The sequence below is a fragment of the Anoplolepis gracilipes genome, chromosome 10, assembly GCF_047496725.1.
Source record: "Anoplolepis gracilipes chromosome 10, ASM4749672v1, whole genome shotgun sequence".
Taxonomy (NCBI): Eukaryota; Metazoa; Arthropoda; class Insecta; order Hymenoptera; family Formicidae; genus Anoplolepis; species Anoplolepis gracilipes.
The window spans coordinates 9812116-9956294 of NC_132979.1; the positions used below are offsets into that span (position 1 = coordinate 9812116).

The 144179-nt window shown below is 34.0% G+C and overlaps 2 protein-coding genes and 7 pseudogenes across 2 annotated transcripts; 5 read left to right on the forward strand and 4 right to left on the reverse strand.

Annotated features, from left to right (window-relative positions):
- The first annotated feature begins 1856 nt into the window (after positions 1-1856).
- On the forward strand, positions 1857-29266 carry LOC140670362 (proto-oncogene tyrosine-protein kinase ROS-like; annotated as a pseudogene).
- A 2266-nt stretch (positions 29267-31532) lies between these two features.
- Positions 31533-32974, forward strand: LOC140670363 (proto-oncogene tyrosine-protein kinase ROS pseudogene; annotated as a pseudogene).
- An 8569-nt stretch (positions 32975-41543) lies between these two features.
- On the forward strand, positions 41544-43092 carry LOC140670364 (uncharacterized; annotated as a pseudogene).
- Positions 43093-49482: 6390 nt separating this feature from the next.
- Positions 49483-51167, forward strand: LOC140670366 (uncharacterized; annotated as a pseudogene).
- A 41190-nt stretch (positions 51168-92357) lies between these two features.
- LOC140670582 (uncharacterized) lies at positions 92358-93074 on the reverse strand. The gene has a single exon (XM_072901248.1). The coding sequence runs from the start codon at positions 93015-93017 to the stop codon at positions 92358-92360; it is 660 nt and encodes a 219-aa protein (XP_072757349.1). The 5' UTR covers positions 93018-93074.
- A 5468-nt stretch (positions 93075-98542) lies between these two features.
- LOC140670367 (uncharacterized) lies at positions 98543-99638 on the forward strand. The gene is made up of 2 exons (XM_072900922.1): positions 98543-98739; positions 98819-99638. Exons 1-2 carry the CDS (start codon positions 98543-98545, stop codon positions 99384-99386), a joined length of 765 nt encoding a protein of 254 aa, XP_072757023.1. The 3' UTR covers positions 99387-99638.
- A 17572-nt stretch (positions 99639-117210) lies between these two features.
- LOC140670370 (uncharacterized) lies at positions 117211-123947 on the reverse strand (annotated as a pseudogene).
- Positions 123948-126438: 2491 nt separating this feature from the next.
- On the reverse strand, positions 126439-127197 carry LOC140670287 (uncharacterized; annotated as a pseudogene).
- Positions 127198-128521: 1324 nt separating this feature from the next.
- Positions 128522-129466, reverse strand: LOC140670288 (uncharacterized; annotated as a pseudogene).
- Positions 129467-144179: the final 14713 nt, after the last annotated feature.

Genomic DNA, 144179 nt, shown 5'->3' on the forward strand with positions numbered 1-144179 from the left:
AAGTCGTTTATAAACGGTCATAAATCTTAATCTTTTTAATTTTTAATGAAGAATTAGTAAAATTACAAAAACTGATAAACGTACTGTAACTAGTGCAAAATTTCTATTCATCATAACATAAATTATTTAAAAGATTTTTATTTTATAATAATATTTACTTTTTTTGTTTAATTATTAATAATCTGTTTCTAAGTCTTAAAACATAAAATTTAAAAACACAAGAACACTATTTTTTATTATTTCATTAATTTAAAAATCAATATTGTGGCTATCAGTTAATTTTCAACTTTACTTTATAGTTTATGTTTTTTATTTCTTTATTTAGAGAAGTATTTGTTATTTCTGAACTTATTCATCATAAAATATATTAATCTCTTTTATTAATAAATAAAAAAATTTTCCCATTTTGTTATTTCAAGTATTGAAATCAGAATTCTTATACAGGTTGACGCAAAATAACCTGATGTCCGTAAAATGACATATTCTTGAGCAAATTCTAAAACAATTTTATTTTTACAAAATTTCTGAGATATAGTTGAAAATAGTTAGCGATTTACGAGCCGGATACAAGGGGGAAGCAGGAACGACGCAACGCGTCATGAAACAAATGACTCCTCTAGACGATTAATATTTTTACAACAGTAATAATTATTATTATTATACAATATTATCATTTGAAGTTTATTAAATTATTATTGCATTTTATACGATATTATACAATATTATTGACCGTAGGAAAAGATCATTAATCTGATGACGCGTTGCGCCATCCCTACATGCCCGTTGTATTCTGCTCGTAAATAGCTAATTATTTTCAATTATAACTCAGAAACTAAACTTTAGACAAAATTTTGTAAGAGGAAAATCGTCCTAAAATTCGCTCAAAAATGTCATTTTAAGGACATTAGGTTCTTTTGAATCACCCTGTATATAATTATGATATGTATGACTATGTACAATTTTGAAATCTCTATAAAGATTTAATTATATGTATACTCTCGATTCTTTTATATCACATTACACAAAATTTAAAAATCTACAAACATATTTCCAAACAAGCCAACATTTCTTAGGGCATTCGTAGATTTTGGCAATAAATTGAACGACAAAAACATTTCTGTGACATTCAGGTAAAAAATCCTTAACTTATTACTTGTACTCGTATATATGTATAAAAAAATAATTTTATTTATCTATAATTTTGTCAGAAATTCACTAAAAATAAAAAGGCTAAAGTAGTTTTCTTTCTTCACAGATGGAACAAATCTGAATTTATAAATAGAGTGATACAAAAATACAAGATCCAGTATTGGTTTATCGAGAACCTAAAAAAAATTATGCATGTCGCTAATATTTCAGCTACACAACACATATTGCAATACAAAGCATACAATTTAAGGCCTGATACAATGTACTACTTTAAAGTACAAGCGCATAATGAAGCTGGTGCCGGTTCTTACACGAATTTTGTCAATGTATCCACCACTTATGAGAATCCAGTACCTCTACTTTTCGTCGTCTCAGTGGATGACGTACTGAAAGTATTGGATGTGGATTTGCAGATCAGCTTTCCACTTAAAAAATACATAGCGGATGAAATCGTTTATTTAGAACTGGAACGTAAGATTTATTGGATCAATGATTACGCAGAATTAATGATATGTGATATCGATCTAAATGCAATGGAAATAAATTATTGTACAAAAATAACTGATGTCGACCGTTCCGCGAATAATCTCTGCCTCGATTGGGTGGCAAGAAATCTTTGCCACATATTGGTTGGAATATTGGGAGACGAGTTATGACGGTTATTATATTACGAAGCTTGTAAAGCTAGACTTAGCATTGTGGCAAACTGGAATAGTCGAAGGCAATAATATATTTCTAGCTCTTGACAGGGTTTCAACTTTAAATGTGCTGCTTTCTACAGGGTATTTTTAATTTTATCTATCTACAAAAAATAACTTTGTTTCTCTTTACAAGTTTGCGTCATATGACGAAATAAATGTTTTTACACGCATAGCTATCAATTTTATAAAACATTATTATATTTTATCACAAAAAAATTTCTCAACGATAATCAGAATCACACGTGCTGATAAAGGCAACACAACAGTTGCTCTTGACAAATATAAATATACCAAAAAAATGGAAGAGGTATTAAATGATGATACGTACGCAGTAGTTAATGGGCATCCTACCAGTAAACTCATTTCTAATCTACGTGAATTACTTACAAGATGGAAAAGTAATGAGTATATTACATCAGCAACTTACAGGTCACTATCGTTTAATGAAGGCACTCTTCCTCGAGCCTACGGATTATCAAAAATCCATAACTGCCCGTTCAGACTTATCGTGTCGTCAGTCAATAGCCCGTTATATAATTTAGCGCTGTTTCTACACAAAATCATGAAAAAAAGTTATCCTATAGCTCACAGTTTTGTAGAAAATAGTTTTGAATTGGCCGACAAGTTAAGTAATGTTCAATTACAAACTTAATTCTCTTGATGTGATGTCACTGTTCACTAATATCCCGATTGACCTTGTCATGGAGAGCGTCTCAAATAGATGGAATTACATTAAAGATAACATAGATATGCCGAAATCAGAATTTTTATCTGGTGTGGAATTGGTATTGAACTCTACGTTTTTCGTATTTAACAATGTCCATTACCGTCAGTTGTTCGGTACACCTATGGGCTCCTCTTGTCACCAATTGTGACAGACATAGTGATGCAGGATATTGAAAATATAGCGTTACACACGATCAAAGTTACGCCACCATTCTATTTTAGATATGTTGACGACATAATTACCGCATTTCCTAGTAACCTCATTGATAATGTTTTAACCATTTTCAATTCATTCAATTCAAGACTACAGTTTACGTTAGAAGTTGAGAAAATAATACCATTAGTTTTCTGGAAACTACTATCACTTTAGAAGATAATAAACTTTATTTCGATTTGTACCATAAGCCAACACATTCTGGCAGATATTTGAACTTTCTATCACAACACCCTGATTACCAAAAAAGGGCACAATTTTTAGCTTTATTGACAGAGCCTATATGTTGTCGCATCCAAAATTCCATCGAAAGAATATTACGCTAATTATTGAGACTTTAATAAAAAACGGTTATCCATTAAAATTTATGTTCGACTCTATCAATCAAAGACTGCTCTATCTTATAGACAAATCTAACAATAAAATTAATTATTCGAAAAACAGAAAAGAATCTCCTTCCTATTTTACAGTTCCATTTTTACCGTCGTTAACAGAAAAATTAAAAAACATTCTTAAAGATACGAATATTCGTTTGTCATACTACAGCCTTAACAAACTTAACTCCATTATTAAAGCCTATAAAGACACAAAACCGAAAGCCTCAAATACTAATGTCGTTTACAAAATTGACTGCAAACACTGCGATGCATCCTATGTCGGACAAACTTGCAGAAAATTAAGCACAAGAAGTAATGAACATAAAAAACATATCAATAGAAATACAACGAATAAGTTTGTTATTACAGAACATAGACTAAACTTTAATCATGACTTTAAATGGAACGACGTAAAAATACTGGATAAAGATATATTTTATAATAAAAGACTAATTTCAGAAATGTTGTACATTAAACGACAACATAACGGCTTAAATTTACAAACGGATACGGAATGTTTACCTGACATGTATAATGACGTAATAAGTAAACTTCCAGAAATTTAGGGGTCATACTCGAAGACGAATATAGTTTAACCATCATTTTTATTATTTATATTTTTATCTTTGTGAAGGACAGTTATTAAGTTGTTGGTTTTAAGTTTCAACGTTACATACGACTGGTGTGTGTTCACATGGCAATGTAAGTTACTATACATAGCGTTAATTTTAATTAACGTATTTGGTTTAATTAGCTATTTATTATTTTATTATTTATTTTCCATTCAGTTTTCATTTCCAATTTTTTATAAAAAAAAAAATTTAACTATAACAAATATATTATTTAATTTTAACTTTTTATACAATTCTTACATTGCGTTAAAGGTTTACGGACAATCAACTGAACTTATCTCGAAATTAGACCTTCAAATCCACGATTTTGAGATGGTCCATGGTTTATGGAATAAATCCTTGAACTTATCATATCTAATCGACATATACCGTCTTTCTAACTGTTCTCCATTTGACCATATATATACAGGACCATTTTAATCTATCTAGTCGAATATCTCGAAAACCAAGTTCGGGAGAGAAAAATGTTTCAGACAAAAGTTGTATGGTTTCGAGGGGGCCATAAGATGGTACCATTGGTTTGACATGAAAAGTCATTTGAAGGTCATGTAAAGGTCACTTCAAGTTTTTTAAATGGAACACCCTATATATTTTTACATATTCTTGTAGCTCATCTCGAGAGCTTTCCAAAACACTTATGACAAAGTATTTTTCATTAAGTATTTTTTGAGTTATAAAGCTTCAAAGTTGCAGTATTTTGACATAAAATACAAGATATCTCGTAAAATATTCATTTTTTGATTATCTTACTCTAATATTTTTATGCACAGAATAATGAGACGAATCAATTGGTGTAAAAAAAACACATAATTATGTTAAAGTAAAAATGTGTAACTGTTAGTTGCAAATTCAGATTTTTTCATCTTATCAATCAATCTGAACGTACGACAGATGGCAAGTTTTTCATGTCAAGCCATCAGTTGGTGCCAAGACAGGAATACTTGGTATATGTACGAGTGTACCCAGTTAATTTTAGTCATTTCTTCAATGACAATTTGAAGGAAAGTGGTTACATGCATCCGGAACCGAATAATTTGATTCTGAGCAGGTCCAGTAGAAATAGTATAAATATCTCGTGGGATCTTAGCAATAACATAACTCATTACACAATGAAGTACAAACAAGTTCGAACACAAGTATGGCAAATCGCGAACAATACCGAGACAGATAACACTACAGTAAAATACTATATAGGAAACTTGCTGCCAGGAACCTTATATAAATTTCATTTGATCCTTAGATATTGCAATTACGAAGAAGAATTTATATGGCCGCTTGATGGAGAATTTGGTTTTAAAACACGTGGTAAGGTAAATGAATACGTTATGATATCAAGTATTTACAAGTTTTTTCTAGAAATGTATTAATAATTTTTTTAAATTAAAAATTAAATAATAAAGCTTTTAAGTAAAAATATGCACATAGAACACAGACGTTTAATTACTTCTTAATTCACTCTATTTTTCGATGCCGTAAGCGTTTTCAGCCCGCAAGCGAAATTGATATTTGCGATTATGTAATTACCTTTGACAATTAAAACTTTCCCAATTGATACGAAATCATTTTGTGATCAATCCTGAGTTGATTCCTAATTTAACTGATACATGAAATTTTAAAGTCTCGTTAAGTAAATATTCTATAAGCACTTAGAATATCTCCTTTGTTACATAAAAATGTAATATACAAGTTTTGCTCCTAGTTACTTTAAAGAGACTTTAAAATTTCATGTACCAGTTAAATTAGGAATTGGAAACCTGTGCAAACTTAGAATTTATAAATAAATTTAAATTGAAAGAAATATTTGTAAAAAATAATTACAAAAAAAATCAGACAAAAACAAAGATTGGAATTTATACTATAATGAAACAGAAAACTACTGAGCAATTACAAAAGACATGAATCAAAAATATTAATTTTACGTACGGACTGAAAACGCTTAAGGCTTTGGAGAATTGAGTAAATTAAGCGAAATCATTGATTTAACAGAATCTATTGAAATATCTGCTACGCAGTATGATCTAATAATAATATCAACAATTATTGGTCTTGTCATTGCTGTATCTATATTAATCTGTACTTGCTACTTGTATTATTGTAAGTATATCTGATATAAACTTCAGAGATTAATTGCAAATTATTTTAGATTTACATATGTATAGAGATTTATGTAAAATTAGTTTACTCGTTAAAAATGATTTCAATTTTTCAATACATAAAATTAATAATGAGTATATTGTAACATTATCTAACAGCATATCGAAAATGTAAAGAAAGTCACAATGAACAAGTTCCGTTTTCAACAATCACCAACATTGAATTAGCAACTCTATATGAAATGCCTTCCGGGAACGTAGTTAATGCGTTGTACGTTCCTAGAATGCAATATAATCGGAACGAATTTGTGCTGAACATAGTCAGAAGAAAGCAAATTACTCGAACAAAACTTGTAGGTAGTGGTGCGTTTGGAAAGGTAAAGATTAATTTTTTATTACTGAAATGTATTCTTGAATACTTTTGTTAATTTTTTAATCAGAATATTTTGAGGTAAAGACACATTTTTTAATAAAAATAATTTTATAAATCAAAATTTTTCATAAGGAGATAAATAATCTAAACTTATTTTTCATTCGTGCTATTTATTGATTTAATTTGTATTAACTATAAAATATTTTGTAGGTTTTTCAAGGAACTGTCAAGGATTTACAAGGGGAGGGCACAATACCTGTCGCTATAAAGATGTTGCAAAGTAATGCTTCCTCCCAACAGAACGGAATTTTTACGCTAAGCTTATGGGCTATTTTCGCTATACCCATGTTCTAAGATTGTTAGGCATCTATATAGACGGGGATTCACCATGGCTCATATTAGAATTAATGGAAGTTGATTTACTGAAATATTTGAGAGAGAGTAGGGCATTCCAACCATCAGATTCACAGGCTTTGCGTCTGCAAAACTTACTTGCCATGTGTGAAGATGTTGCGCAAGGTTGCTACTTAGAAAAATTGCACTTTGTGCACAGAGATCTCGTGTGTCGAAATTGCTTAATATCCTCGAGAGACCGCGAAAATCGTGTTGTAAAGTCGGTGATTTTGGACTAGCTAGAGATATTTACAAGAATCAATATTACCGCACGGTAAATATATTACAATTGTGTAATAAATAAAAATAAATAAGATAATATAATTATTTTTATGTGTAAAAGAAAATAAACTATCGTCTTTTATTTTTACATTATAATAATATTATACATTTGTACGCTGATTAGAATTTAAATAGATTTTTTACTTATATATATATATATATATATATATATATATATATATATATATATAAATATATTTTTATTTATGATAAAAGTGCTTTTATGAATTTATCTAAATCACTTATTATTTTGCCGTATCTGAGCGCGCGAAATTTCAGTCCTGCCATTCGTGAAATATAATCGCTTCTAGTTTGAAAACTATTGTAGCTTCCACATTTTTGTATTATACTTTTCGTCTTAAAATGTTTTAAAAAACTTGTCATTAAAATATTTACCGGTCACTTTAAGACACCTTGTATAGAGAAAGAAAAATGAATTAACTTTAACTGCACATAATTTTTGCTGTAAAATTATGTAGATGAATTTGGCAAAAAATTTTTTCTGCGCTAAAATTGTTTTACAGAGGAGAAGGCTTGTTTCCTGTTTGCTGGATGGCACCAGAATCTTTGGTGGACGGAATATTTACTTCACAAAACGATGTTTGGACATTGAGAGTGTTAATGTGGGAAATTATGTCATTGGGTGAGCCTTATCCTGCCAAAAATAATAACTAAGTATTAGAGTATGTGCGTTCAGGGGGTAGGTTGCCGAAACCTTTCAACTGTCCACCGACATTGTATGAGTTGATGCAGCATTGTTGGAATGTAGTGAACGATAAACCAAACTTCGTCTCAACAATATTGTATCTTTGAGAAACGGCACAGAAGATGTGACACTTAGCTCAATAGATATCATGAGACATTCAGATGTAAATTAAATTGTAATTCTTTTATATGCATATCATTGCATAGTATAGTAAATTTTTGTGAATTAATAATGTCGATTAAAAGTATTGTAAAATAGTAAAAATATTGTTTTTACTTTTGTTATATTTTATAATACATTTACTATTATATTAAATTATTTGTTTTATTAATTATAATATTATGTTAATCAGATTATATTATAATGTTAATAATACATATTGATACAATAAGTCTTGCATATACTCGATTTTACAATATTTGCATTTTATTTTGTTGTATTTTCCCATATCTATTAACAATATCGGACAATAATTAAAGTGTAGTGCTATAATTGATTTATACAATATATCTGGTATACATCAATATAAAGTTACCTGTTCTATGTAGAGAACTTGTTTCTTTTTCCTATTCTTTTTTTATCATATAATCACTGTGGTCTTTACATTGGAGTCTATCACTAATAATTATACTTGGTATAATTATTTTATTTTAAGTTAAGTATTTTATTATTTTTATTTGTTCCGTCTTAGATGGAAAGATATGGAAATGTCCCCTTCTGATTTTAATGCGCTTTGAATATGTTGTAGCCTAGATCAAAATAGAAAATATGTGTTTTTCTATACGTTCCCATACGGCCTCTAAGAGGGTGAAATACCCTCTTGAGAAAAATCGGTTTTTATATTTCTGAGCAAATATCGTTGAAATGGTAAAAAAAATAAAAAAAGTTTCTAATAAAAGTTTTATAATTTTTAATGTACTTAAAAACTGCATAATAAGATTTTTTTAAAATGTCATATTTTTCGAAATCCCCCCCACCTTCCTACTTTTTGAAAAACCTGATTATGCAGTTTTAAAGTACATTGAAAACTATAAAGTTGTTATTGGAAACTTTTTTTTATATCTCTTACCGTTTCGACGGTATTTGCTTAGAAATATAAAAATCGATATTTTTCAAGAGGGTGTTTCACCCTCTTAACAGCCATATGGGCACGTATAAAAAATAAATGTCCCCTATTTTGACCTAAACTACAACTTATTTAAAGCGTATTAAAATCGGAAAGCGACATATCTTTCCTTGTTAGTTCCATACAAACATTTCAACGCAATATTTTCTTTTATTTCTTTCCTTATATTCCTGACTATCATATATTTCGTTTTTCCTGCATTTATTTTTAACTTAAGATATATTCATCCATTTTTCTTTAATAAATATTTATTTATTTTATTCTCCAACTCCGCACATTTTTTAGTTACATATTAATGTATCTTCTATGAACATTTTTATACAACATCCTCCTGGACTTTAATTATATCATTTACATATGTATACAATGAAAATAAAGCTTCTAATACATATTTCTATAGTACCCTATATTCAATGGAAATTAATTTAGATCATTTATTGTTGAATCCTGCTGTGTTCTATTATTTAGATATGATTTTAATTGTTTTAAAAGCATTTCTCTAATTTCATATTGATATAATTTCTCTATTAATCTTTCTCTATCAATTGTTTTAAATGTTCGTTTAAGATCCATAAAAATTACTCTCACTATTTTTCCTTTACTATTAATTTCCATTCGTTGATAACGGTTTGAATCGCCCTTTCACGAATTCTTTTTTACCGACGAACCATATAAAAACTTTGCGTGTACAGATATTTTTTTGGGCTACTCAATCGATAAATCCTTTTCCACAATTGAAGTAGTGTGGGATATGGGGGACAGAAAGATGTTATAAAATAAGAAAAGGATTTATTGAGGATATACAGTATAATATAATGGTGTACGCACAGAATGACGGTTGAATACAGACTGCCCTGAGGGACTGCACTGATTCATCGTGCTCTCTCAATATTTTAATCTGTTATAAACAATGCTAGATACTCGCACCGTATGATCTAGCCGCTAATGACGCAACGGTGAACCGATACTTTTCTGTTATAAACAATGCTAGATACTCGTGTCGTATGATCTAGCCGCTATCGCCTGTTACGTCGCACGCGCGCACATAAAACTTATCTTCTAATAACAGTGCTCTGAGAAATGCAGTATGTTAAATAATGCGTTTTTAATCCTACAGTAGTTATAACAACAAATAATGGGCGCTATAATTTAAGCTAAAAAAGGGAAAAAATTCAGAAATTACAGTTTTGTTATCTGCTCGTCATGTCAACATTGGTTTGAAATAAAAATTCTGCAGTTTTTCCATACACAATATATAGCGCCCATTCTTTGTTCTTATAAGTACTTCAATTGTAGAAAAGGATTTATCGATGTGAGTAGCCAAAAAAAATATCTGTACACGCAAAATTTTTATGCGGTTGCGTGATGCAAGATCGAGACACAAAGAGTAAAAAAGAGCTGTAAATAGTTGCCTAATATCGTGATAGATGGCGATACGATTTTTTTCTGGGCCATGTTCGCTGGCAAGCTGAAAGCTCTGTCTTTGTTCAACTTTCAGTAAGTAACAAAGATAGAATGACGTTTTTAGCTAAGGCAAATTTAGTATATATATTGCTGTTGCTTTTTCACAAGCTCGTCTAAACATTTATATCTCTGTTTTCTTACATGAAAAAGCGATATAAAAACCTAATTATGGCGTGTGAAAGATATAATAAATATAAAAAGAAGTATTTTAGGATATGAATCTATTGCCTTGTCACTCATATCCTAATAATAATAATTCATATTTATAGGCTATATTTATTGAATGTTGTATGAAAATATGTAAAATATATACAACATTTTCTAAAATATATTACGTACATTCATAAAGCATTCTATAAAATACTTATAGAATATTCTATAAATATGCATAAAATATTATGCAGAATATTCGATAGATATTATTCTATTCACATTCAGAAAATAAATAGAGTGTATGCCATTAGAATGTACTATGAACTATATAATCTATATATCTATAGAATATATTCGATAAATAAATATATATTTTACAAAATGTCCTATGAAACATTCCAAGAATATTTTCGAGACGATTTCTCTTGAAGAATATTCATAAAATGTTTATAAAAATGTTTTGGTGCGTACATGCAGGATAAATAAAGGATAAAATAAAAATAAATAATATAATATAAATAAGAATAAAATAAAGATAAAGAATATAATATAAATAAGAATAAAATAAAAATAAAAAATATAAATAAAATATAAGATAAATTGTTATTAGGACATTTTTGTTATTAGTATGCGGGCCCGTTCGTCGTCCAATCCAGTGATACTATTTCTGAGACTCTGCCCACTGTCAGGCCGATACACGGCTCGTTCTCTGTGTGTGTACAGGAGCGGGTAGAGTCTCAAAAATGACTCAATCACTGTCGATCTTTCTCAAGGGTCGCATGTATTACATGTCGTGTGTCGTGTAAAAGAAAAGATAAGAGAATGGGAACCATGTCAAGTTGTAAGTATAAATACAAATATATCATTCATTTTATTATACATATATTATACGTATACATACAATTTTTTTTTCAATAAATATCAAAGAAAAACAAATCGAGGGAAATGTAAGAGCGGTAGCGTAGTCTACGCTACAAGCGCAGGAGACGGCGTCTACGCTGCAAACGAGAGAAACGACATCGACGTTTCAAAAAGGACCACGGCCAAATAAAATAATCCAAAAGATTAGTTATTTATATAATTACGCACGCACGCATGCAAGAAAGTAAAGCACGCACGCATGCATGTAAGGAACGCACGCACGCATGCATGCAAGGACACACGCACGCACGCATGCAAGAAAGTAAAGCACGCACGCATGCATGCAAGGAACGCACGCACGCCAGCAAAAGACGCACGCAAGCATGCATGCAAGGAACGCTCGCACGCACGCGTGCACACACACACACACACATATGTATATCATTGTATATACATATATATAGAGGATGTCTCATTTGAAATGTCGACCTCAAATATCTATAAAAAATACATTTTACAGAAAAATGTTTTAAACAAAAGTTATTCGGTTCGAAGAAGGCTGTAGAATGATACCATTAGTTTGATCTTGAATAGTCGTTTGAAGGTCACTATCAAATAAATGGAACTCTCTAATATTCTATTGCAGCTTACCTCGAGAGCTTTTCAATACTGTTACCTCAAGCCATAAATGAAAAGGTAAAACATAAATCTCTCAAAATTAGTTTATAAGTAAATAAAACAATATGTTTTTTATTTAAGGACTAAATGTAAGAAATATAGAAGTTTTATTTGAGTCATTCAAAAATATAGTATAATGGGCAATTACATGTAATATCAATAATGTATATAATCAACATAAATTACATAATGGTATTAATGACCAAAAAAAAAGTGTAATTGACAAATAATATATGCAAACTTGTAAAAAAAAGAAAGAAACTTTTAGTGACAAATTGTAATTAATTTAGCATACTTTTCCTTTAAACATATAATGATTTATGAGTAATTAACAACTTACGTGTACGGTTAGCTTATTTACAAAATTATGAGATACAGGTTATGCGATAAATTCTTCAGACTATTGCTCTCAATAGTTGATGCTTCACAATGTTCTTAAAAACTATTGCTCTCAATAGTTAAAGCCTGTGATCTCAACAGGTGTCAGGCGTCCGAACCCAAATTTAGTCTTGTTTATGAGACAATTACGGCAAAGAAACCTCCATATGCATGGAAATCCTCGGATCTCACGAGGATCTGAATTAGGCAAATTCCTTGGATCTCACAAGATATTACCTCAATGACCTTCTTGGATCTCACAAGGCGATTGTCTTATTTGAAGTCCTGGATCTCACAGGACATGCACAAATATTAATTGACGCAAAAATATTCAATCCAAATCTCGAGATAAAGAAAGCTAGAAGCTCAAGCGGCACACACACACACACACAGACAGGCGTAGGGAGAGAAGCGTCTCTCGACTGCAAAAAACGACATCTGTAAATTCCAAAGAGAATTAGAGGGCATTCATAGGAGCGTATGAAAGCGCGGGAGACAAAAAAACATAAATTGCTTAGCATGACCAAACAAATACACTATGATAAAGTATTTTGTTAATAACTTGTTGAGTTATAAAGTTTGAGAGTTATAGCATTTTTAAAATACAAAATATCTTTATTCATTTTTCGATTATCTTGCCTTATTTTTATGCACAGAATAATAAAACAAATCAGTTAGTGTAACGAAAACACATAGTTGTCTTTAAAAAAATATATGAATTTGTAACAGTTACATATTTTTTATACACACACAGATATATATATATATATATATATATATATATATATACACACAGTAAGACAAATATATATATATATATATATATATATATATATATATGTAGGTATATATGCACGTATGTGTGTATAACATATTATGCATATACATATATGCATAAATAAATTTAGTCACATATGCACATACATAAATAACTAAATGTTATTTGCGTCTAAACGTATAAAAATATATATGTCAATGTGAACAGTTCTAATTATGTAAAAAAGTCAGACTCATATTTATATTTTACTGTTATCGATGCTTACATACACTTACATATGCGTATGAAATGATAAATCAGAAAAAATATGCGATGTCTGATTTCAACATTTTGAACACAATAAGAAATTGTTCTTTATGACATATATGAAAATAATACATATATCGATATTATCGACAATTTTAATTCCGCCGAAATGAGGGCGCTATCCCGTCAGAGCTCGGCCGTCTTTTTAGGGTCCCCTTAATGCCCAATTGTTTCTCTGTTATAATATCATTAAATTCTAGACATATTTAACTTTTTTTACTATTAATTCTTTTTTAATTTTACTATTAATACTTTCTCAAAAGTTGATGGCATATTAATAGATCTATATTTGGTAAAAACATTAAAAACACTATGCGTTTATTTTTATTGAAAGTGATAATGTTAACGAAAGTGACTATTGTGATTTTGGGAAATCTGGAGGACAATGTACATATCTTCGGAAAGCTTCCAGAAAAGTACAATATTTTCATGTACTTTGATCTATTTTCATACCGATTAGAGACATTTTCACAAAATTTTTTTACTAAATGTTATACTTTGTAGATAATAGATTACTTGTTTTAAATTGTTTTAATGACTGTACTTATAATAATTACAGAGTTTAATTTGTTAATTTTGTGTCACATATTTAAAAATCCATGTTATATAATACAAAATTAAACTTAATTGAGACGGTAATTGAAATTTTAATGTAAAAATAAGAATTTTTAAATATAAATTTTTATTAAAAATTTTTATAGTAAAAAATTTATTAATTTTTATTATAATTAATTCTTATTATAAATTAATTATTCCATTAATCTTTTATTACTGATATGCACATGATACTTTTGCTTATGCATCTATTTATTTATATTTATATATCTATTTATATATCTATTAATTTTTATATAAAGCATACAGTAAATTATTTTTTATTTGTAAACCGATTTGATCGTGCGTTAAAAATAATTTTGAAAGGTAACGATCATAGAGCGCGTCATGATATTGTCGGACCAAATAAACAAACAAGCGGTAAAAGGGATAGGCAATAACAAGTAAACGAACGGATTTGAACGGTAGACACGGTGACCTAAAAACAGAAAGTTTGAGAAGAATAGGACGATATATAAGAAGTAACAAAAGCTTCTCGAGGCCTTCTGACGATCAGAATACCGTGAGTCTAGACGCACCGGTCACCAACGTAGACCATACGCCCGTTATATTGTCACTTTGTGAGAAAAGTGAAATAAAGCTTATTTTTATTATTTTTAATTGAACCCGCCCTTCTTTTTTCTTTGAATTTTCCTTACACATAGGCATGAACTCTATGTTACAAACAATTTATCAAAAGGCGTGAAGAAACATTGATTCGATTAGCGTATCTAAATCATTGTGAAGATCGTATCAAACGTTGATAGCTACTGGCCATTTCAGTCGAGAATCACGTCAAAGGCGATCGAGTATAAACATCTACAAGAAAAATAATTTATTATGTTAAAAACATTAAAAATATTATGTGTTTTATTAAAAGTGTTAATATTAAGGAGATTGACAATCGCGATTTCGGAAAATCTAGAAAATGATGTAACTCCGGTAAGTCTCCAAGAAAGTATTTTCATGCATTTTTTCATTTCTAACTTCATGCCAATGAAAAATATTTACACAATATTTTTCATTAAAATTCAATATTACACAAATAAAACTAAATGTTATATATTGCAAATAACAGATTACTTGTTTTAATGACTGTACTTATAATTAAAGAGTTTTAACCATATTAAAAAGTATATATATATATATATATACCATTTGTTAGTTTTACATTATACATTTAAAAAGTCAGTGTTATATAATATAAAATTAAACTTAATTGAGACGGTATATTAAAATTTAAATGTATAAGAATTTTTTAATATAAATTTTTAAATTAATCATTTTGTTGATTTTCTGGTACACTGCTAAATTAAACATATATGTAATACTTTATCTAGACACGATTTTTAAATAATTTTTGAAATGTTTCTATTTCTCTAAATATCTATTTCTATTTGTTTATTTTTATATAAAACTTATAGTAAATTACTTTTTATTTAACGACAATTTAATGTGAAAATTTAAAATCTTTGAGTTAAAATAAATTACATCACGAGACAGCTACTAAATTCAAAGTAAAAGATTCATACAGTAAAATTTCAAATTGGTCTTCGATCAATTAGGACCAATAGACAAATCAATATCCACAACAGCTGTCACTTGCTACGTGCGTATTTATATATTTTTTTTTATTTATCATAATTTTTTACATTTTTTACATTTTTCTAAAGATAATGCAAAACATTATGTACAATATTTATTTTAAAACACATTTTGAACATGATACATAATTTGTTAAATACGATATATGTTGAACACATAATAATGCGAATGCAAGTAATGGACAGATCGACGTAAGTGAAGCAAAACAGTTTGTGATTTTAATTATAAATTATAGACTTTAATTTTTAAATTTAACTTAATTTCTGACGTTTCTTTAACAAAGCTAATAGTTGCTCTAAAATGTTAAGAAGAGATATCTTTCGTAAATTTATATTAATTTTATTACTTAGAATTCTGCTTTCATTACTTTATCAATTTATATTCATTTGCGAAATAAAATTTAATCTAATCGCTCATTTTTTTTATCAAGCAATTCGACGAACACTTACAAACTATACTATGTATATTTTTCAACCAAATGAGCGTGATTATATTAAATGAAGCCAGTAAGAGTTTATTGCAGACATGTCTAAAATCTACTGATAAATTATAATAAAACAAACTCTATGTATAAAATGTTATCAAAATAAAATTGAATTACAAAAAAGTTATGAAAATAATTTAACTTCTTATTTAAGAAATAAAAATTAAAAAAAAATATCTCTCAGCAAAAAGATTATACAATAAATACAAAATTTTATATCAAGAAAAGAAAAAAGTTAATGTCATTATGTTGTTAGTTACGTCGTTTATAAACGATCACAAATCTTATTTTTTAATTTTTAATCAATAATCAGTAAAATTACAAAAACTGATAAACGCACTGTACTCATTGCAAAATTTCTATTTATCATACCATAATTTGTTTTCGCTTAATTTATTTTAATTTTATAATAATATTTACTTTTTTATATTTAATTATTATTAGTGCGTTTCTAAGTGTTAAAACATAAAATTTAAAAACACAAAAACATTTTTTATTATTTTATTAATTTAAAAACCAATATTGTGGCTATAAGTTAATTTTCATCTTAACTTTATAGTTTATGTTTTTTATTTCTTTATTTAGAGAAGTGTTTGTTATCTCTGAACTTATTTATCATAAAATATATTAATTTTAATCTCTTTTATTAATAAATAAAAAAATTTTCCCATTTTATTTATTTCAGGTATTGAAATCAGAATTTTGATACATGGTGATGCAAAATAACCTGATGCCCTTAAAATGACATATTCTTGAGTAAATTCTGAAACAATTTTATTGTTACAAAATTTCTGAGTTATAATTGAAAATAGTTAGCTATTTATGAGCCGGATACAACGGGGAAGCAGGGACGACGCAACTCGTCATGAAACAAATGACTCTTCTAGACGATTAATAATATTACAACAATAATAATAATTATTATTATACAATATTATCATTTGAAGTTTATTGATTTATTATTGCATTCTTTACGATATTATACAATATTATTGACCGTAGGAAGGTCATTAATCTAATGACTCGTTGCGCGGTCCTTGCATGCTCGTTGTATCCGGCTCGTAAATAGCTAACTATTTTCAATTATAGCTCAGAAACTAAGGCCAATTTTTTTAAATTACTTTTTTAATAATTATTACAAAAATTGTAAAATGGTAAAGAACTTTTTTCTTCGGTTTAACTTACTCTGCACAAGAAGAGATATTATGAGATATTTTGTATATATTACGAAATAGAAAAATAGTTTAAAAAATAATTTTATATTTTACATATATATTTATAATTTTTTTTCTACAAATCTAGCAAAATACCTGATGATTTTCAAATTAATAATAATATAATTTTCGTATATTAACAAATGTCATTATGCTTACATATGTATATTAAATAGAACATATGTATGTGATCTATAAACATATGAATAAGACATAAGTAATTGTTCATTTAGTTTTAAAATAACGCCATTAAAATGGTTTTCAATTTTTCGCCCACATTCTTGTAGCCTAGCCGAGAAGATTAATATTATGCATCGCACATATCTTGTGGTATTCATACAATTTTGGACAAATAACAAATTTTAATTCATCCGGGATATATGGTTTATTGGTGAATACTTTTTGAGCTATCCCCCAAAGAAAATCACACAAAAATAAGATCAGGTGATTGAACATTTCAATAATGTGGTTTTTAAAACTAAAAATCAATTATTTCTGGTTTACTTATGCCTTACATATGTTTGCAGATATAATGACATGAAGTTTTCTGTACATTTACATAATGAATTTTATTAATATGTTAAAATAGGCTTTATAATTACAAGGTATCGAAATGAAGTCAGCATTGGAAAATCGCATTATTAATGAACAGTTATTATAACTGAAAATATATGATAATTAAATAAGTAAGTTTACTATTTCAAAAATATAAAAATTAAAAATTACATCTATATTGTAGTTAATCTAGCAACTTTTTTTACGCGGCACGAGTTAAATAAAATTTTCTTTAAATAAATTTATAATTTATAATTTATAATTATAAATAATATTTCATCCGTTTTTTCAATGATTCATCCTTCATCATTTAATCATGTTTTTAATTGAACATTTTGACAAACTACTAAAGATTAATTATGCTTGTATAACTCTATTTAAAACAATCAAAGATAGTATACAAATTATGTATTAAATATTGTATTAAATTTAATTTAAAAAAATACTTTGATTATTGATTTATCAACAGTTTTGTAACAATAGCAGTTTCAAAAACAAAACATTCAATTTGTATACACATAGACACACACAGGCACACACAAGCACGAACTCGACATATTAAAAAGAATTAATCAAGAGACACGTTGAAGAAATGTTGATTCGACTAGTGTATCTGAACCATTGAGAAGATCGTATAAAACATTGATAGTTACTAATCGAGAATCACGTCAAAAACGATCGAGTACAAACATCTACAAGAAGAAGAAATTATTATGTTAAAAACGTTAAGAACAGTTTGTGTTTTATTGAAAGTGTTAATGCTAACGAGAGTGACCATTGCGATTTTGTCAGGCAATCTGGAGGATGATATAATTCCGATAAGTCTCCAAGAAAGTATTTTTATTCATTTTCTTTGATCTAACTTTATGCTTAAAGATTTTTACACAAAAAACTAAATGTTACACATTGTAGATAGTTACTAATCGAGAATCACGTCAAAAACGATCGAGTACAAACATCTACAAGAAGAAGAAATTATTATGTTAAAAACGTTAAGAACAGTTTGTGTTGTATTGAAAGTGTTAATGCTAACGAGAGTGACCATTGCGATTTTGTCAGGCAATCTGGAGGATGATATAATTCCGACAAGTCTCCAAGAAAGTATTTTTATTCATTTTCTTTGATCTAACTTTATGCTTAAAGATTTTTACACAAAAAACTAAATGTTACACATTATAGATAATTACTTATTTTAATGACTGTACTCCATAATGCATAATTAAAAGGTTTTAACGATAAAAAAAATATATAAAATTTGTTAATTTTGTGTCACACATTTAAAAATCAATGTCATAATATATACTACAAAATTTAAACAACAGGTAATTAAATTAATTAAAACGACCTGACTAGCCAAAATCATTCAATTTATATTTATTTATTTTAAAAAATAATTTCAAAGAGGATCCTTTTTATAATATTGATAAATCCAAATGGTTTGTAAACATTAGTGATAAGACCATTTCTGAGTTTGTCTCCACGCTCTTAAGCTTGGGTGACAATTTTACGCTACCCATAAACCCGTCACGCAGTAAAGATCGCGCTGATTATGTATTAAACGTCGTTAAGAATTTTGAGGCGTGTTCTAGCAGGATTCCAACTGATCTTTTAGAGACTACCAGAATTTCTGTTGCAAATACACTACAGAGATTTTTGTGTTCGCGTCGTCATATCAGTTATATTGAAAGACATATTAGGCGGGCCTTCTCACTTTCGAGAAAGTTTTTGTCTGATAATAATGATTTATTAGTCACCAAAGCCGACAAGGGACAGTCCACAGTCATAATGAACAAGACTGATTATTTGTTAAAAATGGAGTTGATATTGAGTGATAAATTTACTTACAAGAAAATTAATAAAGACCCGACAAAACCACTTACGAACAAGATAAATTCATTATTAAAATCTTAGCTCAGCAACGAGCTCATCGATGAAAGAACTTACAAACATCTTAATTGTACAAATGGAAATATGCCTTGTTGCTATGGGTTACCCAAGATCCATAAACCTAATTTTCCATTAAGAATCATTGTATCGACTGTTGGCAGTCCTTTGTATAATTTATCTACTTACATACAAGATATACTGCAAAGGTCAATTATAAAGCCAGCTTCACATATAAACGACGGATGGTCTTTTTCCAAGAAGATCAAGGACGGTATTATTGAGAGTGGTCAAGTAATGATATCATTGGATGTTAGCTCGTTATTTTTTAATGTCCCCAAAGAATTAGTTCTGAGCGCCATTAAAAAACGCTGGAATAACATCAGTTCTGCTACTAGCTTTAGCCTTTCTCAATTTATACATGTGGTTGAATGGATTTTAGATTCGACAAGTTTTAATGAACAGTTTTACGAGCAAATTTTCGGAAGCCCTATGGGCTCTCCTTTATCTCCGATACTAGCGGACATTGTCATGGATGATTTAGAGTCTCATTGTTTGTTAAGTTTTAAAGTCCCAATTTACTATAGATATGTGGACGACATATTTGCAATAATCCCACGCACACGCATTGATGAGATGTTAGATACTTTTAATAATTTCCACCCTCGTTTAAAATTTACGTTTGAGATTGAACAAAATAAGTCCATTAGCTTTTTAAATACTACTGTTTTACGTGTGGACAATAGACTCATAACTAATTGGTACAGAAAACCCACTTGGTCGGGAAGATATATCAACTTTTACTCGAATCACCCCATGAAATATAAAATTAATACGATTTATAGTCTTGTTGATTATGCTTTACTGCTCTCTGATACTAGATTCCACAATGAGAATTTAAGTACCGTTTATGAAACGCTGCATAATAATTGTTTCCCTGACAAACTTATTGGACGACACATCAAAAAGAGGATTAACTTTTTAAAAAATCGAGACAATTTAGATTTTGACCCTCGGGGGAAAGAATTACAACAAAACGGCCGTTTTATTTCAATTCCTTATTTCAAGGAATTCAGCTTTTGTTTGCGTCGTATTGTGTGTGACGCTGGTTTGAACGTCGTTATGACTATAACTAATAAACTTAATACATTGATTAAGCGTGGTAAAGACAGATTACATACTGACAATAAAACCGATGTTGTTTATAAATTACAGTGTAAGATTGCGATGCGCTCTACATAGGCCAAACAAAACGACATGTACGCACACGTATTAAAGAACATCTTAACAATATAAAATTACATCCTACCAATCAATCAGTCGTTAGCAAGCACAGAGTTGAATTTGGACATAATTTTGAGTGGGACAAGCCGGTTATTTTACATAATGAAAAATTTATTAAGAAAAGAGAAATAGCTGAAATGTTTTTCATCAAGAAATTTAACTCCACGATTAACCTACAAAGAGATACCTAAAATTTAAATAATATTTATGACAAAATTATAAAGGTAGTTTGAACTGTTTTTCTTTCTACACATTGACAGTTTCGTTTAAAAACTCATGTTGACATGACGTGTCTCGTTGTTTATGTTTATCTCAAATTTAATAACCGTTGATTTTAACTAAGTGACATATTTAATTGTTCCATAATTAAGTTCTACTTTTAAACATGTCCCATTGGATTCTTTCTTCTTTTTCTTAATTTACTTGTGAGTAGACTAGTTTTTTAACGACATTACATTGTATTGTTTGCGTTTAATTCGGTATAAATTGTATCCATATAATTTTTGATCCGTTATATATTTTCTTTAGTTATACTTGAAAAGGACCACAACCATATGGTCGAAACGTCGTGTGAATAAATTGAATGATTTTGGCTAGTCAGGTCGTTTTAATTAACCCGTTGTTTACAATTAAATACTAGCGACTTTAATCTCTAACTTATAATTACAAAATTTAACTTTATGAAAATGAGATGTTAAAAATTAAATGTAAACATAAAAGTTTTTTAATATAATTTTTTAACATAAATTAATTATTTCATTGATTCTCTCTACTATACTGCTATGTTAAACACATGATACTTTTGTTAGACATGAATTTTCTGTAATTTATAAAATTATTTTTTTAAAAATATCTATTTATTGTTACGTCCTGTAGACTTCACGATTCTTTCTTTTCGAAAGGAATGCATAAACATTTATAGATAGTGATTCTGAGAACGCTCTACGGCGAAATATCAAACCGTGAGAGCTGTCACTTTAGTCACACTCCACGAATATTACGTTACGTGGACAATAAAATTTTAACAAACCTCCATAAGGCGAGACCAACTCTAAATAAGACAACCAAAGAAATCTTAGAAATTGAATATAGCATAAACACTTGAACTGGTCTCTAAACTCTAAAAGAATTTTAAATAAAATAGAGTCACCGTAACTCGAAGCAGTTGTTTAGAACTGCAATCGTAAATTTGAAACGGCGACGAAAACTTAAGAAGCATTCGATAAGAGAGCTCGCCTGACGGACCACCTAAAGTAACAGCTGTTTATAATAAATTTCTAAATAGCGATAAGCGACTCTGACGGTACCAAACTCCTCATTGGCCAAACGGAAAAATCTCTTAAACCAATAGAGAAGAATTTTTTGAGATTCGAAGTCGAAAGAAACACCCCTCTAAGCATATGGAGACGTTAAATAAAATTCTAATTCGTCCAATTGGTCAATGAAGGGGAGGTACTAATGCTAGTATTTAATACGAAGAGTAATACGCTGCGACATCACTACTACAGTTCGATTTCTCGTTCACGGTACTAATTATTTTTCTTCGACCTCGGCTTCCAGACGCGAAATCGATTATTCCATCTTGTTAATTCTTCGAGTGTTAACACCTTCGGGTATCAATACTTTCGATTCCGCGACGTGTGGTTTGGCTGATATTTAACGCAGACTCTCTGTGAAGTGGTTGAGTGCGAATTAAAATTTCAAGACAGTATCGAGTGTTAGACGTTTCAAGTGATTGTGTCATCCAGCATAAAGGAATAGACATAAGCTAACCAGGATTGCTGTCAATCTCAAACTGACCCCACGAGATCCGGTGCCGAGGTGCTCTTCAATAACAAAACCATCGACGAACGCAATAAGTAGTGAGTCTCTAGCAAATAATTTTATTTGATTGTTACCCCTTTCAGACTAAAAATCATTGAAAGTTCTTGGTCTATCAGTAAATGATTTAAATATTAATATTTCAATTTTGGTTTGTCTGTCTTCTCCTTCTCTCCTCTATTTTACTCTCATCTTTATTTCTCTCATTACCACTGTATTTATGTATACCGACATTCACACGTCAGGTTACTGAGTACAGTTAAAGGTAATCTTTTTATTTCTCTCTTTACCTCTGTATTTATGTATACCGACATTCACACGTCAGGTTACTGAGTACAGTTAAAGGTATTCTTTTTATTTCTCTCTTTACCACCGCATTTATGTATACCGACATTCATACGTCAGGTTACTGAGTACAGTTAAAGGTAATCTTTTATTTCTCTCATTATCACTGTATTTATGTATAGCGGGGTTCACACTCAGGTTACTAAATATAGTTAAAGGAATTTATACCCCTTCCTGGTTCCTCCTAATACTGATAATAAAACCTTGTTAATTTCTACAGTCGTATTGTTACTACAACCAATTTAAGACCTATTATTTTAATACTATTGTCAATATTTTATTTATTTTAATACTATTGCACTTATTATCGATAGTATTCCATACTATTTTGTTCTCGGTTTCTCTCGTTATTCTTACTAATTTTTGTAATTTAACATATAAATTAACCAAGAACTGTTTCCCCAAATAAAAATAAAATATTAACGGTTCCTCGTGGGGGTTCTTAGTGGATCCTGCCATCCTCAAGAAAATTAAGTCAGGCGCCAGAATAAACAAACGGCGCCGTAACCAGAGTCGTGGCCAGGGCCTTAGCAGATACAAATTTCATAGTAAATTTTTCAAAAATAAATGTAGAGTTATTTAATTTACTTACAGCTAAGCAAACAAACTTACAAACTTACACTGACACCTCCCCTCCTATTTCGATAAACATTCCTCCTCCTCTTCCTCCTTCAAGAGAGCTGGAACCATCCCGCTCATCTGACCCTTCTCTTCGCACTACCATCGATCCCCCTCCCCCTTCACATCCCATAGTATCATCCTCTCACGAACACCCCTCCCCATCTCTTCTCGATTTACCGGGTCCTTCCAAGGAAACTCCCTCTACCTCTGAATCCCCTCATCCACCCTTATCAGTTTCCACCATCATCTTGGGCGATTCACCCCCATCTTCCCCCCCAAAATTTACCTGATTCTCAAGAAGAATCAGATAAAATTTAGGAGACCCTTCGTGAGGTTGCTGAGGTCATCGTCAACCTCGAGAAAGAAAACGCAAGTTCCACCAAAAGGGAACAATCCAATAATTCTGAACATCAAGAAGCTGCTCGTCCCCCTCCTCTGGATCCTCTCCAATATTTATTCAATAACCTCCCAGAGATCCGACATCTCCTTCCAAACGGCTCGTATACAATCGGGCCTGGCCCCATCGATTTAGAAACCCTGTACTCCGTCCTTACATCCAACCCTGCGGGATCCGTTATCCCGTGATTCCTCCCTGGTTATAGGTATCCCCTCGCTGTTCCAATAGAGGCTCTCTGGAAGAAATTTCCCCCTTTCACGATTAGTTTTCAGGAATTATAATTCCTTCCCTGCCCTTTCCCTTAAAAATTTAAAAATTATTATATAAATACCAGTCAGGTAATAAGTCCCTTTTTGCCCACTTCCAATTTATCTGACTGACGTCCTTCCGAATTAATGTAACACCCGTGAACTCCCACACACTCACGACACACACAGCTCATTAATAAGTTAGATTAACCTAATTATAATGTTAATAAATTTTTAAATCTTATATATATATATTTTCATTTTTTTATTAATAAATGCATAAAATTAAAATCTTAATCGATTAATATAATTTATTAACCTTTTCAAAAAAATACATTCCCTGACTCCCAGATCGCACAAGGTCCCGTCCCGCGTAACAGGGAATAAATTCCCTTACCGAAAAGGGACCACCGAACGAATGGCCTACTGACCCAGTAAAAGAGACCCTCGAGGTCTTTGACCAGGTTCGATCCTGCACAGTTCGTTTGAATTGAGAGAGGTAAGATTCTAACGCGTTTCGACAAGGATAAGTTCCGTCCTTCCGTTATCTCTTCCTTTTTCCGAGTCTGGACGTAACATTATATTTGTTAATTTTAATATAAAATTTACAGTAAATTATTTTTTATTTAACGAAATTTTAATATTGAAAATCAAAATCTTTGAATTAAAATAAATTGCGTAACAAAACTTCTAGTTAATTCAAAATAAAAGATCGGTAAAATAAATGTTTAAATTAATTAAGATCAATAGACAAATCATTATGCACAACAGCTGTACATCACTCGCTATATACATATTTATATACTATTCTTTAGTTATTAATTTTTTATATTTTTCTAAAGATATTGCAAAACGTTTTATATAATATTTATTTTAAAATACATTTTGAAATATATAATTTGTGAAATACAACATATGTTAAATACACAGTAACGCAAATCCAAATAATGAAAACATCAACATAATTAAACGGTCACATGTTTAATAATTTTGTTTTGTAGAATTATGCTTTCGTTGTTTCATCGGTTTATATTCATCTGCAATATAAACTTTGATTTAATCGCTCATGTATTTGATGAAACAATTCGACGAACATTTACAAACTATACAATGTATATTTTTGAACAGGATATTTCAGTCTTCGAGACTAATGTTATCAAACGTCTCCTCTGACGGCGTGACTATATTAAATGAAGCCGGTAAGAGTTTATTGCAAACATGTTTACAATCCTAAAATTTACTGATAAATTATAATGAAATAAATATAATAAAACTGAACTCTATACCTATATAAATGTTATCAAAATAAAATTGAATTACAAAAAAATTATGAAAATAATTTAACTTCTTACTCAAGAAATGAAAATTAAATAAAAAAAAATATATCTCAGTAAAAAGATTAAAAAATTTCATGTCGAAAAAAAATCAAAGTAATGTCATTATTTTGTTACGTCGTTTATACTTAATCACAAATGTTATATTTTTCAAGTCTAAACAATAATCAGTAAAATTACAAAAACTGATAAACGCACTGTAACCGTTGAGAGATTTCTATTTATCATAACATAATTTGTTTTTGCTGAAATATTTTTATTTTAAGATTATCGAAAGAGCTCCGAATTAATAAATATAAATAAGTAAGTAAGAAAGACGCAATAGGAGCGAGGAGATATGAATACAAAATTATAAGTTTTTTATATAGGTGATGTGTCGCAAGTATATTGACATTAAGTACATTAGTAACATTCTATAGAATGACGGAAATTATAATAAAAATTTGAACGTTTCAATTCATGTTTTGAATCCTCTTCAGCATAATATATAAATTAAATAAATGGATTATAAATAGATAAAAACGAAATTAATGAGAAAACATCGCATAATAAAGGCGTAAGACATGTGTGAACTAAAAATCGTGATCGTATTCGCATGATTAAATGGATCAATGCCTTAGAACCGCTGTACATATTTATCGCATGTTAGTTGTATAAATTACATATATATAAAACGATCCAACTTGTTCGGCTCTTTCACTGTACGGCATAATAATTCCGCGAGGCAATTCTCCGAGGTTTCCAAACCGAGGGAGGTATGCAGTTAGATTGAGAGGTTAAGTCTGTATTAGTAAAATGAGTATAATAAATACCTGTTTGTAATAAAGTTATTTACCGCTACTTTGTGTATAATGGTGGTGACTCAGAAAAAGCTTACAGGATATGCATTCCGTTTGTGTGTTGTTGAATCTATGGTATATATATCGCGCAACTGATGTTTAACGTGTGGTTTTGCCGATGGTACAGATAGTAATGAGCTTAAGGGCGAAAAATACATTTAAGATGGAAAGAGTTAGATAGGTGACATTAGATCTTAGGCAGTTTGTTTATTATATCATCGTAAATAACTGGCAAACATTCTATATCTGTTTGTAGATTTATGCTATTTATTTGTCGTTTAATGTATAACATTTCAGATATCAGTTTTTGTGTAAAAAAGCTCATTGTCTAGTATTTGTGCATTGTCCCAGTCAAAGTCATGATAGAGATCAATTGATAGAGTATTCTTATTATCACATCCCATGTTCCATGAAAAGAATATCCAATTTATAATAAAGATTTTACTGGACAACTCCTATCCAACCGATTTTATATTCAAAACAATTAACAACCGTATAAAGTTTTTAATTAATAATAGACCATCCGACAGAAAATTACAAACACCCAATAATAACTCATATTTCACAATTCCATATTTGCAAACAGTAACTGATAAAATAAAGAATACTCTAAAAGATGTCGACATCAGATTAGCCTACTACAGTATAAACAAAAACAACAAATTTATTAAGACACACAAAGATCCTATCCCTATTCCCATGAAAACAAACGTGGTATACAAAATTAATTGTCTAAATTGCGACGCTTCTTATGTTGGTCAAACGGGCAGAAAGCTGAATACTAGGATAAAAGAACATAAGACCAACATAATGAAGCCCAATAACAACAAATCAGTGATCACTGACCACCGCCTAACATACAATCATGACTTTGACTGGAACAATGCACAAATATTAGACAATGAGCCCTTTTACACAAAAAGACTGATATCTGAAATGTTATACATTAAACGACAAATAAATAGCATAAATTTACAAACAGATATAGAATGTTTGCCAGTTATTTACGATGATATAATAAACAAACTGCCTAAGATCTAATGTCACCTATCTAACTCTTTCCATCTTAAATGTATTTTCCGCCCTTGAGCTCATTACTATCTGTACCATCGGCAAAACCACACGTTAAACATTAGTTGCGCGATATATATACATAGATTCAACAACACACAAACGGAATGCATATCCTGTAAGCTTTTTCTGAGTCACCACCATTATACACAAAGTAGCGGTAAATAACTTTATTACAAACAGGTATTTATTATACTCATTTTACTAATACAGACTTAACCCCTCAATCTAACTGCATACCTCCCTCGGTCTGGAAACCTCGGAGAATTGCCTCGCGGGATTATTATGCAAGCCGTACAATAAAAGAGCCGAACAAGTTGAATCGTTTTATATATATGTAATTTATACAACTAACATGCGATAAATATGTACAGCGGTTCTAAGGCATTGATCCATTTAATCATGCGAATACGATCACGATTTTTAGTTCACACATGTCTTACGCCTTTATTATGCGATGTTTTCTCATTAATTTCGTTTTTATCTATATATAATCCATTTATTTAATTTATATATTATGCTGAAGAGGATTCAAAACATGAATCGAAACGTTCAAATTTTTATTATAATTTCCGTCATTCTATAGAATGTTATTAATGTACTTAATGTCAATATACTTGCGACACATCACCTATATAAAAAACTTATAATTTTGTATTCACATCTCCTCGCTCCTATTGCCTCTTTCTCACTTACTTATTTTTATTTTAGAATAAAGTTTTTTTTTTTACTTAATTATTAATAGTGTGTTTAAATCTTAAAACACAAAAATACTATTATTATATAATTCAAATATTTTGAAAATCAGTACTGTAGCTCTTGGTTAAATTTCATCATACTTTGTAGTTTATGTTTTCATTTCATTCTTTATATAGAAAAATGCTTGTTATCTGAACTTACTTATTATATGATATTCTTTTAGTTATAATTCAAGAAATTCTTCCATTTTATCTTTTTTCAGTTATTGAAATCAGAATTAATATACGTAATTATGATATACTAAATACAAATTTGAAATCTTTATAAAGATTTAACTATATGTATACTTTCGATTCTTTTTTATAATTACACAAAATTTAAAAATCCGCAGACATATTTCCAAGCGAGTCAACATTTCCTAGGGCATTCGTAGATTTTGGTAATAGATTAAACGAGAAAAACATTTCTGTGACATTCAAGTAAAAAATTCTTAACTTGTTACTTGTACTCGTATATATATATGTATAGAAAATCAATTCTGTTTGTTTCTAATTCTATTAGTATTTCACTAAAATAGAAAGACTAAAATAATTTTCTTTCTTCACAGATGGAACAAACCTGAATTTACAAATGGAGTGATACAAAAATACATGGTCCAGTATTGGTTTAACGAGAACCAAAGGAAAATTATACATGACGCTAATATGTCTGGTATACAGCACATATTGTAATACAAAGCGTACAATTTAAGGCCTGATACGATGTACTACTTTAAAGTACAAGCGCATAATGAAGCTGGTGCCGGTCCTTACACGAATTTCATTAATGTTTCCACCATGCAAGAAAATCCGTTACCTCTATTATTCATCGCTTTATCATAGTTGGATAATGATCCGCCGAAAGTATTAGATGTGGATTTGCAGATCAGCTTTCCACTTAAAGAATGTATAACTATAGAGATTGTTTACTTAGAAATGGAACGTAAAATTTATTGGATCGATATTGAGAAGAAGCTAATGACATACAATTTCGATCTAAATGCAATCGAAGTAAATAATTGTACAAAAATAACTGATGTCCACCCTTCCGCGAGTAATCTCTGCCTCGATTGAGTGGCAAGAAATCTTTATTGGTTGGAATATCATGAGACAGGTATGACGGTTATTACGAAGCTTTTAAAGCTAGACTTAGCATTGTGGCAAACTGGAATAGTCAAAGGCAATATTATTATTCTACGTGAACATTACGGGGTTTCAACTTTAAATGTGCTGCCTTTTACAGGGTATATTAAGTTTTATCTATCTAAAAAAAATAACTTTGTTTCTCTTAACAAGTTTACGTCATATGACGAAATAAATGATTTTACACGCACAGCTATTAATTTTATAAAATATTATTATATTTACTAACATTACGGCGTATATCTACTGGTGGTCAAAGAAAATTGTAACAGAAAACAATCGTGTCTCAGTAGTCTCGCACAGTAAGGTCGCAAATGTGTTACAAATTTGTTTCATAATTTTCTATTAATGTGGTATGACTTTTATTAAACATCATATATCATAAACTGATGTAGAATTACAAAAATTTTAAATAATCACATAGATTCTGTACATGCGTGTGCAATATACGATTAAAATAATGTTTTATAATTAGAGAATAATACGCTTTTTTTCCAGATATCTTTATTGGGTAGAAATTGTTGATTTTGCATTTAATCATAAAGCAATGCAGTCGGATTTTAATGGAAAAAATATAAAACCTTTTTTTAAGAATAATTCATGTTTCTGTGCATACAAAAAGCAATTGAAAAACGTAATCTCCATGCAGGTTGATTACAAGAATATTGACAAACCATTAATGTACTGGATATGTAAAGAATCAAGAATTACTTAATTGCAACAGACATCTATGGTTGTAGCTGCAACCTGATTTTAACGGTTTAAAACAATAAAATGTCTTTTTCATATTTAACGATTAACAAGATAAACCTTTACTAACTTTGTACACTAGTATCAATAAAACAATCTATATTTTAGAAAAAAGGTATGCACTTCTGGAAAACAAAGAAAATACATTAAAATATGTTCAAGAAGTTAATATTTCAGATGATTATATAAGTGAAATCATAGCTATGAGTAATTTTGTACAACCATGTAAAACACAAGATAAAATAAATGAATGCTTTATGATATCATATATTTATTTTGTAAAAATGTTTTCATAAATTTTTTAAATTAAAAATTTAAGTAAAAATTTTTAAGTAAAAATATCTATGTAATACAAAATTTTATAATTATTTTACTTAATTTTCTCCAATGCCATAAGCGTTTTTAGCATGCGTATTTTTGTAAAAAAAATTAATATTACTAATTTTGTAATTACCTTTGACAATTAAAGCTTTCCCAATTGATACAAAATTATGCTATGGATAAATCCTGAGCTGGCACATGTTCCTGATTTAAAAGGTACATGAAACTTTAGTCTCGATAAGTAAGCATTCCTGGCGCACTTAAAACATTCGCTTTATTATATAATAATACAATATATACAAGTTTTGCTCCTAGGACCTGTATTAGTTAAATTGGGAACCTATGAGAGCAAAGATTTATAGAAAAGATTTGTATAGATTAAAAAGTTTAATTGTCAAAAATAATTACAAAATGAATAATCAGACTGATATAAACGAAGATTGGAATTTATATTATAACGGAACAAAAAATTACTATTAGATAACTACAAAACAAATGAATCAGAAATATCAATTTTGTGTAAGAACTGAAAACAAAAGCTTTGAAGAATCTAAAAAGTAAATCAAGCAAAATCATTAATTTAACAGGATCTATCGGAACATCTGCTATGCAATATGATCTAAAAATTACATTAACAGTCGTTGGCCTTGTCATTGCTGTAATCTGTATTTGCTCTTTGTATTGTTGTAAGTATATATGATATAAATTTTGAACTTTATTTGTAAATTATTTTCGATTCATATATGTGTAGAGAGTTCTGTTAAAATTAGTTTACTTGTTGAAAATGATTTAAATTTTTCAATACATAAAATTAATAATGAGTATATCATAACATTATTTAACAGCATACCGAAAATGGAAAGAAAATAACAATAAACAAGTTTCGCCTTCAACAATGAACAACATCGAATTAGCAATTTTAGATGAAATACTTCAAACCGGGAACGTCCAATCTAATGCTATATACGCTTCTAGATTGCAATTGATTCGAAACGAACTTACATTAACCATAGTCGAAAAAAAGCAAATTACTCTAACAAAGCTTGTAGATAGTGGTGCGTTTGGAAAGGTAAAAAAATAATTTTTTATGGCTTAAATGTATTCTTAAATACTTTTGTTAATTTTTTAATCACAATATTTTGAAATAAAGACACATTTTTTAATAAAAACAATTTCAAAGTTCAAATTTTTTGTAAGCAATAATAATTTAAATTAATTTTTAACGTGTATTTTATTGACTATAAAATATCTTGCAGGTTTTTCAAGGAACTGTCAAGAATTTAGAAGAGCCGGGCCCAATGTCTATCGCCATAAAGATGCTACGCAGCAATGCTTCCTCGCAACAGATATTTTTGCAAGAAGCTAAGTTTATGAGTCATTTTCGCCACACGCATGTTTTAAGATTATTGAGCATCTGTATAGATGGGGATTCACCATGGCTCATATTAAAATTAATGGAAGCTGACTTACTGACATATTTGAGAGAGAGTAGGACATTCCAACCATCAGATTCACAAGCTTTGCGACTGCAAGACTTATTTGCCATATGCGAAGATGTTGCGCGAGGTTGTTGCTTTTTAGAAAAATTACACTTTGTGCATAGAGATCTCGCCTGTCGAAATTGCTTAATATCCTCGAGAAACCGTGAAAATCGGTGACTTCGGATTAGCTAGAGATATTTACAAAGATCAGTATTACCGCAAAGTAAATATACAATTATTTAATATACATTATTTAATAAATAAAGTAATACACTTATAGACACGTAAGAGAAAATAAAATTTTGTTTTCTATTTTTACATTGTAATAATATTATACATTTGTAAATTGATTTGAAAAAAAACTATTTTTATTAGTATAGTATATGTAGAAAAAATGACTTAACTTTAACTGCACATATTTCTAGTTTTAAAAATATGTGGATGCTTTTAGCAAAAGATTTACTGCGCTAAAATTATGTTTTAGAGAGGAGAAAGTTTACTTCCTGTTCGCTGGATGGCACCTTTAGAATCTTTAGTGGACGGAATATTTACTTCACAAAGCGATGTATTTTGAGTATTCGGAGTGCTAATGTGGGAAATTATGTCATTAGGTGAACAGCCTTATCCTGCCAAAAGTAATGACCAAGTATTAGAGTATGTGCGTTCAGGGGGTAAGTTGCCGAAACCTCTCAACTGTCCACCGACATTATATGAATTGATGCAGCATTGTTGGAATGTGGCGAATGATAGACCAAACTTTGTGTTTTGTCTTAATAATATTGTGTCTTTGAGAAACAGCACAGAAGATGCGACACTTAGCTCAGTTGATGTTATCAGAAGTGGAGAAATAAATTAAATTGTAATTCTTTTATATGCATATCATTGCATAGTGACATAAATTTTTGCAAATTGATTATATAGATTAAAGATAGAAGATTGCAAAATAATAAAAATATTGTTTTTATTTTTGTTATATTCTATAATACATTTACTATTATATTAAATTATTTGTTTTATTAATTACAATGTGATTATGTTAATCGGATTATAATATAAGGCTAATATATACAGTGCAAAGATTGTAGGGTAAACTCGGATAAGATGGCCATAGTTTTTTAAAATGCAAAAAACATACATTTATTTTTGTTATTTTTCAATAGTGTTTGGCATATTATCTTCACTGAAGCTTATATTACGTAATATTATCAAAATTAAAAGGAAAATATTTAATAGAAATTTTATCAAAATAGTACAACATAAGCATTGGCTATCTTACCCAACTTTCAAGAAAAAGATGACCATAGTGACGGAAAGATGACCATATAATATTTATAAAAAAATAGTGAAAACAAAAATAAAAATTATAGGTCATATAACAATTTGCATATCCTTATAATGTCTAACGTCGATTACAATAGCTTAACTGTAATTTATTCAACGCTGTAATAGTTTTTAGTGGACAAATGAAAAACTTTGCAGGTAGTCAAAAGTAAAAATATGATATAAGATTCACAATATCGTTATTTCGAATAATGTATGCATAAACTACTGTAAATATCGATTATCTTTGATAATGACTAAAAAAGCGCATTATGTAGCGATTATTGAAAAAATTACAGCCTATGGCCATCTTTTCCGTATGGCCATATCCTGGTTTGCCCTACAAAAATGCTTTTGTTAGACGATTTAATATTTTCGCTTCGAGAGGGTTCCTATTTAATAGCTCGTAGTACCACTTATGGGCAGTACTTATAGAGTACACAGAGAAAAATTTTTAGTATAATTTTAAATCATATTTTACCATTTTTTGTATTATTGGTGGATTGTTAGTAGATCATCATGACTTTATAAAATATTTTGTAATACAACATGATAAAAAACTAACATTTACCAAACATGGTATCATTTGTCATAGTAAAAATTCGTATGCAAAGTTGTAAAATGTTATATCACTAAAACTAAACTTTAATTTTTACAATTGATAAAGATTGTAAACCGAACACTTATATTTTTTTTTTTTTACTTTCTTTACAATATTTTCTATTATTCATGACATTTTCTTTTATTCGCAACACTTCTATCACAAATCTATAATAAAATGATAAAGAAAGCTTTGAGCCAAAGAGTTGCCGAAACGTGCAGATCTTGTCAAGTAACAATTAAACGCAACAACCGAAACTAAAAGTATACATACAATCCCGTCGTAAATTTATTGTCAATCAAAATCATAAAACGTTTTGCGTATCACATATATGTGGTCCTCGATTGTTTGCGTCTAGTCGGCATCTTATTTTTTTCCATCCTTGATCATAAAGAAAATACATCCACAATCGAAAACTATGTATATATATGTGCCACATATATGTGTATGCAGTTGTGTTTCTATATTTTCTCCATTTTAATTATTTTAAATTTTGTTTAAATCCAATTTTAAATAATTTTAATCAATTTTAATTTTAAATTTCTCGGAAACTAGTCATTTCCGCAACTTGTAGTTTCAAATTAGATTCAATTAGTATAACATGCTTTTAAAATTTCATCAAAATTGGAGTAGTATAATAAAATCTCACCAAAAATTTTTTAAAAATTGAAAAAAAGAGAATAAGATAAAGTAATATACTCAAATAGTGTTCTACATCTTATTGTTATACAGGGTGTTCGGAAATTAAATCGACAAACTTTTAGAGGTTGTCGGGTACCAAAAAGATCATTTTTCGCAAATGAACCTAGGGTCAGAAACATGTTGTTATAGCACTATGGCACACAGAGTGTTTGAAAAAGGTCGGAAGGAAAACTGAATAACTTTGAAACGGCTGATCCAAGGTAGATAATAATGTTTTGAAAAGGTTTCGAGGAGGGCTACAAAAATATGCGATGAAAATTAGGCGGTTTTACTTAAAAAATTCAAGGTGCTCTCGATCTTACTATCTTAGCGACGTTTTCGACTCTAGATTCATTTGCAAAAAATGATCCTTTTGGTGCCCCCGAAAGTTTGTTGGTTTAATTTCCGAACACTCTGTATAACAAGAAATAAGTATTTAAGTTATATTTTATTTCATTTTAAAAATCATCAGATTTCCATGACTCAACCTTTATCATGACATTAAAATGAGATTATATATAGTGATAAACAAATATAAATTGCTTGTTTAGTAGGCAAAAAAGAATAGTTCTAATCTTTTCCATATTAGAGTGAGAGAGAAACTTTGAAAAGTGAGAAAGATAAAAAAACTTCTAAAAAGTTGTGTTGTGAGAGAGGAATATGATCACAAATTTATGTAAGAAAGTTTGTTTTTGTTTTAGGAGAAACGTATTAAAATTTTAGCAGAAGTTTATATAAAAAATTATAAGTTTATTATAAGAAGAACGTCACAATACTATAGAAATAATTAAATAGAAAAGTTATATAAAAATAATATTTATATTTTATGTGTTAAGTTATATTATTAATAAAATATTAAAAAAGTAAAATAAATTAATAAATTATATTTACTTAATTAAAATACATATTGAAAATTCTTACACTAATTGCAATAATAATTATAATATTAATTTCTAACAATTTGCATTATTTATTATCGCAAGTTATAGAAAAGTATAATTAACAATTTTACATTAAATATTAAATTACTTATCACACAACAGACTTTTGTAAAAGTAAAACTTTAACTGTACTAAAAAAAAAAATTGCTCAGCTTTATATGTGCGACAAACAGGAAGGAAACTAAAAACAAGAATTGCGGAACACAAATCTAATATATTAAACAATAAAAATAATTCGGTTATTACTACCCATAGATTAGAGTATAATCATAATTTTGATTGGGAAGATGTGAAAATTTTAAATAAAGAAAATTTTTACAACAAAAGATTGATCTTAGAGATGATATACATAAAAAGACAAATAAACAGCATTGTTCGCTATCGGCAGAGTGAGCCTTGCGAAAATAGCCCCGCGGTAATTAACTCAAATTGAATAAGGCGATCGGACAAGCCGCGCCGAACAACCTGCGCGCGTCCCCCCCAGCGCTAAAAAATAAAGGCGCGTTAAGCCAGCCCTCTCCGCTCTCCCGCGCTCGACAGCGCGGCAAGGAGCCTACAAGATTTATCTCGAAACGGTCGGTCGACGGAGCGAAAACATCAACAATCTAAACCGAATGGAGTTATTAGCCGTGACTTTGACAAACATAGCAAAACAACAAATAAACGGGTCTCGAAACGTCTAGAACAAGCGAGACTCCGTTGTACTATAAATACTCCGTCGATCGACCGTCCTTTGACACTCGTGCTATAGAAGTTGCCTAAGACGAATAATCGTAGTCGCGAATCGAATTAACGCCATCCCGCGCCTTTTTTCGTTCTCGTTCCATCGCTTGAGGATTGCGACCGTTGGTCTCTCCACCCGTCTTATCGGCACCGAGAATTAATAGTTCAAGGCGGCTCGCACCGTCGGCTCGCCGCTATCGACGCTGTTTGTAAATTGACGAAAAACTTTATTTGGGTGTCATTTATTTTACGAATAAAGACTAAATTGAAAATTAGCCTATCATGCACTGAATCCCTCCCGCGTTACCGTCTCAGGTTACTATCCTTATCCTCTGGTCGTGACAGCATAAATTTACTAACAGACACAGAATATTTAAACACTCTACATATCTAAACATTATAGACAAATTGCCGTAAATCTAAACATATAGGATTTTGTTATTATTCATGATTTTAAAGATATAACTGTCGACCATTATCATAAGATCAGTCCATCCTTAAGCATCTTTATAGTTAAGAAAATTTGAAACAATTATGTAAGTTACAATTCAACACAGTGTTCCTTCTAAAAAAATGTTTTTCTGTTATTAACTAGTGATATTGTGAGTTGATTTTTAATTATTTCAATACAGGTCTCCAACCTATTATTTTATTTTAAATTTGACGAGTCAACCTATGTGTCTCTTCTTGGTCTACTAACCAAAGGAAGAACACATCAACTCAACAATTTCTTATTTTATTAACAATATCTTCATGTTTAATTTTATGCGTTTGACTAAATAATGATATTTAATTTTTCCTAAACTCGCGTATAACGATTTATTGGTATCACTTAATGATAAGTTAAGGTACAGTTATATGACTTAAAAAACACCTGTGTTTTTTTCTCATCTGCTTTTGTATTTTTGCACTCAAGAAGATCATAAAATTGACCAAAATGTACGTTAGGATAATAGATTAAATTGTTACTCATTATTAGAATAAAATTTTTGCGCACTAACTATAGCGCTTACTCGCCAATTTTCTAACTTAATTTTATATCTTATAAAGAGCTTATATATTATTAGAAAAAAAATTGAACTGGCAGAAACTCTTTTATTGTCACCAATATCTTTTTATTGTGTTCCTATACTTTGTTGTTACAAAAAATAAACCTGATTTTTTTTGCTTGGTGTATATGAAAAAATATGTAACAACGTAGAACAAAAGTCGACTATAACGGTAGTAGTGTGTATATGAGAGTTCTAACCCAGGTGCTCGAGGGGGGTGCGGGGGCGGGGGGAACCGCGGGCGCGGGGGGGGGTGACGTCACGCAGGTCCGTGACGCGGTTTGTAGACGCGGGGTACGCGGGGAAGGGGAGAGGTCCGCGACACAGCTGTAGGTCCGCGACGCGGTTTGTAGACGTGGGGTACGCGGGGAGGAGGAGAGGTCCGCGGTGCAGTTGGTAGACGAGGGGTACGCGGGGAGGGGGAGAGGTCCGCGGCACGGTCGATTGACGAGGGGTACGCGGAGAGGAGGGAGAGGTCCGCGACGCAGCCGCTAGACGAGGGGATTGCGGAGAGGAGAGAGAGGTCCGCGGCGCGGCCGGTAGACGAGGAGTTTGCGGAGAGGGAAGAGAGATCCGCGAGTAGGGAGATGGATAGAGAGAGACAGCACGATAGACGTTCGCAACGCGGTAGACAGAGACGCGTGGTATAGGATAGCATAAGGAGAGCGCTATGCGTATTGTACATAGCGTAGGACAATGAGAGCATGACGTGGTGGGAAAAGAAGAAGATTACAATAGGAAGATAGTGTGAGAGAGAAAGAATGAGGATGAGAGAAAGGATAGCGGGAGCGCGATAAGACGGAGGCTAAGGCGTACGCGAGAACGCAGATTAAATTTTTTTTTATATTATATTATTATTATTATTTTATCTAATTATATATATTAAATATAATCTAATTAATACTAAGTGGAGGAAGAAGGATGGGATAGATAATGAAGACACAAAACACAATACACATATTTTATCATAAACTTTTTTTTAATCATAAAAATGTGTATTTTTATACATATAGTGTGTGTAAGTGTGTGTGTATATATATATATATATATATAATATAAAATATAAAAAAGAAAAAACTAAAAATTAGTCGGAGAGAGGCGGAGGAGGAACTCGCGACGGCTGCTTCTGTAACAGAAAAATGAACATTTTTATTAGTACCTTTAAAAAAAATATCTAAAATTTGAGCATACTTACAGTACAAGGGGCTCCTCTCCGAACGGCCTGCGGAGACAGAAAATGTCCACGTACAGGTAAGGGAAGAACCTGTCTAAAAGGCGAGCACGGGGGCCATCGCCCCACAAATCCTCATATTCCGCATATTCGCGGTTGAAGGTCCGCCACTGACGCACCTCTTTCATGTGCGCGATGTTGATATACCCCGGGATGAGATTGTGGTAACATAGATATTCCTGTAAAAGAAAAAACATACAAATATATATTATAAATAAAAAAAGTGTATAATAATCATAATAAAAATTACTTACATCACCAAGTGGGATGTGGTAGTACTGATATTGGTAACACTGTAAAAGATAAAAGCGCATAAATATAAATATAAATATATTATAAATAAAAAAAGCGTATAAAAATAATAAAAACTATTTACATCTTCGAACAGTACATCCAATAACGCTCGGAATAGGTTGCGGGCCAAATTCTTAACCCAGCGAAGTGCACGGCGATGGCTTCGCCTGCCAACCCCTTCGGAAAGCTGAAGGCGACGGTACCCCGTCTCGAACATCGCGTCGAGAAATGCCATAATTTGTGACATTTTAAAATCTTCACTCTTCACTTCACAAATCACAAATGTTCTTACTGCACTGGATCACAGTCTAACATTTTAGGCTAACTCCAGCGAGAGCTAAGTAACGTCTCGGTGAAAAAAATAGAGTAGGGGATGTGCATGACAAAGAGTTAGCAACAAATGCTTACTCTTCACAGCTGATAAAAAAATTAAAAGCTGACGCGAACTGTCGCTCCACACAGCATTCATGCAGATAATTATAATTGAATAGCAACACAATCAAATAAGCATCAGACATCTATTGAAACATTGATCAACATGGATCTAAACATTGATCAACATCGATCTAAACATGTTTAAACCTTATTATACATCAAATAAATATCTTAATATCATGACTTGAAATATAATACTAGATGCAGCTGCACCATGAAATGTAATATTCACCACACAGATGTATACATGGCTAAGAGATATAATACTTGCTACAGATTGATCTAACCACTATCGAACCGCGATGAACATTTATCGAACCGTGATGAACATCTATCGAACCACTATCGTACATCAAACAAACGTCGATCAACATCTATCGAACCACTATCGTACATCAAACGAACGTCGATCAACATCTATCGAACCACTATCGTACATCAAACGAACGTCGATCAACATCTATCGAACCACTATTGTACATCAAACGAACGTCGATCAACATCAAACGAACATCTATCATACATCAAACGAACGTCTATCGAACCACTATCGAACCACTATCGAACATCAAACGAACGTCGATCAACATCAAACGAACGTCGATCAACATCAAGCGAACCAAGAACAACATGAATTTTGATATTTTTTACGTTTAAAGATGTCAAATATTCCACGTTCATTGTCTGCTGAAATGCAGACTAATAGAAAATGCATCACGTACTGTAATATAACACATGCTACAAGGAGAGGATAAAAAATATAATAATAATAACACACATGTATTGTAACAATAGTTTATTATAAATATGGATCGAATCTTTATGATGATAATTCGACCACTAATTGAATAATTTAAATACATTTTGTAAAGCACAATTTCGTACATGTCTATCGCAACGCAGAGTAGCATCTAATTTATCTAAAGCAGCAACGTCATCATTATTCAATGTCTCGATAATAAGACCGATTCTCTCATCGTCTTCCAGTAAATTTGCCAACCATTCTCGTTTTTCATGTCCTTTGACATACACTCGAGAAGAAGCATCTTTCAACGTCACGGCGTCAGTGATTAAACGTTTGGCCCTGTAGTACGGAATGTTTCCATCTTCCCATTGCAGATTGTGATGTTTTCCAATCAACCATGCAACTTTAGATTCCAACAGTTTAGATTCCCCCTTTTCTTCACCGCAGTATTCGCGCTGTTTCACCCTGTTAAAAACCCTTTTCCCATCTACCCATAGTTACCCTGAAGTAGATTTTCTTTCCCCATCGTATTCCCCCGTACCCCTTTCACCTTCAGTCATCGATATATCCGATGACTCACCGCCGTCGTCTCCTCCAACATTTTCCGATTCCTCGTCCGTAATCCTCTCGGGTAATTCATCGAACCACACGATAGAATTACCCGACTCCTCTTTGGAATACTCTCCAGCAGACTCTGACACCTCTGCGCTTCCCTCGTTAGAATCAAAACTTGCATCCATATCCGATTCCGCTCTCCTCAGTATTATAGATAGCGTCTTCGAAGACATCGACATCGCGCCGTCACACACATAACACCGTTCCCAAATCTTTATTATTATTATTATTATTTTTTTTTTCTCTTCATAAACTATTGTAACAAATACCAACCAGGATAGAATCTTTAGAATCGCACTCCTTCCCCCTTTTTTCTGGTTGATGACCTCCGTACTTATGTAACACCCGCGATCCACACACACACTCATGCAAATAATTTTAAGGCGAATTTGATAATATCAATAAAGTTATATGTATAATGGTAGGGATCAATTGAATAAACGTTAATTTAAAAATTAAATGATCGGTAAACTTATTTAACTCCCTCACTCCCTCCACGCGAAAGATCACACAAGGTCCCATCCCACGTAAAAGAGATTCGATTCTCTTACCAAAAAGGGACCACCGAGAGAGCGTTCGCATAACAGAGTAATAACGACACCCGTCGTTTACCTGTTTGCTAACCTGCAGCTCGCTCGACCGAGTCACTCGTCGATAAGACTTTTGACATCGGAACAGTTCCTGTTCCCGCCCTTCTTCTGACCCATCCTCTCTACGGGCCTGGACGTAACATACTGAAAAAATTGGGGGCTCGTCCGGGATGGATTGAAATGTGTGATCTTAAGCTGGAATGAGTAAAGGGACTAGAGGGCAAACCGATAAAGACGAAGTAGAACGAAATTTTCAATTAGCGCTAGAGAAACACAAACGGCCGAAATTCGATAAACCAGAACCACCTTACACTTCAACACCTACTACATCTACTTCCACACGATCTCCGAAAATTATTAATTTTTCTTCAATCGAAGTAACCACTGAGACAAGTAGTGAACAATATTCCTATGCCAGTGGCACGCCCGATAGCGATATTTCTGTAAACGACGCCGAATATAAAATTAAAATAAAATTAGAAAATTTTTACGATAACACCATGACGCAGAATAATCCTTTCGCTACTCTTAAATACGCGGTCGAGGCCGTTCCTTATTTCGACGGTCAAAATATTTCGTTAAATTATTTTATCGAGGGATGTGAAGAAGCAAAATCTGTGCTACCTAAAGAAACAGAACCACAGCTAACAAGAATAATAAGAAAGAGAATAATCGGTAAAGCCCGTCGCACGATACAAGATCAAAATTTTGATAGCGTTTCACAATTAACCACTTACTTAAAGCAGATATACAGGCCAACTAAAAATATTTATCAATTGCAAGGAGAATTAGGGTGTATATATCAAAAGGGCGACGAAAATGTAGTAACATACGCAAACAGAATTAAATTCCTAGGAAAACAAATTTTAGAAGCATAAAATCGCAGGAAATATTGCGGTTGATCAGAGTATTAAGGCATCATTAGAAAAGGACATGAACAAATGCTTCATTAAAGGATTAAAACCAGAAATCGAGCAAAGAATCTCGAAAACTTTAGAAGTAGATGCGACAGTAGCCGACGCTCTAAGAATAGACAGAGAGCTTCGGGAAATGACAGAATTACGACAGGGAACGGACCACTCAGGAAGACAAAAGAACGCCAGCTCAAGAGAAATCTGTCAAATCTGTTATAAGCAAGAGCACATGGCCAATGACTGCAGAAAATATTTACAGGTATCTCAGACCATTAACAACCGCACAGATTTAGGAACGGACATTCTAATCTGCCAGATTTGCAAAAAACGAGGACACACCGCGGACAAGTGTCGGTATCGCGACCCTCAAGTCCGTCGGTCGGTCAATATAATACAAGAAAAATTAATTACATATCAATTATGTTCAAAATCCGGTCACAATGCAAAAATTTGTCAACAAGGTAACGTGAACAATACAGCTAACAGAATTTCAATAATTTGTCAATGGTGCGAAAAACCTGGACATTCAGTTAATAACTGTTGGAGGAAACAAAATGAAAATCGGCCCAAGATCACGTGACAAATTTGTAATAATTACGGACATGTTGCAAAGGATTGCCGATCCAGCATGAACCAACAGGAAAGAACCGAAAACTCATTGTTTTGTCGATACTGCAAGGAACAAGGACACCTTCTAGAAAATTGCCAAGTGCGTCTTACTAACAATCAAAAGAAAAACAAGGCACAGGGAAACTACAATGGCCCCTCGACATCGGGTGCGCAGCAGGGGCCCGAACAAGAAAAGCGCCCACACAAAACTCAAGTAGTCAAGTAGGTAAAACCGAAACAAAAATAAGACCCGTAACCGTAAATCTCGACAAACAGAGTCGCGTGCCTACCGTCCAAATAACCATAAGTGACACGATTAAGATCATTTTTATGTTAGACACAGGATCCGGACCAAACGTTATTAAAGAAAATTTCGTACCTGAAAGAATAAGTATTAACTGTACGAACATCTTAAAATTAAACGGAATAAATAATTATCCTGTTTACACTCTGGGCGAAATTACGCTAATTGTCTTCGAAAGACCGGTTACTTTCCATATCGTTTCTAACGATTTCCCGATCTCGCAATCTGGGATTCTCGGAAATGATTTTTTCGAACAAACCTCGTCGAAAATCGACTACGCCCAAGAACATTTAAACGTTTCCGGAATAAACATACCTTTCTTGTCACCAGAAACTATTACAGCTCCCCGTCCGAATCAGTATTTTATGTAAGAGTGGAAAACCCAGAGATAAAAGTCGGATATATACCAAGATTAAAAATAGCACCTGGAATTCATTTAGGGGATACTATCGTTGAAAACATCGATGGAAAAGCATATTTAAACATTATAAGCACTCTGGATGAAGAAATGGAAGTTCAAGTTCCTACCTTACGCTTGAAATCTTTAAGCGATCTATTCAACAATCACGAACCAGAGGAAACTTTAACTAATCCAACGGAAGAATTTACAAATAATGAAATAAAAAACGAAGAAAATCAACAAAATCCTACCATCGAAGAAACTCATTATGAAGACGAAGAAGAAAAAATTAATCAAGAAGGAATTGAAAATAATAATAAAAATAAAATTGAGAGGGAAATTAAAAACATCAATAATTCAAAATTTTCCGGAGAGAAAAGTTACCAAATCTCTCCTAAAAATCTCGAAGATCCAACCATCCTCGGAGGGGAAAGTTACCAAACCTCTCCTAAAAAATTAACTAATTCCAAAATCTCCAGAGGTTACCAAACTTTCCAAAAGGGAGATAATTCTAGGATTTCGGAGGGAAATTTCCAAACCTCGACAGAAAATCCTAGCTCCGTCGATTACGAGGAGGGAAGTTACCAAACCTCACTACGTGATTCGACAAAAACCTATAAGGGAAGAAGTCCTTTATTCTTCCCAGATTTTAAATTTACGCAGGTTGGACTACTTACAGAAACAAATAAAATTAAATCAGAAACCTCTCACGTTACCAAAGAAGAACATTTTAAGGGAGCTCAAGAAAATAATTCAAATGAAAGAAAATCTTTAAAAATTAAATACAAAAATAAACCGTCTTCAGAAGTTTCTTCCCTTTTATTAAATCAATCTCAAGAAATTATAAAAAATTCCAAAGCTACGCGCAAATCAAAACATAAAGAAAGTTTACCAATCAAGAGTGAAAAATGTTTAACAATCACCGAAGAAGAAAAGAACGGTCGACTCACCGAAATTATACAATCATTAAGATTGGAACATTTAAACGGAATCGAGAGAGACAGTATAATAAAGTTAATAACGGACAGTCAAGATAGATTCTATATTCCGGGAGAAAAATTAACTGCAACGCACGTGTTACAACATAAAATACCAACCACAGACAATCAACCTATAAATACTCGACAATACCGTTTTCCTCAGACGCATAAGGAAGAAATAAATAAACAGGTAGAGGAACTCGTTGAAGGAGGAATCGTAAAACATTCACAGTCTCCATACAATACTCCCATATGGATAGTACTAAAAAAGGAGGATTCAAAAGGAAATAAGCGATGGAGGATGGTTCTAGACTTCCGCGCCTTAAATGATAAAACCATTGGGGACGCATATCCGTTACCAAATATTGTCGATATATTAGATCAATTAGAAGGAGCGCGATATTTTTCGATATGCGATTTAGCATCCGGATTTCACCAGATTAAAATGGATCCTGAAGACTGTCATAAAACAGCTTTTACAACCCCTTATGGACACTATGAGTTCGACCGGATGCCTTTCGGTCTAAAAAACGCACCTGCTACTTTCCAACGCCTAATGGACTTAGTATTAACTGGGTTACAAGGACAAGAATTATTCGTCTACATGGACGATATTGTTATTTACGCTACTTCTTTAGAAGAACGAAATGAAAGAAAATATAACGCTTTAATAGAACGACTCCGTAAGGCTAATCTAAAATTGCAACCAGATAAATGCGAATTTTTGAAAACAGAAGTAACGTATCTAGGACACGTAATTAGCAGGGACGAAGTAAAACCAGATCCGAAAAAATTAGAAGCAGTACAACAATTTCCAAGACCCAAGACGCCTAAAAACATTAAACAATTCTTAGGACTTGCAGGATATTATAGACGATTTATACCAAATTTTTCCCAATTTGCCAAACCATTAACAATATTATTGAAAAACGATACCCACTTTGAATGGACACCTGTACAAGAAGAATGTTTTCAATTTTTAAAACAAAAATTATGTGAGGAACCGGTATTACAGTATCCAGACTTTTTTAAACCGTTTATTTTAACGGACGCCTCTGGAATAGCTGTGGGCGGCATATTATCGCAGGGAGAAATAAATAAATTCCAAATTATTAAATTCCAATCGCTAGTACTCAATTAATAGCAAGTAATGAAAGTAGAACGACCAAACTAGTCAATAATATCTTTATTTAATATTAAAACGACGTTTCGATCATTTGGTTGTGGTCCTTTTCAAGTTTAACTACAATGAATAACAAATAAATTATAAATTGAACCAAGATGGTAAACGCAGTAAATCAATCAAAAAAAAAAACTAAATAAATTTAGTACATACATTCGAGTGAACAAAGATGTATATCAATGTGTTGTACAGGTATCAGTTAGTTAAACATATTGATTTGACGAACCAACAAGTGACGGAACACGTCTTGTCAAAACTAATGTCGAAACTAAACTGTCGATTTTTAAAAAACATTTTAGACGACCTTTATAATCTTGTCATAAATATTATGTAGATTTTCTGTGTCTTTTTGTAAGTTTATTGTGTTGTTGTTAAATTTCTTGATGAAAAACATTTCTGCTATTTCTCTCTTTTTTATAAATTTCTCATTATGTAAAATCTCTGGGCTATACCACTTAAGTCATGTCCGAGTTCCGATCTATCCTTACTAATTACGGATTGACACGAAGGATACAATTTGATATTTTTACAATGTTCGTTAAGCCTTGTGCGCAAATGTCTTTTTGTTTGGCCTATGTAAAACGCATCACAATCACTACAACGAATTTTATATATGACATTAGTTCTATTATCAATATTTAACATATCTTGTCACGTCTGATCAATGTGTTAAGCTTATTCGTTACTATCGACGCTACATTCAAATCCGTGTCTTGTATTGATCGGCGCAAACATGAACTAAAATCTTTAACAAAAGGTAGCAACATAAAAAAGTTTTTTGGTTGTAATTTATTGATAGATTCATCAGTGTTAGTGGTTTTGCGATTCTTCAAAACATATATTCTTTTTTGTATGTGTCGCTCAACAAATTTTTCAGGGAAACAATTATTACGTAATGTTTTATGAACTATATTTATATTCTCTTTGTGGAATCTGACATCTGAGAGTAGTAAGGCATGATCAACGAGATTGTATATAGTATTTATTTTGTACTTTGTTGGGTGGTTAGAGTGAAAGTTAATGTATCTTCTCGACCATGTAAGCTTCCTAAACCAATTGGTTATAAGTGTGTTGTCGACACGCATAATCGTTGTATTTAAAAAATTAATGGAATTGTTATGTTCTATTTCAACGGTAAACTTCAATCGAAGGTGAAAATTATTAAAGGTCTTTATTATTTCGTCTAAGCCTATGCGCGGAACTACTGCGAAGATATCGTCAACATATCGATAATAGGTGATGACGTTAAAACTTAAAGAATGTAAACAATATGACTCTAGGTCATCCATGACTATGTCGGCCAAAATCGGGGATAATGGAGAACCCATTGGACTTCCAAAAATCTGTTTATAAAAAAGGCCATTAAAACTAAAACTGGTCGAGTCTAAAATCAGTTCAATTATATGTAAGGAAATAAATAAAGATCGTCCCATAGCATATGCCTCACGAACTTTAACAGACAATAAATTAAAATACGACACTTACGAGAAGGAAGCATTAGCTATCGTTTACTGCGTTAAACATTTTCGACCTTATTTATACGGAAGGAGATTCACTCTAGTTACAGATCATAAACCATTAATGTGGTTTAAGAACGCGCAAGATGCAAATATGCGAATACTGCGCTGGAGATTAAAATTATCAGAATACGACTACGATGTCGTATATAAAGCTGGGAAAACTAACGTAAACGCAGATGCATTATCACGAAATCCTGTAGATTTTCAAGGAACAGATTGTAAAATTATGAAAAATAAAATTTTAAACCCAGATAACCCAAGAGACGCAGAAATAATTTCCAGAATGTTAGATGAATCAGATAACGAAGAAGAAGAAGATGACGATTTTACTTTACGCTTCTCAGACAACGAAACAGACGATGAGATAGATAAAATAGAATATGAAATAAACGAAACAGACCAAACAATCGATACAGATACATTACCCTGCACACTCGAAAAATTAAATAAAATTCCCGAATCACAGATTACTCAAAATAAAATACAAACAAGAAGTCAAACAGCAAGATTAGATTTTAAACAAAACGAAATGATTAAAGAATTTCCTAATAACAACACAGAAGAACCCGAAGAAAGAAATGACCCGCCGGATAAAGACAACGATACCGAAGAAGAAGACGAAGAAGAAATTATCAACCAAAATCTAAAATCACGGAAAATAAAACCTCACCTTCAAAAATTACGCGGACTTAATGTCACAGAATCCCGCGAACTATTATTCTTACGAAAAGACAACGTAACATATTTCGTCGACACTAACAGGAACCCTTTGGATTCTGGTTCACAAAAACTCTTCGAGAGAAACGAGTTACCAAACCTAAGGTCCCTTACCTTAAACGAACCTAAGGTCATAAAACATAAAAGTTTTTACCACATAGCCTTACCCGTTAGCGAAACGCAACAGGAAGGACCAACGCTAACTCTAAACCGAATTGTTGCCACTATAACTAATTTGCGCGATATAAGTGAAGAATTAAATTTAGGAATAATTAGTATTGCAAAGACTGAAATGATCAATAATGTACCGTGGAGTAATATTAAATCATCACTTCAGTTAACATTCTTTGATGCACCGACTAAAATAATTATTTGCAACGGATTAATTAAATATCCTCCTAAAGACTTACGACCTATTATTATCGGAGAAATGCACTGCCTACCTACGGGAGGATATCGCAGTGTCACAAAAACATATAACAGAATCAAGCATAACTATTATTGGGAAAATTTAAAACTAGACGTTCAACAATACATTCAACAATGTTTACAATGCCAATTAAAAAAACTTGTTCGAGTTAAAACTAAACAACCAATGATAATCACCGACACGCCAGGATCTTTCTTCGATAAAGTTGCGATGGATATTGTAGGACCACTACCGAAAACCGAAAGAGACAACGAATATATTTTAACGTTACAAGACCAATTAACAAAATTTTGCATGGGAGTACCGTTACCAAATCAAACTTCCGAAACCATTGCAGAAGTTTTTGTGGATAGATTTATCTGCATACTCGGAGCACCGAAGGCAGTATTAACAGACCAAAGACGGAACTTTATTAGTGATTTAATGAAGAAGGTTGCCAAATTATTCAGAATTCGCAAATTTCGCACAACTGCCTTTCATCCTCAATCAAACGGGTCACTAGAACGATCACACCACGCATTAGGAGAATATCTGAAACAATATGCAAATGAACAAAAAGAATGGGATAGATGGATCAGTCTCGCGATGTTTAATTATAATACTAGCGTACACGAGGCAACTAAACACACTCCGTACGAACTAGTTTTCGGTAAAATAGCGAGAATTCCATCAAACGAACCTCTCGCATCAGAAGATAAATTAGCAAGCTACGACGAATACTTAATAAATCTAACCATACAGTTACATACGATTCAAAGAAACGCGCGCGATAATGTCATACAGGCAAAAATTAAATCAAAAACCCATTATGATAAGAAAATCAACCCACAAAAATTTAAACCGGGAGACCAGGTATTTTTGTTAAAAGGTCCGAAACCAGGTAAATTCGGAGATCAATATACTGGACCTCACGAAGTTTTAGAAATCTTAAAATAAAAACAACGTGAAAGTTAGAATAAAGAAAAATAGTCAAATTGTACATCCGAATCGGTTGCGAATATCACATATCAGACCAAATGTTAATTAATTATATGCACTTTCAGATGGATTCCAGAATTAGGAAAATTGTCGCAATAATAACAATGTTAATGATTAAATTTTATCAAACACACGGAATAATAGGCTACGATTGTGGATCTCCTGCAACAAATTTAACTACTTTATCGCTATTAACTATCGGCGAATGTGACATTCCAGTACAAAAAGTTAATCAAGATCAAATATACTTTCAGTTACTACAAATCAACGAATTCGAATCTGTACAAGTAATACAATGCAAAATCGAAATCGACCGGATAATCAGGAAATGCGGAATGTTCTCTCATAGTATGGATGTGTATAACGGAAAATATTCATACGTGGAAGAAATACCTCGCGAAGCATACAAACAAATACATAATCAAGGCAGTTATCAATTAGGAAGTACATACATATCCGGTTTAAAATCTAACCAGACAACCACGCGACCAATAACGCTCGCTGGCAGCGTCGACAATAGCGGAGCATGTGTCGGAGGAGCATACTCCGATCCTTAGGGAACATGGGCAGATGTAATCGTACTAGCAAGTGTAAGAATTACATTGCAAGATTATACCGCCGACGTACGAATAAATACCAACCGAGTGCAACTCAGATCTGGCGTCATGTGTGAATTTGGCGCTACATATTGCACTAACATAGAAGGAGGAGATACATACTGGGACCCTGTACCAACCGATATTTGCAAATTTTCCAACTACAGATTACTATTCGAAGGATATGCACACAAAGTTATCGACAACAATAGAGATCACCCTCAAACAATTTATTCATTAGTCACACAAGAAGCCATTTTCGCGCTAATTAGTAAAGGAAAACAAGACATTTGTGGATATTCACTCGTCCGAACTGAACATCCAAAATTACTGATTTTCGAAAACAGTACGCGGAAGCGAAATTTTCAAGAAATATTCTCGCACTTCAAATCTTGATATGTTCATCTACATAAACTTGAAATTCGTGTATGTAGAAAAACACATCCGCACTCAAATAAACGAACTATATAGAAATGTATTACAGCATCAATGCAAATTAGAACGAAAAATGTTACGAAACGCACTAGCCATAGCTAGCCAAGCACCGGATATTTTTGCATATCATTTAATGAATGGACCTGGATACATGGCTTTCCGAGCAGGAGAAGTAATTCACATAATAAAATGTGTGCCAGTCGATGTAAAACTCGCGCGAACAAAGGAATGTTACGACCAATTACCAGTAATCAGAGGAAATCAAACACACTTTTTAACGCCTCAAACTCACATACTATTACGACAAGGAACACAAACCGCCTGCAACCCGTTCGCACCTGCCATATACCTTTTGGGAGATTCATGGTACAAATTTTTACCAAATCCAGTGGACACCCTACCACCGACCATTATGAAACCATTAACCAAACCTACCTGGAAGTACATAAGCCCAGGCCCACTTGCAACCAGCGACATATATTCTGAAAACGAACTGAAAAAACTAAGAAATCACATAATGTTCCCCGCTGAGCGGCCCGCACTTCTAAATACGATAGCAAGGGGAGTAATGGGAATGTCCAGTTCACTACAAAAAGGGTCAATCTTCAACCTTCTAGATGAAGCTTCAGTGGAAAAAATAGCCGCCTCTGCTTGGAAAAAATTTTGGAACAAATTTCTGATTTTCGGAAATTTAGCGCTGGAATAATCGAAATATATTTAACCGCAAGAGTTTCTAAATTAATCCTAGACACACTCGTACACCGATACGCACTACATACCGTATATGGATGGTCACTGTATTTATTTGGAGCAGTTTGGGATTCTCTCATTCATCTTTTATTGCATCTAGGACGACAAAAACGTTCCGAAAAGATACCGCCGAATGCACCGCACGAAGATAATAAAACCATAACAAAACCAACTACGCAAGGAAACTATAATCCAAACACTTCAGAAAGAAACGCGATATATCCTCTGCTACATACACGAGAAAACGCGAATTATACATTAGAACTAAAAGAATAAAAATAGATATACCTCATAATCACCCATAGGAACAATAATAATAATAATAATAATAATAATAATAATAACAGCAATTAGAAAAAAAGGGGGAAATAAATGACAAAAATAATAAAATTGATCAAACAATACACGCAGAACGGTTCCTTTTTCTACCCTCCTTCCCTCCCTAGATATAAAAAAACCTCACCTTTCTAATCCACACTAAACAATTTTAGAAATGGAAATCAAAGGCATCAACACTCATGATTTAACCCGTGGACGCCTGGAAATACGAACTATCCAGGTGGAATCCCCACATCTCATATGGCTACACCTAAAAAACAGCGAGAAGGACCTAGCAGAACTTCTGGAAGAATTAAACTTCCGGATGGATCGACAACATACCTACCTCCACATATGGCCCGAACACCTGAAAGAAAACGAACCAGTTGCCGTAAAGATAAAGGACCTATGGCAACGCGATCTCATTATTAAAATAAATAGGACAACGAGCATGGTAAAAATTGATCTAAAGGATTGGGGAGCGACCATCTGGAAGACGGATGTCATAAGTGTTTCTCCTAGAAGACCGATTTCGAGAGCTCTCGTGGCAAGCCATCAGGTGCGGCCTAGCATATACGGCCCCCTCTGGGAAAACCACCAAATGGCCACAAAAGACGACCGCGCTATGCAAGATCCTAGCAGAAAAACAGGAGGGGTGGATGAAAATAGTTCACCCCCTTGGCGACGGGGCCGCCATGATCAAGTTGATTATATATAACCAATATAACGACGGCGCTTGCAATTTACGAGACTCATTAATTCAACTAGGCATGCTCAACTTAGCGACTGCGCTAAAACATCCGTATCGCCTACCGTTTAAAAAAAAAAAAAAAAAAACCTACACTTTCCTTTTTATTACACTAATTAAATTAAGGATAAAAAAAAATACATATATACATATATATAACACTAATAATAATAATATTAAAATCATTATAAAAATATATATATATATCCCTCCTTTTTTTTATATATTTGTTCAATTAACTAACGTAAATACTAAAAGAAAAGAAAATTTTATATATTTTCTACAAACTATATATATATAATATATATACATACACATATATATATATGTACATATACCTTACTATATTCACAATATTACGTAGCAACATTATTCTATAGCATTACATATACATTGCATGATTACGTTAACATATGTATTATATCATTATAAGATAGTTTAATATCCACGTAAAAAAAAAAAAATGCAAAACAATCTTGCTTGATAGTTTAATTCCACAAACAGCATAACAATACTTAACTATTATTCCCTTGCTGAGAGCAATAAAACGTCACCCGGGAAAACAAAGATCTAAACCTTCGACGATGGTCAAGGAAACGTAATATAACACTCCTTTTGGCTTTTCTTTTCTCTTTTTTAAAACGTAAGAGGAAATAGTTCTGCATTTTAACAAAAAAAAAAAAAAAAAAAAAAAAAAAAAAAAAAAAAAAAAAATGTGTAAAAAGAAGACGAAAGAAATAGGAAGAGGTTTTGGAGGTTGCCTTTTTCTTTCCTCTTTTTTTCTTTATAAACAAACAGCGTGCGAAAACATAGACACATAAGCAAACCTAAACGAAATTCGTGGAAGAGAAAAACATATCTCTTCCCTTTTTCTGCAAATGTTGGGTTTCTCCCCAACATTTGTCTAAAGCCGGGGGTGTTACGTCCTGTCGGCTCCACGTTTCTCCTCCCACGAAATGAACAATAATCGTCCAATTGGTCACAAAAAACGGGTCGCGCAATAAAGAAGAACCATTATTATCAAATAATGTTTAGACCTACTAAAAACGATATCTAAACAAATACCGGAAGGGATCAATAACGAAATCCTCTAAACAACGAAACAGACAAACACAGCTGCATAATCTTAAGAAAGAAACAAATAATGCCGCTACGCACTGTCGGCTCCACGTTTTTCCTCGCACGAAAATGAAGCAATAATCGTCCGACTAATCATAAAAGGGATCGCGCGAAAAATATTTTAAAACGATGTCAAAAGAAACGACCGGAAAGGACCGATAGTGAGATCCTCTAAATGAATAAGTCGACAAACACAGCTGCATAATCCTAAGAAAGAAACAAATAATGCCGCTACGCACTGTCGGCTCCACGTCTTTACCTCCTATAAAGATAAAGCAATAATTGCCCGACCAGTCATAAGAGGGCCGCGGAATGAAAAAATGTTTTAAACATTGAAATCGATGTTCAAAGAAATGACCGAAAAGGACCGAAAGCGAGATCCCCTAAATAAATAATGGATAAAAACAGCTGCATAATCCCAGGAGATAACCAAATGAAGAATCTCCAAATTTCCTAAGAGGTCGTACAGAGCCCACCAATCAGCAACAATCAAAAATAAGGAGGAGAAGGATCTCATCGAACGACAGCTTTTTACACGTCAAAATCTCAAAAATACTCCCGCCCAAATTGTTAACACGCCCTCAAGATTTAATATAAAAAGGGAAGACTCGCGCATTACAAACACCAAAAATTTTAAATCAGTCGACAGTACAGCATCAGATTCATTCGGCACAGATTTTTCGGTCGTTCGCTGACTCAAGCAATTCGTCTACACTACGGGAGTTCCGTTTACGTCTTAAAACCTATTAGAGTCAGTGCTCAACAAGACCACCCGTCGAGTAAGACCACAACTGGAGCCACAACTACACCAGCAGCTAAAACGCAACCAATCTGCCCAAATAGTAAGTTTAATTTCCTTCTCTTTTGTTTTTTTTCTCTTTCTTTCATCGTCTCCTTTCCCCTTTATTCAACCTTGTTCTTTATTTAAAGTGCCTAAAATCGCGCCGACCCGCCGATTCTCGCGAGCAAATCGAGACAATAGATCGGACGACACGACCGAGAACGAAACCAACAGTTTAGATTCCCCCTTTTCTTCACCGCAGTATTCGCGCTGTTTCACCCTGTTAAAAACCCTTTTCCCATCTACCCATAGTTACGCTGAAGTAGATTTTCCTTCCCCATCGTATTCCCCCGTACCCCTTTCACTTTCAGTCATCGATATATCCGATGACTCACCGCCGTCGTCTCCTCCAACATTTTCCGATTCCTCGTCCGTAATCCTCTCGGGTAATTCATCGAACCACACGATAGAATTACCCGTCTCCTCTTTGGAATACTCTCCAGCAGACTCTGACACCTCTGCGTTTCCCTCCTTAGAATCAAAACTTGCATCCATATCCGATTCCGCTCTCCTCAGTATTATAGATAGCGTCTTCGAAGAAATCGACATCGCGCCGTAACACACATAACACCGTTCCCAAATCTTTATTATTATTATTTTTTTTTTTCTCTTCATAAACTATTGTAACAAATACCAACCAGGATAGAATCTTTAGAATCGCACTCCTTCCCCCTTTTTTCTGGTTGATGACCTCCGTACTTATGTAACACCCGCGATCCACATACACACTCATGTAAATAATTTTAAGGCGGATTTGATAATATCAATAAAGTTATATGTATAATGGTAGGGGTCAATTAAATAAATGTTAATTTAAAAATTAAATGATCGGTAAACTTATTTAACTCCCTCACTCCCTCCACGCGAAAGATCACACAAGGTCCCGTCCCGCGTAAAAGAGATTCGATTCTCTTACCAAAAAGGGACCACCGAGAGAGCGTTCGCATAACAGAGTAATAACGACACCCGTCGTTTACCTGTTTGCTAACCTGCAGCTTGCTCGACCGAGTCACTCGTCGATAAGACTTTTGACATCGGAACAGTTCCTGTTACGCCCTTCCTCTGACCCATCCTCTCTACGGGCCTGGACGTAACAGTACGTATGAGTTTCAATCTTTACTATACGGTCGTTAAAGATCGGTTCGCTTCCAATGTTCAAAATGTCAATCATTCTTTCAATTATTTCGTACAACAAATCCCAAAGACTTTAAAAATTCACGATTCAACGCGCTGAGCTTCTTTTTAGCGTAACCAGATACCTGATTATTGTCACCAGACACCGCTCGCCTCCTTGCAAAAGTATAGTCCCTCGTAAAGATATTGTCTCTCGCGTGCTCCATTTCATTCAAAACGAGCATACTATTTTTGACGTCGTCATACGTGCAATCGTACGGTAATTTCTTCTCCTCAAAAATCGAGCAATCGACCCTCCTGATCCATAACACGTATCGTTAAATCAGTAATGCTTCGCACGACGATCGGTAGATAAATGATTTGCGCGGGCGTTTCCGATATCTTATATCCCGGTGGTACGCTCGGAGAAAATTCATGTATTGTGTGTACGCGCTTACTATTGCTATATGCACCAGCGGTCACACTGCATTCTATACGAATAATGTTTACGTTAATAATATTTATCGGCATATCTGATTCGTACCATTTCCGCGGCTGCAATACACGATTCGAGAATCCCAACAACGATCCTATGTTGTTGGGCTTATTAAAATTTATTCTGTATATGCATTTAATTTCACTTTTCAACGTATTATGATTAGCGCGAATCACTATTGGATATTTCTCATCATTGTTATTAATAATGTTGTGGGAATCGTATTGTAAAATTGCATGTGTTAGATATTCATTTATACCATGCAATTCGTACGATCCTTCGGGAATCGTAATTTCCTTCTCGTCGTTGTCAAAGTAAAATTTATTATTCGAGGAATTCACGTTCGGTATCGTATGATAAGTTTCAAAATCCGTTAAACCAAGTTCGTAATCATCATCGTTCAAATCTATGGCTGGAAAGTAGCTTACGGCAAGAACGTTACTCTTACCAGTCAACGTAAGTGTCAGTGACATGTTGAATACTGAGTCACGACAGTAGAGTGTTAGGCTTTAAATTTAATCGTTTGAAGAAATTGTAGACACAATTGTCCGCAAATACTCTGATTATAATTTTGATAAGACGCATGATTGCATTCAATTTTTGTTACATTCTGTCCAAAATATTGCACCAATTCCTCGGGCGGTCGAAGATTTCCAAAACTGTCAAAATACACAACATTATCTCCCCTCTTTGCGTATGCTACCCAATGAGTACCAGGACCCTCAACGTCGTCCAAATTGACAATGCAGCTCTCGTTTCGTCGCACGCCGCTTATCAGTAAATTATTGCGCATGAAAACGCCTCTAAAGAAAGGTATGCGCATACGTCTTGCAAGTTGTTCCAATTGTACGTTAGTTGTTACACCTGCAGGCATTTTTAACGTTTTTTTAACGTTTTTTTTTCTTAGCAGTCGTTGAGAACTTCCGTCCACGCTTGTATGGAGCGAGATAAAGTCCACGACCTTCCATAGCACGATATTAGTTGCATTTCTTCGAATTGGCGTTGCGCGGCCTTGTTATCGTTTACAGCCTTTGCGATTCCCGCTGCTCCACCAGCCAAAGAACCGACTACTCCCAACAATGGTAAAATCGGTAAAATACCACCACGCTTCGCTACTGGAAGTATTCGTTTTTTCAACATCTTTTTCTTTTTCGGTGATTTTTTCATCTTCATTCCCATACCAAATTTCGTTTTTGCCTTCATGGCCGTCCAAACAGCCGTAGCAGCCGCTCTTTCACCAAGAGTCGAATCCCTCGCAGTAATACGTTCCCGCGCCTTCACAGCTAGTATACGATCCGCAACGTGTCGTTCGCCGAGGTCGTTGCATCGCGAGTAAGCTATATCGTGGTCGCGACACGCAGCGTCCAATGGATTGATACCTCGATCGCCTCTAGCCAATCGTTCTTTTAAACGAGTTCCCGGTCCGCAAAACTGATATCCAGAAATATGTAATTCGATAGGAAGCGCGTTTATCGCACGATTCAATAGATCGCTACCTCTTATAATTCTCGCTGACATTCTTTAATAAATGGTGCTGGACCGTCGATATGTGTTTGCTGCCACGGTAAATTATAATGTCGCAAACATCTACGATACCGTTGTACTTCAGAATCAGCCTTTATATGTTCGGGAAGTTTGTCCCACAGTCGTTCCACGTAGCGGCTAAATTATCTCAATAAAATAATCTTTGGTATATATTACAACTGTTCAGAGGTAAGCTCGAGAATATGACAGTCGTCGACAGATGAAAAAACATTTTCAATATTGAGCGGTTTTGATTCGATGCACATCTATAAATAGGTCCTTCCATGACTCATTCTCAAAATGCGGTTTGTGCGACAAGCGACGATAATCAAAGTTATAAACTTTGATAATAGATTAATGCTTGAAAAAGAAATACGCAAGCATGGAAACATGTTACCAATTACTATACGCGGTATTATTTGCGGTCCTTCAAATTGTGGTAAGACTAATGTATTGATAAGTCTAATTGAAAGTCCGTACGGTGTTCGCTTTGAGAACCTGTATACTCAAAATCGCTTCAACAACCGAAATATCAATATTTGGAAAATTTATTGACACCAATAGACGAAATTGGTTATTTCACATTCTCTAATAATAGTGAAGTCGTTGCTCCAAGCGAGGCGTTTCCAAATTCCATTTTTATCTTTGATGACGTGGCGTGCGATAAACAAGATATGATAAGAGAGTACTTTGCAATAGGTCGACACTCGAGCGTCGACTGTTTCTATCTTTGTCAAACGTATGCCAAGATATCCAAGCATCTTATACGCGACAATGTGAATCTGTTGATTTTATTTCAACAGAATAGTACAAACCTGAAACATGTGTACAACGATCATGTAAATACTGACATGTCAAACAATGATTTTCACTCATTATGCCAGAAATGCTGGCAGCACAAGTATGGATTCGTAGTTATTGATAAAGACAGCTCGCTGACCAATGAACGATATAGAAAAGGATTTAATGAATTTGCGATACCATAGAGAGGTTAGTCGCTGTCGACACATCAGTCTAACAACATCTACAAAATATCCATCATGATAAACAACAATGATGCTGATGATGAACGTGAAAAGATTGTGAGAGAGATTGCAAAAACGAGCGAATCAATTCGCAAAAAATATCACGCTTTAAAAACTGGTAAAACTGAGGAAGATGTCGCTTTGGAGAGACATTTTAAGCCAATCACTGACCTCTAAAACAAATTGTTGAGAATACCATCGATGTAGAATCTGATGCATCGAAAGTGGAGTCGTTTGGTATACCCAGAGAAGAACAAGAGAGCATAAAGCAGAAACGATCAAACATTTCACTGACTTATGAAAAAATATCAAATGGGGGACGGAAACGATCAAACGATTCATTGATAATTTCTACACCAAATCAATCAAAGCGAATGAAACAATCGACTCCGATAAAAGCTGTACAACAACCTCAATAATCTCGTCTCCTTCCGTCGAAGAAATTTTTGAGACCACACCTGAAGCGGTTGTGACGTCGGTTCAACGTCAATTGCAAACATCCGAGGGTCAGAATATGTTGCGAGAACATCTTGGTCCGCTCGGACAAAGATATATCGGAGCAATTTTGGGCCAAAATGTAAATAAAGAGATGGATTACATATACGGTGTTAAATTTTCCGACGAAGGAATGATGCTCGGCGATAAACATTTCGAAGTGGATAAGAATGATAATATAATCATCAATGGAGTGAAATATGCGGGGACGCCGGGTCTCTACAAATTAATTTTCAAGAGAATTCCCGACGATGCTGTGTATACAGAGAACGATATGCATAAATATAAAAGTATATTACTGGCGACAAACGCACATAGATGTGATAGTAATGTGCGTAATCCAGTATTAGGTAACAAAGGATACAAATATAAATATATAATCGCTTCATTATTTCCTAACAAAAGAAAAATTGGAAAAGATATAAACCTACCACGCACTACGACACTGAGTGAGAATAAAATTGAATACGTGCATTCGAACGATCCCAACGAATTGGTAGATCGTTTGCGGCTGCTGGAAACTTCGCGTCGAGCAGGTAACAATGCTCATAGCAATGAAATCATGTCAATTATCGAAGAGCTTCGCGAGGCGGGTCTTATTATAAATTAAACAACATGTTGACGATACTAGTCATTCTGTCAAAACATTTCGTATTGAAATGTCAATTAATAAATTTGGAGTATCGCTCGATATGTCAAATAATGCATACTATGAATGGAACGGATTACTAAGAACGTATGTGCGAGATAACGCTCTGTGTCTGACTAGCGCCGGCTTTGACGCAAGGTTGCGCAAGATACGACGTGTAGCGCAACCGGAAGATGATAACGATGCTGCTAACAACGATACGTTGAAACGAGTGTTGAACTTTTGAGGAATAGACTGAAAGAAATTGAGGAAACAATTATTGCGCTCGAAACGCACGTACAAACGCTTCAGATAATGATGCATGAAATGCAGAAAATGCTTCAGACACGTGTGCAAACTACATCCGACTCAGGAAAAGATACATAAAGATTTATACATGAACTTTTACATTATTTTGAAATATGCCACGATCAAACATGCAAGAAAAGAAAAACAACTCTGAAAAGCGACAACTCGTGGAGGAATTGGATGCTCCGGCGAGAAGAAATTTTCCGCGTAGACGCGTCATAGTACGCGGATACGATGATCTGTGGCAGGCAGACGTGGTTGAGATGTGTCCTTATGCACGAGTCAACAAAGGTTTCAATTACATACTCACTGTTATCGATGTGCTGAGCAAGTATGCGTGGGCCATACCGCTTAAAAGTAAAAGCGGAAACGAAATGTCTGAAACGATTGCAAAACTAATTCGAGATGGTGGAAGATGTCCGAAAAATTTTCAAACAGACAGAGGAATTTTACAATGCAAATGTGCAAAAACTCATGAAGAAACATAACATTAATCATTATTCAACGTATTCCATCATGAAAGCCTCGATCGTGGAACGATTCAACCGCACTTTAAAGAACAATATGTGGAAATTGTTTACGCTAAATGGTAATTACAAGTGGATCGACGCTTTATTCCAACTCGTTGCAGAATATAACGCGCGAAAACATCGCACTATCAATATGAGACCTATCGATGTCACTCCAACAATCGCTGATAGACTTTTAAATACAGTATACAACAATGTAAAAATTGCTGCTCCAGCGAGATTCAAAGTAGGTGATTCGATACGTGTGAGTAAATTCAAGACCATTTTTGATAAAAGTTACGCACCAAATTGATCGGCCGAAGTGTTTAAAATTATCAAAATATAGAATACTAATCCCGCGACATATATATTAAAAAATTCGCGAGGAAATCCAGTAGCCGGAGGATTCTACGAATACGAACTACAACGCATTGCTAATCCCAACGTGTATCTCGTAGAAAAGGTGATACATAAAAAAGGAGATGAAGTTTTTGTGAAATGGTTGGGACTTGATAAATCGCACAACTCTTGGATACATAAAAATAATTTATTATAAACATAATAAAAATATACATAAATTTACATGAATGAATATATATATATAATTTATATTTACAATAAAAAAATAAATACAATTATTTACAATAAATAAATACAATTATTTACAATGGTATTTTATAATGTCCTCACGGTAACGTATCAGTAGTTGTAGGTACGATATACCGCTTGTCGTCGTACGGACTTAGAACAATTTTTGTTTCGCGAAAGGTGTATACCTCGTGCAATTTTGATCTTATACACGATTGACTACGCGTCATTTCAATCTCTTCGTTCAAACACCGCGTGTAATCGTCAAACGTTATCGTTCTCGCGATAACGTTACTCTTGACGCCTTTTACCTTTTTCGTATCCTTCTTACCATCCACGCGCAACGCATACATTTTTGCTCTAAGCCCGACAAATTCGGTCATTATGGTACCGTTGTTTTCATCCTTCATTAGACTGGTACCTTTTTATTCACGAGCGGTATACCAAACGCATTGTCTATCGCATAGTCGCTCGTATCAAATCTGCTGATATCGCGTTTCATATTCTCGTACACATCGTCGCACTCAATGTGATATATAAGACTATCCGTGTCAGTGTACATGACTTTGCATTTCTCCCAATACATTGGTAACATATAATCGTGGTGAAATTCATACAAACATGTCTTGGATATATCGAGAATACACATACCCACGTAAATTGGTTTGTAGAATTTCACCTTGAGTTTACGTAATTCCACAGCGATTAGATTTTCCGAAAAAACGCTCCTACTATAAAAATTTGGTTTTGAAATTAATGCCTCTACGCCGTACCTTCCGTCCCATTTTGTTAAAAGTTTAACATCTACGCGATTGCGCACATTTTCCATCGTTTTGCCAAACACGGCATTATTCATTAGTTTGTACAAATTTTTTTCAAATTCATTTTTCGCCAGTGTTCTAAATTTTGTGTTGAGTTCTATATAAGTACGGAGCCACAGAGATTGAATGAATTGTAATATACGATGAATTTTTGCAACACGAAGGCCGTGACGGGAATATTGCTGCAGGTTGTGGTAGTGTACCACGTAACGCTTCTTATCGTATAAGGTTGCGAGAAGCTTATCCTCGCGCTTGCCAGGTGGTTTGTCGCGTGTCGGACAAAACGGTAGGTCAGTGTGCGAATCGTGAAGATGTTGCGGATACTCGAGGCCGACTTCGAGGATGTAGCTTGTAGACGAATCGAGCGCGATCGATGATACATCAAAGTTGGAAACATTATCGACCCACTGAAAATCGGCGTAGGGCAATGGTTGACACATTGCCCATCCGTATAAATTATTAACATCGAAATACATCAAGTACGTTGATGGTTTCAATGAGTCATACGACTGCACGTACTTCTTATTAGCACGCGCGTACCTGTTGGAACATTGACTCAGCCCACCGCGTATACCTCGTTCGATAAACATAACCATGTCAATGTCTGTGAGTAATTCAAATATAATTTTCGTATACTTTAACATGGCATCCCACGTGTAACCGGGAAGAGTATAGTAATACGCGGAGTCGAGCCCATAACTCTTGATACAACTCTCTCGGAAATTTTAAAAAATGTCGGTTAATAACAAGACATCAGTTTTGAGGTATAAATCGCTATATTCGCCTAGCGTTCGAATTGAGAATCGCTTTCACACAATTTCAGCGTGCGCGTAATCGCTCTCCGATACTGCGTTACCTGTCAAGGAGCTGTAAAATGATTCTCGCGATGGTAGACATGCATCTTGCAATTTATCTACGCAGTCAATGTACTCGTACGGGAAGACATTTTTTCTTGTCAGTAAATTGAAATCCTCGGTGGATAAATTTTTAAATTCCATTTGTAAAATTTTGAGTTTATCCTTGCTCAGAAAAGATGCCAATTTGTCGAGACTTGTTATGAGAAATTTAAATGAATCTATGAAACGTAATTTAATGTGATTTCCCGGTTTGTCTTTCGTACCCTTAACATGTTTTGTAAATGAAATATATTTTTCTTTTGTTATGTAACAAGTCTAGATAGATTCTTGATCCATGCAAAATGTCCGATATCTTACGCATATTGCACGTAGAGCAAGTTGACGTGCTTGTCTCTCTTTTGCTCCGTAAGGTGAATAGGGACAATGTTTTCGTTTTCAAAACTGTACACGTTGATTGAAATGTCATTATAAATTTCAAATTTTTTAATTTGATTAAGAGTGACTGGAAACTCAATATCTTGGAGATTCAGTACTGTTGTATAATGCGGATACGATGATTGTCGGTCTGTGTTTCTTTCAACTGGATACAGAGCAGCCATACCACTCGCGTAAATCGGATGTACGAAAGAGTTCAAAGTTTCTCGTATTGATTGATTTATTGGCGCGCTTATCGCCCGCCACAAACTCGCCACTAAACACTGTATTCACTTTCACACTGCTGTGTTTTTGTATAACGGCTCGCGCGTGCTCGAGCACAATGTCACTCGCGTCTGCCAAAAATTGACGAGGTTCGATGTGATTATAATTTATAACCGCACCAGTCAAGATACGACCTTCGAACGCCGTATCGATCTCTCGCCAAATCAATCCATTTTCTCGCGAACTGCATCTTGCACCCGCGTGTACGAAACGCCTGCGCAATACATTTTTCAGTCCTTCGAGTCGCGCGATTCGAGCAATCAGCGATTGTCGATTTCCAATCGATAATCGTGGTCGTTTAATTCGACTTTGTTCTTCCAACGACTCGATACATTCGTTACATTGCGCCTCCCACGCAATGTACTCTTCCACTGAATTTACCCGGGTGGATTGCTCCCACACAATTTGCTCCGCCATGTTTTTCAGACCGAACAAGATGCACGACTTGAAAATAATGGAGGTGCACCTCTTTGCAGCGATTTTATATCGCGATTCATAGACGTTTCTATCACGTATGTCGCGATTTGTTATCTAACGATGACGTTATGTCGAAAAAATTTTTTTGCTGTATTTCGAAAATTAGCAACTACACATCGACGCTTGAAAGTTTTGCAGTTTCAAATTACATGCAGCTGTGGATTTGTCATATCTCGTTGGATTGTCACCTATGGGCCACGTCATCTCAAAGCTTTGTCATATTTCGAATATTAGCAGCCGTATATCGGCGCTCGGAAGATCCGCAGCTTCAAAGGAGGGGGTTATTGTTCACAATTTAGCACTACAAATTGTAATGTGGAGGGAGTGATTGTTGATACAGCAAGTTTTTTTCTCCAAGCGCCTATATACAGTTGCTAATTAATAATTACATCTCCAAAGATTTTAGCTGAATGCGCTTAAAATTTTCCATGCATCGAGGTGCGACAACATTTTCTGATGAAATCACACCTGAATATTCTAAATGTACGTGACAAATTATCAAAAAAGTAACTCGCAGCTGCATGTAATTTGAAACTACAAATTATCCATGCGCTAACGAATTTTACTAAAATGTTTAAAGTGTGCGTGACAAATCCGCAGCTGCATGTAATTTGAAACTGCAAAACTTTCAAGTACCGATGTGCAGCTGCTAATTTTCGAAATACAGCAAAAAATCTTTTCGACATAACGTCATCGTTAGATGACAAATCCGCAGCTGCATGTAATTTGAAACTACAAATTATCCATGCGCTAACGAATCTTACTAAAATGTTTAAAGTGTGCGTGACAAATCGCGAAATGACAACTATATGTAATTTGATCCTCCACATTGCAGTGTGTAGTGCTAATTTGTGTTTTAATACTTAAAATAATTTAGTATCGTGTCAATCGTTTGTGGTCTCCGCTAAAGGAAGCAACATGAATTATTACGTCCCGATTATGGACACTCTGCCAACGAAAGAGTAAGTTTTATTTTTTTAAATAATATTTTTATTATTTATATTAGTTTTAAATAATATTTTTAATATATATATATATATATATTAATATTATATTTTTAATAACATTTTTCTAAAATTTTGTAGCATTTCATGCGAGTCTCGTCGCGCGGGTCGTATCTTGGGAAGAAGGTATGCTCTAACCCCGATATCATACAAATACTTGGAGATTGGAATAAGCGTCGGAGCTATGCCATATGTGGAATTACTTGATAACCGAGGCAATCAAATAGTAATGTCTATCGTTACCTGGCACTCATTGATGCAGAAACGTGCCGATATTGAACGACATGTACAATCGACTGAAAGTGAGCTATTATGGATCTGTGATCTATCTATCCAAATGATTACATTAACTGATTCCAAGATTGTTAAATTAACATTGTCTAATAATTCTTTGTATATGCATCCGCAAACATTGGTGCATTTATTTGATTTTGAAGACTGTATCGATCATATGCATTTCTGGCTGTGTCAGAATACATATATTGTTAATGAAAAGTTTAAACAATTTGTTAGCGTTTTGCAACGCAACAATATCACTAATAAAATTATATAAAGAGTTCCGATTAATAAATAAGTAAATAATAAAGAGGCAATAGGAGCGAGGAGATGTGAATATAAAATTGTAAGTTTGTTATATATAGATGATATGTCGCAATTGTATTGACATTAAGTACATTAGTAACATTCTATAGAATGACGGAAATTACAATAAAAATTTGAACGTTTCGATTCATGTTTTGAATCCTCTTCAGCATAATATATGAATTAAATAAATGAATTATAAATAAGAAACTAAATTAATGATAAAACATCGTGTAATAAAGGTGTAAGACATGTGTGAACATAAAATCCGTGATCGCATTCGCATGATTAAAAGGGTCACTGCCTCAGAACCGCTGTACATATTTATCGCATGTTAGTTGTATAAAATTACATATATATAAAACGATCCAACTTATTTTGGCTCTTTTTTTTTTTTTTTTTTTTTTTTTTTTGTACGGCTTGCATAATAATCCCGCGAGGCAATTCTCCGAGGTTTCCAGACCGAAGGAGGTATGCAGTTAGATTGAGGGGTTAAGTCTGTGTTAATAAAATGAATATAATAAATACCTGTTTGTAATAAAGTAATTTTACCGTTAGTTTATGTATAATGGTGGTGACTCAGAAAATGCTTACAGGATATGCATTCCGTTTGTGTGTGTTGAATCTATAGTATATATGTCGCGACAACTGATGTTTAACGTGTGGTTATGCCGATGGTACAGATGGTAATGAGCTCAAGGGCGAAAAATACATTTAAGATGGAAAGAGTTAGATAGGTGACATTAGATCTTAGGCAGTTTGTTTATTATATTATCGTAAATAGCTGGCAAACATTCTATATCTGTTTGTAGATTTATGCTATTTTTTTGTCGTTTAATGTATAACATTTCAGATATTAGTCTTTTTGTGTAATAAGGCTCGTTGTCTAGTATTGTGTATTGTCCCAATCAAAGTCATGATTGTATGTTAGGCGGTGGTCAGTGATCACTGATTTGTTGTTATTGGGCTTCATTATGTTGGTCTTATGTTCTTTTATCCTAGTATTCAGCTTTCTTCCCGTTTGACCAACATATGAAGCGTCGCAATTTAGACAATTAATTTTATATACCACGTTGGTTTTCATGGGACTAGGGATAGGATCTTTGTATGTCTTAATAAAAACGGATTTTATATTCACACATGTCTTACGCCTTTATTACACGATGTTTTATCATTAATTTAGTTTCTTATTTATAATTCATTTATTTAATTCATATATTATGCTGAAGAGGATTCAAAACATGAATCGAAACGTTCAAATTTTTATTGTAATTTCCGTCATTCTATAGAATGTTACTAATGTACTTAATGTCAATACAATTGCGACATTAAGTTTTTTATTTATTTATATTCACATCTCCTCGCTCCTATTGCCTCTTTATTATTTACTTAAATATCACTAATGTTTACGATGCGGTAAAAGTGATACGAGAGAGTGACGCGTTTGACGGCAAATCACTCGTAGATTGTGAATTGTTAACATGTGCTGTAAATGATTTACTCTATGATGTTTGCAATAAATAAATTACCGTTTTTATTACTAATTTTTATTATTTCTTTCTTCGCCTATTCTTTATAAAACGTATGATGTATATAGTTAGATCTACATTCATTCAGCTAAAGATGTTGAAAATGCTGATGTAGATGAGACGTGATACTCGAGTTAGAGGGAGATGAGACGTAATACTCGAGTTAGACGGAGATGAAAGATGTGACATTAAAATATATATATTTAGGAGGAGCGTGTGCTATAAAAGAGTTTGCGACCATCCTTGTGACAATCTTGTCGTATCTGATAAAGCGAGTTTGGAAGAAAACGCAAGTTTGCGGTCATCCTTGTGACATTTTTTGTTATATCTGATAAAAAAAAAACTTTGTGCTTATGGATGACTTGATGGACATTTCATCCGATTTGTTCGAGTCGTCCGATTCTTCCGAGTCGCCTGATTCACTCTTGGTGAACATTTCATCCGATTCGTCCGATTCGTTCGAGTTTGCCGAGTCGTCCGATTCGATGGACTTTTCGTCCGAGCATTCTGATTCGGATGTAGAATCCTTACACGATAGTATTCTTGACGGTAATTCTAGTGATTTCAGTGATGTTGTGGAACCTATTATTCATACGTTAGATGATGTACAAGTTCGTACATATAATGAAATGAAACGGCTGTGCATTATATCTTTTTATTATAAACCTGGGATTTCTGTTAAACATTGTATATCGTGTTTCATGCGATTACCGGAGAGGTCACAAATTGGGAGTGATGTGGTGCGTACACATCAAAGTGAAATTTATCAGCAAATCCATGATTTATATGAATGCGGTAGATGTCTGAGACCGCTGTATCAATTAATACCGTGCAATTTTTGTCCGTTTTGTACGAAAGAAGACTAATGCATGAAAAATATAAACTATTATTGTGTAAGTGTCGCGATAAGATGCAGTGGAGAGAACACTCCGACGCCCTCGGTGGCTTCTGCGGTGCAGTTTTTGCGAAATCGTGAAATTGGTTTGTCAAAGACTCATACGAGATCGTTAAAACTGTTTTTCGAGATCCGTAACAAAATAGATTTTTTTATGTGATGTGGTCAATGAAAATACCGATATAGAACTTATACAATTTGAAGATCCTGTTGCGGAAATGAAGCATCTCCGAAGAGAGAAGCTGCTACAGATGAAAAGAGAAAGAAGGATAGACTTTTTAGAAGAAAGAAGAAAGCGACTTGCCTCTTACGCAATTAATACACACATGTGGTAAACAAAAAGTTCTGCATGATTTGTGTATGTATTTATCATTTTTATAAAATTTTAAAGATATTAACACTGATGTTTTTTTTTTTTTTTCAGAAGACGCTGTGGTGCGCTCTCCCTCCCTACCCTTATTTTAATTTTTTTATCTTTTATATTATCTATTTTATATTGTATATTTTATATTATTTATTTTATACTATATATTTTATATTATCTATTTTATATAGTATATTTTATATTATCTATTTTATGTTGTATATTTTATATTTTTTATGCTATTCAATTATAATTATCTGTATGAATGCTGTGTGGAGCGACAGTCCGCGTCAACTTTTAATTTTTTATCAGCTGTGAAGAGTAAGCATTCGTACTAACTCTTATGTTATGCTCATTCCCTACCCTATTTTTTTACCGAGACGTTATCTAGCCTCCGCTGGAGCTAGCATAAAGTATCTGACTGTGATCCAGTGAGTACATTTGTAAAGTGATTAATAAAGTTAAACATGTCACAAATTGTTGCTTTTATGGAGGCAATATTTGAGACGGGGTACCGCCACCTACGGGTACCCGAATGGATTCCATATCGCCGGTACCATCGCCGCGCAGTCCGAAGAGCGCGAAATATGGCCCGCGCCCTATTCCAGGCGCTACTGAAAGTCCTGTTTGGAAATGTAAGTAATTTTTATTATGATTATTATACGCTTTTTTATTTATAATATATTTGTTTTTTTTTTTTAATAGATTTTCGAAATAGGCGCCTATCCTGTGCCTGGGTACATCAGCATAGCGCACATGCAGGAGGTGCGCTGGGTGCGGGCCTATCGCAAGGAGTGCGCGGAATGGGAGGACCTGTGGTGTGATGGCCCCCACTCCCGAGAATTAGACGCGGAGTATCCAAAAATGTACGCGGATATATTCTACCTCCGCAGATTGTTCGGAGAGGAGCCCTATCGTAAGTATGCTCAAATTTTAAATATTTATTTTTTAAGGTAGTAATAAAAATGTTCATTTTTCTTTTTTGTTACAGCCCCCGCTCCCGCTTTTTAGACGCGAAGACAGAAAATGTCGACGTACATTTTCGGATACTCCACAGATTGTTTGGAGAGGAGCCCTATTGTAAGTATCTCTATATAATACGCTCAAAAGTTTGTGTATTTTTTTTAAAGTACTAATAAAAATGTTCATTTTTCTGTTACAGAAGCAGCCGTCGCGCGGTCCCCGTCACCCTGCCGCCCGTTATTTTTAGTTTTTTTATATTTTTATATTTTATATCTTTTTATATTTTATCTTTTTATATTTTATATTATATTTTAGACTTTTTATATCTTTTTATATTTCTATATTATATTTTTCAATTTTATATATATATTATATTATATTTTACATTTTTATATCTTTTTATATTTTTAAAACGCACGCACGCACGCACGCACGCACGCACACACACACTATATGTATAAAAATACACATTTCATGATTAAAAAAATTTTGTTTATGATAAAATATGTGTATTGTGTTTTGCGCCTTCATTATCTATCCCATCCTTCTTCCTCCTCCACTTAGTATTAATTAGATTATATTTAATATATATAATTAAATATAATAATAATAATAATATAATATATATAATAATAATAATATAATAATATAAAAAAAAAATTTAATCTGCGTTCTCGCCTACGCCTTAGCCTCCGTCTTATCGCGCTCCCGCTATCGTTTCCCCTCATCCTCATTCTTTCTCTCTCACACTATCTTTCTATTGTGCTCTCCTCCTTATCCTATACCACGCGTCTCCGTCTACCGCGTTGCGAACGCCTATCGCGCCGTCTCTCTCTACCGCGTTGCGAACGTCTATCGCGCTGTCTCTCTCTCTATCCATCTCCCTACTCGCGGACCCATCGGTTACGTCGCGGACTTCTCCCTCCTCTCCGCTGTCCCCTCGCCTACCGACCGTGTCGCGGACCTCTTCCCCTCCCCGCGTATCCCTCGTCTACCAACCACGCCGCGGACCTCTCTCTCCTCTCCGCGTACCTCTCGTCTACAAACCGCGTCGCGGACCTCTCTCTCCTCTTCGCGTACCCCTCGTCTACAAACCGCGTCGCGGATCTGCGGCTGTGTCGCGGACCTCTCCCCCTCCCTGCGTACCCCTCGTCAACAAACCGCGTTGCGGACCTCTTCCCCTCCCCGCATACCCCTCGCCAACAAACCGCGCCGCGGACCTGCGTCATCCCCCCGCGCCCGCAGTTCTCCCCTCGCCCCCGCTCCTCTTTCGAGCACCTGAGTTAGAATCCCTATTATATCACTACTAATAGAAAAAAATCTATAAACTAAAGCATTTTCCAACGTTAATCTTTTTATTACGTTATAAGCAACTTTAAAAAAAATTAATTATCTAGATATAACTAAAACAGGAAACCTATTTAAAAAAAAACTCATCCCATCGATATCTTAATATTTTGGATTAAATTTTATTTAAAAAAATTGTCTTCCTTATTTGAATATTCTCTTTGCAAGAAATACATAAGGCATGTTACGTTATATCATATAACGAAGTAATGTGTCCCTCTATTAACATAATATAAGAAAATTTTCCTTTCTTTATCTATATATTGAACACAAAATATGTAGACTGCTTGCTTCCTGGAAAAATATTAAAAACTTCTAATTCTTAGTTATTTTTTTTATATTTGGAAAGATCAGGGAATTTTCATTTTATTGAGATTCTGGGAAATTTTTTTTTTTCATATGAGTGACAAATGTTAGAAGACACACAATAAAAAAATTTATTTTATAAAATTACAAAAAAAATCTTTAAAATATTCTTTTTGCTTAAAATTTTAAATAAAAATATCTGGAAAGATTATGAAACTTTGTTACAAGATTCGAGTAGACTCCTAATATTAATTTTGAAGAAATTTAATTAATTTATTAATTAACCTTCAGTTCCTAGACGGTCTAACAGACCCGGCACCTTTTTTCTCTTACCTGTAACTCTGTACTAAGAGGGGGGAGGGGTACGGGTTAGGGAGGGGGGAAACTTTGGCATACCCTTTACCACTCTGACACCCAAGCCGACTCGGTCCAGCCCCAGCTGCTGAGCAGTGTGTATAGAAAAAAAAGTTACGGGTTTCACGGACTCAGTCTAGGAAGAACGTTGCAAAAAGTGTAGTGTGCTGAAAATTAAAATACAGGTAACTATTGCTTGAAATGATTATTTTGTTAATTAAAATGTTTCACTCTATAATAAATTATACAGGGTGTCTGGTAATAACCGCCTCACCGCTCATATACAGGTAGAGCAGGTCAAACTGAGTAGAAAAGTCCTCTACCATTTTTCGATTTTCGAAATAATTATCGAGAAATTAATTAACGAAGATTGACAAATCTGGGCGAGTATAAGCGCGCGGTGAGAAGGCCCATCCTACTGTTACACGGTTACTAGGCGCTCATTGAATGATAGGAGGAGCGGTCTACGACTGGAAATGGATGCGTATGAGTAGCGCGCCTAGTAACCGCGTAGCGGTGGGACGGTCTTCTCGCCGCGCGCGCTTTACTCGCGCGGATTCGCCGATCTTTTTTAATTAATTTCTCGATAATTATTTCGAAAATCGAAAAATGGTAGAGGATTTTTCTACTCAGTTTGACCTACTCTACCTGTATATGAGTGGTGAGGCGGTTATTACCGGACATCCTGTATAAAAAATGCAAGCTGTTTGCTAGTGTTTATAAAAAATTATTTTCTTTTTTAAAAAATTTTGAACAATTATACGTTCGTATAATTACTGTATTGAATTACGATTATAGAAAAAACAAATAAGATAAAAGCCACAAACCAATTTTGTTCAAACTAATTCAGTTTCTGTGCTCAAGATACATAAAATATGTAAGTTTAGAAAGATCCATAAAATGGTTCGTATATTAACGAAAAATAAATATTTGAATAAACTTTATTCATAAATCAAGTAATCAAGTAATTAAATAACTCTTGATAAATGCAAAATAAAAATCTTTAACAAATATATTTTCACTTTTGTTAAATTATTTTGTAAATTAAATAATTAACTATTAATTAATTATAAAATTAATAATTAAATCATTAAATATATAATTAAAGTATATAAGTTAAAATAGTCAAGTTAACATATTTCTTCTTTTATATCTCTTTATCATATTTGAAAAAATAATATTGATATTTGATAAAAAAGTGAATATATGATTACATATATTACACAGATCTTTATTTCAAATACCTATGTGAGTATTTCTGATATAAATTTTATAAGCACTGTCGTAATCCGATACACTTACCTGGAAAGAGAAAAGTAAATATATAAAATAAAGAAATAAAAAACTAAAATTAAGCAAGCAAAGCAAACCATTAAAAAGAATTAAATAAGAAAATTAAATAAGAATTAAATAGAAAGATTAAGAAAGAAAAATAAGACCAACAAGAAAGCGAGTCACGGTCAAGCTGAATAAGCATTACGACACCCGAGCACGGAGCACGTCCCGCACTCCGACCCGGAAAACCTCATCCTTCCACCTCGAAATTAAAGCGATATATAAACCGATCGTGAGACCCATCGCGATCGCTCGTAAGAAAGTCGCTAGTAAGAGAGCCGCGCGTAAATAAGTTATCTACCTATCGACACGGTTTGTCTACACGACGACCGAATACGCGAGTTAATAGTAGTGTAAGATAAGTGTAACAGTATGACAGAAATATATTTTTTTACTATATAAGTACGGAGTGCGTTCAATTGCTGCCTGAGTTCCAACTCATTGGGCGAATATCTCAGAAGACCCTATCCTCACGGCACGGGCACAACAGCACCAATGTAGAACTAACATCATTAAGAATCATCGCCGCGTGTTAAAATTGCTGATTTTACTAAAATTTCCTGAGCACCGTACGCAGCTGCTGATGAAATCGAATATTCGGTTACAAATGTACGCGACATACCATGAGATACAAATTTGGCTAAATGTAAATATATTCAGAACGCCGATAGTACGGATGTTTAAACGAAAGATTTAACGTTTTGCGTGAGGATCGACAGTTGTCTTTTTACATGCCAGCTTTTAATGTTTAGTGATGTAATGTTGCTGTGAAGAGTAAGCATTCTTACTAACTCTTATGTTATGCACAACCTCTACTCTTTTTTTTACCGAGAAGTTATCTAGCCCCGTTAGAGCTGCCATAAAGTATCAGATCGTGGACAAGATTCTAAAATGATGTGTGCAAGTTTTAATGCCTTTTTACGAGATGCCATCATTAGTTGACTCGATCTTTGCTCGTGGATGGCGTCAAATGGCATAGTAGGGAAAAGATCTAGCCCTCCAATTGATAAGAATTGTATTAGACCTGACGGCTTTCAAGAATGTAATATGTATAATATTTAATTTTTAATAATCTCATAAAATTCAAAAGACATCCAATATAATGAAAGAGAGTAATTATTCTATAGACATCCAGTGATTATCCAGAGGACATTTATATTTTATTATAATACCTAAGATTTCGAAATTATATCAAATATGTTACATAACTGAAAGTAATCATGTATGCATATTAAATTTTAATAAAAAGTATTTATAATAATATTTTAAAATGTCCTAAAAATATCCTGGGACGTCCTGGATGTGTCAAGATATATTCAGGCTGATCCTGAGCCTATCTTGTGCTGTCTGGGTTCTCTCCTCTCTGAGCAAGCCAAACTTATGGAAAAATAATATCGGATTTTTATGAAAAAATATGTACTTACTGGTACAAAAATACGCGTATAGATAATCGGATATTCGCAAATTCCTTTTAGTTTTTCTTCTTGCGGGAACCTGCGTATTTTTGCTGAACCAATATTTCACATACAGGTACAAAAATACGCGTATAGGTAATACCCTCAAAATCCTGATTTTTCTCTCCTTTTCTTTTCCTTCGAATAATACAACAATTTATTAAAATCTCAATATCCTCTTCCCTTTCCATTCTCCATTGTAGAATACCAAGATAATTAATAAAGAATTGCTCAAAGAGTATATAAAATTATCAATAAACAAATAAATTTTGTGTATTTCATAAGAGAGGTACAACATATTACTAAATAATCAGATTACTTTCTTAAAGATTTTGGTGAAATCTGAACACATTTATCTTTTCTTAAAATCTTATAACATTTTTTTATGTAATATTTAGAAAGATATTTAAATAATTTTTTGCTTTTTATTTAAGAATAGAGAGAAATAATTGTTTAATATTTGCGTATACCATGATCTGTACATTTCGACGGATTTTCGAAAGTCAATACTTTACCGCTTTACCCTTACATCTTAAAAACATCGCAGTTCCACATTCGCGTATACAGATGCACCGTACCTGATGCTGTACGCTTGATTACAGTTGTTACGCGATGATATCAAATACGTAAAGGGAAAGCAATAAGCATTAACTCTCGAAAATCGAAATGTGCAGATTGTGGAATACACTGAACTAAATTAATTCGTACTAATTAAAATTGTGTTTTCCAAAATTTTATTTTTCAGGCTTTTTTTAAATGCATTTTTTAAACAAATGCTGTCCAAAAACATTTATTGCAAAAGAAAGCCTCAGGAAACACGAGGTACTAGACCACCATCCAGAAGTCTTCATGGATGAACAGATAAAATTTTCTTGCGAATATGAGAAAAATTTTTTTTATTTAGCTAATTATTTATATCACAAGAAAATAGTGCATAACGAAGAAATATTATTTTTGTCTCAATATTAAAATACGCATGTATTTATTGTAAGAATTATTTTTTGTCTATTAAATGTTTCTGTTATTTACTTTACACATTAAGTGGGATCGATAACGTAGAAAGTTTAGTTGATCTTTTAAAAGAGTACAATTTCCGCGATTTTGAACAATTAATTCCCTCTATTGTAGATCGAATAAGACTTCGTAAAAAATACAATGATTATGTATGTCTTATTTTCATCTTTAAATTTTATGACATTCAAAAATTTTTATTATGTTTATGTTGTTATAATATTTATTTCACTTATTGTTAATTTTGCTTATTTAGATTATAACATACGGTAAAATATCTGACTTACAAAACTTTACAAGTACTTCAAATTCAGTATTTTTCTAAGTAATTGACAATCTTAGATAAAAATTAGAATAATGAATTATTAGAGATAGGAAATAAAAATAAATTGGAAACATCAAATAAAATATTAGAAAATCCAACATAACGTTTGCGAAGCATTTCCAAAGAGTATAAAATTTGAGAAGGAAAAATTTTTAATTAAAAGATATTTTGTCGAAAAATGCATATAGACAAACTCTTTTACAAATAAGTCATTATGATGGACTTTCCACTACAAGATGTCAATAATTATTGTGTCATTAATTGATATTCATCTTTTGAATTTGAATATCAGGTAAATACATATTACTCTGTACATTTTTTATTATAATTTGTATTTATTTTAATGTTTATTTCATATTATCAATTGAGAGATCATATAAAATCTCTTTAAAAGATCGCTCAGAAACGATTTTGAACCAACTTCTCATGAAATCGTACAACTCTTTCCGCATGACAGCAAAGAAACATATTTTGTTCCCCCCAATTCGCAAAAAGACTTTAAGAAAAATAAAGCAGGTATTTCACAAAGAAAATTAGTAGATTTCATAATGATATAAAATTCATTAATTCTACTAACTACTTAAAAAATTAAAAAATCAAGCTAGAAATATCTACAAAATATTGAATTGGTTTGTTTCGAAATTCTTTTAAACATTGTAAAATTTGTATACGGACTTAGAAATTACGGAACAATACAGGATTTAATTAATTTATAATTGACATTCTAAGGCTGAAGTAATTAAAAAGTAGGACGAGTTATATGAGTTACGTTTAAATGATTGCACGATACAAATTATAAAATGTATTAATGATATAATAAAAAAGTAGTTGATATTGACTTCTAATTTCGGATACGTATTGGTAATAATATTGTAAGATAGCTTTTAATTAAAGCCAATCTGTTTATACACTCGTCAGGATGTTTCTACGGGAGAAAGATATTATTGATAATGTTCCGTGAAATATATTTTAAACTTGTATAAAAATAACATTCACTATTATTTAGAATGTTAAACACAAGTATTTATTTATATATAAGAGAAAGTAAAAGTTAACACAACTTTCTTTATATAATTATAGGACTTTAATCGATTAAAACACGGAAAGGATCTTAGACACAACCAATCACTCGCGCAGATATCGATAGAAGACCAATCTGCAGCGTAAAATGACGTGACGAACCCTCTTGTTATTTTGTTGTTAAGCAACGTACTTAGAATATATAAATATTATTTAATTTTACCGTGTATACAGACGCATATTAGAGTAGCCAATAGAAGAATAGTAGACTCGAAAGTTTTAAAGTATATGTATATACTGTGTAGTGATAATTAAATGTTATCAACATAGAGATTTGAAAGTTAAAGTGACTTGAGATTACAATTTTGAAGTAAATAATTATTTAAAAATGATTTCACAAAAATAAAGGTAAGTAAACTTATAACTAACCTCATAAATACATTAACCTTATTTTATATACATACATAAGTGGATAGATTTATCATGTATCATAATTTTCGACAGGTTTAACCCAAGGTTTCAGTCTATCAGGAGATAAAATCGTATTGTAAGGCTTTGACGAAAGGCTGAATCCAGGAATGTCAGATATTACGTATCTGTTCTTTCTCAAAACCTTCGCTACAAGGTACGAACCTTTGTACTTTAGGCTAAGTTTCTTACATACGCCAGGTTTTATGGTGTCTCTTATAAGGACATAATCTCCCGCTTTGTAAACTGTGGGTTTAATGTGCCGTTTGTCATAATAAATTTTATTATAATTTTTGATCTTATTAATTGTATCTAAAGCAATGTGTCGGCAATGTTTCTCTCTCATTTTTACAACATAAAATTTTTCAGCAAACTTCTTTAAACTATTTACTAAAATTACATCCTCATGATCGTAACCCAAAAGAAGTTTAGATGGCGAAAATTTTAAAGAAGAATGAAATGTGTTGTTTAAGACGTATTGAACTGTATTTAAATTATTATACCAGTCTTGAAGTTCGTCGGTCAATTTACAAAGAGAAGATTTTAAAAACCGATTCACTCTTTTGACCAAGCCATTGGCTCAAGGAGCAGCTACAGCTATTAAAGCATGAATAATTTTCTTTTCTTCAAGAAATTTTTTAAATTCTTGCGATGTGAAAGCCGTTCCTCTGTCCGTAATAACTTTCTTAGGATTGCCTAACATAGAGAAAAGAAAAGATAAATGTTTTATAACTTCTTTTGAACTTAAATGTTTAACAGGAACTAACCAAGTAAATCTTGAGAAAGAATCTATTATAACAAAGATATATTTAAAACCTTGTTCGGTTTCTGTAATCGGACCAAAATGATCCATATGAACAATTGAAAATGGAGAGGATGGACTTTCTGTTATTTGCATTTCATCTTCGCGAGAATTTGTACATGAGTTTGCTAATAAACAGGTAATGCAATTTTCTATACACATATTTACATATTTACGTAAAGAAGGAAACCAATAATTTTCGAGAATGCCTTGAATAGTTTTTTCCGTACCATAATGTGCCATGTCATCATGATAAATTCTAATTATATTATTTATCATTTGAACAGGAACATAAAAATAAGATTTGTCTGGTCCCTCCTTAAATACCAATCCATCAATAATCTCAAATTTTTCATTTGATTTAGTATTTTCTGATGATTCCAGATCCAATGCAATATCTTTTATAATGGGATCTTTTAATTGTCTGAATTCCAATTCTCGTTCAAGAAGTAAAAATGTTACTAAAGATACGATTCTGCTAAGTGCATCTACATGTGACATTTTGGTTCCAGGACGATGAGAAATTGAAAAAGAATATGGTTGTAGTCTAAGAGTCCATCGGGCTATTCGCGAATTGAGGTGAGCTTTATTGATTGCGTATACGAGAGCGTGACAGTCAGTAATTACAGAAAATTGAATTCCATACAAATAAATATGGAACCTCTCTATAGATTTTACAACTGCCAACATTTCAAGCTCAAAACTATGAGTTTCCGCGTCATTAGTAGATTGACTATAATAAGCCACCGTAGCCCAAAATCCTGAACTTTGTTTCTGTAAGAGAATACCGGCTAATGCTAAAGCACTTGCATCCGTATGTAATTGAGTTTCAAAAGACGGATTGTAAAGATGTAAAATTGGATAAGATGTTTAAGCGGTTTTTAAAGAAGCTTGAAGACAATCTTCATTTAAAACAAAATCTATATTTTTGTTACGTGCTATAGACTTCACGATTCTTTCTTTTTGAAAGGAATGTATAAACATTTAGAGATAATGATTTTAAGAACGCTCTACGGCGAAATATTAAACCGTGAGAGCTGTCACTTTAGTCACACTCCACAAATATTACGTTACGTGGATAATAAAATTTTTAACAAACCTCTGTAAGGCGAGACCAAATCTAAATAAGACAACCAAAGAAGTCTTAGAAATCGAATAAAGTATAAACACTTGAACGGCTCTCTAAACTCCAAAAGAATTTTAAATAAAACAGTCACCGTAACTCGAAGCAGTTGTTTAGAACTGCAATCATAAATTTGAAACGGCGACGAAAACTTAAGAAGTATTCGATAAGAGAGCTCGCCTAACGGACCACCTAAAGTGATAGCTGTTTATAATAAATTTCTAAATAACGATAAGGGACTCTGACAGTACTAAACTCCTCATTGGCCAAAAAATTGACGAAAAAATCTCTTGAACCAATAGAGAAGAAATTTCTGAGACTTGAAGTCGAAAAAAACACTCCCTAGGCATATAAGGGCGTTAATTAAAATTCTAATTCGTCTAATTGTCCAATGGAGAGGAGGTACGAATTCTAGTATTTAATGTGAAAAAATGCGCCGCGATCACGACTACTGTTCTATATCTCGTTCGGTACGAACTATTTTCTTCGATCTCGGCTTCGAGACGCGGAATTGATACATCTCAGTATTTAATCCTTCGGGTGTTAACACTTTCGAGTATTAATACTTTCAAATCCGCGACGTGCGTTTCGGCTCATAATAAACCCAGACTCTTTGTGAAGTGGTTGCGTGCAAATTAAAAGTTCAAAACGATCCAGTGTCAATCATTGTAAGTGGTTGTGCCGTCCAACACGAAGGATTGGACCGCTAACCAGGGTTCTTGCCAAATTCAGACCGACGCCGCTAAATCCGCTGCCGAGGTCCTCAACAGCTCTTAAAACTGACCAACGCACTCAACAAGTAGTGAGTCTCTAACAAATAATTTTATATGATTGCTACTCCTCTCAAACTTAAAATCATTGAAACAGTTCTTGGTCTATCAGTAAATAATTTAAATATTAATATTTCAATTTTTGTTTGCTTATGTCCCTTCTTCTTCACTTCTGTTTTACTCTCATTTTTATTTCTCTCTTTACCACTGTATTTACGTGTATCAATATTCACACATCCGGTTACTGAGTACAGTTAAAGGTAAACTTTTTATTTCTCTCTTTATCACTGTATTTACGTGTACCGATATTCGCATGTCCGGTTACTGAATACAGTTAAAAGTAAACTTTTTTATTTCTCTCTTTACCACTATATCTACGTGTATCGATGTTCACACATCCGGTTACTGAGTACAGTTAAAGGTAAATCTTTTTATTTCTCTCTTTACCACTGTATTTATGTGTACCGATATTCACATGTCTGGTTACTGAGTACAATTAAAAGTAACCTCTTATTTCTCTCTTTATCCGTGGTTTTATGTATACTGGCATCCACACAAGTTTCTAAATTCATTTAAAAGTAATTCTTCTGTTTTCCTCTTCATAACTGTATTTATGTGAACCGAGGTTCACACTCAGGTTACTAAAAATAGTTAAGGGAACTTATACCCCTTCCTCGTTTCCCCTAATACCGACGATAAACCCTTGTTAATTTCTACAGTCGTACTGTTACTACAACCAATCGAAGACCTATTACTTTAATACTATTGTCAATTTTTTACTCATTTCAATACTATTGCATTTATTATCGATAACATTCCATATCATTTTATTCTCGTTTTTCTCATATTCTTACCAGTTTTGTAATTTAACATATAAATTAACCAAGAACCGTTTTCCCAAATAAAAATAAAGTATTAACGTTTCTTCGTGAGGGTTTCTAGTGGATCCTGCCACCCTCAAGAAAATTAAGTCGAGCGCCGTAACCATCAGAGTACAGTCAGAGTTGCGGCTAGGGCCTTAGCGGATAAGAATTTCATTGTAGATTTTCAAAAATTAATGTAGAGTTATTTAACATACTTATAGCTAAGCAAACAAACCCGCAAACAAAAATTGACACTTCCCCTCCTATTTCAATAAACATTCCTTTCTCTTCCTTCTTCAAGAGAGCTGGAATCATCCCGCTCACCTGACCTTTTTCCTCGTACCACCATCGATTCCCCTTTCCCTTCTCACCCCATAGCATGGTCCTCTCACGAGCAACCCTCCCCATCTCCTCTCGATTTACCGGACCCTTCCAATGAAACTCCCTCTACTTCTGAACCCCCTCCACGTCCACCCTCAGTAGCTTCCACTATCGTCTTAGGTGATTCACCCCCATCTTCCCCCCCACAATTTAGCTGATTCTCAAGAAGAATCATATAAAATTTGGGAGGCCCTTCGTGAGATTGCCGAGGTCGTCGTCGACCTCGAGAAAGAAAACGCGAGTTCCACCGAAAAAGAACAACCCCATAATTCCAAACCAAGAACCTCTTCGTTCCCCCCCCCCCTTCTGGATCCTCTCCAATATTTAATCAACAACCTCCCAGAGACCTGACATCCCCTTCCAGACGGCTCGTATACAATTGGGCCTGGCCCTGTAGATTTTGAAACACTGTACTCCGTCCTTACATACAACCCTGCGGGATCCGTTATCCCGTGGTTCCTCTCTGGTCATAGATATCCTATCGCCGTTCCAATAGAGGCTCTCTGAAAGAAATTTCGCCCTTCCACAATTATTTTTGAGGAATTATAATTCCTTTCCTGCCCTTTCCCTTAAAATTTTAAGTATTATTGTATAAATACCAGTCAGGTAATAAGTCCTTTTTTTTCTCCATTTCCAATTTATCTGACTGACGTCTTTCCGAATTAATGTAACACCCGCGAACCCCCACACGCTCACGCTCAACACACACACACACACTCAACCCATTAATAAGCTAAGTTAATTTAATTATAACGTTAATAAATTTTTAATTCTCATATATATATTTTCATTTTATTTTAATAAATGCATAAAATTAAAATCTTAATCGATTAATATAATTTATTAACCCTTTCAAAAATACATTCCCTGACTCCCAGATCGCACAAGGTCCCGTCCCGCGTAGGGATTAAATTTTCTTACCGAAAAGGGACCACCGAACGAATGGCCTACTGACCCAGTAAAAGAGACCCTCGAGGTCTTTGACCAGGTCCGGCCTTGCACGATTCGTTCGAGTCGAGAGCGTTAAGATTTAACGCGTTTCGACGAGGGTAAGTTCTTTCCGTTATCTCATTCTTTGCCGAGTCTGGACGTAACATTTTTCTTTAATAAATTATGTAAGGGTTTTGCCAACAATGCATAATTTTTAATGAACTTTCTAAAATAATTTGTTAGTCCTAAAAATTGTTGTAATTCTACTTTTTTAGATGGTAATGGGAAGTTCTTAATGGCTTGAGTATGGCGTGAACTCAAAGTAATTCCGGATGGAGAAAGAATATATCCAAGATATTCTATTTGTTTACGCAAGAATAAACATTTAGTTAAGTTGAGTTGAAAACAATATTTCTTTAATAAGATCATTACTTCATGTAAAGTTTCTAAATTTTTCTCGACCGAAAAAGAAGGAATAAGAATGTCATCAATGTAGACAATAACTTTGTCTTGACGTATAAGAGGCTGTAAAACTTAAATGATTCTACGTTAGAATTCAGCCGGAGATTCACAAAATCCAAAAGGTAAGCGTTTATACTCGAATTGTCCATCTGGAGTGGCAAAAGAAAAATATTTAAAATAATCTGGATGTATTTTAATGTGAAGAAAGCCATCTTTCAAGTCTAATAATGTAAATACATTTTTTTCAGTCGAGCCAGACAATCCTCGATAAGTGGAAAAGGATATTTCTGTTTGACGACGCGATCATTAAGAGGACGTAAATCAACGCAAAGACGTAAGGTTCCATTCTTCTTACGTACTGGTACTACGCGTGCACAGTAAGGAGATGTACTCGGTTTTATAATATCACGAGCTAACAAATCGTCAGTGATTTCGCGAATTTGTATTCGTTCTGTCCAAGCAAAACGACGAGATGCATAGGCGTAAGTTGATTCGTCTTTTAAAGTTACTTTTACATAATAGTCATCATCTATAATATCAACTTTTAAATTTTTAATTTCTTTTAACATATTTACAATTTTTTGATCAAAATCTAATCCGAAATCAGTTTTAATATCTGAGTACAATGAAGAATCATTAGTTTGTGTATGCTCTGAGATTACAGCAAAAGCCATTTCGTTGAATAATTTTATCTTTTCGTCTATTTTCTTATTCGACGGGTGATAAACCATCATAATATTGTTATCAGAAATAAAGTCTCGACCAAGGATTATATCAGAATGTCCTATCTCTTTTTGTAAAACATTTAATGTTATATTTCCATTTAAATGAGATAAAGATTCTAAGTTAATTTTAGTTTTAAAAGAACCTAAAATATCAATCTTATCTCCTGAAATGGAATGATAGAAAATAAAAAATTTGTTTAAATGATTAGGTCGATTGTTAATTTTATTGTAAATCGATAAGTTAATAAAAGAAACAGGACTTCTTGTGTCAAGCAATGCTAATAAATCACATGGATTATTATTCAAAGAAATAACTTTGAGAATCGAATTTTTTACATCTAACCTTCTGCTTGTTTGTATTTCTGTGATACAACAGCTACTGATGAAGAGGTTTCTACGTTGGTGTTATTGTCTGACGATGTTGAAGTAATCGGGTCAACAGCGGCAACCAGTGAAGATAAAGACAAAGAAGTCTGTTGTAGTTTTTCCTTCTTCATTAGTTTAAAACAGTTTGACCGATTGATCTCGAATGCGACAATAAACGCAATAATTCTCCTTTTGATCCTTCTGGTCTTTATCCGTTTTATCGTTTTTTGGAGAAGAGATACCTGAGAGATTGCGGACCTTATCTGACCTGGATTGAGAAGAGAATTCTTTTTTAAATAAACTTCCAAAAGAAAGTGTGACCTTGCGCATCGAACAATGAGATTCTGAAGGAGGAAAAGGAATTTGAGATTGATCCTGTTGAGTAAAACGAGTTGTGACAAAAAAGGATAAAAGTTGCATCATTTGCTGGTGTTGCTTCATTTGCTCTGAGACAAGTGAACACAATAAAGAGATTGAATCAGTTTGAGGAGATTTAGAGGCATCATTGGAAGAATGGAAAACTTGAGATGTAGTAGGACAAGAAGAATCTTCAGATCGATTAATAGGATGATCCGGAAAATTCATGTTAGTAACAGGAAAAGATGATACCTGGTTGCTCGATGTAGAAGATGAAAACTCTTGAGGATTCGTAAAATTTATATTAGTCTCGGTAGATGGTGTTACCTGGATACTTGCAGATGAAACTTGAGTGGATTCATAATGATTCATTAGTAAATCGATGCATCCATCTCGAGTATTAGTTGGCTTGAGACCAATTTTTCGTACTTCCATCTGTACGTTCTCTGATTGTAAATTTATCGAGTTCCATTCTTCTTTTCATCGTAGATCAAATTTTAAGAAAAACAATATAGTAGACTTGTTCTTGTTAACGTCGAAAAATAATCCTTAGCAACCGTTGTAAACAAAGGACTAAAATAAATTTATATATATTTATGTATATTTTAATACACAATCTTGAATGTGTTGAATGAGACAAGCAATAAAACTTGATTTATGAATGAAATAAGCAATTAAGCTTAAATTTCAATCAGTAATTTTTCAGATGAAAAAGGAGTTCTTCACACGATTTATTAACACAAAAATACGCACGTATCCCACTTCTGAATATTTTTAGCTGTAAGATAGCTTTTAATTAAAGCCAATCTGTTTATACACTCGTCAGGATGTTTCCACGGGAGAAAGATATTATTGATAATGTTCCGTGCAATATATTTTAAACTTGTATAAAAATAACACTCACTATTATTTAGATTGTTAAACACAAGTATTTATTTATATATAAGAGAAAGTAAAAGTTAACACAACTTTCTTTATATAATTATAAGACTTTAATCGATTAAAACACGGAAAGGATCTTAGACACAACCGATCACTCGCGCAGATATCGATAAAAGACGAATCTGCAGCGTGAAATGACGTGACGAACCCTCTTGTTATTTTATTGTTAAGCAACGTACTTAGAATATATAAATATTATTTAATTTTACCGTGTATACAGACGCATATTAGAGTAGGAGAATAGTAAGTAAATGCGAACATAGATATACTACATCATAGATGATATCTTACAATATGCTTAAGTTAAAAATACTAATCATGAAAGTGTAGAAATTCCGAATTTATATTATTAAATTGCATTCATATATGAAATGTGTAGCTGATTAATTTTTTTGCACATATTTAGATCGAAAGAGATTTTGATAGGATATATCGGAGATGCAAAAATAGATTAATTTCATCATGGACTTCAAAAAAATTTACAAGCTTTTAAAAAAAAATTTGTCAACAGGAGATCAGTAGTGTTATAGTGGGGATTCTAAGCCATGGGGCGCCGAGGGGGGTGCGGGGGCGGGGGTATCTGGGAGGCGCGAGGGGTCTGATGTTAGGGAAAGGGGGTGGGGGGGAAGGGTCCTATACAAGTTCGAAAGTAGATGTTTATTTTTGCGGTTGATTTTATAGCCGAGGGTATTTTAGAAGTCATAAAACTGTTTTTTTTTCTAGTTTTATGATCATTTTATGGTCATTATATCATTAGGATTTTAAGCGCTGACGTTCGGCAACTTTGCACCCTCGCGGAAAATCTCCCATAAAACTGGAGCGAAACATCTTCCATAATTTTTAGGGAAAGAACTGCAACTGCAAGGTGTTTATCTTTGTGGTTGATTTATAGCCGGGGGACATTTTAAAAACCATAAAACTGTTTTTTTCTTTTTTTCTAATTTTTATGATCATTTTAAGACCATTAGAATATTATGGAAAAAGAGATTTTAAGCGCCGGCGTTCGGCAGCTTTGTACCCTCGCGGAAAATCTCCCATAAAACTGGAGCGAAACATCTTCCATAATTTTAAGGAAAAAATGCAACGCATCAGCGCCATTATGGAAAAAAAGATTTTAATCGCCGGCGTTCGGCAGCTTTGCACCCTCGCGGAAAATCTCCCATAAAACTGGAGCGAAACATCTTCCATAATTTTTAAGGAAAGAACTGCAACTGCAAGGTGTTATCTTTGTGGTTGATTTATAGCCGGGGGACATTTTAGAAGCCATAAAAGTCGTGGGAAAACAATAGAAATTTTTGGCTAACGCTGCGACGAACATGTCGGAACGTTTTTATAGATGCAAAAGCGTTGACGTTCGGTAGGATGTGTTAAGACAGCATTAGGCGAAATATAAGAAGAATGAGAGCCCCGTCAAACCATAGTACGATTTGAAAGGGCATAGAGGAAGCTGTGGAAAAAAAAAAATTGAGTGGTTACTGTCAGGTATTAGAATTGTTAGTGACACAATAGTGAATAAATGGAAAATATTAATTTCGAAGCGATAATAGACGAGTCGTCAGACGAAGAGCATGCGTTGTCGGACAATAGTAATTATATTAGTGATTGTAGTAATACCGATTTTGACGACAACGTAGTAGAAAATGAACAACTCCGTGCGCAAAATCAACGTAAGATTTGCGCCATACACTTTTATTATTCAACGGGTGGTGCTCTAGCTCTCTGTGCTTCGTGTATGGACACCTTTGACATCGGATTAATATACGAAATACGGAGACATAAAGTTACATCGCCCGATGAGGTGGATATGCGATGGTGCAGTAGCTGTCAAATTTTATTACATATAATAATGTCGCGTAATATGTGTTATGTTTGCACACAAAAATAGAAAGAAAAAATGGAAAACGTGCAGCAGAAAGAACGCGACTTGTTGGAGCGTTCCCACCAAGTCACCACATTGGGTGAATATTTTAGATGGCTGCAGCGTCGCGAAAAGTTTATCGAAGAGCTTGAAGAACGCAGCCGTGTCAAGCGTCCGCGACTCTCAATCGGAAATAGACAATCTTTGGTGACAAGAATTGCGCGACTCGAGGGTGCAAAAACTCGATTGCAGAGACAGTTTATACCCAGTGGTGGTGATTATAGTAGTGAAAATAACTCGGAGAGACTCATATGGCGAGAGATTGATACGGCGTTTGAGAGCCGCATCTTGACTGGTGCGGTTATAAATTATAATTACATCGAACCTCGTCAATTTTTGGAAGATGCGAGTGACATTGTGCTCGAGCACGTGCGAGACGTTATGCAAAAACATAACAGTGTGAAAGTGAATACAGTGTTTAACGGCGAATTTGTGGCGGGCGATAAGCATGCCAATAAATCAATCAATACGAGAAACTGTGAACTCTTACATACATCCGATTTACGTGAGTGGTATGAGCGGCGAATCGTCGAGCCAATCCTTGCATCGCTCGAAGAATTTCAGAAACGCGATGGGCATTATCGCGTATACTAAATTGACTGTAAATATAAATAAATATAATCCTATGCGCGCCGAATGTTACGTGTAATTATCGCGAAAGATAATAATGAAACGAGCAGTGGTTAACGTGCAATCTAAAGACAATGCATGTTTTGCGTGGGCGGTAGTGGCTGCTCTGTATCCAGCTGAAAGATGCACACACCGACAATCATCGTACCCGCATTATACAACAGTACTAAATCTCCAAGATATTGAGTTTCCAGTCACTCTTAATCAAATTAAAAAATTTGAAATTTATAATGACATTTCAATCAACGTGTACAGTTTTGAAAACGAAAACATTGTCCCTATTCACCTTACGGAGCAAAAGAGAGACAAGCACGTCAACTTGCTCTACGTGCAAGATGCGCAAGATATCGGACATTTTGCATGGATCAAGAATCTATCTAGACTTGTTAGTATGCAACTTAGCAAACACAAGACTAAAAAATATATCTGCGATCGGTATGTATATTTAATAAAACTGTCTAAAAATATTTAAAACAAGGATATAAAAATTTTAACTTTTATTTTACAGATGCATGCACTATTTTCACTCGGTCGAGAAATTGCAATCACATACAGTAGACTGTGGAAAGATGAACGACTGCGCTATCCGGTTACCGAGCGATAAGGATAAGTGGCTCGCATTCACCAACTACAACAGGAAGGAGCGACTACCTTTCGTCGTGTACGCCGACCTGGAGTGCGTTTTGGTGAAAAAAGAAGAAAATTTTTATCAACATCACCAAGTATTTAGTATAGCTTATTATGTACATTGCTCGTACGATAATTCGTTATCCGCATATCATTCTCGTCGCGAAGCCAATTGCGTTGCGTGGTTCGCCGACGAACTTAAAAATTTGGCACAACGTGTAGAAAATATTTTAACAACCAATGTCCCCATGGTAAATTTAACGCAAGATAAACGGAAAGAATTTCGAAGCGCGATTCAGTGTCATATATGTGAGAAACCATTCGTGGAAGATGATGATACGCGCGTACGCGATCATTGTCATTTGACCGGACGATACAGAGGTCCCGCGCATTTAAATTGCAATCTAAATTACAAAGAATCTTTTTGCATTCCAATAGTATTTCACAATTTATCCGGTTATGATTCTCATTTTATAATCGAGGAAATAGCCACAGCGTTCGAAGGGGGAATCGATTTACTTCCGATAACAAAAGAAAAATATATTTCATTTACAAAACATGTTAAGGGTACGAAAGACAAACCGGGAAATCACATTAAATTACGTTTCATAGATTCATTTAAATTTCTCATAACAAGTCTCGACAAATTGGCATCTTTTCTGAGCAAGAATAAACTCAAAATTTTACAAATGGAATTTAAAAATTTATCCATCGAGGATTTCAATTTACTGACAAGAAAAAATGTCTTCCCGTACGAGTACATTGACTGCGTAGATAAATTGCAAGATGCATGTCTACCATCGCGAGAATCATTTTACAGCTCCTTGACAGGTAACGCAGTATCGGAGAGCAATTACGCGCACGCTGAAATTGTGTGGAAGCGATTCTCAATTCGAACGTTAGGCGAATATAGCGATTTATACCTCAAAACTGATGTCTTGTTATTAACCGACATTTTTTAAAATTTCCGCGAGAGTTGTATCAAGAGTTATGGGCTCGACCCCGCGTATTACTATACTCTTCCCGGTTACACGTGGGACGCCATGTTAAAGTATACGAAAATTATATTTGAATTACTCACAGACATTGACATGGTTATGTTTATCGAACGAGCTATACGCGGTGGTTTGAGTCAATGTTCCAACAGGTACGCGCGTGCTAATAAGAAGTACGTGCAGTCGTATGACTCATTGAAACCATCAACGTACTTGATGTATTTCGATGTTAATAATTTATACGGATGTGTCAACCATTGCCCTACGCCAATTTTCAGTGGGTCGATAATGTTTCCAATTTTGATGTATCATCGATCGCGCTTGATTCGTCTACAGGCTACATCCTCGAAGTCGACCTCGAGTATCCGCAGCATCTTCACGATTCGCACACTGACCTACCGTTTTGTCCGACACGCGACAAACCACCCGGCAAGCGCGAGGGCAAGCTTCTCGCAACCGTATACGATAAGAAGCGTTACGTAATACACTACCGCAACCTGCAGCAATGTTCACGTCACGGTCTTCGTGTTACAAAAATTCATCGTATATTACAATTCACTCAATCTCCGTGGCTCTGTACTTATATAGAACTCAACACAAAATTTAGAACACTGACAAAAAATGATTTTGAAAAAAATTTGTACAAACTAATGAATAATGCAGTGTTTGGCAAAACGATGGAAAATGTGCGCAATCGCGTAGATGTTAAACTTTTAACAAAATGGGACGGAAGGTACGGCGTAGAGACATTGATTGCAAAACCAAATTTTCATAGCAGAAGCATTTTTTCGGAAAATCTAATCGCTGTAGAATTACGTAAACTTGAGGTGAAATTCTACAAACCAATTTACGTGGGTATGTGTATTCTCGATATATCCAAGACATGTTTGTACGAATTTTACCACGATTATATGGTACCAATGTATCGGGAGAGATGCAAAGTCATGTACACTGACACGGATAGTCTTATATATCACATTGAGTGCGACGATGTGTACGAGAATATGAAACGCGACATCAGCAGATTTGATACGAGGGACTATGCGATAGACAATGCGTACGGTATACAGCTCGTGAATAAAAAGGTACCGGGTCTAATGAAGGATGAAAACAACGGTACCATAATGATTGAATTTGTCAGGCTTAGAGCAAAAATGTATGCGTTGCGCGTGGATGGTAAGAAGAATACGAAAAAGGTAAAAGGCGTCAAGAGTAACCTTGTTGCGAGAACGATAACGTTTGACGATTACACGCGGTGTTTGAACGAAGAGATTGAAATAACGCGTAGTCAATCGTGTATAAGATCAAAATTACACAAGGTATACACCATTCGCGAAACAAAAATTGCTCTAAGTCCGTACGACGACAAGCGGTATATCGTACCTACAACTACTGATACGTTACCGTGGGGACATTATAAGATATCTTTATAAAATATAATGTGTGTGTGATTTTTTTCTTGTATGTATATTTCATATTTTATATATTGTAATGACTATTGGAAAGGATGTATTAATAAAGATTTTGTATATTTCAAATATTTCATATATTTTTATATTGAATACATTGTATTTCTTATAAAATTAAATTACATGATCCTTATGTACCCAAGAATTGTGCGAGCTATCAAATCCCAGCCATTTCACGTAAACCTCGTCACCCCTGCTGCGCAGTACTTTCTCCACGAGATACACATCTGGATAATTCGCGCGATGCAACTCGTGCTCGTAAAATGCTCCAGCGATAGATTTTTTGCGATAATCCTCGAGTAGATATGTTACGGGATTAGTATGTTGCACTTTAACAATCTTAAACACCTCGGTTGTCCAATTTGGTGTGTAACCCTTTTCGAAAAGTTTTTTGTATTTGCTAACGCGTACCAGGTCACCTACTTTAAACTTTGCAGGAGCAGCAATTTTTGTACTGTTGTATACCATATTTAAAAGTCTATCAGCGATCGTGGGAGTAACATCGATAGGTCTCATATTGATAGTGCGATGTTTTCACGCGTTATATTCTGCAACGAGTCGGGATAGCGCGTCGATCCACTTGTAAGTTCCGTTCAGCGTAAACATCTTCCACATGTCGTTCTTCAGCGTGCGATTGAATCGCTCGACGACAGACGCCTTCAATACCGAATATGTGGAATAGTGATTAATGTTATGTTTCCGTATAAGCCGTTGCACATCGGTATTGTAAAATTCCTTCCCGTTATCAGTTTATATGTTTTTCGGGCATCTCTTGCTATCTCGAATTATTTTGGCGATTGCATCAGCCGTCTCCCTTCCACTTTTACTCTTGAGTGGTACAGCCCATGCATACTTGCTCAACACATCGATGACGGTGAGTATGTAGTGGTAACCTTTGTTGAAACGAGAATACGGACGCATCTCGACAATGTCGGTTTGCCACAGATCATCGTATCCCCGCACTATGACGTGTCTTCGGGGAAAATTTTTTCTCGCCGGCGCGTGCAGTTCGTTTACCAACTTTCGTCTCTCCAAACTATGTTGATTCTTTGCTTTGTCAGTTTTTCTCGATGCCCGTTTGTTGTTCGCATTTTTTTCACTCATTTTCGTTTATCGCCTTTAATAGCCGTCCTTGACCTGTTCTTGACCTGTTTTGACCTGTTCTGACCTGTTCTTGACCTGTCCTGGCCTGTTCTTGACCTGTTCTGACCTGTTCTTGACCTGTTTTGACCTGTTCTGACCTGTTCTCGACCTGTTTTGACCTGTTCTTGACCTGTTCTGGACCTGTTTTGACCTGTTCTTGACCTGTTCTGGCCTGTTCTGACCTGTTCTTGACCTGTTTTGACCTGTTCTGACCTGTTCTCGACCTGTTCTTGACCTGTTCTGGACCTGTTCTGACCTGTTCTTGACTTGTTCTGACCTGTTCTTGACCTGTTCTTGACTTGTTCTGACCTGTTCTTGACCTGTTCTGACCTGTTCTTGCGTTGTTCACCGCCGTCCTTCACCCATTCGAAAATTGTTCTTGACCCCTTCGCAGCCTTTTTCGCAGTCGTTTTTGACTCGTTCGTAGCCGCTTCTGAACCGTTCGTAGCCTCGTTCACAGACGTCTTTTGACCGATCGTAGGAGTTCTTGAGTTGTTTGTAACCTTGAGTGTAGCCGTTAGGAACGTGTTCGTAGCCTCGTTCGCAGCCCTGCTTGAGATGCTGATAGCCTCGTTCGAAGCTGTTGCAGCTGCTGCTAGGTCGTTCACTGCCACTGCCACTGCCACTGCCACTCATTGTAGTTAGATAGCAGTTCGATAATTCTTCGTAGCTGTTCGATAATTGTTCGCAGCCGTTCTATAATCCTTCGTAGCTGTTCGATAAGCGTTTGATAACCGCTCCTAACCCGTTGACTGATGCTCATTTAGGTTGATAGCTGTCTCTGAGTTAGCGTTAGCCACACGTTGAAGTTTGTTTAACGCAATCTGTAATGCTCGCACGTCCTTTTCAAGCGAAGTAAGCTTCTCGTCTGATTCTTTCTGTCGATTCATTAATCTTTTAACGCAGGACTGCACGTACAATTTGTTTACGGCATCGGTGTCAGCCTCAGGTTGCGCTACACGGCGAATCTTATGCGACCTCGCATCGAAGTCTGTAACGACGCGACACAAAGCGTTTTCGTGCACATAACTTTTTACCAATCTATCTCAAGAGCCGTTTGTACCGGTTGCATCATTTCTTGAATCGAATAAGCCAAATTTGTTGATAGGCATTTTTTTCTGATGCTTCGTAAAGTGTCACGCAACGCTGATTAGTTTTGTCGAGACACCATTTAATTTATAATAATTCCTGCTTCACGAAGTTCCTCGATGATCGACTGGATCTCGTTGTCGTGAGCATTGTGACCAGTTTGGCGCGAAGCGTTGAGCAATCGTAGCCGATCCACTAGTTCGTTGGGATCGTCCCAGTGCACGTAATCAATCATATTGTTGGTTAGCGTCATAGCGCAAGGCATAGATATCTCCCCTCCAGATTTTGTATTTTTCGATTCGAGCGACATCAACGGTGCAATTATATGTTTGTACTTGTACCCCCTGTTACCCTTCAAATGGCCCTGCGCATCATAATCGCGTCTATGCGCGTTCGTCACCAATAATATGCTCTTGTATTTTTCCAAATCGTCCCCCCTCGTGTAAAGTTCGTCATCGGGAATTCTCTTGAAGATCAACTCGTACAATCCTGGCGTTCCAATGTACCGCACGTCGTCTATGATAATAGAGTCATCTTTGTTGATGTTGAATTGTTTGTTGCCGAGTCGCATTTCATTCTTTCTGTCGAAATAGACTCCATACACATGATCAATCTCGTGATTTTTGTCGCCACTGAGCAAAGCGCCTATGTACTTTTGTCCAAGTGGCCCAAAGTACTCCCGCAACGTTTCTTGACCTTCCGGCGTTTGTAACTTGTTTCGAACAAACGATGATTCGAGCATGTTGCCCGAGGTTTCGAAAACATCTTCGTTTACGCTTGTTGGTGCGGTTAACGGCGTAGAGGCTATCGACGGTTCATACAGTAAAACATCCGATGGTTCCCTTTTTTTCGGTGTCGCATCTTCCTCTTCCTCTTCCTCTACCTCCTCATCTTTAGCCTCTTCCTTCTCATCCTCCTTGTATCGCTTGATGGGTAAGATTTTAATCTTTGCGCTACTCTCCGACTTATTTTTTACCGCGAACGAGTTGTCGACAATCTTTTGCAGCGGCTCGATAATAGATTTAAAATGGGTCTTGACCGCGATATCGTCATCGATGTTACCGGTCTTCAAAGCGCGATGTTTCTTGCGGATCGATTTGCTCGTTTTCGCAATCTCCTTCGCCATCTTTTCACGCTCGCGAATATTATCGCTCCCAGCCATATCGATAGAGAGTGTTGAACGCTCGCGTTTCACCCCTCACGACAGAATGTAGGCAACGACTAATCATTTTGTGGTATCGCAAACACGTTAAATCCGTTTCTGTATCGCCCGTTTGTAAGCAAGCTATCCTTGTCTATCACAAGAAATCCATACTTTTACTGCCAACAAGTACGACATAACTCACTGAAATCCTCGTATGACATGTCGGTATTCACGTGATCGTTGTACACGTGTTTCAAGTTGGTGCCATCCTGTTTAAACAAGATTAGCAGGTTCGCATTGTCGCGTAAAAGATGTTTCGGTATTCTCGCGTATGTCTGGCAGAGATAGAAGCAGTCGACGTTCGAGTGGCGTCCTATTGAGAAATATTCTCTTATTGTATTTTGTTTGTCCCACGCCACGTCATCGAAAACGAAAATCGAGTTTGGACGTGCTTCGCTCGGTGGAATGACGTCACTGTTATTGGAGAATGTAAAATAGCCGATTTCATCGATCGACGTTAACAAATTCTCCAAATATCGATATTTTGGCTGTTGCAGTGACTTTGAATACACGTACACATTTTCAAAGCGGACGCCGTGCGGGCTTTCTATCAAACTAATCAACACGTTAGTTTTATCGCAATTCGAGGGGCCGCAAACGATTGCGCGTATAGTATTCGGCAGCATCGTACCGTGTCTACGCATCTCCGCATTGTCACCCATCGAGCGTAATCTGACGTCGTAATTTGTCACGCGTATCGCGAAAGGTTGTCGCACGAATTTCATTTACCCACTTCCGATTCGGATCGCACGCCTGTCTATTTATAGCTGCGCGAAACTACAAAGTGTTCAGTAACGAAAAAATGTTTGTCCTGCTATCAAGTCCTTACGATATTCTCGATTTGAGTGCCGAACAGCTACAGTTTGTATCTAAAGCAGTTTTATTGCGAATGTGTGGCAATCACGTTCACTACGTGTGGGACAAGCTTCCGGAATACATAAAGGCGGATTCGGAGGTTCAGACCTATCGTCGCTGTTTCGAACATTACAATCAACCGTGGCAACAAACGCAAATTGACGGTCCAGCGCCAATGATAAAAGATTGTCGTGAATGTCAACGCAAATAAGCAGAGGTCTATTAAATCGTGCAATAAACGCGCTTCCTATCGAATTACATATTCCTGGATACCAGTTTTGCGGTCTGGGCACGCGGCTAGAAAAACGATTGGCTAGAGGTGATCGAGGTATCAACCCATTGGACGCAGCGTGTCGTGAACACGATATAGCGTACTTTCGGAGTAACGATCTTGTCGAAAGACACTCGGCGGATAGGATACTCGCCAAAAAGGCGCAAACTCGCATCACTGCGAAAGATTCGTCTCTCGGTGAGAGAGCCGCAGCCACAGCTGTCTGAATAGCGATGAAAACCAAAACGAAGTTCGGTATGGGTCTAAAGACGAAAACGAAGAAAAAGATGGTGAAAAAACGAATACTTCCGGTAGCGAAACGCGGGGGTGTATTACCGATTCTACCAGTGTTGGGCGCTCTCGGATCTCTGATTGGTGGAGCGGCTGGTGTAGCAAAGATGGTGAACGATGGAAAAGCTACACAACGTCAGTTTCAAGAGATGCTACGTCACAATCGTGCCATGGAAGGTCGCGGATTGTATCTCGCGCCATACAAATACGGACGAGGAGTCTCAATGAGAAAGAAGAAAAAAAAAAAACGTCAAAGAGACGCTAAAAATGCCAGAGGGCGTAACTACCAACGTACAATTGCTGCAACTAGCAAAACGTATGCACATTCCATATTTTAGAGGTGTTTTTATGCGTAACTCATTACCGATCGGTGGTATATATCGAAACGAGAGCGGGATCATAAATTTGGATAACGCTAAAGGCTCGGGTACTCACTGGGTAGCGTATGCAAAGAGGGGGAATCGTGCTATATATTTTGACAGTTTTGGCAATCTTCGACCGCCGAATGAATTGGTGCGATATTTAAATGTGACAAAAATAGAATATAATCACACATCCTATCAAACTTATAATCAAAGCATCTGTGGACAATTGTGCTTGCAGTTTCTCCGAACGGTCGATGCACGCGAATTTAAAGACATACATTGCGCTATTTAACTTAGTATTCGTTAAACAGTTTGGCAAACATGTCTATGACATTCACGCTGACTGGAAAGAGCAGCGTTCTCGCGGCAAACTACTTTCCCAACGTAGATTTAAGCGACGGTGAATACGAGCTTGGTCTAGCGGATTTTGAAAGTTATCACACGATATCGAACGTGAATTCCTCGAATAATAAATTTTACTTTGGCAAAGACAATGCGGAAATTACGATTCCCGAGGGATCGTACGAGCTGCAAGCGATACATGAATTTTTGAAACATACAATTTTACGAAAACGTTCGCAACACACAGTTCGTGATGGTGATAAAAAACACACTGACGACGACGATAACTTTGAGCCTGGAGAATGGTCTATAGTGCTCCGCGCTAATTACAATACGATGAGGAGCGAGATCAAATGCGCCTACAGATTAAATTTTAGCAAGCCTAACAATATTGGATCGCTGCTAGGATTCTCGAACCGTATACTGCAGCCGCGAAAATGGTACGAGTCGGACGTGCCGATTAACATTATCAACGTGAACATTATCCGCGTCGAATGTAATGTGACCGCGGGTGCGTACAACAACGACAAACTCGTTCATACGATACACGAATTTTCACCGAGGGTACCACCAGGATATAAGATATCGGAAACACCGGCGCACATCATTTACCTACTGATCATCGTGCGGTGCATTACGGATTTAACGTTACGCGTTGTCGACCAGGAAGGACGATTACTCGATTTTCGAGAAGAAGAGATCACCATTAGATTGCATGTACGGCGGCGGCAAAATTAGCGTGTGATGCTCGTGTTGAACGGATCGAAAGACGTGAGAGACAACACAATCTTTACGACGCCAGCGACAACATCGACATTTGCTAATATTCATTCATCCGGCACTAAGAAAAAGAAATTAAACGCATCAAACGTTGCGTTTTTACAATCTTTGGGATTCGTGGTGCGAAACATTTAAACGATGACTGACATTCTCGACATCGCGGATGAGCCAATCTTTGACGATCGCATCGTCAAGATTGAGACTCACTTCTATAACCCATTCGCCAACACAACGTTCGGACACAGTGATGAGATAAGAATACCCATACAACAACAGGATCTGTATACATTGCCGTACAAGAGTTTCTTATACATCGAGGGAGAATTAAAGATAAAGAAGCCAGCTGGCAGATTCAATGTGGTACTGCAAAATAATTGCGTTGCATTCATGTTTGACGAGATTCGATATGAACTCGATGGTGTGGAGATTGATCGGAATAGAAACGTGGGAATAACAAGTATGCTCAAAAACTATGTAACAATATCATCCGATAGAAGCGTGATTATGAGAAATGCTAGTTGGAGTGAGCCAACTATTGTGGATGGACACTTTAATTTTTGCGTACCACTCTACATGTTATTGGGATTTTGCGAGGATTACAGACACATAGTAATTAACGCTCGTCACGAATTGATCTTAATACGATCGCGCAATGACAACAATTGTCTGCTTGGAGCTTCGACGCTGGAGCCTGTGATCAACATATTCAAGATACAATGGCAAATGCCACATGTGTTGTTGAGTGAAATTAAAAAGCTGTCTATGCCGCTCTGGAAAGCGGACGCTACCTCAGCATGGGTTTTCGCTCGTGGGATCTGTACGAGTTTCCGCTGTTGCAGCGTACAACCAAGCATTCGTGGGCCATTAAGACCGCGACTCAGCTGGAAAAACCACGATACGTTATCTTTGCTCTGCAGATAGGCCGGAAGAATGTTATGTCCGAGGATGCGAGTAAATTCGACGACTGTAAATTAACAAACGTGAAACTCTATCTGAACTCGGAATGTTATCCGTACGACGACATGAATCTGGATTTCGATAAAAACAGATGGTCGATTCTGTACGACACGTACGCGCATTTCTGCAAAAACTATTACGGATACGAGTACCTCGAACCGAGTCTCACCGTCTCACTGTTTCTACAGTACGGTCCGTTTGTAATCATCGATTGTTCTCGACAAAACGAATCGGTCAAGAGTGCAACCGTGGATGTGCGATTGGAATTTGAGTGTAAGGAGAATGTGGCTAATAATACAACTGCGTACTGTCTCATCATACACGATCGCGTGATCCAGTACAACCCGTTGACCAACGTTGTGCGCAAAATTACCTAAGTGTTTGCGACAATAATTTAGAGAGAGGGGAAGCTGGATATAAATCCGAGTGTTACGAGATGGTTGTCATTCTTCTTAACTGACGTAAAGAGATCTCATCATATCTGTACCAACGTTTGTCGATCTGCAAGGATTTGTCGTTTCGAATAAATTCATCGCAAAGGAGGTGGCGATGCTGAGAAGAGGAACTGTTCTTGCACACTACATTTTTCGGAGTCCTATACCATGGCATCTCCTTACAAAATCCGAAAAGTGTCAAGCTTCATGGTTGATGGCGAATCATCATGGACTACAATGGGAGGATGGAATCGCGTACAGCATGGCGAAACGATTGATTACAACAGCTGTAGTTGAAGAAGAAGATGATAAAATGCAGTGTATCGTATACGTTAAAGGATGCCAGAAACGAGAATGGCTTGCTAATATGCTCGGCGACGATGCGAGAGAAAATTTAATCATTGAGACCTTGGATGCTGATTACGACGATATCGAATCTCTAAATAATCTAGATGTTAAAAATACTATACGATGTGAAAAACATGTTAAGAATTGTGCATTACAAAATGTATTCAAAATATTTAACTGGTGGTCGCAACGCCAGAAAGAATTGCAAGATTTGGAAAAATAAAATATTTAAACACTAATATGTTTTATTTCTTATTCCCCCTCCTCATTCCCTCCCTCCCTCCCTCACGAGTCATTTAAGAATTCTTTTTATCCGAGTATCGTCTCTCCCTTCTCCTAAAAATTTCAGAGCACTAAAGTATTCTAGAATTTCCCACCACATTTACCACTAATCTCTCCCCACTACTTTGAAAAAACGGGATGTCACGTATATTTGATTCTTCATATTCGATTCTTCATACGGTCAGTGTTGCGTTAACCGTTCGTGAAAGTGGTCCACTTTTGAAATCTGGAAATATGTACTACGTCGAAAGAAGCAGTGGCGGCCCCAGTAGAAGCGTGAATAATTACGTACTGAATCGTTATGAAACTCCATTGTTTGAGAACAAATGTGACAAGTAAATTTTTGTTTAACTTCTTTCTATTTTTTCACAAATTGTTTTTAAACTAATTTTTTTTAATTTTATTTTTCTACAGCATTTCGTTGAAGCGTCGTGCGATTCGTATACTAAGTAGACGATACGCATTGACAACCACGGAATTCAAATTCCTTGAAATTGGTATCAACGTGGGTACACCGAGTTACGTGGAAATTGTCATAGGAGATCATCAAGGAAAGGAACTGGTATTATCTCTCGAAACGTGGAAGGGACTTTACGAGCAACGTCGCAATATTCACGATTTACTGCGAAAGGACTCTAAAGATACCTATAATTTTATAAGCGTTGGACCGCTAACAGTGCGAGTTCATACGATTAACGATACTAAACTTATAAGTCTCGAATCTTTAAACGTACGCATGATGATGATTGAACCGACGTTACACCGTATGTTTGATCTCGATCAATGCATCGATGTAACCTTTGATCGATTGGTTAGAATCACCGAGACAGTCGATACTAAGTTTACACAATTCTCCAATATCGCGTCCACTATAACGGATAATAAAAAAGTGTCAAATGTAATATGCGCCAGCGACGCCTTCAATAAACATCAACTCGTCGATTGCGAACTGGTAGCTTTAGTTTTTAGTCACAATATGTAATAAAAAAAAAAAAAATATAAAAGAGAAGAATAAAGTTTTTTTAAATTTAAATCATGATATAATTTATTCGCACGCATTTCCCATCCGTGCTTCCTCCCACCCGTAAACAGTCCCAGTTCTCATATGTAGCTCGTTGCGGGGAATGATGTCATGCTGGGAAGGGAGATGCGAAGCTAGGGACCGCGAGAGAGTAAGCGCTAGGAAAGAAAGAGATAGCGCGAGGCGAAGGAGAGCGAGAGAGTAAACGCTAGGAAAGAAAGAGATAGCGCGAGGCGAAGGAGAGCGAGAGAGTAAACGCTAGGAAAGAAAGAGATAGCGCGAGGCGAAGGAGAGCGAGAGAGTAAACGCTAGGAAAGAAAGAGATAGCGCGAGGTGTAGGAGAGCGAGAGAGTAAGTGCTAGGAAAGAAAGAGATAGCGCGAGGTGAAGGAAAGCGAGAACGCAAACAGAAATTTTTTTTCTTTTTTTTTTTTATAATTTTTTTCTTTTTTCTTTTTTTTCTTTTTATAATTTTTTTCTTTTTTCTTTTTATTATTTTTTTCTTTTTTCTTTTTATTATTTTTTTCTTTTTATATTTTTTTTTTTTTATATTAAATATTAAGTTATTATATCTAATTATATCTAGTATATGAAGGAAAAAGGATGGGATAGATGAAGGAAGCGCAAGCAAGGAATTATATGTGTTTAACATAATTTTTTTTTATTTAAAAAAAGTGTGTGTTTATTTTCAAAAATCTGTGTGTGTGTGTGTGTGTGTGTGTGTGTGTGTGTGTGTGTGTGTGTGTGTGAATTTAAAAATAAAAAGAAAAAGATATAAAAAAAAAATATAAAAGATTGCACGCCGAGGGTCGAGCGGTACAGCACGACGGCGACTGCTGCTGCGAGGCGCTGGAGGAGATGACCGGGCGGTGGTGGTGGCGTCCAGGTAGGGTTCCTGCATAACAGAAAAAAAAAATTTATTAATATTTTCATAATTTGAAAAAGAATACTTACATATCAAGGATTACTTACAATTACTGATCAGAATCAATATCAGAATCTGGATCATTGTCGATGACATGTTGTAGATACAACATGTTATCGATATGTTGACGGATTTCCCGATGGATTTCTTGTAACTGCTCAGGACATGCTTGCCGATTTCCGCCTGGTAAACAGCAATTCTCGCAAGGCTTTCCCCTTAGTCTGTTGTTTTCATTCGTCCATATATAACTTTGTAGTTTAAAGATCACTGTTGAGGAATTTTTTATGTCAAGTTCGCGATTTCGTTGAAACTCCACCGCATTCAATAGTTTTTCGGTCACCATTTTTCACAGCACTTAGTCCTAGCAAATGTCTACAAAAGTTTATTGCTGCGCACAAAAACGGCACACACTACATGCTATTACTTGGCACAGTGAGTGTCCACAATTATTACACGAGTTCCAACCGTGATAAATATATTGTCCTGTTTCATGTTTATACACAATTTTACCTTGTGTATATGAATCTTGAACTTCGATGAAACATCCCGAACAAAATTTTTCACTATTTTCCTCGTCGTTGTCATACTTTTTTACTTCGTAATAAAATATGATGTTACACATTTCCTGCCGTTCAGTTATAATTCGTAAATCTTCACGCACTAACGGCACTACTTGTTCATTCAAACAGTCTTCCGGATCACTCTCATAATTAGAGTCATTCACTATTTCCACTTTTTCATCGCTGTCGTCGATAATAACCACATCTTCATTGTCTTCATTGTCTTCGATGACAATCACATCTTCTATATCCATTTTAGCACTAAATCGAAAGACACTCGACGACTGTTGAATACGTTTTAACGCGGAGACAGATTCTCAAATTCGAGCAGCCGAATGTTGACGCTGGTGCGTTGCATTCTTTCCTTAAAAATTATGGAAGATGTTTCGCTCCAGTTTTATAGGAGATTTTCCGCGAGGGTGCAAAGCTGCCGAACGCCGGCGATTAAAATCTTTTTTTCCATAATGGCGCTGATGCGTTGCATTCTTTCCTTAAAATTATGGAAGATGTTTCGCTCCAGTTTTATGGGAGATTTTCCGCGAGGGTACAAAGCTGCCGAACGCCGGCGCTTAAAATCTCTTTTTCCATAATATTCTAATGATCATAAAATGATCATAAAAATTAGAAAAAAAGAAAAAAACAGTTTTTTGGTTTTTAAAATGTCCCCCGGCTATAAATCAACCACAAAGATAAACACCTTGCAGTTGCAGTTCTTTCCCTAAAAATTATGGAAGATGTTTCGCTCCAGTTTTATGGGAGATTTTCCGCGAGGGTGCAAAGCTGCCGAACGTCGGCGCTTAAAATCCTAATGATATAATGACCATAAAATGATCATAAAACTAGAAAAAAAACAGTTTTATGACTTCTAAAATACCCCCGGCTATAAAATCAACCGCAAAAATAAACATCTACTTTCGAACGTGTGTAGGACCCTTCCCCCCCCCACCCCCCTTTCCCTAACATCAGACCCCTCGCGCCTCCCAGATACCCCCGCCCCCGCACCCCCCTCGGCGCCCCATGGCTTAGAATCCCCACTATAACACTACTGAGATCAACTCAATGAGATTCTCATGCAATCGGAATCTGTGAATATAGGTAAATATTTAGATTTTTTTTTTGCTCAGCTATTAATATTTATCTATTGAAATGTGATTGTTTTTAAATATTTGATATAATAACTTTATAGATAGTAAAACGGTTCTTTAGATTTGGATTTTAATAGCTATTTTAACTCCTAAATCAACGAAAATTAGTATAAAATCTTCAGATCGCAGAAGAGTGTGGAAACCTACAGTTTCTGAAAGTCGAGATGACATTCTTGTGCATTGCAAGGTTAGTTCGATAATATATGTTTGTTATCAGTATTTGCAGTTAAGAGATAATAATTGTAATAATTGGTTAAATTTTTATGTTAGTAAAATGCAATTTAGTATTTTTTTAATATTTCTTTTTTTTAGATACCAGGAGATATTGAACAAATCTGTACTAATGAACAAAACAAAATGTCCCAAATGAATCTTGCATGAACAATGCAGCCGTTTATTATTGTTGTTGGACCCGAAATAACTTTAATCGAAAAAGTATATGTGCGTTTCGATAAAATAATATATAAAATGTCATTTGTATTAAAGGCCGTTTTGACGTATTTTTTAAAATATTTATCATTTTCAACACATGTTATCTGAAAGAATGTGAGAATTTTTGGTATTTAATTCAATGGAGCATTTATGAATGTTTTACAAGATAAGGATGCCTGAGGATGGCTTGAAAGATCAAGCCGAAACGTATGCGAATCTTATATATAGACCTGTCTTATATCATGTATTTATATGTTTTTACTTGCGGATTTTCATTATATATTTTTGATATCTTTTAATATGTACGATTTCGTTATAATTTAAGTCATTAATGTTTACTGTGTACACCGCTTAATTATCAGTGTTTACTACATTTAATTTAAAGTACTTATCAAACTTCATTTTAATTATGTTTATTTTTTTTTCTGCTTTTAACAATGTATTAAATCACCTTATTATTTACATTATACGTTAACCGTTCATTTATTGCCTTCTACCACGTTTCTCTTTTACAAGATATTTGTATTTTATGTCAAAATATTGTAACTTTTGAGCCTCATAACTCAAAACGGACTTAATGAAAAAATACTTTATTATAGTGTTTTGAAAAGCTCTCGAGGTAAGCTGCAAGAATGTGCAATGAAAAATGGAAGGTTCCATTTAAGAAATTAAAGGTGACCTTCATATGACCTTCAAACAATTAAAAAACCGTTAAAAATCGCTCTCTCATAAATAATAATAAATGATACAATAACTGCTGTAGAGAGCAAGGGCATAAAACAACATAAATTAAAATAGACAAATTAGAAACAACGAATCGTATAATTTAAAAGTTTAAGATATAAATATGAAGATAATATATAGTGCAAAACATAATAAAACAATTATTCAAGCTCAAATCAGTGGCATCATCTTATATCCCCCCTTGAAACCATACAACTTTTATTTAAAACATTTTTTTATAACTTTTATAGTTTTTGAGATATTTACACGTCTCTCAATATAAATGCTTCACCCTGTATATAGAAATTACTTAATTATTATAAAAGTATTATTTGTAATAAAAAAATTTCTTATATGTTATGTATCTTCTACACTTATTATTTATACTGTAAATAAGAAGTTACAAAAATTGTATCAGTGACCCTAACCCTAAAAATCGATTACATCTCAATTTATAACCCTTTTTTGTTTACAATATAGTATGTGTTAGAACGCATCGAAATAGATTACTTTTATTGTGCAATATTTATTTATTCTATTTTTATTCTAGATACCACAACGGAAGAAAAAAGAAATATCAAAGGTTATAAATAGACATTTCCGTAGGATTGTTAATAATGAATATGCTAAGAAAAGAGAACAACTACTACATATTAATAAAATACAGCACTCTTTTAATAATGAAAAATTTATTACCGACGAATATATTTTGCAGATAAGATATTTAGAAATGCAAAAAGAAAAGGTCCACAAAGCATTAGCTGCTACGAAAAATAAAATAGAAGTGTGCGAAAGAAAATTAGCTATGCACGGGTCAAAAGAAATCTATCAGGAAGAAAAGCTGATTGGTGATTATCAGGTAAATAAAACTCGATATTCAGAATTTAATATAATTAGAATTACAATTAGAATCGCTTGTTATTAATTTTCTTTTTAAGCAATATTATTGTGAACGCATTTTTATTTCTATGTTATTATATAAATTCTCTTTTTTTGTAAATAGTTTGGATAAAACTCATACTATGAATGATAAAATTTTTCTGAGAAAATTCCTCGTGTAAATTAACGTTAATTTTATAAATTCATAATTTTATTTTTCAAATAGACTAAAGCACAACCGTTGCTCACACAGCTGCATAATTTATGGGACCGAAAGAAATTTTAATGAAAATATTTTAAACACAAACAATAGTAATATCGAGGGATATAAAAATATTGATTAAGTTGGCAACTCTTCTGAAATTAAACCAATACATTTTAATGATAAAGATATATTTAAGTTGCAGAATAAAATTACCTTAGCAGGTAAAATTGCTCATTGGATTATTAAAAATAATATCTCGCATAATTCTGCAAATAAAGTATTATCAATAATGAAATCAGAAAATTTGCTTCTTTCAAAAGATTATAGAACATTGCTAAAAACTTCTTTATTATGTAATATTGTAAATATGGTGCATGTATATACGTTTAAATATTGAAAAAGGCATAATTGAAAAGATGAACAATACATTAACAGAGAATTTAGAAATTTTACCGTTAACATATAATATTGATGGCTTACCATTGAGCAAATCATCAAAGAGTCAATTTTGGCCTATTTTAATGTCAATTGATTTATTAGAAATTTCAGAACTTTTTATTGTCGGTATTTATCTGGATTAAAAAACCAGAATCGGTAATAGACTTTTTAAATTTATTTGTGGAAGAATATTTGTTTTTAAGAGAAAATGGTATTACTACTATAAAGAATAAAGTTATTAGGCCAATATTAAAAAAAATTATTTGTGATGCACCTGCTACAGCATTTGGTCTATCAATAAAATCTCATACAGGGTATTTTGGTTGCGATAAATGTACGCAAAAGGGTAAATATCTTAGGCAAAAGAACTAATAAAAATTTTGCTTTACATTCACAATAAGAACATCATAAAGGTTCTACTCCTTTAGAAAAGATAGGAATTGGTTTAGTTAATAATGTGCCACTCGATTATATGCATTTTATATGCCTTGGTATTATGAAAACACTTATATTGTTTGGAAAAAAGGAAATAAGTCAATTAAAATTAAATAATCATAATATAAATTCAATATCAAAAACTATGAAAATTTTCTAAAAATATATCTCTGAGGAGTTTTGTCGTCTATCAAGAGCTATAGAAGATGTAGAACATTGGAAAGCAACAGAATTTAGACAATTTCTTTTATATACAGATCCTGTTGCATTGCAGGGAAAATTGCCTAATATTCAATATAAACATTTTTTATGCTTACACATCGCTATAAGAATTTTATGTTCATCAGAGTGTATTAGGCTTAATGCATATACAAAGTCTTTAATTCGATATTTATTGAAAAGTACAAAAAAATATATGATAAGAAATATATTACATATAACGTGCATAATGTCTTGCATCTTTGCGATGATGTATTATTATTTGGAAAACTTGATAATTTTAGTGCATTTAAATTCGAAAGTTATATGAGTCAGATAAAAAGAAAAAATGAAGAATTCACAGTATCCTTTACAACAAATATATAATAGAGTTGTTGATAGAAAGCTAACATCTGCTAACAAGTTTAATTTACGTGAAAAAGATGACAACTCTTTAATAATTAATGAAAATGGAAAAATTTATAGATATTATAAAAAAATGTCTTTTAAAATTTTAACAATATTACTAGTGTTACGTCCAGGCCCATAGAAAGGATGGGTCAGAGGAAGGGCGTAACAAGAACTGTTCCGATGTCAAAAGTCTTATCGACGAGTGACTCGGTCGAGCGAGCTGCAGGTTAGCAAACAGGTAAACGACGAGTGTCGTTATTACTCTGTTATGCGAACGCTCTCTCGGTGGTCCCTTTTTGGTAAGAGAATCGAATCTCTTTTACGCGGGACGGGACCTTGTGTGATCTTTCGCGTGGAGGGAGTGAGGGAGTTAAATAAGTTTACCGATCATTTAATTTTTAGATTAACATTTATTCAATTAATTCTTACCATTTTACATATGATCTTATTAATATCGACTTTAAAATTATTTGTATGAGTGTGTGTGTGTTTGTGTGTGTGTGTTTGTGTGTGTGGATCGCGGGTGTTACATAAGTACGGAGGTCACCAACCAGAAAAGAGGGGGAAGGAGTGCGATTCTAAAGATTATATTCTGGTTGGTACATTGTTACATTGTTGGTTATTTGTTACAATGATTTATAATAAGAAAAAAAAAATAATAAAGATTTACGAAAATGTAATATGTGTTACGGCGCGATTTTGCACACGGTCGTGTCGTCCGATCTATGGTCTCGGTTGGCTCGCGAGAATCGGCGGGTCGGCGCGATTTTAGACATACTTAGTAAAAGAACAGGGTTGAATAAAAGAGAAAGGAGACGATGAGAGAAAAAAAAACAAAAGAGAAGGAAATTAAACTTACTATTTAGGCAGATTGGTTGCGTTTTAGCTGCTGGTGTAGTTGTGGCTCCAGTTGTGGTCTTACTCGGCGGGTGGTCTTTGTTGAGCACTGACTCTAATAGGTTTTAAGACGTAATCGGAACTCCTGCTGTGTAAAACGAATTGCTTGAGTCAGCGAACGACCGAAAAATCTGTGCCGATTGAATCTGACGCGGTACTATCGACTGATTTTAATTTTGTGGTCTTCGTAATGCGCGAGTCTTCTTTTTTTATATTAAATCTTGAGAGCGTGTTAACAATTTGGGCGGGAATATTTTTGAGATTTTGAGGTGTAAAAGCTGTCGTTCGGTGAGATCCTTCTCCTCCTTATTTTTGATTGTTGCTGATTGGTGGGCTCTGTACGGCCTCTTAGGAAATTTGGAGATTCTTCATTTAGTTATCTCCTGGGATTATCCAGCTGTTTCTGTCCATTATTTATTTAGGAGATCTCGCTATCGATCCTTTTCGGTCATTTCTTTGAACATCGATTTCAATGTTTAAAACATTTTTTCGTTCCGCAGCCCTCTTATGACTGGTCGGGCAATTATTGCTTTATCTTTATAGGAGGTAAAGACGTGGAGCCGACAGTGCGTAGCGGCGTTATTTGTTTCTTTCTTAAGATTATGCAGCTGTGTTTGTCGATTTATTCATTTAGAGGATCTCACTATCGATCCTTTCCGGTCGTTTCTTTTGACATCGTTTTCAATGTTTTAAAATATTTTTCGTCGCGCGATCCCTTTTATGATTAGTCGGGCGATTATTGCTTCATTTTCGTGGGAGGAAAAACGTGAAGCCGACAGTGCGTAGCGGCATTATTTGTTTCTTTCTTAAGATTATGCAGCTGTGTTTGTCTGTTTCGTTGTTTAGAGGATTTCGTTATTGATCCCTTCCGGTATTTGTTTAGATATCGTTTTTAGTAGGTCTAAACATTATTTGATAATAACGGTTCTTTTCTATTGCGCGACCCGGTTTTTGTGACCGATCGGACGATTATTGTTCATTTCGTGGGAGGAAAAACGTGGAGCCGACAGGACGTAACACTAGCTCAAAGAAAATAACTGTGTTCTTTTAAGAAATTCTAATTATATGCTTATTTCAAATATTTATTAAAATGAAAGTAATGACATAAAAATAACTGGAAAAATTTTTCAAAATATATCAAATTTCATAGAAAAGCCTTCTTTTAGTTTAGCTATAAAAGTCGTTGATATATTACATGAAACAACAAATGCAGCAACATTTGATTGAAAATATAAAAATAAAATGTTTAATTTTACCAATGAATGATAAATTTGCAATAATTCCATTATTACACAATAATTTATAATATCTATTGCATATTAAAGTATTATGTTCACACATGTAAAGTTTAAATATTATTTTGACATTTAATAATTTTTTTCTAATTTATATTTAATTAAAAATGTCACTTTTTGTACAATTTTAATCGTAAAAAAATGTTATTATATAATTAATAATAAATTAAATTTTAATAGTAGTTTAATATAAGTACTGTATACAAAATAACAGTAGTAGTTATTTTCTCTGGTCTTTTAAGATAACATTTGTCATCAGTGTTATATAAGAAAGTATCTTTAAGTTAAGTATGAGTAAATAAACTGTGTTATAAGTATAATTAAATTCTTAAAATTTGCATTTTTAAACGATATATTGTTTACAGTTACTTTATTCTGTTATAAAATTCAATGCCGAGTACGAAATATATTCTGTAATACCAACTATATATAGTTAAAAGAAAATGACAAATATTCCTACTAGCCTAAAAAAGACACTCTGAATTGCATCATTAAATGTAAAAACCTCAGAATGATTGGATTATGTACCCGGTTACCGTAATTGATAAATATGGTAAGTATATTTGCTTACATAATTAATAGTAAAGAGCAGCATATAAATATAATTTTATTATTATTTTGTGTATGTATTTATTGTATGTATGGCTCTATGTAAGTATATATGTATGTAGGGTGATGCCAAACGGTTCAGCCATTTATGAACAAATTGCTTCTGATAAACATCCAGAAATGCTTTTATAAAAAGTTAAATATAGGTCTAAAAAAGGTTTAAAAATGTATTTATGCGTTAACTTTTTCAAGGAATTTTTACACATGTTTTAAAGAAAACTTTCTATTCAAATTTTTTATCAAGTCACAAAGTTAGGTTGGAACTATCTTTTAAAAGTGTTTTTCCGCCGCAAATAAAAATTTCTAAATTTATAAAATTATCTAATTATATTAATAATTAAATATTTATCTTAAGGAGTTAGCAGTTAGTAATATATAGAAATCTGTGCAGATAACTCACCGGCACAACACACGTTCACGAAAGTCCTGGAGTCCGAAATATCCGTCCTGAGTTCATTGGCTCTCTTTGCTCGTTATCTGCATGGGTTTCTCTCACTCCCTCATTCAGGTGAAATCCAGTTCTATAGAAATGCAAATTATAAATATATTAATTATAATGAAAGGCCATGTTTTCCAATGAAAATAAGTCAAGAAAAATTATTAAAAAATTATAATCATTTATAGCAAATTAGAGTTTTATTTAATTTATATAGTTTAATATGATCTTTTTTAAGCGCATTTAAGTGATTAAATTCTTACAATTATTTAATTTCAGTTGCAATTTATGAAAGTTTAGTTAAAAGTTTAGTTAAATAAAGTTTTTAAAATATTTTATTAAAAAATACTATACATATATATATATACTATATATATATATATATATATATATATATATACTATACACATATATATATATATATATATATATATATATATATTGTATATACAGATATAAAATAATTATTTTTATTTTAGTAATATCGATATAAATATTTATATATTACGTAATACTTTAATATTATTCTATGATAATAAGAAAGATGTTTTTTTGTTTCATCTATGTCTTGTTTCAAATAAAATATTTTTCATAGAGAGTACCTTTTGAATTTTCATAGAGAGTTTGTAATCTTCAATTTATTTTACTTTATGTTTTATATAAATGTTAAATTAAAATAATTATTATTTTAATAATTTGCGAGTTATACTTATACAATTAAATAAATAAATGTATTAATCCATGTATTATTTCATGAAGTGTTATCATGTCCATTTCAATTCCGATTATATATAGGCGATTATGTATAATATAATTGTAAACATTAACGAAAAAGGAAAACATTCTGAACATCCATTCTCAGGATATAAGACGACCTTGAGGGATGAAAAAGCGATTTAATAAGTGCGGATCAGCCCAACACGACGTGATCGGAAAAAATCGGAATGCACGAAATCCACAGACTGTCGAACGATCCTCGCAAGGAACCAGGGCTGTATGGAGTCGCACCCCCAAGAGGCGTCCTGCGGATTTTTTTTGGCGAAGAAGTTGGCGTGTCACGACTGGCTATGATCATCGACGATGGATCCTAATAATATTTCCGATCGAAATAGAAGATTCCGACCTTAGCAAAAAACCCTTCGAAGGAATTTCGATAGATTTGGCGTGTCGTAATCGGGGGTGCGTACACTCTCGATACTTTCGTGAGCACGCGAGCACTTGATTGAGGAGAATCTTAGAAATTCCATCGAGCAGAGAGAGCCAGTGAGCTCAGGAACAGGACGGAGATATCGGACTCCAGGAATCTCGTGAACGTGTATTGTGCTGGTGAGTTATCTGCACAGATTTCTATATATTATTAACTGCTAACACTTTAAGATAAATATTTAATAATTAATATAATTAGATAATTTTATAAATTTAGAAATTTTTGTTTGCGGCAGAAAAACACTTTTAGATGAAATTACTCCTGATATATAAAGCGGATTTTACGAAAAAAAGCTTTGTATAAAATATTTTTTGATATCTCTAATAATTTTCGAGATATAACGAGAAAAGGAAAAAGCCGTTTTATATATATATGAGGGATGATGTCATCTCTTAAAAATGCTTTTCCGCCGCAATTGAAAATTTGTAAATCCATTTATTTGTTTATTTTCTAAACTTTTAAAATAATTTTAATAGTTTTTTATATACCTTTTTTTCGTGTTTCAAATTTGTTTTAGAATGTCTTAGTAAAATATCTTTTCTTGAAAAATAAATGTTGCAAACATTTTAAAGGAGATCGTTTCTTTGTTGGATGTTTGATTGAAATGATCTTTCTTTTTTTTCAATTGGCTTTTATTCTTTGTTCTTAGTTTTTTTCTTTTTTTGCACTCCTTTACGAGATTTCTATAACTAAATTGTTGTAAATGCATTATTATAAACTGTTAGAAATATATATTATTTATTTATTATTTTAAAAAGAGAATATTAAAAATTGAAAGAATAACCCACTATACAAAGTAACGTATTTAATAAGTTTCAATAATGTTTCTTTGTAACGTGAATTGTTTTAGAGATGTATATAGAAATATTTTAGAGAGATAACATAAACGGTTAATGTCCGCATTCAGATACTTACATATAAAACATTATAGAAACATTTTCTTGATATTGTATCATATAAACATTTTGTGGAAATAGTATTTAAATTTTACTATGATATTTACTTTCTTCAATAAAGCTCCCGAGCAATAAACGCGTGTCTGAAAATAAAATTACAGAAAAAAAGTATTAACGTAAAAATGTATTACTTCTGAAAAACGTCTTTCTGGAGATTGCGGTACGGTTTTCGTAATTAGCAGACTTGGCGTGGTCGTTCACGCCGATTTCACTCCGATTGATCGACTCACGATCAAAGAGGTTCGGTGGACGCGCGAGATGGTAGCGTCATAATATATATGTGTTTTATATATACAGGATCTGTCCCAAAAGTAATGAGAATGATTCTGGAAAAATTTTTTTATCGAAGTTAGGTTCAAGTACACTTAGAACTTTTCAAAGTAGTCCCCTTGCGAGTCTATACACCAAGTCCAACGTTTCTGCCACTCTCCGTAACAGCTCTGGAAGTCTTTAACGGAGACACTGTTCAATACTCTCGTCACAGCCGCATGGTCCCAAAATGGGTTTCTTTCAGGTCAGACTTGATGCGAGGGAACAAAAGGAAGTCGCACGGGGCCAGGTCTGGGCTGTACGGTGGTTGGGCAAGCGCAGGAATGTTATTTGTAGCCAAAAATTCTCTCACCGCCAACGCAGTGTGGCTCAATGCATTGTCGTGGTGAAGGATTCAGGCGTTCTTGATCTTTGGGCGGACGCGTATGATCCTTTTTCTTAATCGGTCGAGTACCTGGACGTAATTTTTTAATTTTTTCGCGTGATGCGTCACTGAAACAGCACCTTACTTAACGGGCGAGTCACACTCTGCGAAGGCTCAGAGGCAACAGGCGGCAGTCTGGCGGTATACCTGACATCCCCCACTACATTCCCAGGCCGAGCAATTCATCTCCGAACGCGCCTGGCGGTCGAGAAAAAATCATTCTCATTACTTTTGGGACAGACCCTGTATATATATAATACAAAACACACAATCAAATATGTGAATTAGAATTATTTATTATTATTCATCATTTCATATGTTATTTAATATTATTTCATTTATGTGACTCGACAATGGGAAGACTTATATTAATATAACTGTAAATTACAAATTTGTTTTCTACAAATTAAAGAGAAAAAAATCGCAACATAACTGTGATGTTTGTACTTATATATATTGTAATTATATATATATATATATATATATATACACACACACACACACACAAAATAAATAGCGCACGCTTGTGATGTTCTAGTCTTTTAAAGAAATTTAATTATGTACATAGAGTTTTAATTATTAGAATGTATTGATTCTATTTTAGAATAGTTCAACAAATAAAATCCAAAGATCCTTAAGGATTCTCACGAATAATAAACATAATAAGCCTTCTATCAGTTGCTATATTTCTTAAATATAAATTTTCATTTTCTAACGATTATTTGTAAGAAAAATATATGTTAAATTAAATTCTATATATTTGTAATAATTAAATTTTTGGAAGATGATTTTTTGCATCTGATTATGTTACTGTATTTGTTTTATATTTATAAAGCCGTATTTATTAATTTTTTATATTAATTTATTAAGTTAATAATTTCATAAATTGTTTTATAGCGCATTTTACTAATTACAAATATCACAGTTATGTTGCGATTTTTTTCTCTTTAATTTGCAGAAAACAAATTTGTAATTTACAGTTATATTAATAGAAGTCTTCCCATTGTCGCGAGTCAAATAAATGAAATAATATTAAATAACATATGAAATAATGAATAATAATAAATAATTCTAATTCATATATTTGATTGTGTGTTTTGTATTATTCTCACTGAGGGCCTCGATCATTCCAATTCGACTGTTCAATGCCGCAGTACCTCGTTCATTCAAAAATGCATTTCTGCTCTGCCAAATAAAATATACGAACTATCTCTAATCCCTTTGCCAAGTGTTTAGATGGCAGACCAGTAAGTTTTCTGTCTACGGATATAAAAAAAACAGATGTAAAAACAATTGTGTGCTTTAAAACTCTTATAAGTAAATTCATACACATACACGTAACTAAAGAAGTTTAAATTTGTAAACTGTCTTAAAATTTTTAAAAAGTTTTTAGAAATTGTGTTACAAAATTAAAATCTAAAAGAAAAAAATCTTTTATTTCTTTTTTTTAAATATTTCGCTAAAATATGAATTTAAAATGATTTTTATTTAAATTTTTCATTAAGTTTTTATGATATTATACAAAGCTCATTAGTAATCATAACAGAATACATCCACTAAGCGATATAATTATTACCAAAATATAATTGTCCACAATGGATGATCTATCTAAAAGTGCGATAATTTATCGATAGTCATACCGTCATGCTTGTCATAGCAATGAATATTCTTTTTTCATGGTTATTCTTTTTTTAAACTAAAATCAAATTAAATAAAATTGTTAGTTTTGCAATCAATTGAACGCTGATTAACAAACACATTTCTTTTTCTAGATAGAAATGTATAAAAAAATTAATATATCTTAACCCTTAGTTCCTAGATTATCAAAATTTTACGTTGTTTCTAGACTGGGTCTGTGGGACTCGAGCGATATTCAAACGCTTGTATCTCGGAATCAAATTAATGTAGAATAAAATTATTTTTCAAATTCAACGCCAGAATCTCAAGAAAAAGAATATGCAATTTAGAATTTTGCAAATTTAATAGTTTTTTAGATATTTCGAAAAATATAAAAGTACTTTTTGAAAAAAACACTTTTTATTTAAATTAAATATCTCCACTTCAAATCAAGATAAAAGAATTTTATTAGTGGGCAAATGAAAGGTCTTGAGTTGTACTTTAAGGCTGTAAAAGTCGTTTTGTAGTTTATTTCAAAAAACATATTTTTTTTGCAAAATAAAAATCAGTAAATTGAGCCTTTTTTTTGATAATTCTTTTTTATCGTATTTAGATCATTCTCGCTTAGAAAAAAATATTGTTTGAATCTTATTTTTTATTTTTTATATAATTAAATGTAATATTTATATATATGTTATAAAATATAACATTTTTATTAATAAATAAATTGTTTATAATTAACGGATGATAGATTTTCCTTGATGAAAAACAATAAAAAGGCTCATTTTACGTAGTGTAGGTATACAAATACAAAGAAAAATCATATTATAGAGCGAAATATTATAAATATATATACCCAGGAAAAAAGTTGGTCATATATGGATTTTGTCAATATCTGATCATGTCTTACCAAGTATAATCATATATGATTTTATTATCATATTATCATATATAACTATATTTGGCAAGATATGCTCAGATATTGACAAAATCCATATATGGCCAATTTTATATGAACTTTTTTTTCCGGATATATATATCTATAATATATATATATATATATATATATATATATATATATATATACAGGGTGTCCCGAAAATGCCGGTAAATATTTTAATGGCAGGTTCTTTAGAACATTTTAAGACGAAAAGTTTAATACAAAAATGTCGAGGCTACAACAGTTTTTAAACTGGAAGCAATTATATTTCACGAATGATAGGACTGAGATTTCGCGCTCTCAGGTACGACAAAATAACAAGTGCTAACATAATATTCATAATATCGTGAAAAGAGCGCTATTTATAAGAGCACTTTTATCACTTGTTATTTTGCCGCACTTGAAAGCGCGAAATCTCAGCCCTATCATTCGTGAAATATAATTGCTTCCAGTTTAAAAAATATTGTAGCCTCGACATTTTTGTATTAAACTTTTCGTCCTAAAATGTTTTGAAGAACCTGCCATTATAATATTTACCGGTATTTTCGGGACACCCTGTATATATATATATATATATATATATATATATATATATATATATATATATATATATATATATATTTATACAGAATGTCCGATAATAATCGCCTTACCGCTCATATACAGATAGAGCAGGTCAAACTGAGTAGAAAAGCCCCCTACCATTTTTCGATTTTCGGAATAATTATCGAGAAATTAATTAAAAAAGATCGGCGAATCCGCGCGAGTAAAGCGCGCGCGGCGAGAAGGCCGTCTCATCGCTACGCGGTTACTAGATGCGCTACTTATACGCATCCATTTTCAGTCGTAGACTGCTCCTCCTATCATTCAATGAGCGCCTAGTAACCGCGTAACAGTAGGATGGGCCTTCTCGCCGCGCGCTTGTACTCGCCCAGATTTGTCAATCTTTAGTAATTAATTTCTCGATAATTATTTCGAAAATCAAAAAATGGTAGAAGACTTTTCTATTCAGTTTGACCTGCTCTACCTGTATATGAGCGGTGAGGCGGTTATTATCGGACACCCTGTATATACATATATATATATATATATATATATACATATATATATATATATACATATATATATATATATATATATATATATATACAGGGTGTCCCCGAATTGGCGGATCAACTCTCGTCGGTATATAGAGCGTGTTAAACTGAAGAAAAAAATCTTATATCATTTTGCTAAATTCGCAATAATTAAGAAGATATAAATTAATAAAGATCGGCCAATCCGTGCCAGTATAAGTGTGCGGCGCGAAGAAACCTCCCAGTTGTTACTTGATACTAGGCGCGCGGCAAGACGTAAACGCAGAACGCACTGTACATGTCTCTTTAAGTACGCCCTTTGTACGTCCTTTGTATGTCCTTTGTAGACCGCTCCGCCTACTGTCTCGCCGCGCGCCTAGTATCAAGTAACAAGTAGGAGGCTTCTTCGTGCCGCGCGCTTATCCTAGCACGTATTGGCCGATCTTTATTAATTTATATCTCATTAATTATTGCGAATTTAGCAAAATGATATAAGATTTTTCTCTTCAGTTTAACACGATCTATCTACCCACGAGAGTTGATCAGCCAATTCGGGGACACCCTGTATATATATATACAGAGTGTCTCAGAATGACCGTATCACCTCTCGGGTGCAGGTACAGCGGGTTAAATGGAATAGAAAAGTTCTGTATCATTTTGCGATTTTCAAAATAATTATTGAGAAATTAATTTACAAAGATCGGTAAATCTGGCGCGAGTATTAGGCCGCTGCAAAAAAGATGGCGAGAATGACGGCCCTAAAAACGGTCGCTAAGCGCGCGCGGCGTAAATAAGCGCCATTGCCTTGCGGTTACCAGGGGCATAGACGAGAAGCGTTGATAAGAACAATAGATTAGTGATTATTATTTAGCGAACGGCCTAGCGGTGGGCCGTCTTTCTCGCCATCTTTTTTGCGGTAGGCCGTCCTTTTCGCCATCTTTTTTGCAGCGGGCTGATACTCGCGCCGGATTTGCCGATCTTTGTAAATTAATTTCTCAATAATTATTCTGAAAATCGGAAAATGGTACAGAACTTTTCTATTCCATTTAACCCGCTTTACCTGCACCCGAGAGGTGATACGGTCATTTTGAGACACCCTGTATATATATACAGGGTGTCCCAGAGCACTTGTGCCAACGTTCGTGAGCAGGTAGGGCACAGTAAATTGAGCAAAAAAGTCTTATACCATTTTGCGATTTTCAGAATAATTATTGAGAAATTAATTTACAAAGATCGGCAAATCGGACGCGAGTATCAGCCCGCTGCAAAAAAGATGGCAAAAAGGACGGCCCTAAGAACGGTCGCTAAGCGCGCGCGATGTAAATAGGCGCCATTGCCTCGCGGTTACTAGAGGCATAGACGAGAAGCGTTGATAAGAACAATAGATTAGCGATTATTATTTAGCGACCAGCCTAACGGTGGGCTGTCCTTCTCGCCATCTTTTTTGCGGCGGGCTGATACTCGCGCCGGATTTGCCGATCTTTGTAAATTAATTTCTCAATAATTATTGCGAAAATCGCAAAATGGTATAAGAATTTTTTGCTCAGTGTACTGTGCCCTACCTGCTCACGAGCGTTGGCACAAGTGCTCTGGGACACCCTGTATATATATATATATATATATATATATATATATATATGTATACTATTGTTGTCTGAAAAGAAAACCAGTATACTGTTATCAGACTTTAATAACAACGTGACGCTACATGCATTTTTCTCTATCTGAAAATTATTGATTCATACATTTTTTACTTTAAACTTAATATCTGTCTGTTCACTATTCTCTTTCTCTCTCTTTCTCATTTGTTTGGACCCTCTTATTCCATCACAAAATTTTAATAAAAATTTTTATTAGAATTTGATATTCAAATATATCATCATTAAAATGACCTCTTTGTGGCGTCATTATAGATCCACCGACGCTAAATATACGATCCACAGATGCAAAACTCGGAATTGTCGGGTTATATTTAATAAAGAATTTCTTAATAATAGTGTAATGATTTAGCATATTAATATGCTGCAATTATTCGATTTCAAGAATCGATCATAATTCCTCTTGTGTAGATTCGACTTCTTTTATTTGTTGATTAAAAACAAAAAATCTTGATCGTTGACGTTTTCACCAAAATTTGGGGAACTTTCATTAGGATTCCTAATACGTCTTCTAAAAACTTAGCAGGTTTTTTCTCTTCTCCATTTAGCTAATGCAACTTAAATTTTGGATGCAAACAACTTCCGATAATTAATTTTTTATATTAAATAATATGGATAATCTAAAATTACATGTATAAATTAATGAATAAATATTATTCTTTATTCAAAACTAACAAACACATGTTAATTAAATTAACAATTATATTTATCAAATTACCTTTTATTCAAACCTAGTTGAATGACTGTAATTAGTGACTGGCAATACATAAATTCATTTTTATTGAATTTTTCTAATTTTTCCTGTAAAGTTTTTAAGATTGGGTAATAAATATCCCATATACATTCCTGATTCACTTCGTAATATGTCCAAAGCTTGCACCAAAGATTTCACTATCTAAACAAAGAAAATAAGAAATACATTTCACATTTTATTAAATATATAATGTATGCGTATTACAATCTATCCAGAGGTGTACTTAATAATATTCTTCAATGAATTTAATTTCGTTTGTCGTTAACACTCGATGTCAAGATTGAATATTCTGAACAGCTCATTTGCTTTTAATGAAGAACAACATTTTGAAATCTGAAAAATGAATGTTTTTTATGAGTTATTTTTGAGACAAACACTTATTTAAATATTATTAATTGCATTAAATATTATTAATATTATTATAAAATATAAATGAGGGTTTAAATGTGAATATATTTTTGGATAAAACTTGAATTTTTTTTATTACTAAATATACATATTTAATCACATTATAGTAGTCTGTAAAATAAATAGTTTTTATAATTTGTATCGTGTAGTTTCACTTAAAGGTATGGAAATTTAAAAAAAATAATATTTATTCATTTTTCACCCTAAATTATACTTATTTTTTTATATAAATTTTAAAACTTTTTGTTTCAAAGTGTGCCATTTTTACAAAAATTATTATAATTTAATTTGCTTATGTTTAACTGAAACTACATTAATTTGTTAATGCGATGCAAACGATTATTAATGCGTTTCATACATGTCAAAAATCCGTATTACTGTATCCGTTGCAAATTAATTACTATAATAATTGATTATAATTCTTACGCCAAACACATGTAAATCTGGAGAGTTTTATAATTGCAAGAAGGACTACATGAAGATATTTGATGACGATTCCTGTCTTACGGAGAAACTTTGAACCCGGCAAAATCATATCCAATGGACGAAAGACCAAACTTTCTGTGAGTCGCCCAGAGAATACATAACGCGAATCAACTTGGTCGAAAACAAAGTGGAGATGCCCACGCACGATCCGAGGAATGTAATTGTCGTCGAATTTGATACAAAGAACAATTGCTTGTATCATTAACGCCTCTCCTCTTCCTGTTTTGATCGTTGCCGATACCATTGAACATTATATTCAAGTTCCTGCCCTCGATCGCTCGAGTAATTCCAAGCGTCAAAGGCACCAACGTTAGTGAGTAGATCGAAGACATCGAGTATCAGTTCAATCTTCTGTAGCCGTATACCAAATACAATTTGAGAGTACCGCCTAAGAGTACCTAGATCAAGTTGCAGTATATACTATTCACTATCAATACATTTAATTTCTTTTAAAGCTCACAAGTTAAAAATCACTAATCTCAAAGTTCCGATCAAAATACTTGGAAGTGTGTGAATCATCCTTCTTTGCCGTTGGCATTAGCGGGAATCACGGGACTTTTATATCAACCAATCACGGTTGTAACGTATTTTAACAAACGCACACCATTCAAAAAGCTGGGAGTAACCTCATCACCAGATAAAAATGACAATTTAATTGTCTCGTGGAGTGTGAGTTGTCCTGTGATTGACGATCAGCCACATAATTTCTATTACGGAAACAATCTTCAACAAGCAAATGATTGTGGCATTGTCGCCAACCAACAAATCTATTATGAAACATACTTTCCATTTAAAATCAAATACGGCGGAAAGTATAATATTATGGTAGCGCATGATGTCGAAAATGCCATACTCGTACAACTGTTGATTTATATGGCACTCAAGTCAAGTTATCATCTTGCACGATAAAGACTACCTAATATTGGTTAATAATATTAATTAATAAATATTGGTGATTGTGGCACAGTGTCTTGTGTATCTTCTTCTGTGTCGAAAAACCCAGATTAAAATCTGATTAAAAACTTCGAACTCATTTGATCGTCACTTCTCGGAAGACAATAGTAAACTGCGGACCGCAGATATACATATATAGAAACGCCACCAGCTTCTGAGAAGAGGAAAAGGAAAAAAGAATCTAGTGGCACACCGGATAATCGGCACATCGAGATTTTTATCGCTGATGAATTGACAAAGATAAATCAGTCTACAACCGTCTTCTTGACGAAGGATCCATTGCCTTATCATTACAAGGAACGGATTACGATGTACATCACGTTTAGTGAATTTTCATGGAAAACGGATACCAAAGTCCATTGAGTGAAATTTGGAGCACGCAATTTTCAAGCGCGCAATGATAATGAATACAACGAACATATTATCTCACATCATATCGACCTGTTCGATCGTCTTTGCGCTGGGTGTAGCGTATTTCATCGATCGATATAGAAGATTATCCAATAATTTTCTGCAATTCGCCAATAGTCATTACAACACGAGACGGGAACAAGCTATCTTTGTAGCCACAATAAATGATTTAGAAGAAAATTTAGAAATTATTTTAAAAAGAATATTTACATGTTAATAAATTAAAATTGTGCTAAGACATTATTAATATGATAATTTTGAATATATACATAGCTAAAATTTTATAATGAAAGAAGAGAAAGAAAAAGACTTTTTTATAAAAATATCTCGAAACTAGGTAAACATTGTTAGTAGTAACTGTAGTGTTACTTGCCGTCATAGTTAACAATTAGTAGGTGAACAGGCTGCGCTTAGAATAGTTACATAAAACCTTTCCACACCATTTATATACGTTGTAGAAATACGTATACATGTATATATCACAAATGCTCAAGATGATTATCTGGCATGTAGAGAGGCCATTGCATAAATTGCTTTTTTAATATAAAGAAACCAAGACAGCTATAGTTAAATAAAGTTTATCGTCTAAGAATGAAAAAAGATGCCAGCAAGAATGGCAATTATAGTAAATATTTTTTATGATTCGCAAGATTGTCAGATATTCGAGATATTTTGAGATTTACACATTTGACAAGATGCATTTTTAATATTTTATTTATACGACTTGTATATGTAAAGGAACTTTTTTTAAAAATCTGATTTGTTGATGCGAAAGTGAGTTCTTATTATTAGTATTATTGTATGAAAACTTTTCTTATTGAAAATTATATAAATATTTTAATAAATAAGTCTACAGACAGATATAAGTTCTTTACATATAGCAAGTGTATAACCAAAGCAATGCTTTCTTCCGAAATTTGCATTTCGCATTCTCGTTTACTAGCGAATATATTTCTATAACATCTCGTTTGACGATAAGTTTCTTGGCTCGCGCAATCTTTATAATCGTCGCAATTATCATTATTAAGCCTATGTTGTAGCATTGAAAAAAGTTTTTATAAGTTTTTATCTCGCGGAAAGAGACTTGATCTTCATATAGAGGCATGCTGCAATTACCGCAAGAGAGTATTTTAAATATTAGATATAACTCGAATATATACATATATATATATATATATATATATATTCCAATGATTATGCACATACATTAATTTTGTAATAAAAGTGAACGCTGAGCGTTGAAAAATTAGGGATGCGATTTAAACATTATGCTAAAAATTTTTTTTAATCTTAAATTTATTAAAAAGATATTAGATATTAGGTACATATTTTGTGTGAATAAAATAGATTACGTTTTTTTCTATTAATGACTCTAGCTATTGTAATTTCTGATATATCAAATATCTAAACTCAGTATATTTTTGCGAGTTATTTTAAAAATTACAAGTTTTAATCACAAATTCTAGTTCTGAATTTTACTCTATAGACGAGAGAATCGCATGGCTTTAATTTGCGCATATGTATATGTATATATTTATATATGTATATGTATATATTTAGTAAAAGTATATTAATTTAAAAAATTTGATATTTCAGAAGCTAGCTAAGGTCATGCAATTCTGATGACTCTATACCTGTCGTATCAAATGTAATTCAGAACTTCAACGTTAATAGATTAGAACTTGATTACTTTCAAAACAAATTAAGAAAAGGGAGGATAAGGAGAGACTTTTAAGAAAAATCTCGAATCAAGATTTATTTAATGTTGATATAAAGATCAAGAAATATCAGTGCATAATAATCAGTTTCATAGATAACTTATTTTTCTATGAAACTGGCGTAATATCATCCGCATCTGTCTCTGATAACCCGCGAAAATTAGAATTCGTATTAGTTTTTTAAATTTTATAATATATAATTATTTTGTAAAAGTATATTAATTAAAAAAATTTGATATCTCGGTAATTGTAAATAGTTAGGGTTATCATAAATTTTTAGGATTATCTTTGTAACTCTTAAAATACTAACTAACTAAATCTTGCGCGGAAACTATTGAAATTCCTCAAAATAATTTCCACAGCGAGGTTTAAGGTCAAATAACTTTAATTATTATTTGAATTACGTTAAACATTGAATAATAATTTAATTATTTTGAAAATTTTTTAATATAAATCTTAACCATATAGTCTGAAATTGTGACAATAGGAGCGAAAATCTAAACATCATACGAAACGGCAGAGAGATTGTAATTATAGTTATCAGAATTCATATAATTTTTTTCACGTAATATCCAACAATGTTTTTTTATCAGGAACTCTAGTACACTTAAAAACAAGAAGAGAAAATGAGCTGTTCAGAACTATTTGATCTTAAAATCGAATGTAAAGTTAGCATTCTATTTTTTAAATGCTAATTATAAAGGTGTTAATCGCCGAAACTTTTTTGATTCTCTAAAAACGGGACACATGATATTTGTATTTTTACATTCTACAGTTTACGGATTACTGCTTTATCGGATTTTCGTCTGATGTATTTTGAATTGATTGTAAAGGACTTACAGATTTGACGCGAGACTGAGAGAATATTTTTCCAATAGATGTACCTTTTTGTTAACGTATGTCGTATATTTTCACATAATGCAAATGTAGCATCTTTTGAAAACCTGTAAATTATTTTATATAAAATATTAACATTAAATCTGTCATATTATTTATAATGTTTATTATTACTTTTATATTTACAATTAGGAACAATGATAACATAATTATAACTAGATTAATAAAATAATTTTGAAATTTTTTCTTTACTTACCGATATAATGCAATAAATTGTGATTACAATATTTCAAAGGGATTACTTGTGTCACATAACCTAACCTTTTTCTTATAATTCTTAATGAATTTCTTTCATTATTTCTCCTTTCAAGTTGTAATATTCACCATGCAGCAGCCATTATTAAATAATTCTATAAAAATAATAAATTTTTTGTTTAATATTTTAACATCATCGTATTAGTGTAATAAATACAGATTATAATACTTATTACTATAAGCTAATACAGTCGGACCTCTTATCCTACGACATTTTCGGTCCAGAATCTTCCCCTTAAACCTCTGATCCTACGACAAAAATTTGAAAGTGGGGGTATAATTCCTCTTTCACGGTCGTAGCATGAGAGGATTTTTTGTCGTAGGATAAGAGGTTTCGTAGCATAAGAGGGTCGTAGGATAAGAAGCCCGACTGTACGAGGAAAGAAAACGAAAATATATCATAGTCATTTACTATTAAAAACACATTACTAGAATTTCACTAAATTTTCGTTTTTTCGCCAACAAATTTCATGGCGAAAAAATTCACGTGTAAAGTTTCACATTTTGGTTTAAATAGTTACATAATCGGTTGGAGTCGTTAACTTCAGGTAAAATATTTCATTTTTCACATTCCGCCCTAGGAGAAAAATTACATGATCAATGCCCAGGGTTCGACAGGGTTGTTATTAGCAACCATTGGTTAGGTCCTCAAGCCCGGAAGTTATGGTTTCGAAATCCTCCGTGATCGTATTGAAGTCGGAGTTGCGCCGTCCAAGCGTTTGTCTAGGATTGTTTACTGACAGGTTTTCACTAGCTGAGCGATTGGTTTTCGCTGGATGACTTTCACTGACTTCTGAATTATGAATGGTGAATGGTGAATAACTTGTGAGTGGTGACTGGTGACTGCTTCGTTCCCGAAAGTTTCCTTTTTTATGTTTTTTTTTGGAGCAAGATTATCGCTCATGTGATTCTGAGTTATGTTATTCTCTACGGTCTCTGCCGATAATTCTATCGGTTCTGATTAGAAATTCTTCTAATGTTGTCAGGAACCCGTTTCCTGTTTTTCGGTGCTTCCGTTGCATTTGGAAGTGATATAGAAATTTGTTATCATTTTTATTATTCAGGATGTGATTAATGGTTTTGTGAGAACACTTGGTATTAAACATGTTGTTATAATTTTCCAATAGATTAGAGTCATACTGCCCTTTCCTGTTTTTTATGATAATAAGTTGTTATCGCGTGCTCGGGCGTTACCACGACTCCGCGAGAGTCGTTGAGGCAGTATGCCCTAGTGATTGTCGTTGTGTAGACGATTAATCTTAAAGTTCCGCGGAAAAAAAGAATCGTGCAGTCGAGACGACGTAACAATTGACTTACGTGTCATTATTCTTGCAAGATCTAAATCTTGAAAGCTTTACTTAGCTTTTTTTCCAGCCCAGCTAAAATGTTGTGCAAAATTGTCAATAAACCTTTTTTTTTAAATATTGCGTATCATTATGTGTGCAGTGTTGGTCTAGTGACATTTTGTAAAAACATTCTAAACAAAATAAAAACTGAAAGACAAATAGTAGTGCAACGTAGAATATGCAATATGCATCAGTCTTATCATTATATTATAAATATAAGAGATCAGTCTTATTGATATATTTTCTTATCACATCTATTTATTATGTTTGTATTTCTCATCTTCCTTTTCAACTTCATATAATCTTAATAAAAATTCGATTTCTAATTTTGCTCGTGATTTATAAGAGAGTCAATGCAAACCTTCTGCCAAATGTGACACGAATCCATCTATAGGACTTGCTCCTGTATTTTATATCAAAGAATGAAGAAGAACTTCGTATTCATCCAAGTCAATTCTTTTTCTCTCTGCAAAAAGAAAACAAAGAAATATATAAATTAATTATTTATTCGCTAATGAAAGTTGCATATAAACATTGAATAATAAATTGAATGAAACACTAACTTGATTTCGATGATGTTAAAGAGATAGCGATGTAAAATTATTATTGATAGGAATAAGAATATTATTATCTCCATTAAAGTTACAATTTGTTGATGTGAAAGGAATGCTGTTACTGCTGCTGCTATTGGATGAGTTGGAAGCTTGCCCTTTAGATGATTTTTGTAAGAATATTACAGTTCTAAAATAAATGTTAGAATAACACTACAAAATAATTATCATTATTTCTGAACTTACTCTCGATATTCCAGTGTATCATTTAAGAAAGTCATATCATAGTGATGAAAAGATGGTTTTATTTCATAATCCTTTGGTACAGCCATTGCACCACTCTTTTGTACAACCCTTTGTTTCTCTTTAAGTAGTAATGGGGCAGGTATGGCTCGTCAAAACAAACCCCCACCACCGCGGGGGGTGTCTGGTGTTTTCCCCCACCACCACCAGGATTGACAGGAAAAAAAGTGGTGGTTGGAGGGGGAAGGGTTAGCGCTCAGCTAACAAAAATTTTCTCGGGACTTGAACCTGGGTCTTTCGTATTGCTGATCCTGGTTCTGGTGTGCTGAGCTAAATAAGAACTTACTAGAGTAGAGGTTAGATAAGGTATTTATGTTACGTAGTGGGGCAGGTATGGCTCTTAGGGCGATATCGGTTACGGTGACGGTGGTGGGACGGAAAAGCGTTTTGGCATTCTGCACGTGGAGCAGGTATGGCCCGTCAAAACAAATGACGTCACATAGTAGTTGACCATGTATAATGTCATGCCTGTGAAAATGAAAAAAAGATAATAACACAGGAACGTGCAGGTTCTGTCAAACGCGATGGTATGACGCAACGAAAGAAATAGTATTATCGGTGTCTTATATTACGATGAGCGCCTATTGTTGAAAGAGGTTGCGGAACATCCTCTTTCAACAATAAAAGTAACGGAACTACTTATATATAAAATGGAAAAGAGGAGTGGGTGAAAGAAATAGATGATTAAAAATAAAATTGCTCACATTTATTGATGCAGATTTTTATTACAAAAATCAATATTCTTATTACATATAATTAAGGTAATAATTAATTTTTATTAAGTAATAGTACCATGTATTTTTTTATATTTTATTACACAAAAGTTTACATGTTTAAACATTACATGTCGGTATGTTTAATACGTTTTTCGTGAAAGAAAATCTTATTAAATAATCGTACAATCAAGCAATCGTTACGTTCGCAATCTTCGGTAAAAAGAGTAAGAAACTGATTAAGATCGTAACCACTACACATATAATATAAAAATACGCAGCAGTATTGCCCGCAAGTTTGAGAAAAAATTCCTTGTAATTGCTGGGTGTTCCAATGGTGGATGGTGGAATTTCGCCGCAGTCAGAGTAAAAATCCGGAATACAAAGGGGGTAATCCGTAGCTATCGAAGTAAGTGCCTGTACCGTATTTATCGAGGAAGAAAGCGACCCAATGTTCTCCAGGTCGAGTATAGTTGTCGGTGTTAGCAACGATGGCCGTCGACCTCATCCACACCCTCCGAACTCTGTCGGCAAAATACACTCCCACATGTCTGGCATCAAGATGATGGAGTGCTTGCAAAATTTCGCGAGAGTTCATTTTTTTCCAACAAAGGCAAACGAACGTGCGTCACAAAAAACATAATCTTTGCTTTCGATTTCCTCGGCGATTTCGTCGTCTGTGTTCTCGGAGTATATTTCACAATCTTTCTCAGTTACTACAACTAACTCGAGTACTAAACGTAACGTCGATATCACGATTATTTTGTGTGACTATCCAGCATTTTAGTTTATAAGTATTGTGTAATGCGCAACGGAAGATTCTAAAATTCCAAAATCCGTGGTGAAAGCAATATCGTCCGTCTTCTTCTTTTGACGATAGGTTTTTAAATGGCGGAGAGATATCTTCCAAATTATTTATATCTCTGGAAAGTATATTCCGCAAATAGCTTGCCTTTTCGTTGCCTCTAACGTAAATGTAACGCACACGTCTTGTAATTTCGCGCAAATGTGAAATAAAATATTTTAGATTAGTTTCACCGTCGAACCACTCGATACCGTGATAATTTTGCGAGAGCCAATTGTTTTCGTCTTGCTTTTGCGGATAATTCTCCAAATTGATGTGGAGGCATCATAATCCAATGGCCGACGATTGGGGCGTCAATCGAGACAATGGCGACTTCCTTTGGGATAAATTTATCGTTGACATCACGGAAGCCTTGTATGTCGATGACTATGTCCATATTGTGAAAATTTATGTGCTTGCAATGACAAAGTATAACCTCTTCACGAAACGCAATGAAGATGTCCTATAAGATCTAGCGCTCGTTCTCCATGAATGTATCGAGCTCGTCTCACGAGCGCGACGTTGCCTTTTGATTCCAATAGATCGTCCATGTATCCGGGTGTATCCGCGTCCCACAGACTCGAGGTTAGATGGGTAGTTTTTGCGGGTGAAGAGTAATTTAACAACGCCTCGATGAACGCGCGGTACGCGTAAGCGTTGTTCGGAGGTGACACGAGCTTTTGATTGAAATACACGTCGATCTGATTGAAGGTGGAGTGGAGTAAATGATTTACGGGCCCTACTTTGACCTCTGTGGCGGCGGCGGTACCTCCCGTCCGCGGCGCGAAGTCGTCGTTGGTTTTCACGCGCACTCGAAGACTCAGCATGGTATGTGTGAGATCTAAATATTCTTCTTCATGGGATGACGAATTCTATCGGCGAGTCGTCCGAGAGCGAGCTGACGGGTTTGTAATAGATCCATTCTGAACTTTCGATGCTAGTCTGCGTGGGTGGTAAAGAAAAAAGATCGAGTTCACTTTTTAAACATTCGCTCAAATGAAGAAAAGACATGATTATTTACCGTAAATTTTTATCAATATCTTTTACCGATATTTTCGTTGTCTACTGTGTTTAGCGTGGTATCGTTTAAGAAAATATGTCGGATACGGTGCGCTTTCTAGAAGTTTTACGACGTTTCGTGGAGGAGTTAAGTCTTTTCTTTGACTTGCGATTTTTCTTTCTCCCCTTGCTTTTTAATGTTTTATTCCGCGCTTTGGTTTTTTTCGGTAATCTTTTCTTATTTGATCGCCGACGTTTACATGACGACGTTACCGCGGATTAACGATACGCGCGTTAAGCCCGGCGAAAGGAAACTGAGCTGCGTGCATTTTCGCATCTGTCTTATATCCCGAGCCTTTCATCAGACTACTTATTTTTTCTTTAGCTTTTCTCTTGAGATTGTCGCGCAATTCTTTAAAACGGTTTTCGGCCGACACCTTTAGCGGTATATTATTTTCAATTTCACCGATTATATTAACACCTGCTTGTAAAGCTTCTTTCCCTACTGCACGCGCTCCTCTACTTAGATAAGGTAGTATACATCTAAATAATCCTAGAAAACTTCCGATTCCATGACCGCGTTGATAAGGTGCGCTGACGAAAACTCTCGGAATTCCACCACCTCTGCCGCTTTGTAAATTGTAATACTAGTAGTAGTCTGTCATGTTGCATTTAAGAACTTAATTTTTATCTTTTTCCCTATGATACCGACGTTCGCAATATTAATAGGTTCGCCTAAAGTGTAACGTCACAGTCGATGTTCCGGATTCGAATGCTATTTTTTTTCCGAACTGATCTCTTATATCGATTTCAATCCTACTGAAATTTGTTCGTCGTAACGGGATATAATGCAGAAAAGAGAAATGTTTCACTTGATTCGTTCCGTACTCGTAATCGCGATCATGCCCCTCGACCGACACTATTCGGAGAAGAGGAGACTGCACATCGCCTGTTATGTAAGGTTCGCAAATATCACAATAAACGAATAGTTTATCGGGAATACCGCGAGCCAAACTACAGGGTTCGTAACTAAAGAATCCAAAGTGTCCCTTTTCAAAACCGAGTTTAACAAAAATTGATGTAGATTTTTTTTTTTGAATCAGTCGTAAGCATAGTATAGTATCGTCCTTCCCACTTAGGAGCATTATAAAGTGCATCCCCTAAACCGAGTATTTGTAGAAGTTTATCGGAAAAGTTTACATAATGATTTAGTTTACATTTATTTTCATCACAAGGTAAAACTCTATACTACCGGCGGATAACTCCCGTCGATCCAGACGAAAATGCGAACCGACTCCTTTACACGTCGTATTAATCGCGTCGAGAAGTTTGTCCATATTTTTATAAATGCCAACCCGTGTTTCGTCTTCCCTCGAAATTTCACAGAATCTTTTTCCTCGTTACCTCGAATGTCAACATCGGCAAATGTGAGTAATATTCTCACCGCGTTGTATATGAAAAAAAGTATTGGGAAATTGAATTTCGCTGAGCGCGACTTCCCATTCGCCGTGTAACTGTATCGATTGAGGCAATTCCGTAATAAATGACGAGGTAGTATTATCCGGAAAATAACGTATACTGCTATTGCTCGGAAGAACCAGTAGAAATTGGTCCTCCCTCATCTCAAAGATTTGTTAAACTTGAAGCGGGAATCCAACTATCGAACTTGCTAGGATAACCACGCCAGCTAACTAACAGCTGTTTATTATCACCACGTCTTCTGCTCTTTATCACGATCGACGATAAATTCTTCCTCCTGTAAATTTTTCTCAACTCGGGCTAATTCTTGCTCGTAAAAAATACCGTCTATGACCTCGCCGGCTAAGTCACTTAGTTCGTACACTCGCGGTTTTCGCCAATCAAGAACCCGATGAATTCGAAATATCTCCTCACTCCACTTCGCTTCGTATTCTTTCTCGAAGGTGACTTTTGCTCTACTGATCCGCACGAGTTCGCCAATGTAATATTTAGCCTTTTGTTTTTCGCATTTCTTGTTTTTCCAATGAAGAGTTATATTTTCGCGCACGATGCAGGCATTTTCTCGCGTAACGACCGCAGGTTGCATTATGATACTGGAATGACGCGTGTGATTATAAGCGTGAACGATATCCTGCAAAACATTTATGTAACGTCGTGTATTTTTATGCGTAAAATAACGCCACATACGTTCCTTGAGTGTTCTATTAAAACGCACCACTATAACTGCTTTAATATTAAGATTGCGAATTACGCGAAAGCGAATGTCTTTTTCTTTTAAGAATTTTTGTACAGGACGCGCGATAAATTCTTTACCTTTGTCGGTCTGTAGGCAAACCGGTAGACGACCATTGCTTCTCGAGAATATACGCCCAAAAGCTCGTATTACACAGATACCTGTTTTGTCACGTAAAGGTTCAACGTCGTCGCGGGGAGTCGCGAGATTAAGAATACGGCACATCTCAGTATCGAGTCGCGATAAAGTAGTTCCAGGCGTCTGCACCGTATTATTTTCGTTAACATTTTCCAGATTTTGTTTATCGAATCCGACGATGATGCGCTGGGTGCTATTTCCGGATGATGTTGATGTTGCATGCGCTGCATTCTCTCGAGATTTTCCGTAGAAATTAAAACCATTTTTTTAGCTCTTTCCATTATTCAAATATCGTAATCGTTAATGCTTTACTTTTTATTCTGAAAAAAAAAACTGATATAAAAAGTTGTATAATTTTTCATTTCCCGATAATCCGTGATAATATAACTTCGAGTAAAGGAGCAATAAGATAAGGTAAGAATCCTCCCCGTTGTACCAGTAGCTTTCTTCTGCCTCTCCAATTACCTCGTTTTGTCGCGACGCGTCGTAGGATGGTTTTATGCTTGGCTAATCGCCTTTTTTCGTTACTTCCAAGCGGTACGTTTCCTTTGAGCGTATTATAAGCGCCCTCTTGTATGCACTTTATTAGTTTATTATCTGCAGTGCGTAAGAAAGACACTCTTTGATTTTTTTTCAGATAGCACAAAGTTTTCAAAAGACATGCGTTTCGCTCGTCGATTGATCGTCTAGCAGTTTTTATTGCTCCGTCCGACGAATTCCGCGACGCCGGTGACGAAGGATATTTATTCTCTTTTACCATTACGATGTAATAGCGCGACTGGCAAGATGCGTATGTAATCACCTTCCTTTTATATACCCCCTCCTCTATTACTCGATCTACGAGGTACGTAGACGTAATGCAGCGAATCGTCGGGTAGATACACGTCCGAAATCGATATTCGTCTGGAGTGGATTGTTTCAAATCAAGCAATAAATACCCATGCGGTCTCGAGGTTGCGTCGTAGTATGCTTCTTCCATAAACTTTGGGTCGTCGGGATATACTTGACGTGCTAAATGACGAATTTGAGCCCGATCACGCAGATTTTTGAAAACAACTATATAATTCGCGTTGAGAGATATGTCACGCTGTCCACGCCCCTGATGGAACAGATTTTGCGAGATAAGAATAACACTGAGATTCTTATGATGGCTTCCTTTCGTAAACAGATCCACGATAGCGTCGCACGATAATGATTCTCTCATAAGATCGTCGATTATTACCAATTTCGGAGAAAGCGGATCGGTGGAATAATCTTCCGGGCGCGGCAATCCCTCTCGAAATTCGATTATATTTTTTTTCACGTTTCTTAAAATATTATTACCGCTAAAGTATCCGCTTCTTCGCGCGCATTTCTCTTCTATTTCTCTTTCACTCACAGCGTGTTGTCAGCGCTGATACGCATCTTGCCTCTCGGCGTAATAAAATAAAATTCTCTCGAATCGTACATCGGACATGATTGATAAACTTCGAAGGAAAGTTTCCACGAAAATCGTTTTTCCGCATCCCGTAGGACCGCAGACGATCGATGTTCAAGGATGTTTCCAGCGTACATCCATTTTGCAAAATGAGCGATTGCGCATTTACACATAAATTCATAAATGAAATAAGTTCATCGTCACCCTTACAAATAATAATAAGCTTGTTAAAAATGCGCATGCGCGATAAATTTTTAATGTTAAACGTTGGAATGCAGAGGAATAAGCTTATCCACACTTCGTGGCTCTCCATCCGCGGCGGTCGCGTGCTCGCGCTAGTGAATATCTCGGTGAGCGTAATAGCGCGGTGATAACCTGTATCTTTAGTAAAAATGCTCTCACCAGCATTGTATATGCTCGCGATAACAAGTGATTGAGCGTACGCGCTATTTTTAAAAAAATATTGTTTTACTAAATAAAAAATATACCACTTAAAAACTAAATTAATAAAACTAAAAAATATAAAAGTTGGGAGGAAATAGGAGCAGTATTTTTATTAAAAAAATGAATTTTTTATTTTTATATTTGCATTTACATAGCATTTTTCTTATTAGCTATATTTACATTTTTCAACTAAACTATGATTTACATTTTATTATAAAAAAAATTACAGCTATATTTAAAACTAAAATTTTATTTTACAAAACTTTACATTTTGACAATATTTATATTTTATGCAGGGTGGGCAGAAAACGTGCGCAATTCTATATTTTTACACGTAAAGATACAGGAGTGAACAGGAAAGTATGCTAATATCTATCAAGTTTCTGATAAATACCCGTACGGTAGAGAATATCGTTTTGTTTTTATAAATCTTCGTTTTAATAGCACAGGCGCACATCTTTTTGTTTCATCACGCGTAATTATATCATGAAGCACTGTGCGCCGAATGGCTTTAAACCGAAGATTTATCCTCAATTCAGAGGTTGTTTCTTCTACTTGTTCCTCTGCCTGTTCTCTCTTTCTCTTTGTAATAATAATTCTCTAATGCTAATAAAATTAACTAAGCGCGAGTTTTCAAAGTTCAGAGTTATACCCTTTACTTTATAAACTTCACGAGTGAGTCCATCGGGTATACGAACCACATACGCGTAAAATTTCGGTCACCGGATACGAACGACTTTATATAGCTACCCTCGCCGTAGGTTGCTAGTTCATCCGTCATATCGCCTAAAAAATTACCCGTACGCGGTTCGTATTCCTGAGGATTGCCAGTACTCACGTATATACATGAATCGGTATTATATAACAAAACGCGGCTTTCTAATTTTTCTAAATATCCGTATAATTTTAATCTTGTTTGTGCCGTTGTGTAAGCTGCTATTACTACATTAGTAAGAGGCGATGGTACGATTGCTTCTTGCCGCATTCGTGACGAAACATATATTACCTCGTCGTTTACGGGCAATATATCGGTTATTTCGTGTTGCGGGCTAGTGAGTAGGCTCATTAATTTCTGCTGCGTTTTAACGATGTCAGTATGTGGCAAGTTTTCGCGTTGACCAAATTTTCCCCAAAAAGAATTTAACGCTAGTTTCGCGACAGAACGTAAGCCGGAGTTGTGTACGTTGATGTTATTTTTCTCAAGAGCAATACCTTCTGTTTCCTCGTACTCACGAAGATATCGCTCTTTAGCATCGTCATCCGTGCATTCGCTCGGCCAACCACTAACCTCCTGCTTTAATTGTAAAAATGTGTTTATATATCCGACGAATAGACCTCCCTGGCGCGTGGTGTGATTATAACGAGTAACATTATACTGCCAAATCTCACTAACCTCTGTCACAAAATAACCTTTCTCAATAGCTTTCTTTAATTCGCATGATATCCATGTACCTTCGAATTCGCGTTCGGAAGATTAATGAGCGCACGTGGATTGAGAAAATGTTTCGCAACAAGCACGACACAACGCGAATAATAATTTACTCTGCACGCGATAGGGTAATACAGGGTGAAAAAGATTGCGGGGAGGGAGTACTCTGCAACGAACGATTCTTTCGACCGAGTCGAAATTATATCCCAGCGATATTCCGATTAATTCCGCGCATTCCTCGTCTACGTATACCGTTGGATGCCCGATCGGAAAAGCACCTGTTTTCAACACATACGGGTACAGTGAACATACATCAACGTATCGTATTTTCTCCGTTCGCGTAATCTCGTAGCGCGTCACAATATTTTCCGTGCGCTCTCCGTAGAAGGAGTGTCGAGGATCGAGCGGTTCGTTGTCTAACATTTGATGATGTAAATATTCACGCATCTTAACATTTTCATTTATATCGTGATCAAAGTCGCACTCCCATTTCTCTATCACCCTGTATCCCCGTGTTCGAAGACGTGATGTCGTTGCGACGGTATGCTCATAACGTAAATCGTTTGTATCTGTATGATCTGACGAAAGCGGTTTATCGCGATTGACTCGAAAACATCTCGGACAACCATGCCAGAAACATCCGTGAAACTGTAACACGTAATATTGCGTTACTCCGTTTTCCACAGACTCGTAGTATCCATCGACAAGCGTGCCGTCGGGTAAACGATATTTCCTGCTTCGCCCTGCGTGGATAATGCGATGACCGAGCTCACGCTCCTTCCACACTAACTACTGTAGAGCTTTGCGCGACTGAATATTTACACGTTTGTAACCACCCGCAGGAATAACACCTATCTCTCTTTCGCGCAAAAAGTTTTTCTGAATACTCTCATGCACGTAGAAGCAATAGTTGTACATTCCTCGAATGGACACATATCCCCGCGCTGTAAAAAGATCTTTCTAAAAGCCATGCACGCTTGTCTAAGAATATCTACGTCATTACGGCAGTAATCCAATATTTCGCGTTGAAAATCAAACACGTAGTTCGCACGCGTCATCTCCGAGTGCCATGCCAAAAATTTTTCGCGTTCTTTCACCTACATGGAATCAGGTGAATAATATTGTACATCGGGCAGTGGACCGACATAAGATTGATTATCGATAGTATTAAATAAGTGAGGAAAAATACCTTTATTCGAAATATCTGTCAGACCGAAAGCCTTGGGTAATTCGGATAAACGCATCGGCATATAATTAACACTATCGATAAATTTTGTACGTCCCACCGTTAATACAACTATTTTCGTTCCGTTTAAAATTACTCGCGGCTCTAACGAGATACGGTTTTCCACGATATGATGTAAAATAAATTGAGCATCAAACGATTTAGCGTTATGTGCGATACAAATTATTTGTTTAAAATATTTTGTCGGACGCGTTACAAAATCTACAAATTCCTGTACGGGATTACGATGAAATATATATTCCCGAATCCCGCACCAACGACATCGCACCGAGGTTTCATTTATTTCCGCGCATGACTCTCAAATTTGATGAACGACGCAGAGCGTAGGCACGTGAAGTTTTACATTCGTGGTACCTTGGAGCGTTTCGTCTTGCCTCGTCTCAAAGTCGTAAAACACAAATGCTACGCAGCTTTTTTTACGTGCGAGTATACAATTATTTTTGCCGCCGTTCCTCCGTTGTTGTTGCTCCCCATTCTCTTCGATAAATTCCGCACAATAAGGATTGGAATTATCGCCGCGCCGAATAGGTAACATATAACAAAGGTGGTTCAGCGATTGTAAAGAATGACACACGGCGTAATAAGCCATGTCGCATTCGTGTTGTTTATTTCTTTGAATTAACCGACCGCAATCATTACAAAATCGTACAATTTCGTAAACGCTTTTTTGCGATTTTCCATCATATGATTTCCGCGCACGGTGACGCTCCAAGCACTCACGATCAAAAAATCCCCCGTCCACAATTATCGCACCTAATATGTGGCGTATCTATTTGCTCGCACGGCGGCATCGCGTTACGTCGTGGACATTTGTTAGAGCATCGATGCTCCCCCTTATCGGAGCGATAACTTAAATTACACGGAACGCAGTATCCTCGCCCACCCGCGGCGGCCTTTAAATTTAAAATTACGTCGAAATGCTTTATGTCCGGATGAAATAATATATTTAAGCACGTTCTTGTCTCTCGCTGTAGAGACGCTAAGAATTCAACCCCGTTGTACAACGGTTTACCGCCCCGACCAAAAGTAACGATATTATATATCACTATAGTAATATTATCCCCGGCGAGATATTGTTAAAAGCGTTCGATTTCGGGAATTCCGCTTCCTTCCTCAGGAATCGTGACACCTGCATTCCTCGTAAGTTGCAACGCTAAGTCGCGTTGTAACACAGAGTTTTGTCGTTTCATTGCGTTCCATTTTTCATGTAACTCTCCCATGCGCAAATTTCCACGCTTGTTAAAAATTTGAGCGGATACAAGCGCACGAGGGAGATATAAATTGTCCGAATTGGAAATCGTTAAAATTGAACGCTTAACAATAATATCCCGTGTAAGTGCGTTACGTCCGCGTCCCTGAGAAAGAGTAACTTTAGAAACGCGGATATTAAACGCTAGAGCTATATCATGACCGTCGCAACTTTGCGCTAACGAACTTACAAAATTCCAAATATTCTCGTAAGTCAAGTCGCGAAATGGTCGGAACGATATACCTGCGGATCCACGCGTAAAATTTCCGGAATCAAAAGTCATCCCGACGTAATCACCTGGTACGCACGAACGCGTTACGTACGTGTGAAGTTCCCAAGTCAATACGTAATTTTAAGAAAACAAACTGAGCACTTTTTTAAGGGATAGCACTGAGAAGATAAAATGTTTTTACAAAATTATCGATTGCATGTTAAAGTTGAAACTTCAAGCTTTAAAATGCTTTTTTTTTAAATTTGCGTACGATGATTTTTCACTGAGTTACAATAGTTTGAAAATAGCCTATTTTTTGACGTATGAAAAGTGTACCCTATTTTCTTTTGAGTAGTGTATTTCTCTCTTACGTTTAAATTTTGTTAATAATGTTAAATTGTTATGTTATTATTTATGTTAAGCTAACTTACTTGTTTTAATATTCTCCCTTCAACCTTCTGTTACGCCGGTATATCTTTAGCGATCGTACACCGGCGTGTATGAAATGTCGGAGACGATAGTTGTTGAATAAAAGTTTCCTAGTAAAATTTTTTCAATTAAAATAAAATTTAAACGTAAGAGAAGAACTAAAGAATGTGTTAAGTTATTACCTTCTTCTATCAACGATTCGACATGATAATTAATTATTTGCACTGTAACTCGCGTGATGGATAAAATTCAAATTCGGAACTTGAAATGTACTTTTTCCAATACGGAGAACCATATTTATACATTTTAAAGAAAACGCCTCTTTAGGAAGAGGGGAAAATTCTTTGATTTTGCATCGAATTGTTAAACAAAATGCGATAGGACAATACAATGCAAAACTTTCGAAAGAATGTTTTATTATTATATTTTCTTCTTTTATGATGGATTGGTAAGTTCAAAGAAAGTTTTGGAAATAATCTATTTCCCACGTTTACATTTCTTTTTTTGTTACGTACAGTAATAAACAAATATTCCTTTTTTGTTACGTGAAATAATCTTTATTATTTTCTTTATTTCCCCGGCGGCTCGTTATAAGAAATATGTCGTGAAAAAATTTCGGTAATCTTTATTATTTTCTTTATTTTTTCGCCGACTATTTATAAGAAATATATCGTGAAAAAAATTTCGGAAAAACCAACAAGCAATAAACGCTTATTCCTTTTTTTTGTTACGCGAAGTAATCTTTATTAATTTCTTTATTTTCCCGGCGGCACGTTATAAGAAATATGTCGTGAAAAAAATTTCGGAAAAACCAACAAGCAATAAACGCTTATTCCTTTTTTTTGTTACGCGAAGTAATCTTTATTAATTTCTTTATTTTCCCGGCGGCACGTTATAAGAAATATGTTGTGAAAAAATTTTGGAAAAACCAACAAGCAATAAATATCTTTTTTTTTTATAACTTTTATATGTGACACAAGGTTTTGTTTTTTTTCTTGGCACTCTTTAGGAATTCTTTCTCTAAATTTATATTGAATACAATTTTATTTATTTATATATATATATATATATATATATATATATATATATATATGAAAAATTTTCTTTTATTATATTTTTCACGATTTTTGTAAAACTACGTTATAAAAATATTATTCTCTGAACTTTAGACGCGACACGGGCAAGCTATGGAGAGTAACGTACATTTTTATAATCTATTTTTTAAATTGATTTAAAATTCCATACACATATAATTTTTTATTCTGCGCGCGCATTTTCCGCACTACTTTTCTATTTCATCTTTCTAATTTAAGTATTCGGGAAAATTAAGTTCAGTCGTTTCCTGCCATCCGAACTAGCAAGTTCAACTGTAAAAGTTCGTTGTTTTCGTTTGTATTCTGAGCGTGATTATTCGAACTTCGATTTTCTACGCAGAAGCAGCTATCATGGACAATCGTAAGGAAATTTCAAATTTCAAGAAATCGTTGTATTCAGTCAGCGTTTCTAAGTCAGAATGCAATTTCGTGGGAAAAATCGAACTGCAACGTATGTTGTTATCTACAACATATGGTCTGAATTCATCCTATAGAAGAAAATTCATGTGGGCCTTATGGCGTCGGATGGAGAGAAACTGAATTTTCTACCGATTGTTAAATTATCATCTCATAGCGCTGAAAGAATTTGCTTAGATATGGAATCGTGGCAGAAATTTCAAGAAAACATGGAACAGATGTCTTTGTACTTAAACGGTAATAAAATTAAATAGAGTACGATTATCATCGACAAAATAATTATAAATTTTACTACCGCATATGGTGCTAGAGCTGTGCTAGTAGCGTATCGCGAAAACGTGCAAGAAGATCTTCCTCCCGAAAACATCGAGGATACGAACGCAAACGGACCTACACCGAAGAAACGGAAAACTTACAGCGTTGCGATAGTAATGCAGAGAGCAACCTTTCTGGGACTGGAAAATATAGTTGGATGTGTAAACGCTCGTTTGAATCAACTAAATTTAATTTCCAACAGTGTCAACGAATGTGCGCGATATCTAATGAACAAAATAGAGATAAATCTAGGAAGATTTATTGATAGGAATCAATAGTAACATTAATAGCAGTATTATAAAACTTCTGATCAAGAGTAATAGCAAGGAAATAGAACGTAATGTTCGCATTCAGCTAAAAGATTTATCATTTCTCGATATATATACTTTGAAATAACATTTTTAGAAATAATCTCGCTTTACCTCAATCAAATTGTACATATGATAGTAACAAAACAAAAATTATAATCATTATCCCAGGAATATTTTCTTCAATTATTCATTTTGTAAAAACTTCTTGAATAATTTTGATTTTGTAAAAAATTTTAAATATAAACGTTACATATTTGTACATTTAAATCTATTGTCGATTTCTTTCACCCACTCCTCTTTCCTATTTTACATATAAGTAGTTCCGTTACTTTTATTGTTGAAAGAGGATGTTCCGCAACCTCTTTCAACAATAGGAGCTCGTAATATAAGACACCGATAATACTATTTCTTTCATTGCGTCATACCATCGCGTTTGACAGAACCTGCACGTTCCTGTGTTATTATCTTTTTTTTCATTTTCACAGGCATGACGTTATACATGGTCAACTACCATGTGACGTCATTTGTTTTGACGGGCCATACCTGCCCTACGTGCAGAACGCGCTTTTCCGTCCCCACCACCGTCACTGTAACCGATATCGGCCCAAGAGCCATACCTGCCCCACTACGTAACATAAATGCCTTATCTAACCTTTACTCTAGTAAGTTCTTATTTAGCTCAGCACACCAGAACCAGGATCAGCAATACGAAGGACCCAGGTTCAAGTCCCGAGGAAACCAGAAAATTTTTCCAAAAAATAAATTTTTCTTACCTGAGCGCGAACTCTTCCCCCTCCAACCACCACTATTTTTTCTGTCAGTCCCGGTGGTGGTGAGAGAAAACACCAGACACCCCGCGGTGTCCGAGGGCGCGGTGGTGGGGGTTTGTTTTGACGGGCCATACCTGCCCCATTACTACTTCTTTAAATGTCTTTCTTGTTTCTCTATAACAGTCTTTTAAATAGGTCTATCGTTTTTCTACTTCAGGAGCAGTATAAAAATCTACAATATACAATGTAATTAATATGCAATTACATATGTATTTATACTTATATACAGAAATCTTGCAAATAAATAAACTTATATAAATAAATAAATATAAATATTACCTTTCAAATTATCTGCTATAATTTGAATATAAAATCCAAATTATAGCAGAACTTAAAATAATCAAAATATATTAAAAGAACTATTACTGTACTCACCGAATTTTATATGATACGTACAATAATAAACAGATATATAAATATAGAATAAATTTAAAAATTCGAAAACAACTATTTTTAAATAGAGATTTTTATAAGATTTATATAAAAGTCGTCTTTCTAAATTTCTCTTGTTCAAACTGTTCAAATAAATTTTTTTTGTCCCCTAATGTTATTACAATCTGTTACTAGAACATTCAGTAATAGGTTGATAATAGTTTATGTTTTGCGCAGTATGTATCCAATGACACACTCTACATTACAATTGTACATTATGTGTGTACTCTTTATGTGAGTCAAATTTTCATATAAAGATTAAATCCGCCGATATTTTGCGCTTTAGTCTATGAACGCTTCCCAGTCTTCATGAGCTTGGCGACCAGAGTGTTGGGGTGACGATCCAGTCTGGTTTTATGTTTATACGCTACTTTGTTGATTTCCTCCTTGATCGTAGGTATGCTTAAGTCTCGATGCAGGATTTCGTTTGTGATGTACCATCACACAAAAAATGAATCCTTAAAGGAATGCAAATATGCCTTGATTAAAGAATATTTTATCCTTAAAATAGCACCAAGAATAATTAATCTTCAATTAAGAATAAATTATCTTTAATCAAAAGTAAAAAAATATTCTTAATTGAAAACAAGATATTCTTCACTAAAACCAGCTAGTAAGATCATTCTCGGTTTATAATGAGTACCTAAGACATCAGCCCATTTTAAAACATGAATTTTATCTATAAATTTATTAGGCAAAAGATGAATAAAATTGTCAAAATTTTCAATTGAATTATTATTAATAATTTTTCCAGTTGGTACTGTAATATTAGGTTCTAAACTCTTTTGAGCAAGAAGACGATAACAAAATTTTAATTGAGCTTTTTCAGCTAATGTCTCAGGCAAGTTTTTATAGCAACAATTAGCACCAGCATATCGTATGGAGGTCTATGCTTCGCCTCAAAACGCCAGCATGACATAAATAATAAAGGCCCGATTTCTTCACAACATTCATCATAATGAAGCATATTGTGATGTTTTGGTTTTAAAGTTTCATTAGGAAACAGTTCCAAATATAAGGAATGATGCTCAGTTATCAAATTTTTAAGAAGTATCTTTTTCACCATATCTTACAGTTGGTGAAAGAAGAATGTTAACAATTTCAACAATTATTTCATAAAAGTGCCACATTTGCTTATCTTCAGCCGTAATGTAATCTCCAACCATAAGGCCAAAATGCCTTACAAAACACAATGTCTCAGCAGCTGTAAATGGAAGATTTGACTTTTTGAGATTTTTGATTTCAAGAATACCTGGTCTATTTGATGCTTCACAAGAACTGTAATCAAATCCCTGAATCCTATTATTTAACTCATCAATAGTAAAGCGTTTGAGATCTATTAACTTCTGAATTAATAAACACATCATAATTCCATGATCCTTCATCAAGATCATGCATTAAATCATAAGAAATATTTTCAGTACAATGGAATCCTAAGAAATCATTCCATATACAATAGGATTTTATGCCTGTGTTGCTGAGATCATTTATAGCTACATCTTTAATATAATTTTCTCGATTCCTCAGAAGAGATGGATCGGCTTTTTTTGTTTGAGTATGAGATATGGTTTTGAGAACTTTACATCTTCGACAACAATAGTTCGAATTAAAAGAATTAGTAAAACCTAAAACATTATGCACACCTTCGTTATCACCTAGGAACAGAGCAAGTGCAAAATAAATTTTAGTTTCTTTGTCGTCTTCCACGACAGTAATATCTTCAGTTTCAAGGTATAGTAACTCATGGAGAGTACGGCGAAATATTTCATCATTTCCACAATATTTATCTTGCGCATACACAATTTGAGCTGTAAAAATATTTTCTAGAGCATCTCTGTCCTCGGGTGGTAAGCAAGGTAAGAAGTAGTACGGCGAAATATTTCATCATTTCCAAAATATTTATCTTGCGCATACACAATTTGAGCTGTAAAAATATTTTCTAGAGCACCTCTGTGCTCGGGTGGTAAGCAAGGTAAGAAGTAGTACAAACCACTTATTTTGTTAACACCGTTATGGGGAGGAAAACAAGTATCTCCGATTTCAAATTCATCATAGTAACATCCAATAGGAAGCAGAAGTTTGCCAGGAAATCTGGGCTTAATTTTTTCTTTCCATAATTTTCCTTGAATTAAATTTTCAATAATGGAGTCATCTGATCTTTCTAATTTATTCATATAAGATAAAATTTTATTTACACCTAGTAATTCCAAAAATGCACGTAACACTAAGCGCATAGGAATAAATTGCCCATAAAGATCAATTGGCTCCATTAGCACCGATCCATATGAATGTTTTGAAGTTAGAGAATGACCCACAATAAAAACTTCAGGTTTAATGTAAGCACTATATTCTGTTAAAGTTTTAAATCTGAGGTATTCTGTTTCGAGACCGGAATACATGTTCTTTAAACAATGAAACATTTGCCGCACCTCCATGAGAGTTTTATTCTTTTGAACTGGATTTTGAACCATATCAAATACTTTGCTTTCAAGAATGTCCAAAAAACCACCACATAGCACTTCAATTTGATTTTCCAAAATAAGCTGTACATGGTGACGAGATATAGTATCAATGCTATATAATTTACCCAAAAATCTGAGTGCATTGTTTGTGACTGATTTGATGAAATCAGATTGTGTGAAATTTTAAAAATACTGTTTGGTGGTTACTTGGACATTTTTGGAAGCATCGAAACATACATTAAGATTTTCAAGCTCGATCAAATCTTCATCTTGTAGAACATTATCCGCATTTTCAAGCCGGAGATGTTTGTTGGGAACGTTATAAGATACTAATCGTCGCTTTAAAGAATGTAATCGACTAAACTTTCTAAAACAATTTGGCTGAGCACATATGAGATTATGAGATAACAATTTATCTGAATGAAAAAGCTTCATATGAGCCACCAAAACATCACATGCTTCAAAAGATGCATTGCAAGCAAAGCATAGAAACATTGTAAAAATATTAAACACAATTAAGTACAAGGAATAAAGTCTTAAAAATATAAACCTAACGCCACATATATTGAGCAATTTTACACTAGTTATACTATACTTACACTATACGCGTACACTATGAGTTAGAGATGAACATCATACTATGAAGAATACCTACATGTTATAAAATGAAAATTTAATAATTAGATATTTTATATAAGTATTGAAGTTAAATCTAATAAACAAAGAAATAGATGTTGATAAAAATATATATACAAAACAAAAAGTAAAACAGTCTTCTCAGTATGGTGTTTCAACAATTTAAGTCTAAAGATTATACTTATGTCTAAAAGTATCACAAAGTTACAAAAAGTTATAATCTTTTTTACTTTTTTTAACATACTATCATTGCACAGTTTAAGTAAAATTAAAATCAGGATTCACAAAATAAACTATATTATTGATATAAAGTGATATTTTAGTTGGTTTATATTCTCATATAAAAAGATATAAAAAAGAAAGATGCAAAATATTATTAAAGCAAAATATTAATATTAACTATATAGTTATATAATCTAGATAATAAAACAGAAGCACTTAATATGTAAAACTTTTTAGTAATATAGAAAATTTCCGAAATTTGTATTTATTATAAAAATGTATTAACAGTATCAATTCATGAAAACAAAATAAAAAGGAAGTACAACTCTTAGAAATCAAGACTCTTCAAAAAGAAAGTTAAGTTTCTTCAAAAATTAATTTTCTTTATCCATTAATTCTAATTTTTTTATGAAGTTTGTAACTTTAAGAATATTTATATCGTCTGTAGTTGTGAAACCATAAAGAGGTTTTTGAATGAGTAACCATACGTGATCAAACTGTGCAGTGAAAGCCATGTCTAAAGCAAAATAGGTCTTGAAGCACACATCTAATGTTTGTGGGAAGCTTGCTAATTTGTAATGAAAGTTATCAATCACAACAAGTATTTCATCTACATCTAGTTCCCTGCCAACATATAAAATGTATAGCTGTACGGAGGTAAATCGTCCAAATTTATCGCATATTTTTTTACGTTTTTCTGCTATAAAGTTTAAAACTTGACCTGGAATCTACAAAAGAAGAAGTTAAATTTAACTAACTTAAAATACATGAACAGTTTAAAAAGTTCAATATTAACAGACCTACTTTAACATTAGCAATAAAGGCATCTCTGCTTTCTTTAATTGTGGGTTTAAATTTCTTTTTACCAAGTTGTACTTGTCTACTT

Coding starts and splice junctions, on each gene's coding strand:
- LOC140670367 (XM_072900922.1), top strand. CDS start 98,543: ATGTCACGTATATTTGATTCTTCATATTCGATTCTTCATACGGTCAGT. Junction 98,740..98,818: donor TTTGAGAACAAATGTGACAA/GTAAATTTTTGT, acceptor ATTTTTCTACAG/CATTTCGTTGAAGCGTCGTG.
- LOC140670582 (XM_072901248.1), bottom strand. CDS start 93,017: ATGCTCGAATCATCGTTTGTTCGAAACAAGTTACAAACGCCGGAAGGT.